Genomic DNA, 131949 nt, shown 5'->3' with positions numbered 1-131949 from the left:
TTTACCAGGAAGTAAGAGAGTGATCCAAGCAACCTCCACCTCATTGCTGTGTGAAGGCCAGTTTTACTTCCAGTTTCCATGTGTAAAAACTGGGCAGGAAGACTAGCCTTTAATGTCCAAAAAGCATGCAGGCAGGTTGGAAATGACAGCATTACCATTGCAAGACTCCCAGTTGAAGCCAGACTGGAGAACTCCACTGGAGGAGTGAATTTCTCTTTGCACAGAGCTGGGTTAAGGATGAAGGTGCCTTTTCAAAGCTATGTCCCCACATGCACTTAAACAGTGGATAAACTCACCCTGGCAACATTTTTTTTTCCCTACCTTCTTAATTCTACATTGTGTATAAAACAGATTTAAGATGTCTTTTGTTGTTCTGGTGATGAAAATATTTTTCCTTTACCCTAACATTTTCCAAGGTCAGCCTCAGGATGCATAAAATCTAATTTGTGTCTTTGGAGGACTGGGTCAATTGCAGGGACCAGGGCTGGCAACAGAGAGAGCAAATTGGATGCTAGTATTTTCTGTCAATTCAAAAGTGGGTGACGAGAACTATATCAGGAAAAAGCCAAAAATATTTTTAAAATGTAATTCTTTTTACTACTGTACAATATTGCTTTCTGCCACATGGTGCCTCAATATACTTTTTCTTTCTTTTTTGCCATATTTCAAGGACTTTTAAAATGGTTTAAAGTACTATTTGAGATATCTTTGGCACTTTCTTCTTTTGATGAAAGATAAAAGTAATACTTTTTTTTATGAAAGTACGGCCTGAGAAGCAGGTGGGTGGGTGTGGGGGGATCTGTGAAGTACAAGGCTCTCAGCCAATCAGTGCATTGCACAGACAGTTAAAGATGTTTCTCCTGAGATCAGATAATAAAAAAAGCATGGTGTGTATCCAGAGTTCAGTGAATTCTTTTGTAAAGTACATCCATCTGGATTTTGGTCTGCTTTGACGTCTTTTCTGTGGATAAGAATGGAACTTAGTTGCCTTGCGTAGACCGGATCATCATTACCACCTTACGGAGGGAATAGGCACCACCATGAAACTCTGCCCAGTAGACTCCATCCTGATAGCGGCTTCGGTAGTGACCGCCCTTGTACCAGATGCCATTGAGATTGGAATGGGCACACATATTGTACCACCAACCACCTTTCTGATAGTGGGCACAGTTCCCTAGGGAGAAAGAATAGGGGGAGAGGGGGAAGAGATCAGAACGTGAAACCATGCATTCAGATGCCATTAACTTTTGGTAACCTAGGGCAAAACTGGGCAGCCACTGGGTCACATGGAGCTTAGCTGATGTTCCTTGGCCTAATTGAAATGACTTTTGCAGATAACACATTTAGACATCAAGCAAATCCAGCAAATGGTATGAAGGGAGGGAGGGAGGGAGGGAGGGAGGGAGGGAGGAAGGAAGGAAGGAAATCACTGACTCTTGGGCCTGCCTTCCATTGGCTTCAGCCCAATGTAGTGTTAGCATTCAATGCAATCTCTAAAACAATATTGAAAAAATATGGTGCTTCCTTGGCAGGAAAAAGGATGCCCACAATTTCTTAAGACCTTTAAAGGCTGCTGTCCACCCTTATCTTTAATATGAGTGCATAAGAAATTCCCTTACATTCATTCCAGGCAACCTTGGAAAAAGGATATTTATGAATTTTTAACAAATATTGTAGGAAAGTTATGATCTGCTTTCTCTTTTAATTTGGAGCTTAATTAATGTGGTGCTGCATGTTTGTGAATATATTCATATACATTCACTTTATACAATACCATATGCCAAAACTTGAGATAAATATTATACTGCATTGAAAAAATATCAGTTGATTAGATAAATTTGGGTAGCATTGGCTTAGTAAGTTTCTTGGACAGCAATGGTCTGCACCTATGGCACTAATGCAAAAGTCATCCCCTCCCTCCCCCCCCCTCAAATGTTCACCAATGCAGTCAGTATAGGTTAGTGATGGCGAACCTTTTAGAGAGTGCCCAAACTGCAACCCAAAACCCACTTATGCATCATCGGGTGCTGGGTGGGTGTAGCCTATTGGGTGGGCGTGGCTGCAGTGGTAACGTCAGATTGGGTGGGGCTAAAAAGTTCAATCAATCAATTCCAACTTTGCAAGATCATTTTTTTCTCCGCAAGAAGTTGAAATTGACTGATTGATTGAACCTCTTTTTTTTGCACATGGCAATGGAGGGCTAAAGCGAAAATATTTTATAAAACCCAGCTGAAGGCCTAGGACTGGGGTGATGGTGAGCGTGCCCACAGAGAGGGCTCTGAGTGCCGCCTCTGGCACCCCTGCCATAGGTTCGCCACCACTGGTATAGGTTATCCTATACAAAACTGTACAACACAGTGATTATTTTTATCTTAGCAAATGCTTTGCTTAATGACCCACTTCCCAGTCCTAATTGGATTCACTAAATGAGGACTACCTGTAGATAAATCAGATGATGTTTTATTGGTGCAGTGTGTTTCTCTCCAGTTTTGCTTTGTGTATCAAGCAGCATTTGGAATGAACATAACTTCCAATTATTGGAAGAAAAAAAAAGAAATAGTTGGAACAAACTTTGCAATGGTGGAAGACAAATGAGAGAGAGAAAGATAATCAATTGAAATTGAAATCCTTTAAATGTCCAATCTCCCTTCTAGAAATCTGAGGCAGAATTAAGCAAGTTTACTGCTGCTGTAGAATTATTAATTTGCTTCCCATCTAAGCTCTCCTTTAATATCTTGTGAATTGCACATTCTAGATCAGTTGTGTCAAACCCGCCACGTCACATGACGTGTCGTGACATATCGTGATTTCCCCCCCATTGCTGCAGCTGGGCACGGTGAGCACAGTTTCAGCATGACGCATCCGGGCTACTGGCTGCCAGTTTGACACCCCTGTTCTAGATTCTCAGTGTTCTTTAACGTAGCACAATTCTTACTCTTCCCACTGCTCAACAAAATGGGAAATAAGAGCCAACACTGTGTTTTAAAGACAGAAGTAAAACCAATGGACATCACTGAAGCTAATATGATATACCTTGGGCCAGAGTACAAGTCAGCTGCTAAAATCATAAAACAGACAAGATTTTTCTTTTGCAGCCATTCTGCCCCAAATAGAAAATTCTGTTTAGGCAAGTGGAAAACCCAATTTGTGCTGACTTGCTATTTCTTTCGCTCTTATTTTTTCTCCTATTATGATTGATATAAATTACATCAAAAAAAATCTTCAAGAGGAAAAGACAGATTAGCTGCACAAAGCCTTTTGAGTCTTCTACCTGGAAATCTTTGATTTTCTGGAAATAAAAAAAAAATTAGTTTTGTCTCCTAAAATGAAAGTTTCTGCTGAGGCAGCATATCTAAGCAGATAATGCATTTTGCAGGAGAATAGAAACCTCCAAGTCTCCTTGATGTACATAAGACAACATATGGCCTTTATAGGTCAAAATCTTTTAAACTGGCTGAAATTTGATTATAAATGTAATCATGGTCTTGGGACCAGTTTAATCTCTTTGTACATTTAACAATCTGGGCTTTTTTGAATTAAAGATATGGAAAACACATACATATACACATAGTGTGTTGTTTTGGAAAAATAAGCTAGCCCTTTAACCATTCTTTTCAGAGACAGAATAATTACCTTTCCCAATACTCTATCCTTACGGTCTGCATATGTTGATTTAGCTTAGGGATTAATGTGAAGTGAGTCCCATATTTTGGCCACAAATTTATATTAATGATTCTAGATCAGGGGTCTTCAAACTTGGCCCTTTTATGACTTGTGGACTTCAACTCCCAGAATTCCTTAGCCAGTGTGCCTGGCTGAGGAATTCTGGGAGTTGGTCCACAAGTCATAAAAAGGCCAAGTTTGAAGACCCTTGTTCTAAATGATATAGTTCTGCCTCCAAGTCCCATCAAAACAGCTTTCTCCTATTTTACCGCCATGTGGAAGCAGATTCTGAATTGCTGCCTCAGCCCAACTGGCTGATGTTGAGCTGAAGCCTTCCTCACAGTTTTCATGAGGAAACAGAAGGTTCCCACTCATCAATCTGAGCTCTGAGGAGAAAGAAGGTGATCAAAATACAATGAGTATAAACCCTTCTCTGTACAATTCATAGAGGCATCCATAAGGCTCCCTTCTCCTATTTTCCCCACAACAATAACCTTGTGAGGTGAGTTGGACTAAGAAAGAGTAACTGGCCTAAAGTCACCGAGCTAGATTATATGGCTAATGGAAGATTGTAATTTACAGTCTTCCGGCTTCTAGTCCACGTCTTTAAACATTACACTAAACTATTTTTATCAATAGCCTTTCCTGCTCAGTTTTTGATGTGTCCTTCCAGCAGTTTCTGCCAGCAGTTATGCCCTCTTACCTGAGTAAGCATCATGGTCTTGGTCAAGAGTGCTGAACTGTCGACCATTGTGCCAGGAGAGAGAGTCTCCAGCATTGCCTTGATATTTGCCCAGCCGTAGCCGATAGAAGTCACTCTTGGGCTCCAGAGCGAAGGTATTGTATTCAGCATATGCCTGTCGCCCACTCCAGTCTTCCATTAATACATGCAACATGAATGAACCCTGGTGGGTCAGCAAGTAAATGAATTCCAGGCCCAGCCAGTGCTCCCCTTCCAGGTTCCCAAAACCATTCTAAGAAAAACACAGCAGGCAAATAATTACCAGGTGTCATTGAGGTGGATGACTCTCTCTAGAGTACTTCAGTGGTGGGAAATTACAAATTTCATTCACAGAACAGGTGAATACCCAAAATAATCTGCCATCCAGACTCAACCCTATCTCCTACCTTTGCAAAGAGATCATCTGGTATCTCTGGAACCATTAGGACGCTTAAGAGAACAGTCCTGTATCCCTGGTATACTACTAAAGCAAAATGTGTATTTTTTGGCTTAATGTATTTTGTGTACCCTGATTTATAACTTAACGTTGTGGAAGAATCCATCCATTATAGCTTTTTCAAGAACTAAAGTACAAACAACCTTAGGTTAGATAACCCAATTCCTTGTCAATGGGTATAAATAAAAATTTATAACCATTTTTCTATAATGGTAACCAGGTCCCAAAGTATGTATGCCTGAGTTTTTTTGCTTTGGGGTTTGTGAATGCTACTTATAACCACCCCCTGAAGTTCAGTTTATGAACCTGGCTCCTAGCTTCATCATGTATGGCTCTTCATCCTCAGCCCTGCTGGGTGACTTCAGCTCTCTAGGTAAGCATGCATCCTGCAATTCTGTCCACCTAACTGTACCCACAATTTGGGTATCCTTCCTCCTCAGAGCTCCTCTCTTTGTGGGGGCACCACAAGCCACATCCTCCAACCTTGTAATCCTGCCAAGTGGTAAAGAAATTGACTGATCCATCCTGCCGCCGCTGGATGACCGTCCAACCACCTCCATCGTATTCCTGGTCACACCAAACCTGGATGATACCCTGAGCATGAGCGGGTTGTAGCATGATGATGCCACTGGGTTGGCCATCCTGTTGAGCTGCTTGACAGTCAGACCAAGGCCCTGCACAGGAAACAAAATAAAGCTTATTCCAAAGTGACTGGTGCTGTTGTGGCCTTTAGAAAAACACCACATTTTGGTCTAAGGAACCACTGTTGATATTTTGCCTTGTGGTAAGCATGCCTTTAATCATAAACCATATTTTCCATAGAAAGACTCAGACAGAGGGAATGTCTCTCCTGCACCAAGGGCCTCCTATACACTAGGAAGCCATGTTCTGGCATTTAGGTCCTTGTCAGTTTTGAAAGCCTACGAACAAATCACTGGTTTCTCTTAGCAAACACTGTTTGATGCTCAGCCAAGCTAGATCATCAGATCAAGGGCTTGGCTCTCCAAGATGAAAGGGATGGGAGGTAGTTTCAGTACAGACTGCAATCTTTTTTATTTTTTATTTGGTTCTGGTCAACAGATGCTTTATGGAAGAAGCAGGAGGCCCCATGAATAAGTAAGGATGAATAGTAGTGGGTGGGGAGAAGCTATAAGACCAACACTCTGCATTAAGAATATGAATATTTGTAAACTATAATGAGCTATTCATAGCGGTTTAAAATTCTACTTCAACTTTCAAAGCCAAACTAATAAATCTGAGGAATGAAACACCCTTTAGTTAGCAGTCTAAAGGTATACTAGGAATAGCCTGAAGCACTTGGAGTTTATATTTTGGGCCAGGGGATAAAGCAGTGCAGAGAAAAGTGGCAAACTGTTTACAAGATAAATAATTCTTGGGATGTCTATGCTTTGTCTGCATGAACATCCCAAGAACTGTACATGTTAATCTGTATTTTACACAAAGAAGTAGCATTAAACTGTTCTAGGACTGATTTACTTCAAATTATAGGTGGAGTAATTGCATAGCTGAATAATTCCCTACAGAAAATGAAACATAAATCATCATACCAATATCATATAGAAAAGTAACTCAGGTTTCTCTCACCATGGGTAAAGGAGCACTACATCTTCCTCTTTGGAAATAACTTTACCTCCCCATTTGGGTGACCTAGGATCTGGTCACTTCTCATCATGGCAACAGACTGCTAAGCACAACTTTAGCTGTGTTTCTTGGCAGTTGTGTGCTCCCTCACCTGTAGATTTGGTGGGCCCAACAGCAGAGAGCAGAGGAGTGTCATCCAGTGAAGAGGGAGCCTTGTCAGACCAGTACTGGGCAGTTGCTGTCTGGTCTCGCTGGATATCATTGATGGTGTCAAAGTGGGCTCTGCTTTCATTAGAGGTGCTTGCAGAGTTATGAGGTACCACTGGTGCCAAAGGGGGCTGTGTGAAGAGGAGGAGCAATCTCATCCAATAATCATATCCTCAGGGAGCAACATCCAATTTAAACAATCTGATCTGAGCTCTACAATTCTTCCTATGCTGGTTTTGGGGGGAAAATGTTTCCCCAGAAAATGGATGAGTCATGGATAAGCCAGACTTGCTGTTGGCTGCCTATGATACAACCAGTTACAGAGAGCAAACTCAAATCTTTTCAATTTGTGGGGGAAAATGGGATACATCTGTAGAAGCCCATCCTTCCCTTGCCTGGTGCTCTCCAGAACACATTTGGAAAGCATGAAATTGGCGAAAGCTATTTTGTGAAGAAACCAAAAGGTCCCAGCCTTAGAGCAGTACACTTGAAGAAAATTATGCCCCCATAGAACAGATGTGTATATTTATTTCTAAACAATAGTTAAGGAAGTAGATGATTAAAGTGAAAGCAAGATGCTAAATCTGAAGTGTGGGGGAAGTATTTTTGCTCATCCCACCCTGGTGGTCTGAAAGCAGATTAACTTGGAATGCTGCAGATGTGGGTGGTGCAAATCACATCGGCTTTCACTCTATGATTACTGTCACATGGGCTTCCTGTGGGTTCATAGGAGTTGATGGATAACACAGTGCAACAACTTCTTTGGATTTTTGGATGTGGGTAATTTATTAAGAAAACACATCAAGGATAATTGCACCAGTTAGTTTAATCTTCCCCAGCTTAGCTCTGCAAGCAGAATTTACATTTAGCTATCTGCATTTCAGTGTTTGTTTCCAGTAATGCTGCCCAGTGTCCTCTCTCTGTCAATTCAGGAAAAGATTTCTGCCTTGGCTCTGACACATCTTTTCTTCCATCTTTTTCAATCCCTCAAATTTGTTGAGTAGAAAAAGCTCCCCTGGGCACCCTTCTTTTTGGATCTTCAATGAGTGTAATGGTATTCATGGGTGGTTGGAGTCAAAATCAACAAGAATGGTGGCTAGTGCATTATAATGCAAGCCCTGCCCCTTCTGAATTTGCACATGTGCAAAAGGTAGCAGCTTTAACTGTGATGCTCCATCTGCTATCTTGTTGATTTTGACACTACTAAAATTGCCAAGTAAAAACTTCCAGATGACATCCAACAGCTCTCTTTATCAGTCTTCTTTGGAACTGTTCTCAGACACACAAGTCTGCAGTAATATAACACTGTCCACTCCAATTTGTTGATTAGCCTTGATTACACTTTATTAAAACAACAAATCTAGATAGTCTAGACCAGTGTTTCCAACCTTGGGAAACCTTTCCCAGTTTTAAGATGTGTGGACTTCAGCTCCTGGAATTCCCCAACATGTTGGAAATTGAATTCTACAAGTCTTAAATTTGTCAAGATTAAGAAATTCTGATCTAAATGCATCTTATTTTAGATTCTTCCAGCCATTACACTTCCTCCATCAAAGTTCTCCTTCTAGTTCAGTGGTTCTCAACCTGTGGGTCGGGATCCCATTTGGGGTCAAACGACCATTTCACGGGGGTCGCCAAAGAAGACTGTCCGCCATTTTCCCCCCTTTGGCCACGCCCCTGGCACCCGGTGATGTATAAGTGGTTGGGGGTGACCACAACATGGGGAACTGTATTATGGGGTCGCAGCATTAGAAAGGTTGAGAACTACTGTTCTAGTTCTTTCCAGAATTCTTTTTGGTATTCTAAAAAAACTCTAATGGCAGCTCAACAGCCCCTTTTTCTCCTGTGAGAAAATGGGAAACTAAACTGTCCATTCACTTTTCACTTTCTCTTTATCTCTAATATCTTTGTTTGGGTAACTGCATGGATATATGAACAGCCAGCAGGCCACTGTGACTGAATGCAGGCTGTCACAATTACCATTTTATTTCCTCTGAGCTTGGACTTATGGCAGCAGTGCAGCCCACATAAAATTTCAGCAGGTAAAAGTTTTTCTTGCCAAAGGAGATTCAACTAGCAGTGGGAAAACCTTTCTGCACCTTTGCTTTTACGTTGGGCCCAAATGTCTAGCCAGAAGAATATTTTAATTCAAACCATTATAAATATGGCCCTGGAAAATCCTGGAGTCAGCTCAGCACAGGTTTGAATTTTGTTCCAACCTCACTGAGTTCCTAGGTTTGAGAAAGAGAGGGTGGTTGTTACACAAGATTTGCAGTTGAAGCTGGCATAAAGTTGTCCAAGAACTGAAAGTAAGACAGAGTTTAGGGTAGGTTAATTTAGGTTAGGTTTTCTTGTTATCAGGATTCCTGGGTTCCTGATGTACAAATATGTACCTTTTGAAGACATGAGATAAAAGGGTGAGAAAAACTTTATCTTTCCAAGGTTGCTGTTAAGGCAGGGAAACACACACATGCATTTGCACACATAAAGATAACCAAAAGGTCCCTCTGCAGAATTTTGTTTTAAATAACTGGGAGACTCCAAGATCCGGCCTTGAATATATTTCTCATTCCATGAGAAAAAATGGGATTCAGAAAAGAAATGGCAAACTGAAGATGGTTCTGTGAAAAGCAGAATGACAATTGTGACAGAATGAAGGCTTGACAAATCTTCGATAATTTCTCTAGAGACAAGGTGAAGACTTGGGATCACCCAAAAATGCTCCAGACAATTGCTTTCCACAAAGAGACTAAAGGACAGAGGCCTTTGGCAGGTTTAGAGCTCTAAGAGACAAGGGAATGGCACCTTTGTCCAAAGCAGGTTGGTATCTTTAAAAGGACACTGGGTTTGCATACTTCCTTTTCTAGCCACTTTTGGGAATTGCATGTTAATTGTTTTTCAGCTATTAAAAATCTTTGGATAGCCAAGTCTGAAAACACCAGGCACGTTTCCTTAAATTCTTAGCAAAAGAATTTTAAATACAAATTTAAAGACTTAAACTGCTGGGTTTTTTGTTTTTGTTTTGAAAAAGCAGCAAAAGGGTAATTAGAACTTTGATTCTGGAAAGTTACAAACAGACTTAAGGGTCCAGATGAATTTGAAATAAGATTTTGAAATTAATTATAAAAATCTTTCTCCTGGGGAAATACTTTTCATTTGAATTCTTTTAAAAACAACATAATAAGACTAAAAATTGTACATTAGAGGGAGCTAGAAAGAACTAAAGATCACAATTAAAGGAGTTAATTTTAAGAGTGTCTGCTTCTATACATAAACTATATTTAAAAGGTGCTATAGAAATTATCTGACTGATTGAGACTGATTTGAAAGTGCATTTTAAAATTACATGCTACATTAATGACATGGAAAAAGATGTTTATATTGGACATGCAAAAGAACCCAGCTGATGTCTTAATAATTAAAAGGGATAAACAAATAACAAACCAAGAGAGTGACCAAAATACTTTTCCTATATTGGTTTTACAAAAGAGGATTATTAAAGCTATGAAGTTCTCTGAAAAAAGACAAATACATACATACATACACACAAACACACATACACACACATACATACATACATACATACATACATACATACATACATAAAAAGGAATCAAGTCTTAGGACATTAAGTTCTTAGGACTAAAGTTCAAGACTGTTAAAAATAAAAGGAAGGAATATAAAGCTGATTTTTTTTTTATCAAGGTTAAAATAGATATGTTGTTAACCCTTAATGGATTTCGCTGACATCAGGACTGAAATGATGCGATTTTATGGATTTGCTTATTTCTCATGGAGAAAGTATGATTTTAGAAAATTCCAGTTTCAAATTAAAAAAAAATCAGCTTCCATTTATCCTCATAATCCTGAAACCAGGCTTCTTTCTACCCTGACCACCCTCTTGTCCTCTCTCTGGTTCCTGAGTCCCAGTTCCCTCTGGCCAGTACCTGTGGGGGCACCTCCTTGCCCGCTCTTCCTTGCTGGCACTCTCTCTCTAGGCGGCTGATCAGGGCACTCTGATTGTTGACAAGGGCAGCCAAAGCATTGTACTTCCTCTCCAGTTGGCGATAACTGGCCGCCACCTGTGCGGCCTCAGCAGAAGCATTGGCTACACGCCATTCCAGCTGAGAGGTCTGCACTGGTCGTTCTCGTCGCTGAAGGATCTCATGAAGCAGCTGAGTATAGAGCTGGGTCACCCGGGCATTGACATTGCGGCTTTCCTTGCGTAATGCCTTGACCTCGCTCACCATGGCCCCATCCACCTCCACCAGTCGCCGTAGTTCATCCATTTGGGCCTGCTGCCGGCTCAGCTGGACATGGAGCTCCTCCACCTCACTACGGTTGGGACCTGGAGGTTCAGGGGGAGGACGTACACTGCTCCAGCACACTGCTCCTGTGAACTTCTGCTGAGGCAAGATGAAGGTGTAGGTACATCTTGGTCCAGTGATTGGTTCAGGACCTGAGAGAATTGGCCTGACCAGGCTCAGTAACAGCAGCCCCAACATTGAGGACTGAGGCTCCATACTTGTGGGAAAAGAGCCAAAAGCTGCCAGCGGGGTAGATCAGAAACAAGACCTCCTCTCGGAAGACCTACAAAGCAGAGGACGAACAGCTTCAAACCCAATAAGGCCTTAGCAACAAGGAATGCACAATGAAATAAGTAAAGCCACCTGTTTACACAAATGATACAAAACTTGCATTGGGCCTTCCCTTGGACTTTTTCATTATCATAACTCATGACAGGAGAAAAGTCCACTTTGCATGTCAGCATTGGAGCCAACTGAAAACAAAACTGATATAAGTCTCACGTGTGAGATGGCTCAGTGCCTTGGACATGTCTCTTCTACAAGTGAGAAGCAACCAAGACAGAAACCCTGAAGGGTGTTTCCATCTTACAAACTTCACGGTTGGCAAATAATCAGTTTAGATTTGGATTAACATTGCAATGGGATTTGAGAAGGAAGGAGAGCAAGAGATAAACCCTGGACAGATGAGGTTCCTAGTTCCTGTGTAAACAGAGTGTCCACTCCCAGGCCTCTTGGGCAGTTCCATCTGGATTTTATCACTGCTTCTTTCACCCCCACCCCTTCTCCCTGTCCCTGTTCTCATGCTGGCTTTCAAGAGCAGAAGAAGAGATTAAAATAACTGCGAGTATTTATTGTTAGCAGTGGGAGAGCTGGAACCAGCCAATTTTGGCTATTTTCAGACAAGTTGGTAAAGAAAGGACAGAAATCATTACACCGTCTGCAATCTCTGTCAGCCAGCTACTTTGCCAAAAAAATTTCATTTCAAGCAATTCATTCCATTTTTTTCCAGATATGCCTTGCAAGAGATCAGATGCAAGCCAGCTACAGCTGTAATCCCATGCACTTGCCTTCTGAATTAAGCCACATTTAATTAGCCATACATAGAACTGTACCATAAGAGCCAAAAGTATGTATTTGCATTTAATGTATGTCACCTTCAGCTTTTTTTAAGCATCAGTTGAGATCAGGGGCTGATCACTATTTAGTTTATGTCTGACCTGAAACAGAATTTTAACATGCCTTGAGAAAAATACTTTCCCTGAAACCTACACGGGTAGTCTTTGACTCACAGCTATTCATTTAGTGACTGTTTGAAGTTACAATGGCACTGAAAAAAGTGACTTACGACCATTTTTCAGACTTACCACCATTGCAGCATCCCCATGGTCACGTGATCAAAATTTGGGCATTTGGCATGTTTTCATAACAGTTGCACTGTCCTGAGGTCATACGATCATCATCTGTAACCTTTCTAGCTGGCTCCCAATAAATGAAGTCAAAGTGGGAAGCCAATTCACTTAACAACTGCAGTGATTCACTTAACAACTAGGGCAAAAGGTCATATAATGGGGCAAAAACCCATTTAACAGTTGTCTTGTTTAGCAACTGAAATTTTGGGCTCTATTTTGGTGATATGTCGAGGACTACCAGTATTTGCTTAGAGGAAAATTGATCTATTTGGTGTCATTGACCAATATTCTTCCATCTAATATCAGAGAAGGATCCCCCCCCTTTCAAGATTGCAGCACAGGAGCAAAAGCATTGAATTCCCCCTAATACACCTCTTTTCTCTAGTCCCAATAAAATAATTGCATTTTCATGCAAATTCAATTATACTATTGCATTTGCATGAAAATATTATCTTATACATTAAAGAGGAAGATGCATTTAATATTACACCATTTAGTCTTAGGAGCAATCTAGAGTAGCATTTCTTGAAATATGGTCCTGGGATTTCTGGGGTCCTCATGACCTCTGAGAGGTCTGAGAAATCCAAATTATTTGCCAGCCTATCTTGAAAAATGATGAATATTAAAATCCCATCAAGCAAATGTGAGAAGCACTAGTGGTAGTGAATGTGTGAATTTTAACTTTTAGTATCATAAACATCAATAAATGTAAGCCATACAATCAAAAGCTCTTTTTGGGGTTTCCCATAGTTTTTAAAAGTGGGAAGGAGTCCTGAAAGAAGAAAGTTGAAGAAATGCTGCTCTAGCCCAGTGGTTCTCAACCTTTTGAATGCCGCGACCCCCAACCGGTCGTAAGTCAAGGACTACTCAACCGGTCGTTAAGTTGAGGACTATTCAACTGGTGCAGCACCGTTTGCAGAATGGGACTTTTGGCGGGCTCAGCAGGGTAGAGACAGCCTGGACAATTCCTATTGGCTTTTGAAAGCCAATAGAATTAGACTCTATTCAAGAGAGTCTATTCTATTGGCTTTCAAAAGCCAATAGAATAAAAGTGAGTAGCACAGCTAAGGAAAAGGGAAAAACAAAATGGCAGACTGCATTGTTTGGCGACCCCCGTGAAATGGTCGTTCGACCCCAAATGAGGTCCCGACCCACAGGTTGAGAACCACTGCTCTAGACAATCTTTTCTTCTGCATTTGACATGAGCTTCTGAACCAGCTGCCTCCAGATTTCCAAATTCCTAAACTCAACTTGAATGAAAAAAATCTTAGAATCGAAGTTTAATAGATATTCGTTTTGATATACTGTAAGGTACATCTGTGATTTCAAAAAAATCCGGAAAAAAAGCACAGCATTAAGATGTAATGTATTAAAGGCAGCTTTAATATGGAACTTAAAGAAAAGCTTAGCAAGGCTGGAAACTAGAACATTATAGTCTCAAGTCTCACCTTGATTCACCCATAGATCAACAAAGGCTGCGATCCTAAACATACTTATTTGAGAGAAAGAATTACTAAATATGGTTGTATTTATTTCTAAGTAATGTAAATAAAATGGGATTAATCTGGCTTTATGGCTATAATAAATTGATAGAAGAGAATATTTGTTGGGTTGAACTTTGGGGTATATGTATGTATGTATGTATGTATGTATGTATGTATGTATACATGTATGTATGTATGTATATAAAATGAGAGCAAACCCCACTCCCTACAAGAACGCATGATGTTACCTAATTTGGTAATGAAACATCTGCAAGAAAACAATCAAGCTCAGAGAGAAACAAGGACCCCAGAAATTTGAACTGAATTGAAATTGCATTAAACTAATCAGATTTTGCTTGTCAGCCCCCACATAGTGTGCATTGATAATGAGAAAACATTTCTAAAAGTTACACTACTCCTGCAAAGCACATACAGAGTGTTATTTTCTTGGAACTGAACTCTTCCTTCTCCTTCCCAGATTTCACATAGGTTGGCTTTAAGTAAAGGTAGATCTTAAACAAAAGACAATGTAGTAATGTGGTGAAAGGCAGCGGGTTTGAAACTAAGAGACTTTGAGTTCTAATCTGCCTTAGGCATGAAACCAGCTACATGATTTTTGGGCCAATCATTTTCTCTCAACCCAGTGAAAAAGACAATGGAAAACTAATTACAGTATATTATGATGCAACACCATCTTAAATAACATTCAGTACAAAATCTTTTTTAAAAAAAATGCATAATAATGATAATGATAAAGAAGTCTGAATAGTGGATAATACCTGGAGATAACAGAATATAAAAGAAAAAAATGAAGAAAAATCACAAAATTCAAAGACCTGCAAATAAAATGATTGTACCAATAGTAATAGGTGCCTTGGGTGCAATCCCAAATCAATTGGACCACCACTAGAACACCATTGGCATTGACAAAATTGCCCTCAGTCAATTGCAAGCAAGGGCTACACAGTTTACATCCTGTGACAATACCCTTAACACCATCAAACATCCACACCTGCCTATCCCAGGTGCTTGGAAAGGACTCGATGGGTGGATAAAAATGCCAAATCCATTCTGAACATCTAGCGACTTCTGTGATGAATCATAATACAAGTAGTCCTCTATTTACAACTAAGTTCCCTTAGTGACCATTCAAAGTTACAACACTAAAAAAGTGACTTATGACCATTTTTCATACTTATGACCGTTGTATCATCCCTATGGTTACGTGATCAAAATTTAGACGGTTGGCAACCGACTCATATTTATGACGGTTGCACTGTTCCAGCATCAAGCGATCACCTTTTGCCACTTTCTGAAAAGCAAAGTCAATGGGGAAACCAGATTCATTTAACAACCATGTTACTAATTTAGCAACTATAGTGATTCACTTAACAAATGTGGCAAGAAAAGTCATAAAATGGGGCAAAATTTGCTTAACAAATTTCTTGCTTGCAACATAACTTTTGGGCTCAATTGTCATCATAAGTTGAGGACTACCTTTAAATCTGCACATTGACAAAATTTCCATCTATCAATTGATTTTACATAGATAATATGCTGACACATTATGACATCTTAGATTCTTGGAAAGAATTTGATGAATATTGGCAGCTGTGACTTCACATTGTTATGAACAGATAATAATAATTTATTACATATATCTGCCTTCCATTATGCATGTGAGATATTCTCTTTCCCATATTTATAAAATGAACTGACCAAACTCTAAATTGCTGCCCATGGGAAATTTATTTTATTTCATTATTCTACTAGCAAATTGTTTCCAGCTCTAGCAATCATATAGATTTTTTTGCTGTTCAATAACTCAATGGTTCTCAACCTTTTCTTTACCACAGACCCCCTTTAAATATCTTTTGTATTTTGATCCCCAAGACTTAACTCAAGATTTAAATCACAACATTTCTTCAAGCCTTCATGGACCCCCTACGATGACATCATGGCCCTCCAGGAATCTGCAGACCCCAGTTGAGAACTACTGCAATAACTTATATCCTGCCTCTTCTTAGGCTTCTAAGTACCTCTAGGTAAAATAAAAACATATAAGCCACCATAAAATAAAGATTCAAATCATAAAAATAAAACCCATTATATTGGCATCTAAACCACACGACAGTCCTCCTTGGATTGGGTGCGTCCATTTAACTTGCATCCTCTGCCCTGAACCCCCGAAAGAAACATCTTAAGGTCTTCCAGAAAGAGCAACATAACTTCACCGATATGCAATTGGGATGGGTGGGCAGGAAGAATTCCCCAGTGATGGGTCTGCCATTGAGAAGGTCAGATTCCTGGCTCCCTCCCTTTTGATCTTTCCTGAAGGATGGTTTCTCAGCCTGTACCCCTTAATCTGTCTGATGCGGATAGGCAGACTCTGCCTGGCTCAGGTAGAAATGTTGGTATCGGTTCAATATTTTACTGCCATTTGAATTCCTACTTCTGAACAGAGAATTGAGCCTGTAGGATGTGTAGGACTGGGGAGAAGCAGTCAACATTCCCACCAATCTGCCACCAACCCCACGAGACAACACCGTACGAGCAATAGCATGGAAGGAAGGACAGCCAAGGACATTTTCAAGTCTTCGTCCACATTATTTGGATATGGAAGGCCTATTTCCTACTAACTTGTTGCATGTTACTCAATTCCATTTTGTCGTAAAGATTAAACAGCTATGCACCCCCTCATAATATTTATAAACAGAATAGATTATTTCCTGCATAGACACACTGCTCCTTGTACACAAAGCTTCTCCAAACCAAAAGGCAAAAGGAATACAAAATGACCAGCATTAATAACCTTGTTCTATATATAGATGAGAATTGGCAGTTTTTTTAAAAGGACTTCTGCATAGAAGGACTTCTGTGTAACTTGTCCTTTCAATCTATTCAATGTCCCACTATCTTACCTGCGTACTGGTCACCTCCGAGTCCAAAACAATCATCCAGCTCTTTCGTTGCGTGAACCCACGTCTTTTGGTGAAGCAGGGAGAAGAACCCCCTTATATCGTAGACTTCAATCTCTCGGCAGACCCTCGTCTGTCTCTCACATCATGCATTCTGCCAGCGCCAGGGAAAAGTGTTAAATTCCTTGTGCTTCACACTGTAGCCCATCAGGATATGATTTCCAGCTTCCTCTTAAGGCAGTCATAGAACTGTTTATAATAAGAATTAAAGGCACGGAGTGTGTTCCCTTCCCCTTGTTGCTCTCCAGATAGTTTGTGGAATTAACCCTTTTTCTGCATTCACATGCTATTCTGAATTGCGGGCCAGGGAAATGGGTTTTCACAACTTTTTCACTCTTTCACACATAACTAACCAAATGAGCACGTTGTGTAAATATAGCCACTGGGTCTTTAGCTATCAGGTGAAGTATATGGTATTTCTTAATTTACATTGGTGATTGTGACCAGACTTTCCATTGCACAATCACAATCACAATCATAGGGTTGGAAGGGACCTTGGAGGTCTTCTAGCCCAACCCACTGCCCAGTGATGCGGTCATAAAGCAAAGAGTGGAAGAAGTGCCAGTCTGGGAAGGGAATTCCAAAGGAGGGTCAAAGCCACCATATGATGTTTTCATAACTTCAGTTGGTCGCTGAATGAATGGTAAGTCGAAGACCCGAATGTAAATAAATATATGTTTGTGTACACCTAGGCATCTATTCTATTTGGGATATGAAAAGGACATTATCTAGAACACAGATGTCAAAGAGAAGGAAAGAAGGCAACAAGGGAAACTTAAAATCATGCTCAGGTAAATTTATCTAAGGTAGGAATATACGTATCAGCTAAAGTTTGCTCTGTTTCAATCTTTATCGGAAACAATTTCTGATGGAAACATTAAGCAGACGATTGGGAAGGCAAATTGGACTTACATTCTCCATTGTAGGTGATCCCCTGGGAGATGTCTTCCATTTGCCCTTCTTTTGCATTTAAACATCCTATGCCCACAAGAGTTCTTCCAGTCAGTTGATATATTTTTGCAGTCTTTTCTTTTTAAGCAAGGAAAGTAAGTCTATCAGATTTCATTTCTTCCTAACATGGAACTGTTAGGAATTAAGCATCCAAATTTGCCTCCACCAGTATTCTTGTAAATCCCTACCTTAAATATCCCATTCTCAAAGTGTCCAAATTTATTTCCATGGAAAAAATGAAGCAAGCCTCAAGCACTGCAGTTCTCAGTGGGAACGAATATGTGCCCACAGCAATTCCTTTTGGCATTCATTAGATTCCCTTCCTTCCTATTCATTTCTAATTTCATTGTGTTTTAACTGAGAAGGGGAAGGTTCCTGGAGTTGACAGACCCTGGTTTTGATCTTATTTGGGGCTTGGAAGGTAAGCCGTCTTCGGCTTGAATAAATTTGCATGGAAGACTACCAGAAATAGTAAAACTGTAGATTAGACTAGGAAGTAGAAAAACATCTGGACAAGACAAAGGCAAAGAAACAGATGGATGAGCTTCTTTGCAAGACCTTATGCTTTCCTTCAAGGACATAAAAAATATGGGGTGTTCCTCTAAACCTCTGCCAAAGTGGACACGCTTCAGTTTCGTAGGGGCAAATCTGTGAATTGATTTTGAACCTCAGACTTCGTTCCTCACTTGAGCATAATTCCTTGGCCAAATTATAACTGGGGTCTTGGGGTTCAGTGAGCTTGGTTTTCTTCTTGCAGCTCTGGAAAACCAATATCCCAACATTTTAATCTTGAGCTAGACAGATTCTCCACTATTGTAAATTATTTTTGGACTCCTCTAATAAGTTCTGGTCTAGGTAAGATTATGCTGTTGGGAATATACCTTTACAGTTTTAAAAAAGCAGTTTTGAGGAGGAGCAAAGCCACCTCCACCCTGATCTGCACTCTTTATCAATTTATTTGGCTTTTAGCCTCATTAGCTTGGTGCTGGGAAAGATGTGTTTTGCAAATAACTCCTTTGTGAATGGAAGCATTTTCTGGCAAACTCTAATAAATAAAATTTTCTTAAAATGTAAATATCTGACCACAAATGGTGTGGATGTCTCTTTGCAGAGCCGTACGTACAGTGGGGAAATCTCCAGTATAAATAGTTCTGAGAAGCTCTCTCCCCAGATCCACTCCTCCTTTGAACCCAATTGTTTTCACCAATGAGCATAAAGGCTCCATTGTGCTTGAATGCCAGTACTTCCACTTCTGTGTAAGGGGAGGTGGCCATTTTCCTTTTCGTCTTTATTAGAACTGCATTGGAAAGAATATGAAAAGAGAAAATGGAAAAATAAGATGCGTTGGTGCTGATGAAGAGGAGCTGAAAGAGTCTCATGCTGACAAGGAAGTAATGTGTGGTCCTTTGTATCTCACCTTTTGGATTTTAGTTTAAAGCATGTTTATTTCCTTGATAGAATTTATCCAGTACAAATTGGTATTCATTTTACACTAGAAGACTTACCTTAGGATTCTTTTGTTTGCTGAAGCTGACATTATTTTTTTTTCCTATACAAGTCCCAGGGAGAGAATCAATCACTTATATTTATTTTAAACCATGACATTCTTGGGATAAAAACCTTTTTGCAGAAAAGATGGGAGGCTTGCTACACTGGTATGATAGATAGCACTGAGTGATGGAGAATCCAGCTCTGAATAACTGAACGTATAGAATATTTTTCCAGATCCTCGCTAAATTTACTCTGTCTAGAACTGGCCCCTCTCACTGTGTTTTTTCTGGCAATGAGATAAACCAAATTACCACATTCAGTCCTGGCAAAGGATATCACATGAGTGGTAATTCCCAATAACTCAGTCTGTTGGCCTGGGTTAGTATGACTTTAACACAGAACACTGAACATTGGTTTAACTGTGGAAATCTACAGATTTCTTTTCTTTTATGTGAACTTGTTATTTATGCAATTGATAATTTTAATCCAAAAATTTGTTTTATGCAAAAATGCTAATCAATTTGGACTGTAAGTCTGAAACATATCAAAACTTCTTCTTCCCCAAAATCTGAATATTTTTCTACCAAAACTCTTTCTGCTCCCAGTCATATGTTTACTATTATGTTGTGCAATTGTTCCAGTTGTGTGTCCTGTTTCCTGCTTACTTCCATGGTTGAAATAATTATAACTTAACTATGGAGTCAAAACTGCATGAACATCTTGTCCCACAATCTTATCTAAAATAAAAAAGAAAATTATCTGTCTAACAGAAACAAAGCTGGACATATTACATTATATATACCAAAGCTGATAAATGGCTCTAGCTTAGGACAAACTTTTAACCTGGGCAAATAGACTATGGTGCTGTTCTTCAGGTGATTTCATAACTTCATTTTGATTTTGGGAGACCTTGGAGATTTTAAAATGACTGATTACACAAATAAATAGTTTCAATCGTAATGCTCTTACTTTAAATAAAAAAGAGCCATATGGATAATGTCACCATGTAATTCAGCCACTATGTAGAACAAGTTTTTATTTTTAGTATCTTGCAAATTCCAACTTTTCCTCTTTTTTTGCTGCTAAAAGGACATAATACATTTTTCTGTAACTTATTGATAACTATTTCCTTTCTGTTTATTGTTCTTTCTCTTGCTCTAATACAGGGGTAGGCAACCTTGGCTCTTTTATGACTCGTGGACTTCAACTCCCAGAATTCCTGAGCCAGCCATGCTGAGGGGAAAGGGAGAGGTTTCCAAGCTGAGCCTTGCTGGCTCAGGAATTCTGGGAGTTGAAGTCCACGAGTCATAAAAGAGCCAAGGTTGCCTACCCCTGCTCTAATATCTCAATGGAATTTCACAACTGAATTTGTAGATCCACCTTTCCCAGCTTAAGGCTCTTTAGACATCAGTTTTCAAATTCTCAGAGGTTACAAAAAACAGGGAAGGACTAACATCCAAATATTTGAAAAACACCAAGTTGGGGAAAATTGTCCTAGTGGCCCACGCTTCTTAGATTAAGTGTTATTTGTATTTTTCATTTCAGGGAACAAAATATTTATGGAATATTTTTCATTATTGCTACAAATCTTGCTTCACATAGTGATATAGAGATACATGGAATGGCTTTGAGGGAAATATTCCAAAGCCATCAGAAAGAGGAAAAGGGGAGAAACTTTCCTTGAATCTTTGGAAGGAAGTAATATTAGAAAACAACTCAAGTTGACTCCTCCCTGGCTCACTGTTGCATAACCCGCAGTGTTTCTCAACCTTGACAATTTTAAGGCATGTGGACCTCAACTCCCAGAATTCCACAGCCAGCAATGCTGGCTGTGGAATTCTGGGAGTTAAAGTCCACATGCCTTAAAATTGTCAAGGTTGAGAAACACTGCGAGAGGAAGAGGAGAAAGAACAGAATCTGATTTGCAAGATTCTGTTAATGTAGCGTATCTCATAAAGTGGAGTTCTAGTCCTCTTGCGGAGTCTGTTCTAGACAACTTTGAATGGCTGACAAGGATCTCCAGAAGCCTGATATTTTTCACAGGATCTATCTGAAGCAATGAAAATTGGCCTCCAATGGTATGAAAAAGTTCACTGACCATTGGGCTCATGGACCATGAACCATTATCTGTATGGAATGTAAAATTATACAGACACACTTAAATGCAGTTAATTACAGGGCATGTGATTATGTTTGGAATCTTACTGACTGAGGTTTTTGTCCATTCCTCACAAAGTTAGGAGCATTTCCTGCTAGCAGTGCATTGCCCCAAGTTTATTTTCTCAGGCAGTGGAAACGTTCCCATGATCCTGTGTTTAAAGAGGCCTTTTCTTGCATTTTAATAACTAGTTGTTATTTATACTGGCTAGATGTGGTTGCTCATATTTCTTCTTCAAAGCAATTTTGGCTACGCCCTAAACTATCACTGCTTATATTCTTCTAACTCTAGCTTCAAATGGGTGTGTGAGAATTAAAAGTCTAGCAGCGAGATGGATGCAAACAAATTAAATTAATTAAACAAAGACCTGGTAGTTATTAAGTGATAATTGCTTGCATTAGCTTTTTTCCCTCCAAGTGGTTTCCCACAAATTCAGGATCTACTTTTTTCAGATCAACCAAATGGGCTGAGAGCACGTGTGGATTGAGAAAATGACTGGTTCAAAGTCACCCAGCTGGCTTTCATGGCTAAGGTGGGTCTAGAATTTACGGTCTCCTGGTTTCTACCCTCCTGTCTTAACCACTAAACCAAACTGGTTCTCGTTTGTTTGTATCAACATGCCCATCTCTTATTAGTTTCCTCAAAAGAGAGGTGATTCTGGCAGCTCTTCGTGACAAGGTGCCCTTGCAGAAATATCTCTTTGTAACAATAGTATACAATCTTGCAGGAAGAAAAATGTACAAAAGGCATGGAATTTGGGTTGTCCTCTGGTTCAGGAACAAATGAAAAAGAGAATGAATAAGTGAAAGTGACCCTCAAGTCATCTTAGATTGCAATCCCCATAATCCTTTCCCTTATTTGCATTGACTGAAGCTAATGAAAAGGTGTGAAGCAGTAGGTGTGAACTTAAATGGACTCCAGAAGATGGTAGAGGACAGGAAGACCTGGAGGAACATTGTCCATGGGGTCGCAATGGGTCGGACACGACTTCACAATTAACAACAACAATGAAAACCTGATATGTGAGCGAGCGATCATATCACAGTATTTTTATCTGCTCCAATCTCCTTTGCATCAGGCTACTCTAGCAGGTACAACCAAATTTAGAATTTGGGTGGGAGGGTTTTTATAGAATCTTGGCTGCCTTCCAAAATCCCCTAGTAGACCACAGTGTTCACATGAAAGACTTCATAGCTTCTGTCAAAACACAGGAATACATAGAAGAGAAAATAATTTGTGGATGACAAGAATCAAATGATCTCTTTGGGACACTTAACCACCATTCATCCTATTTTGGACTATTTCAGGAAACTTTTTTTAATGAGAATTGTAACTTGATGAGCAATAAGCACAGAAGCAGAATGTCTAGCAAATAATATTCCAACAGGGAATGCAGAGGCACTCTTCCTAAAGACAATGAGGTCACTGGAACAGATGACATGATGCACAGCAGATGGGGAGAGGTTTGGCATTTTAGCGCCCCTCCTCCTCCTTCCAAAATGCTTTATGTAGAGCTGCCTTTGAAAGCAATGTGGAAACAGCAATGATGCAAAATGTAGTAGCCGACTACACTCACAATAACCTGCGTAGTGCACATTATATTGGATTATGGTAATCTTTAGATACAATTCAAGGTGTTGGTTTTATAATGCCCTCCATCAGTTTGGTTTCAGGGACCTTTAGGAGCATCTTCTCAATATGGAGCTCACCCATCCTCTACACTCATCCTGGGTCAGGCTGTTCATTGTCTCCTGTCCACATGGGATGGCACAAGAACAATAGGACCTTGGAGACAATGTTATTCTATGGCTGCTCTCTTTGATGGAGCAGTCTATCCTGCCCATCCACCCCCAAGTTTAGTTGGCACTTATCCTTTTGGAAAGCTGTAAAAATAAAATTCTTTTAACAGAGCTTTTGAGAATCAACAATTGCTATTACTAGGATATGGGTTGGAATTGATGCTATTGATGCCACAGCTCTTTTGCCAGAGGACAAGGTTTTCTACCTACTTGGGGGTGGGGAAACAGTTTGTGATGTTGCAACAGTTGTGACTTTCCTTGGAGTAGGAATTCTACAAGAGTCAGTTATGCCCTTATGGCAGCAGAGGTGTATAGTTCAAGGACATGAATGCTTGTGCCTTCTGTATACAGATGATGCCATGTGGTTGGCTTAGAAATTGAACAATAGACCACATGTTGCTGCTAGGAGTATGAACTTGCATTTTAACATATCAAGGACAAAGGTAGTGTCATTTGATGGATTAATGGGTTAGATTATTGCAAGTAAATGACTCCCAACATTAGAACAAGAAGCTAAATTGGTTAGTTAGTGAGAATCTATTAAAGGGGAAATGGATAGAAAAATATTAAGGCACATACATTTTTGTAGAACATTAGTGTGTTACAACTAGCAAATATTGGCAAAAAGGGAACAAAAGTACAGATATCCCATTGCAAAGCAGCAAATCATAAAAATCAGAAAATCAGTGATGGATATGAAAATACATGATATGCAGATACAGCAATACAGAATACAGGACACGCAGGTGAAGACATACATTTGCCCTAAGTCACAATTCCTCTTTCTACCTTCTTTCTCCCTGTTGAAAGAAAAGTCTTCATCAGAGTTCAGTCCAAGCCAAGAATAAACAAATGGAAACTGCTTTAGGAAAGAAGGTTCTTGTTTATTAAGTTGCCAGAAACTTCAGTGATAGCAGCATGTTCCTGGGGTGGCTGACCACATGGTACTGGGAGAGGTGGGTTTTTATACCTTCTTGGGCTTTTATCTTTGGAGTTGTTCCTATGGCATGAACTTTGACCTGAGGTTCAGTGTGCCCTTCTGATATTCTAATGGTGGTGGGTTAATCCTATTATGTCCTAAAGGTCATGTCCTGCTTTCCTGGGGCTGGGGCTGATAGCTATGTCCTATGTTGGATTTTTTGGAGGTGAGGGGTTGTTGGTTCTAGGGATTTTTGTCATTCTAATGCCATCAGCTCTAAGTTTCCTGGCTCCAGTATTTCTGAAAGGATTATCAAATCTGCATTTCCACAGAGCTGGTTTCTGTTTGGGGCACAGAGACTGGGAGGGGGGAGGGTTCTGCCTAAGATTTTCTATTATTCCTTTGGGGAAATATATTCTGCTTTTTTGATATCCCCCAAAATATTTCTTCCTCTGTGGGGGGGGGTGCTGCCTTCCTACATCCCTCTTCTCCTTCCATCTCTCTTGAGGCATTAACAGCTGAGGAAAGTCACCTACTGAGTTTCTACCAGTTATGTCAAAGGAATCCCTCCTTCAGCAATAAGAGTCATCTGTTCTTGCATCTTGGAAATGGGGTATCTCTTTTTGGGGCTGAGGCCTGAATCTAATAATTCTAATGTTTACATCAGATATATTGTGCTTTTTGACAATGAAAGCTTCTTGAAGATTCATGCTGGAAGTAAGACTAGGGCTTTCCTTTAAGGCAGTGGTTCTCAACCTGTGGGTCGGGACCCCATTTGGGGTCGAATGACCATTTCACGGGGGTTGCCAAACAATGCAGTCCGCCATTCCCCCCCCCCCTTTTCCTTAGCTGTGCTACTCCCTTTTATTCTATTGGCTTTTGAAAGCCAATAGAATAGACTCTCTTGAATAGAGTCTAATTCTATTGGCTTTCAAAAGCCAATAGGAATTGTCCAGGCTGTCTCTGCCCTGCTGAGCCTGCCAAAAGTCCCATTCTGCAAACGGTGCTGCACCAATTGAGTAGTCCTTGACTTACGACCGGTTGAGTAGTTCTCGACTTACAACCGGTTGGGGGTTGTGGCATTAAAAAGGTTGAGAACCACTGCTTTAAGGGCAGGGCTTTTGGTGTCTTAAGGCAGGGCCTTTTCCTACTCATCTCCTCATAGTGTTGGTTTCTTCTGAGGCTGATCTATTATCCAACTACGTACTGCAAAATGGAAGATCTTTGTTAGTAGAAACAGGGCTCAGGTAAACAGGAAGATGCCAGCAGAATCTTTATCCCTTCTCATCATCAATTCTTTCTGCACTAGAAGTCTGTCTTCCCTCTCCAGAGCCCAGAGAAGCCTCTTGGGACAGGAACCTGAATTTTGGCCTTGCAATCAAAGACTCTAAATGTTTACATGTTGGTCATTCTAGATGCTCTGGCTGAGGAGAATGGCACACATTTTCTCTTTCTGCGTTTATGCTTGACCCCCAGTTTCCCTGATCTGAGGGCTGGAGCTTGGCAGCCTAAACTTTGCGCTCTTTTTGATGAGTGGATCAGTAATTATACATCCACCTGCTATCAAAATTCAATAGAGATGGAGGGATCCACTTTAGAACATTCCCTTGTCAAGAAGAGGCTGGAGCAAGGGGCAAGGACATCAATGTTCTTCAGGACATCGATCCTAGGATGACAGTAGAGGAGACGTTTGCTAGAAATTTCCACACAGTATTGGACAAGAGGTACAGATTGCAATGTCTTCAATAGGCTCTTCTGTTTTCCTCCATCTCTCTCACACAAACATGCACAGAGAAATTAGGCTGGAAAAAGCATCTTTGGTTTGATAGCACTACAGTAGAGCAGTGGTGGTATTCAAAAAGATGTTGAGACTCTAGAAAGAGTACAGAGGAGAGCAACAAAGATGATTAGGGGACTGGAGGCTAAAGCATATAAGGAACGTTTGCTGGAATTGGGTATGTCTACTTTAATGAAGAGCAGGACAAGGGGGGACATGATAGCAGTGTTCCAATATCTCAGGGGCTGCCACAAAGAAGAAGGAGTCAAGCTATTTTCCAAGGCGCCTGAAGGCAGGACAAGAAGCAATGGATGGAAACTAATCACGGAGAGAAGCAACCTAGAATTAAGGAGAAACTTCCTGATAGTTAGAACAATTAACCCAGTGGAACAACCTGCCTCCAGAAGTGGTGAATGAGCCAACACTGGAAGTTTTCAAGAAGAGACTGGACAGCCATTTGTCTGAAATGGTATACAGTTTACTGCCTAGGCAGGGGGTTGAACTAGATGACCTCCAAGGTCCCTTCCAACTTTACTATTATTATTATTAAATATGTGAACAACCGGTTCTCTGTGTGGATGCTGCTTCCAGAAGTCCGTTCTGGGCCTGGGCAACAAAAAATTAGCTACCAGTTCTGCCGAAGTGGTGCAAACTGGCTGAATCCTACCACTGCAGTAGAGCCTTCAGTTTGAGAGCAGCCTTACAATCAGTTGAATATTAAAAATGTCTTGGCCTGAATATTTAGTGAATCCTACAGTTGATATTGTTACACAGAAAAAGCTAATAATATTTGTGTATCATTTAGATTTTTTTTAGATTTTTTTTTTTTAAAAAAATCCTCATGAATCAGCCTAAATTCTATTCTTGGGAGGGAAGAGGTTGCTTATGGTGTGATTTGGAGCATGTTATTATGGGGTGATTTGGAGCATGCATAAACAATCAGTAGTCATCAGAAATGTGTGATAAATGATTATCATAAATAATGATTGGAAAGCAAAAAGCATGGATGGAGATCACACACTCTAATCAAATATAATGTAAAGTTGTAATTGTAAAATTGTAATGTAAAATTTTACATTAACGTATGGGTCATTAGAACTTTCCCAAGGGCTCCATTGCATGTATTAGGCTTAAGCAGCTCCCTTTGTAGGGTAATTCATGCTCCTCGATTCCAGATCAAAAGATAAAATGTCATCAGGGTAATTTTCTCCTTACTAATGTGGGACTTGTAGACTAGTCTTGAAATCTTTCAAATTGGGCAGCCCTTTTCTTTTACAACATAAGATACTCTAAAGTTGTTCCTCCTTGCTATGAGTGCCTATTCTAAGCAATTAATAGAACCTTTTGGCTTTTGACTTCTGTGCTTTCTAGACTAGAGGGCTTCCTTTCTTGGTTTGATACACCTGGACGCTGTTCATTTTAATGAACTTTAAATTTTTTAAAAATAGGTCAGCTTTAGTTTCTTTACATCAGTGTTTCCCAAACTTGACAATTTTAAGGCATGTGGACTTCAACTCCCAGAATTCCACAGCCAGCGTTGCTGGCTGTGGAATTCTGGGAGTTGAAGTCCTCATGCCTTAAAATTGTCAAGTTTGGGAAACACTGCTTTACATGGTCTCTAACATGTTGGGCTTTGCATGGCCTTCAAGCCCAGAAAAGTTTGCATGTTTCTGCTATAAACCATGGTTTGTAAGCCATAAACTGTTAGGTTTTGTGGTATCCTAAACCATAAGAAAATAAATCACATTATGGTTTAGTGCAATGTATTCTCTCCCTCGCTGCATATTCACAAGGCAAATTTGGAAATTGCAAAGCTGGTGGTTTAGCTTTCCAACCTTGGTGCTCAAATATGGTATTCATTAAGTAAATAGATTTAATGTATCTAACATTTTCTTTTTTATTGCCTGCTTAGCTTAAAACTTTCAACTGACTCTCTCTGAAATTTTAGATGACTTACAAAAAAAATCACAGAACAATGAAAACCATCCTTTCAATATACATCTAAAGTACAAGCTTCAATTTTAATTACCATCTGCTTTTTTTAAGCTTTCTTTTTCATAATATGAGGGCAAAAACTCACAACTAGCTCATCTCTACCTGCAAAGTCATTAAACAGCAGCATTAAAGATGTGATTTTATACTGGCTCTCTTACATTTCCATCTCATTTCTATTGCCTGTATTGACTAGGCTTAAAAGCCACCCACAACCATACTAATGGTAAGATGAAGAAATGGAGACATGTTTGGATGCATTTGGATGTTCATCTGAAAAGAACTGAAGATAAAAGATGATGGACTGGCTATATCCGTGGCAACTTTCTGAAGGCACAATGCAAGCAGAAGCAGGCTGTTTAAAAACCCACTGATTCACCAGAAGCATTCAGAATCAGGCTCTTGTTTTTAAATCCTGTTCCCTAACTCTAAATTCAAAAGTGATCTGAAGCTGTTGTTTGCTTTAACTATGATTTGTGAAATAAGCCACAAGGATCGGATTCATCCAAGATGCTTGCCATCCATTGTGGTTTACAAAATATAATGACACATGAGTTCACATTCTTATTCCCCAGTGAAAATTGGCTGCTGAAACTCAATATGTTGCCAAAGCTTTCTATTTGTTGTGTTGCAGCGCAGCAGAGAAACTATGGAACAACTTTCATGCAACATGTCAGATCTTCAGGACAGAGTATGATATAGATTGGGAAACTGCTCTTTTGCTGGTACGGGTCAAGAAATAGTCCAAATGGGTTAAGCACTAATTGGCTGCTGGCAGGCAGATTAATGTGTCTTTTATCCAACAAAGAAGTGCAATGTTGGAGGCTCACCCTCTTCTTCCTCTTATCTACCAGAGCCTTTGAGGGCACCACCATGTGCTTTCAATTTCTACTTCTTTATAAGAAAGGCAATGAATGAATGGAGGAGGGTGCAAACTAAAGAGCTGTGGCTGGGTTCCAGGAAAGAATATTCCAACCTTACCCTGTCTTTCTTCAGAATTAGCTGCTGAAGCTGCAAGCATGGATCTTGATGTGACTCCTTTGCCAGTTTCAAATTATTGTAGTGTTTTGTTCAATTTATGCCCAATGCTCTACTCTGTTGTGATGTTTGCTTTGCTTCCAGAGCTTTTAAAATAATAGTTATACATATTGATGCATAATATCTAAATTAAGAAACCAGGTGTACTGTAACTTGTTTTTACTATTAGCAATGTTTATCGAACCATTTGGAGCTCCTGAGCATTCCCAACACTTGTAGCTTATATGTCTTGCACTTATATCAAAGTATTTTTAAACAGTGATAATGGAGAGTAGATTACTATGTTCAACCCTTTGGTCATTTTTAAAATACTATCCTTGTAGCCTGATCTACTTTATACAGATGTTGAGAGGACAGAATAACAGTACTTGTAAGAGGGAGCACATTTCCATAATTATGGCATTCTTGAGATAGTCAAACATCCCATCTTGACTAAAGAGCTCCAACAAAGAATGTTGGGATGCTGCAAGGATGTGAAATGAATCAGCCAGGCTCTTAGCCAGGGCTATAGCACATCTGTACTATAAGATCTGCCCGGGGCTTTCTAAATACAAATTAGAGTGCTAATTTTTAAACTTTCAATGTACTTAGCACTTAACTAAGGAAATAACTTTCCCATTATGAATCTGTCTACTGTATGTTAAAATAGAATACCAAATACTACTGCAAGGATATGGATGACCACTAGATGGCAGCCAAAAGATTGAGCCTAGACTGCTGCCCTCTTGTGGCCATTTTATCTTTAGATTTCAGAACTGATAGCGCCAATTAAGTTCCAGCAGAGAAGCTCTTCTGAAGTTGCTTGGCCAATCAGAGTGTTGAAAGAAAAATCTTCAAGGTCCAGTCCAAGCTGGGAATAAACAAAAGGGAGACTGCTTTAAAAAGAAGGTTATAGTTTACTGAAGAGCAGAGTCAGACAGAAAAGTGAATCTGGGAAAGCTGACCACATGTAGCTGGGAGTGGTGGGTTTTTATACCTTCTTGGGCTTTTGTATTTGGAGTTGTTTTCTGTTCCTGTGGTATGAACTTTGACCTGAGCTTTTGAGTGTGTCCTTTTTGGTATTCTGATGGTGGTGGATTAATCCTATTATGTCCTAAAGGTCATATCCTGCTTCCCTGGGGCTGTGGCTAATGGCTATGTCCTGTGTTGGATTTTTTGGATGAGGGGTTGTTGGTTCTAAGGATCTTTGTCTTTCTAATCCCATCAGCTCCAAGCTTCCTGGTTCCAATCTTTCTGAAAGGATTATTAAATCTGCATTTCTAAAAGCTGGCCTGCTTGGTATCTGCTTGGGGGAGGGAGACTTGGGGCTGTCTTTGCCTAAGATTTTTCATTACTCCTTTGGGGAAATATAATATTCTGTCCTTTTTAATAGCCCCCCCAAATATTTCCTTCTCTAGGAGGGTGGGTGGGTGCTGACTTCCAATAAGAGGCTATCCCATCTGTGCCCAAAGGATTGCATGTAGCTTCCATTTTGTGTTTAAAACAACAGTCAAGTCACTTATTTCATCATTTGTATGCTGTATTTTGATTTTCATCTATCTTTGAGCACACAGCTAAATGGAAAGGAGAGATATAAAGTACATAAAATGAAAAGGCTTAGTTGAAATGACAATTTCAGTTTCACCTATTGACCAGTTCTCTTTAGAAACATAACTGGATTCCTGCACAAGTGAGACCACAATGGGATTGGCTGCTTTGTGGGTCACTGGCAAATATTTGCCCAAGTAGTTAACTTGGTTATGGAACCCATTTTCTGGTTCACACAGAACCCTAAAGTATAATGTGGACAAGGGGGCTATGGCCATGCAAACTACTATTATTTTACTATTACTATGTTGTAGCAAATAACATTTAATTTTTAATTGGATTAAGCACTCTGGGTAAAAAAGGCAGTATACTGAGCAACCTCCCTTCCCCTGCCCCCTTTTTACAGTTTAATATAAACTTATTTTAATGACTTTGGGGCTACTTTGACACAAGAAGTTAAGTCACAACCACAAACTGTAACATAAATTCAAATTAGCCAAATTTAGACTGTTGTGAGAATGCAGCTACCAGAACTGACTTGGTCAAGCATGTTGTACTTAAACCAACCAATGGGCTGTAAAAACTCAGTTGGTTAGCAGCACATTGGGTGAAGACGCTTGTAAGCAATTGGTCTCTTTCATAATCTCTCTTTTATAACTCTTTTCTAGCAAAATGATTGATCAAGGAGGAAACAGCAACACTAAAATGCTCAACCTAATAAGGGAATTATAGTCAGATCTTGTTCATCTTTATTCTGAAGTCAGATTTAGCAGGTTTGAGGAGGGTGTCTACCTGAATTTTTACAGATTGAGAAATTTGCAAAGAGGAAACAACTGTTGTTTTTTTCAACTCATCCCAAACACATCACTTGTCTTCTTCTGGGAAGACAATACTTTACCCTGCTATGATTGTTCTTCTTTCTCATTTTATAGATTCTTTGCCATAAAAATATATATATTGACATGGACAATTGACCAACGGAACCACATCTTTGCCTGGGCCTTCTACACAAATCTGTGAAAGAGGCAGGATGACTGCCTGGAAGTACTTCTTGTGAGGCAGGTTATACGAAAAACCAGTAACATTTTCAAATCATTCAGTGGCTTTAAAATAGCTTTCCTCCATGCTTGGTTGCAAGCTCTTTACCTATTCTTGACCTGGCTAAAAACTATGCCAGCATGAAATTTACTGTCCCCGCTGTCTATACTGCTTCTATGGTCCCTATTCCCAGGCACTACCAATCACCTGCCTCCTCTCAGGGCAGAAACCTTGGAGGTCTTCTAGTCCAACCCCGTGCTCAACATTCCAAACAAATGGCTGTCCTTTCTCTTTTTAAAAGCCTCCAGTGATAAAGCTTCCGGTGGGAGGCGACGGCGATGGCGGCTAGCTTTTAGCCGTCCAGCTGGGGAAGTGTCAGAGCCGCGGAGCGCAGCGCGCATCAGCTGGCCCGCGGCTCGGAAATCCCTTCCCGGGCAAAGGGAAGGGACAGAGAACGCAAGAGTAGAGGTAGAACCCCTGAACCCCCTCTGGATTTATTTCTAGAGGGGGTGAAAGGAGTGTTCCCTCGGAGCTCTTGCTGATCTCCGCCTCCCAGCTGTTTTTGCTTCCTAGGAAGCAAAAGAAACCGCCGCTTCTATCTCCGTGGTTACAGCATTTTGGTGAGTAATTTTTAAACGGACGGAGCAGTTTAAAGGATTTTTTGTTATATTTTAGGTGTTTATTTTTTTATCTTTTGATTTTTACTATTTTTCCTCCTTTTTTTGTTATACTAGTGAAAGGATTTAAGATGGCGTTTTGAAACTGTCGGAGTTTTTTTTCCTTTCTCTTTTGTTTTACTTTCCCTTTCTAAGGACTGTTTTTTGCTTCTGCTTTTGCTTTTGGTTTAGAATTTTTTCTTTTGAACTGTTTGCTCTTTTACTACTTATTCTTTGGATTTACTCTGGACTTTTAATGACTATAGTTTGTCTCTTTTTAAAAATTTTTTTTTTTCTTTCCTCCTCCCTTTTTGGCTGGAGGGGAAAGGGAAGTGACAATTGTGCTTTTTAAAATGGCTTCAAAGAGGCAGCAGCCTTCCTCAGCACCTAAGGTTATTTCTTCTCCTATAACTTCCACTGCACAGCTACAACAACAATCTAAACATGTACCACCGGCTCAGCCACCACCCTCCCCTCCTCTACCTGGACTTTCAGTACAAGAGGTTAGAGGCATAATGGGAGAGATTGTAGTTCAAATGAGAGAGGAAATGAATCAATTTGTTTCACAGATTAAATCAGAAATTAAATCTGATCTCAAAGAAGAGATAACGGGGATAAAGTCTAAATTGCAAGAAAATAATAATGAACTACGACAAGATATATTGGCAGCTGTTTCAGGTTTGGATACTGTGGTGGTTAAGCTCGACGCAAGGCTTGAGGAAGTGGAAGACAAAGTTGACTCTTTGGATGACAAAATTCAAGACGTGGAAAGGAAGGTGGACTCCTCACAAGAAGATATTTTGATGTTTCAGTACAGACAGATGGAGTATGCACTGAGGATTAGAGGCCTCAAGGAAGATATCAATCAAGATTTGGTGGAGGTGGTCCTTACTGATCTGGCGCTGGCCTTGGATATGGATAAAGGAGAATTACAGAGAGACGTGGAAAAAATTTATAGACTCAACTCCTGGATTGCTAAGCAGAAGAATTTGCCTAGAGATGTGGTGATTTACTTTACAAAGAAGTCCCTGCGGAATGAGATTATACAAGCCTTTTACAACAAAAGATTTCAGATTGCCGCCCAAGATGTCATCATTCTAAAGGAAATCCCATCCAAAATTTTAAGAAGTAGAAAAGACTTTGCTTTTTTAACCCATGAGCTTAAAGCTAGATCGATGCCATTTAGATGGGAAATTCCGAGGGGTATTGTTTTGAGCCATGCTGGGACACGCTACAGATTGAACACAGTTGATAAAGCTAGAGATTTTTATACTTCGGTCCTGGGTGCAGGCTCAACTTCATCTGGTCGGAAATCTTTGAGTGGTAAGGAAGTTGAGCAGCAATCTGAGGCATTAGATTTGGTTTCCGCAAGGATGATAGAAGCGGCAAAGCAACACCAGACGGAGGCTAAAGAGCAGAGGATGACTCGTGCAGCCTATAAGCGTAAAGAGAAGGAGCAACGTAAAAAAGAGCCCAAAGAGAGTTCTCCTGGAAGTGCTTCACCGCAGGTGGGAGGAGCAAGACCCAAGAGTTATGCAACACACGCAGCTCTGTCAGATTTTGATGGTGTCTTCTCCAGGCTGCGTGCCAAGGGCGATGGCAAAGTTTTTGACCTGGAATGTTAATGGATTGAATTCTCCTCAGAAACGGAAAAAAATCTTTTATTATTTGAAGCAACATACCAATGATGTTATTTGCCTACAGGAAACTCATATTTTACTTAAAGACCAGAAATATTTAGTTAATGCTCGTTTGGGATCTCATTTTATATCTCCTGCTCCTGGGAAGAAAGGGGGAGTTGTTATATATGTTAAACAAAACCTACCAGCTTGTCTGGTAGAATCAGATCCCCAGGGGAGATATGTGATGATTGAATTTGGTATATATGGTAAGAAAGTACTTATAGTTGGACTTTACGCTCCAAATCAACAACAGGAACAATTTTATAAACAGTTACATCAAAAAATAACTTTGCTTTATTATAGATCAGTGGTATTAATGGGTGATTGGAATGGTGTCTTAGATACACTAAGGGATAAGAAAGGTTCCTCTCCTTTTCTTAAACAAGCAAGGCTACCTAAAGCCTTTTTTGACATGAAAGAAGACTGGGAATTAAGGGATTATTGGCGGGAACGTAATCAAGAGGAGAGAGACTTTACTTTTTTTTCTGATAGACACCAATCTTTTTCAAGAATTGATTTTTTCTTGATTACCACGGACTTGTATAATAAAGTAAAGAATGTAAAGATTTTTCCTAGATCACTGACGGATCATAGTCCAGTTTGGATGGAGCTGATTCAAGAGAAAGAGTAAAGAAGATCCTGGAGAGTTAATGAAAATTTGTTTAGACAAGAAAAGAATGTTCAAAAACTAAAGGAGTGTTTAAAGGATTATTTTGCTTTGAATATGTATAAGGGGACTTCAATGTCAATGGTATGGGATGCAGGTAAAGCATTTATGCGCAGTGTTTTGATAAAAATGAATAATTTTTATAAGCGAAATCAGATTCAGAAAAGTAGAGAACTTGAAGATGAAATTAAATTAAAAGAAAGGGCTTTGATTTTAAATCCTTCTGATTAGAGTATTAAAGAATCTGTAAAGTTATTAAGGTCACAATTTAATATGTTGATAGCAGACCAAGCTGCAACCAACTTATTATTTATGAAACAAAATACATTTTGTAATGCCAATAAGCCTGGGAGATGGTTGGCTTATCAATTAAGAAAGAAACAGAGACAAAGAATAATAGAGAAAATAAACTATAAGGGTAAATTAGTTTCTCAGAAGGAATTGATTAAAAAATCTTTTTTGGATTATTATCAAAACCTATATAAATCTACTAATATACAAATGCTAGATATAAATAAATATTTAGCTGAGGCAAGTTTTCCTAAACTGACTGATGATCAGAAATATGAAATTAATGGTTTAATTACTAAGGAGGAAATTACCTCAGCAATCCAACAATTGAAATTAGGGAAAGCACCGGGTACGGATGGGTTAACAGCTGTTTATTACAAAGTTCTAATAGAGGAGATGATCCAACCATTACATGATCTTTTTAATGGTATTTTACAGGTTTTAGAGATTCCTCCTTCATGGCGTAGTGCTTTTATATCATTGATTCCAAAGGAGGATCAAGATCTTACCCTACCAAAAAATTACAGGCCTATATCTCTTTTAAATGTGGATTATAAGATAGTTGTAAAAATTTTGGTAAATAGGCTTATGAGGGTGGTGCATCATCTTGTGCATAAAGATCAATCAGGATTTATTACAGGAAGGTATATGAAAAATAATGTCAGACAAATTATTAATTTACTAGAATATTTAGACAAGAACAACCAAGTTCCTGCAGGGCTCATATTTTTAGATGCTGAAAAAGCATTTGATCAATTGAATTGGCATTTTATGTTAATAGTAATGGAAGAAATGAATTTTGGTGAAAAGATATTACAAGCCCTTACGGTAATATATCAAAAACAAACGGCACAACTTATTGTTAATGGAGGTTTGTCGGAGGTTTTTACAATAGAGAAAGGTACTAGACAGGGGTGTCCTTTATCGCCAGTGTTGTTTGTTTTAACATTGGAAATATTATTGATCAAAATTCGAGAGTCTCAGGAAATTAAAGGAATATATGTTAATAAAAAAGAATATAAGTTGAGAGCTTTTGCGGATGACTTGGTTGTTACTTTGTCGCAACCTGATTATTCTGTATTAAACTTATTACAGTTGATTCATCATTATGGTTTGGTCTCGGGTTTTAAGATTAACGTAAATAAGACTAAAATTTTACCTAAAAATATGTCGAGTCAGGAGAAGCAGATTTTGGTCAACTTGACGGGTTTTGAGATTGTTAATAAGGTAAAATATTTGGGGGTGATGATGTCTGTTTCTAATGCAAAATTATTTAAAAATAATTATGAAAGGTTGTGGGTCAGGGTACAGAAGGACTTGAAGAATTGGGAAAAGTTGCAATTATCCCTCATGGGAAGAATTGCAGTGATAAAAATGAATATTATACCCAAGTTTCTTTTTTTGTTTCAAATGTTACCAATTTTGAAAAATGAGATTAATTTAAATGAGTGGCAGAAGGGTCTCAACAAAATTATTTGGGCAGGGAAAAAACCAAGGGTTAAGTTTAAAATTATGCAAGACTTCCGTGAGAGGGGTGGACTTAAGGTACCAAATTTGAAATTATATTATGATGCGGTGGTTTTAACATTAATTAGTGATTGGGTAAATTTGACAAATTCTGAGATACTTTACTTAGAGGGATGGGACTTACTTTATGGGTGGCATGCCTATTTAATATTTAATAAAAAAATAGATTGGGCTTTTAAATCTCATATTTTAAGAATTTTTTTACTTAGGATTTGGAGAAAATATTATAAAAGTGATTTTAAAGTACCATTATGGGCTATACCCTGGCACGCGATAGAAGGAATAAAAAGAGGGGTTAAAATGGATATGGTGTCTTATAGACAATTACTTAAATGGGATGGACAAAACTGGCAATTAAAATCACGGGAAGAGTTAGCACAAGAAAATTTTATTTATTCTTGGTTCCAATATAGGCAACTATTAGATAGAGGGAAGATGGATTGTAAGGTGGGTTTTCTTAGAGAAGATGAAAATCTTATTAAGCAATTGAAGGATCAAAGACAAACCCACATTAAGAGAATTTATGGGGTTTTAGTTGAATTTGACTCAGAAACGGAACTAATTAAAGATTGTATGATTAGATGGGCGCAGAATTTTGGTGAGCCAGTTTCATTGGACACCTGGGAAATTATTTGGGTGAGAAATGTCAAATTTACTCAAGCACAGAACTTAAGGGAGAATTTTTATAAAATGTTTTATAGATGGCACCTTGATCCACAAAAAATGTCTTATATGTATCCTGACGTGCAAACCAAATGTTGGAGATGTGGTTATAAGGAGGCTTCCTATTATCATATTTGGTGGTCATGCAGAGAGATAAAAGCATTTTGGATTAAAATATGGTGGAATATCCAGAGAATTTTTAGAAGGAGGGTAAAATTTACTCCGCAAGTATTTTTGTTAGGTATTGTTACAGATTGTGATACAAAGGAGGTTGTATTGATGTTAAACTTGATCACAGCCGCTAGGCTGTTAGTAGGACAATACTGGAAGAAGGAATCTTTGCCTACATTGCAGGAATGGTTTCTTAAAGTAGCTTATCTGGCGGAAATGGCAAAGATTTCGGCTTTCTTAAAGCAACAAACGCAAGAGAAGTTTTTCGCTGTTTGGGATAAATGGATAAAATTTATACAATTTAGATTGGGTATACAAAAATATTATATAGTTTTTTCATAAGTTTTATTTTCATATATATTATAGATAATTTTTTATATATATAAATATAAAGTTTTTAATTTAATTTTTATTTTTATTTTTTAAGCCTATATTCTGCTCTGGGAAGCTCAGGGGGGGGGGAAGGGAGGGTTTTTGTTTTTTTTTTTGTTTTTTTTTTTGGGAGGGCTGGGGGATGGGGTTTTTTTTTTATTTAATATATGTATTGTTTAGTTTTATTTTTCTGTATATGTTGCCTCTTGTTTTGTATTATTTTTCCTTTTTTGTAAAATTTATAAAACTTTCAATAAAAAAAAAAAAAGCCTCCAGTGATGAAGTACCCACAATTTCTGAAGGCAAGCCATTCCACTGGTTGATTGTTCTCACCATTAGGAAATTTCTACTTAGTTCTAGGTTGCTTCTCTCCTTGATTAATTTCAATCCATTGCTTCTTATATTGCCTTCTGGTGCTTTGGAAAACAGGTTGACCCCCTCTTCTCTGTGGCAGCCCCTCAAATATTGGAACATTATCATGTCACCCCCTACTCCTTTTCTTCACTAGACTAGACATACCCAATTCCTGCAACCCTTCTTCATATGTTTTAGCCTTTAGCCCCCTAATCCTCTTTGTTCTTTTCTGAACTTTTTCCAGAGTCTCATCTTTTTTATAATGTAGTGACCAAAATTAGATGCAGTATTCAAACTATGGTCTTACTAAGGCTTTATAAAGTGGTACTAATACTTCACGTGATCTTGATTCTATGTAACCTAGGATTGCATCATTTTTTTAAGGCAACAAAACCTAACAGATTTTACACACCTTGAGGCTGCCTTTGGATGGTGTTGGAATAAGGGGAGAAAAACTACTTTAGCCCAATGGATGACCCAAGCCTGTCTCACTCAACAGGCTCGGGATAAGGCGAAGGCAATGTCATGCAGACGCAATAGAAAAGAAGATACTTTGTCACAGCATCTTTGTGTCATTGTTAGGTGAAATGGAGAAGGCCTTCAAGCATTTTGTATCTTCCATCTTTCTTTTCATTCCATGAAAAAAATAGCTGTATGATGTTACTTCAATTAGTAAGTGTTAGAACCTCTGTACCAACTTTGCAACACCCAGATCTCAAATTTTGATGATACACCTGACTGAGTTTGAAACCCCTAAGGTAGCCCATATTATATCCCATTTATTGTTGGTATTCAGCAGTAACTTCCTCGTAGCAATTCAACGACTCTTTTGGTTGAGTGAGTTACTCCTCTACCAGTTCATTTTTCTGTTCCCAAAGACTAGTCAGGACAAATGGCTTGTGCTGCTAAGAAGATTCTGGGGAGGCAGTGCTCCCATTCTGGCTGGGCAAGGAGAGAAAGATGTCATTATGAGCACTAAATATTTGGAGCAAAATATGAGAAACCCTTAAAGTTGGCAAAGATTCTCTCTTCTTCTTTCACATCATCAAAAAGCAACCCCTTTGAGATGATAGCCAGCAAATAGGCCACCTTGAGCTGGGAAGCAATCAAGCTGAAGTTGTCTTAACAGACCATTTATTATGCTCAGGGGAAAAGTGGATGTGAATAAATCAATAACACAGAGCAGTGTCTAAAAGTAAAATGTGAATCCCACACAAATGGCAGCAGTACTGGTTCCCTGCCCCACCCCCACCCCTGATCTATTATTCTCAGCTGGGTGAACTGTTGTGCAAATCAGAAGCTTGTGTTATGCTGCTGGCTATGCAACTTGAAGCAGACTGGCTTTTCCAGTTTCCTCTGGTCGGCTGAGAAGAAAGCGGTGGCTGAGACGTGGCAGTAGTGCTGCTGTTACTAGAGGGTTTTTTCTTCTTCTTCTTGCTATAGCGAGGAAGAAGGCAGTAGCAGATTCCAGACTGAAGCGATCTCAGGTTACAGAAGAAACATGGAAAACAATATTTGGAGGGTTCAGGATGGCTACATTAAGGCTTTTATAAAAAAAAAGAATGCGCTCTGGTACCCAAGTGCCAAAGGCAAAAAAACCAAAACCAATGAGATGTGTAATGCTTTATGGAAAGTTCTGAGAAGGATGATTTGGGAAAGGATTATTAGGTAAAGTCCAAGTCCTCTCTCTCCCATTTATTTCTTCCCTCAGGTAAGAACTGTTCTATAGATGAATGAAGCAGAATCACTAATAGGTGCCAGAATGAACAAAAAGAACAAGAAGCTCTGTTGGAGGACAGCTTCTCCTGTCCTTCCACTTTCTCATGCAACTGGCTTGGGACAGTAATTCTTGGACACTCATCCTTAGATCTCCACTCTAGATCAACAGTGCGCTTATATTTTGCCTGGCAATTACAATTGCCCTGTTGGGAGTAATAATCACCGCTCACTCTTCACCCACAACTTGAATTAAACAGCTTTGGTTCCATCCATCTTTTATGCTGAGTTTACTCAAGAAGCCTTCTCTTCTTGAGAGGTCCCTCATTTCTCAGCCTTCCACTGAAGCTGAGCCAGCAACTTGTCTGTCCTCTCACTCTTCCCATGAATTCCAAAAGGATAGCAGAATCAGGATCAAAGTGAGCAGGTAAGCCAATGATGTATTCGACCATCTTGCGGCTTTCCGGGACTTCCAAGAAAAATGCAGGAGGTGGTGGGATGGGGGAGGAGAGAAGCTTATGGCCAGGAACTTTCACTCCATGTCTTCTGGGACTATTTCCCTTCATGTTGCTGGGTAGAGCAATGATTTGGAGAGGAAGCATGGGCACATGAGTACAAAAGAGCAAAGGAATGGGTTGCGATACGAGGTGCCAGCCCCAAATTGAACATGGAGGGCTGATCAGACGAATGGTCTTTGGGAAGCACCTTTTAATTGCTTTCACTCTCCCCAAATGGGAAAGAAAAGCCTTGGGTTCTTGGAACCTCAGCAGTGGCCACCAACAGGATGCCAGTGAAGGAGACCTAGTTATTGGCCAGAGAGAATAGCGGTCAGACAACTGCTCCATCAGTCAGAGGGGGTCACCATTCAGGTTGTTCCTGCTTTTCTTGCGTTTTGTCTTGGCTGAAGGGGAGGGGAAGTCCAGAGATTCCAGGCGGAAGGGGCGCGGCTGGGGCATCTCCAAGGTTTGGGCAGAGGGAATAGATATCAGGCTGGAAGTCAGCATGGAAGCGCTGCTGTTCAGTAAAGGAGGCGAGTTGTGGGAAACTGCAGAGGAAAAAACAAAACAAAATGAGTAGTTTAATTTCAGGAATACCAACAACAAAGCCTCACTATCCATCCTCCATCCTCCTCAGGAGAAATTTGTTCAAATGTCTTGCAATAATGCTTTATGCTCATCTTGTGGGCAAAGGCTCGTTAAAATTTCTGTACAATTATGTGATATTTATACAAGTAGTCAACAATAGTAAATGGGACTGGAATTTCAGTTGCTAAGCAACATGGTCATAAAGCGCAATGTCACATGACCACGTCACTTAGCAACAGCAATCCCAGGAGTCCCTGCTACTGTCACTAGCTGAATCCCACCGGTCGTTAAGTGGGGGGGGGGCTCAAAAATTTTCTGAACTTGGCAGACCTCGAGGAGTGCAGAGCAGCAGGGACAGCTGGATCTTTGTGTTGTGGTGCTGGGATGGCAGGCCATGGTGTAGGGCTTGAGGCAATATTCGGTGGTGGCAGTACTAGGGCTGAAGTAAGGTAGTGGCAGCTAGTTGAGACTGCTCTGCCTCTGATTCAGTCCAAGTGGCACCGTTGCCAAGGAGTATCACTGTGGGGGGCACCCAAACAGGCAGAGATGGAGAGCGAATAGGTGGCTGGGTGGAGTTGAAGTGCCCCTGTAGTCATAAGTGCAGGCAAGCTGCCAAGTACCTTAATTTTGATTATGTGGGGGGGGCACTGCAATGGCTATAATGTCAGGCACCCAGCCTAAGAACCATTCATTCAGTGCCACTACAACTTCGAACCCTTGCTGGACAAAAAGTGACTAAGTGAGGAATACTTGTAATGGATAATGGAAAAGTTTAAAGAATAATATGGAACTGATAATCATGATTTCTCAGCCCTCCCATAGAAGTACAACATCTGCCAGTCTTGGGGACAGAGAAAATGATTTCTTCCCACAGGAAAGAAATGTTAAGGGGAAAAAAAAAAGAATTTCTCTCTTTAGATGCCTCTGAGATTCTGACAAGTGAAATTGTAGTGCTGTTCTGTACAATTATTCAACACATGTGAGATGGTCTTAAGCAGGCAGTTTCCCAGAGAAAAAAATAAAGAGCACCTGAAGGGATTTACCTAGACTCTTCCTGGGGTCAGCACTGAGAATCTGGCTGGCTCGTTTTGAGCGGAAGTAATTACTGGCAATATTTTCACTGTCACTCTTACTCAGCATCATCTTGTAGCGGTCTTCTTCTGGCTGGGGACAAAGACAAGGGACTACAGTACCAGTTTATCCTCCTACAGTTCAAGGAGAATCACAGTTTTTCTAATTTTAATAACCAATGCTCAGATTCCAGTTGACCTGAAACCTCTGCCTTATCTTTTCAAGCTCCAATTTATTCTGCTATATTGTCTCCAAATGAGATAGTAATGGCAGTTAGTGGAGGGACTAGAAACTTTTGATTGATTACATGGTAATTTGCCCTGAAATATTACTATTGATCCTTATTATAGTTATACAGTACTTTGCCCCCTGCTTATATCCTACTTCATCCCTTTTGTGGCTTTCTGAGATTGCAAATTTTCAGCCTTGAAAAGAGTTGGCCATGGAACCAGCAAGCAGAGTGTAAGGGGACATCCTAGGCCAGTGATGGCGAACCTTTTAGAGGCCGAGTGCCCAAATTGCAACCCAAAACCCACTTATGCATCGTCAGGTGCCGGCTGGGTGTGGCCCATTGGAGGGAGTGTAGCCCATTGGGTGGGCGTTTCCCACAAGAAATTGAAATTGATTGATTGAACCTTTTTTTTTTTTTTTTGCACATGGCAGCAGAGGCCTAAAATGAAAAGGTTTTATAAAACCCAGCTAAAGGCTTAGGACTGGGGCAACGGCGCGTGTGCCCATAGAGAGGGCTCTGAGTGCCACCTCTGGCACCCGTGCCATAGGTTCGCCACCACTGTCCTAGACTATTGGGACATTTTCTTAGAGGCTGTAAGATAGTGGGTTTAATAAGGGAAGGCAACCCAACCAGATCAACCCAAAGCTACTATTGCCAGAAGATGATAGTAGCAATCTAGCAATCGATCAATCGATAGATAGATAGATAGATAGATAGATAGATAGATAGATAGATAAATACATTGACTGATTGATTGATTGATATATTACAGGTAGTTCTCGACTTACAACTACAATTGAGCCCCAAATTTCCATTGTTAATTTGGATGACGTGGCCGTAGGGATGCTGCAACGGCTATAAGTGTGAAAACCAGTCACAAGTCACTTTTTTTTTCAGTGCCATTGTAACTTCAAGCAGTCATTAAACAAAAGGTTGTAAATTGAGGACTATCTATATAGAGATAGTAGAGAAGGTGGTGGCGTCTCAACTCTTGCGATCCTTGGAGGAAACCAATTATCTGGACCCTTTTCAATCTGGTTTCAGGCCCGGCTACAGCACTGAGACTGCTTTGGTCGCACTGACCGATGACCTCTGGCGAGCCCGGGATAGGGGTTATTCCTCTATCCTGGTGCTTCTTGACCTCTCAGCGGCTTTCAATACCATCGAACATGGTATCCTTCTGTGTCGTCTCGGAGAGGTGGGGGTGGGCGGCACCGTATTGCAGTGGTTCTCCTCCTACCTCTCTGACAGGTCGCAGTCGGTGTTGGCGGGCGGACAGAGATCGACCCCTAGGCGCCTCGATTATGGGGTGCCTCAGGGCTCGGTCCTGTCCCCCCTCCTTTTTAACATCTACATGAAACCGCTGGGTGAGATCATTCGGTGACATGGGGTGAGGTATCATCAGTACGCGGATGATATCCAATTGTATATCTCCACCCCGTGTCCTTTCAGTGAAGCAGTCGACGTGATGTGCCGGTGCCTGGAAGATGTGAGGGTCTGGATGGGGGTGAACAGGCTTAGACTCAACCCTGACAAGACCGAGTGGCTCTGGGTCTTGCCTCCCAAAGGTCAACTGGATGGTCCATCATTAGTCCTGGGGGGGGGGCAAATTTACCTCCCTCAGTGCAGGCACGCAACTTGGGGGTCCTCCTGGACTCACAGCTAAATTTGGAACAACATCTATCGGCTGTGGCCAGGGGGACCTTTGCACAGGTTCGCCTAGTGCACCAGTTGCGGCCTTATTTGGACCGGAAGGCTTTACTCACAGTCACTCATGCCCTTGTCACCTCAAGACTGGATTACTGTAACGCGCTCTACATGGGGCTACCCTTGAAGAGCGTTCGGAGGCTGCAGTTGGTTCGGAACGCAGCCGCGAGAGCGATTGTGGGTGCGCCAAGGTACGCCCACGTGTCACCTATCCTCCGCAAGCTGCACTGGCTTCCTGTGGGTCTCCGGACGCAATTCAAGGTGTTGGTTATCACCTTCAAAGCCCTTCATGGCATAGGGCCAGGTTACTTACAGGACCGCATTCTGCCGCACAGCTCCCAGAGACCGGTGAGGTCCCATAGATTGGGCCTCCTTCAGGTCCCGTCGGCCAGACAATGTCAGCTGGCGGGCCCTCGGGAAAGGGCCTTTTCTGTGGTGGCTCCGACCTGGTGGAATCAACTTCCCCCCGAGGTGCGAACTGCTCCCACCCTGCCGGCCTTTAAGAAAGCCGTTAAAACTCTCCGGTTCCGGCAGGCCTGGGGCTGATGTCCCCGGGGGGCCGGGATATGATCGGACTCGCGGTATGATTGGATTATTTTATTGTTTTACGACTGTTTTTAATTTTGTACGCCGCCCTGAGTCCTTTGGGATTGGGCGGCATATAAATATTTGTAAATAAATAAATAAATAAATATATAGAGATTGATAAAACCTAGGACCTGCCTAACCCCATCCTATCAGGAGGGGAGTCAGAGAACATCTGTGCTATGAGTGTATGCATGCACATATGTGCACCTGGGAGATAAAATAGAAAGAAAGGACTTCAGATTAGCAATCTCTTTAAAGAAAGAGCAGGTCAGACACAGAATGTATCCTTAACTCCCCATCTACACGCTAGTGCCCCCTTGTGGTCAATAGGTCTCTGAGTACGGAAGAGACAATGCCACTGAACTTGGACTTCCAAGAAACACCTACAACTTATTCTCATTAGACGTTGAACACCCCTTTTCAACTTACCACTGTCACCGTCTCCCCATTCTCTGCTGATGAATTCTTCTTGCCCGCCTTAGTCAATGACAATGATGAAACTGCTGTGAGAAAAACAGCAACAGTGCCGTATCAGTACCCCAGGCCCATATTGTGCCATTGGGAGAGGTCAAGGACATGCAGTGGACACAACACACACACACACACACACACACTTGCTTCAGTTTACCTTTGGAATTATTTTAGAGTGTTTTATCATTAAACAAAACTTGAAAATTCTGCAAAGCAGAACACCATTTTCTGTTTCTAAGAACAGATCTGTGTTCCCTAAGGACAATCTGAGGTTTTGGAAACAGGCCTTCCTGCACAAAAGCAGAAACAGAAGGTGTGAGAAATCATGATATGGGTCCTAGAGGGCTAGAGAAGGGAGCATACTCTTTAGTTTGTCTTCTTGTAAATGGCAATGCAAGCAATAGCAGGGTTTTTCTGAATGTTTGGGAAGCTATGAGAGGCTATTGTAAGCTTTGGGGTAGAGCGATGGTTCAGTCCCTGTTGGATTGATGTGGGGGGGGGGAAGATGCTTTATCTGTTATCTTTGAGCTATCCATGATCTCTTTTTTTTATTTTTATTTTTCTTACTTTTAATTCCAAGTCATCCAGAGCATTTGGGAATCAGGCAGCCTTTAAATTGGATGGATGGATGGATGGATGGATGGATGGATGGATGGATGGATGGATGGATGGATGGATGGGTGGGTGGGTGGGTGGGTGGGTGGGTGGGTGGGTAGGTAGGTAGATGGATGGATGGATGGATGGATGGACGGATAGATGGATGGACGGATAGATGGATGGACAGACAGACAGACAGACAGATAAATGGATAAAAAATAGGGAATGCCACTTGATGGTTCATAAAAATAGGACTTTAACTATGCTTTAGACATAAGCATATGGCAAATAAAAATGCTCAACTACACTAAAGGCTCTCCTAATTCTAACCACTCTCGGTGACAGATTTCCAGATTTCATTTCAGTTCCTGGCCTGTTTTTTACTTACTATTATAAGAGCCGTGGTGGCGCAGTGGTTAGAATGCAGTATTGCAGGTTAATTCTGCTGATTGCCAGGGGTTCAATCCTCACCGGCTCAAGGTTGACTCAGCCTTCCATCTTTCCGAGGTCGGTAAAATGAGAACCCAGATTGTTGGGGAAACATGCTGACTGTAAAGCACTTAGAGAGGACTATGAAGCACTGTGAAGCGCTATATAAGTCTAAGTGCTATTGCTATTATTTGAATAAATCCTAACTGGCTAGATTGTCTTAAATCACAGTTTACAATCCTCAGTGGCCACATTCGCCCAGTAAACCAAGCCAAAGCCAAGTAGTTCATATTTGGGATTAGCATACAGGTAGTCCTCAATTTACAATTGAGCCCAAAATTTCTGTTGTTAAGTGAGGCATTTATTAAGTAAATTTTGCCCCATTTTATGGCCTTTCTTGCCACAGTTGGCAAGAAATCACTGCAATTGTTAAGTTAGGAACACAGTTGTTAAGTGAATCCGGCTTCCCCGTTGCTTGTCAGGTGGTTGCAAAAGGTGATCACGTGACCCCAGGGTACCACAACCGTCATAAATATGAGTCAGTTGTCAAGCGTCTGAATTTTGATCATTTGACCATGGGGGATGCTGAAATAATCCTAAGTGTGAAAAATGGTCGTAAGTCACTTTTTTCAGTGCCGTTGTAAATCAACTGTTGTAAGTCGAGGACTATCTGTACTGTATCAATTAGGCCAGGGAATTGGTGGGGTGCATTTGCATAGTCTAGGGAGTTCTTCCTTGCCTGCGTTGGGAGTCTGGAGCAATTCTATCCAGAGGATATCGCAGTACCTGGAGCTTCTCTTACCTGCAGGGAGGCTGGTCTTCTGAGTAATAGGCTCTGGGATTTTCCAGGAGCCCGATTCCTCATCCCAGGTGGACTCCCGCTTGATTTTATCAAAATTGCTATAACTGCAGTCCCGTCGTATTAGAGGCTGCACTTGGTCCAGGAGCTGCTGGAAAAGCAGGAGTTCCCGCTCCTGGCGGCGGATGGTGGCCAGATAATCAATCCTTTCCAATTCAAACTCTGAATGTAGATCTTTGATTTCAGTCTCAGCTACCCGCAGCTGGGAAGGACAGAATCGTTGGGTAAAAGTATAATAATTATTTTATAATAAATGTAATATATGTTCCATTCGGGGTAAGACAATGGCCACGCAGCATCACCATGTAAAAAGCCAAAAGATAAACATCTGAACGTAATACTAACAGATAGATATCAATTCTCTAAATCAAAGTGGCTGGCTTTTCTCTTGAGAAGAACTGCAAGGTTTAAGAAAATACAAATGTGCTGTCCTTATCAGAAGCTATCAGAAGATTGGCTTTACATAGAGAAACATCACTTTGCACTTGACAACTGGGCATCTGGAACATATGGCCATGAAAAACATGATGCTTCTTAAACAAACAAGCCTAGACAGAGAAGAATGACAGTCCAACTGGTGTAGCCCAACACATGGATCAGGACCAATGAAGTCTGCTTATGGGTCCCGACCTATATGTTGAAAACCAGTGCTTAAAAAAGGGAGATTTTAAAACTTGTGCACTTCCAGCCATTTCATACTGGAAATGGACTGGAAATAATAAAAGTACAGATGCATCTAACTGCTTCAGAAGGGGAAGAAATCACCTTTTCCTTGATCTTTTCCAGCAATCGACTTTTGGCTCGCACTTCCTCCTGGATAGAGTCATAGACGTTGAGTAGGACCCAGTCGCTGCTGTCCTCATCGGATTTCTGCAGAGCCTCCAGCAGCTGCTGCTTCCGTTCATCTGCAATTTTCTTCCGACGTGTATGCTTTTCCTTCAGATCTTTGTTCTTGGCCTGTTCTCCTCCAACCACCTGCTGCTCTAGCATCTGCAGTCTAAGAGGCCACAGAGATTCATCTAAGCTTTAGGCACGTCTTTTAAAACCATTTCTAAACTCAGGGATCCTTTCTACCACGAGAACCCCTGAAGTCTGCAGTCTGCAGTCTCTGTGCTGTGCCATGGAAAAACCCACTAGGACTGGACCACCCACGGCGGGGAAAAAGTCGAAGATGGCAGGCAAGTTGTTTTACCATTTCAGTGACTTTTGTTACTGATCTTGAGGCCGCAAAATATTTCAGCAACTCCAAATGGATAGGTTGGAAGTGAATGAACTAGCATATGAGTAAGAGCAGTTCACCAAGGCAGCATTAAGTGGTGCTACCCGTTCGCTTTCGAGTTGGCAGAAAATTATACTGACATGAAATTGACAGTATCTATTGCTGCCATCCCCTATCCTGCTTGCACTGCTGCTTGTTCAAGTCACTACAGTGACCTAAAGTATAATGGGTTTACGCATTGTGGGGCTGCCCTTGGATGGTGGCAAAATAAGGGGGAACTCTATTTTAGCCCTCGTGCAGCTGAGAATTATTTCAGTCTGCCTCACTCATAGGTTGAGAAAGAGACCAACACAGTAACATCAGGGGGATGCTGCAGAAAATAGATTCTGTCGGGGTAGGTTTATGCTGTAGTTAGGTGCAAAGGAGGAAAGATCCTAACGATGGGCATCTGTTTTCACTCCCAGAGCTGTAATCCTTCAGAAGTCAAATAGCACTCTAAGGCAAGAGCCAAAAGATAGCAGTAGAAAAGGCAGAGCCCAAAATGGGAGGTCCTGCTTCTTTTCTCCCTCTCTTTTTTCCACCCCCCCCCATTTTTTCTCTTCTCTTCTCACCCTCCTCTTATCTCTCTAACATTAGAGAAGGAAAAGTTTCTTTTTAACCAGAGATGTGATCTAATTGATCAATGAAATTAGGTGAAAGTTGCACATCTCATTCAAACAGCAGTATGTCTATCCCCTCTTGTTGATTTTTAAAGGTCCTCTTTTAATGAATCGGAGCAAAGCCATGACCTGTTATTCTGAACATGGCAAGGGAGAAGGAGGCCCCACCTCCCTCCTCTTTTCCTCTGCTGAAGCCTGAGCAAAAATGATCAGTTAAGAATCTCACACCCCCCATCATGTGAATAAAGATGCAGCATTCCCCTTAAAGGGTGCTGAAGGCCTATAGACACCTTTTATATGTGATGCACATCTATTTTTAGCTAGCACTTTGGTATAAATCTGGATTGCTGAGAATGCTCAGGTACTAGCAGCCATTATATTGATATGTATGTCAGGACCCCAAGATTGGCTGAGCTGTAAGTAGAATGAATCTTCTCATATGCTTGCCCATTTTCTTCAGTCAATGTTCAGAAACATCCTACAATAGGTTTACAGAGAAAATCTGCAAGAGAGCGTTCCCCAACATCAAAGGAAAAGAGGTCTGCCTCATGTACTTGGGAGCCTCATGCATTGCAAACCAAGACTAGTGTGAAGGTTCTTAATTTTTCTTGATAACGTAAGTACATAAGCAATGCTGTGCTGGATTGGATGCCTGGCCTATCTACTCCAGCACCCTGTTTTTACAATGGCCAGCCAGCTGCACAAGGAAGCCATTGGCCAGGGATGTCAAACTCAATTTCATTGAGGGCCGCATCAGCATTGCGGTTGCCCTGGGGGGGGGGCTGGGGTGTGTGGCCAGGGTGGGTGCAGCCTATTGGGTGGGCGTGGATGGAGTGGGTGTGGCCTACTGGGTGGGCATGGCCAGCTTTACATCATTCACGTCAAGGGTGCCTATGGGGCCCTGGGCAGGAGTGGGACAAATCTGAGGGTCTCTGGCAGAAGGAGGTGGGACCGGGGCAAGCGCCAAGGCATGGTCCATTTCTTCATTCCTCACAAAGGGTGACACCTCCCCAGGATGCACCCAGGGGGCGGGGCTGACACAGCAGGGGCTGGTTCCTCGCTGTTTCCAGATGGCCTTGTGGAGTTAAGGCTGAATGTGTTTCAGCATAGATGGCCACCACAAAATTGTACATTGGCTCCTGGCCGGCCTGGGCCAGGGCCAAGGCTGAGGGGGCCATTCCCTCACTGTTTCCAGGATGGCTTCATGGGTCACATGAAACCACTTCGTGGGCTGCATCCGGCCCCCAGACCTTGTGTTTGACATGTCTGCCATAGGTCAGCAGACGGCCTTCAGAGGTCTAATAAGTCTAATAAGCATTTAGCTCCATGACTTCCCTGAATTGATCCAACTTTTCTTGGAAACAGCGAAGCTGATAGCCAGCATCAACCCTTATTCCATATTGTCTAATCAGTTGCACCTCTTCTGCCCAGCATTGATTCCAATCTAGAATACCTAATTCCAAGTTAGAATACTAAATACCTAGGGAGACATTGGGAAGAAGATACCAAATTTAAATATTGCACAATTTCAGAATAATCAAGCCTAGGAATAGTTAAGAGTGAGACTCTAATTTGCCCCCATTTGTCTAATTTATTTCCACTGTGAAATATATATATATATATATATATATATATTCAATGATGCAATCTTCGATTTCCGGGAAGAGTATACTCCAGTTATTTATTGTTAAAACAACATTTAAAACAATAAAAACAGTTATATACAAAAATTAAAACAACTTAGCTTTCGCTGGTCCTCTGCCAGCGTCCTCAGAGTGGGGCTTAGGGGGTGGGAAGTTCTTTTTATCCCCTTGCTGATCCAATTGCCTACTCATTGCCCTAGTGACAGGGCCACTCTTCCTGATTGCCTGTGACAGCCTTGCCTGTTCCGCCCTCTCTTTTTTGCACTCTAACATTGTATTTTCTTGCTTTGTCATCCTTGTGCTGTCTCCCCCTCCCTGCGCTGTTATCATTAGCACACTCTCCAATCCTCCTCCTTATCCAATGCAAGGTGCTTCCTCCGACTCGGCACTACCCGAATCCTGTTGAGCTGATGATCTGCCTGCCGTTTTTGCATACCATTGCTGGTTTCTATTTCAACTCCCTCCTCCAACCCCCCTCCTCTCCCAGCTTGCCGATTCATGCACCCTTTGTTATCCATTCCTGTCATCCTTCCCCCCCTTCCTTCAACCCTCCCACCTGTTGATTAACATATTGCTCCTGCCTTTCATCGACCATTCTTATTGATGTTCTCTTCCTCAATATCTTTTCCTTCCTGATCCGCTGCTCTATCTGCTGTTCCTGTTTACCCTCCTCCTCCACTGTCCATCTTCCCCTCTCCAATGTCCTCCCCATCATCTGCTGACTTGCCTGTTGTTCATCCATTTCTATCCATCCTCTCTTTTCTAGCATTCCTCCTCCTCTGACCTGCCGTCCTACATGCCGTACCCACATGCCAACATCCATTCCTATTAAACCCTCCTTCTCCAGCTTTCCTCCTCCCCAATCTGCCGTCCTGCCTGCTATTCTTATCTGCCCTTCTCCTTTCCTGTCAGTCCCCCCCTCTCCTGTTTCCTCCCCCCCTCTCCAATTCACTGCTCCGTTTGCTGTTACTTCCAGCATTCTTCCTTCCCTTACCTGCTGTCCTACGTACTGTTCCCATCTACCAACCTGCGTTCCTGTTGGACTCTCCTTCCCAAACTTTCCCCCCCCAAAACTGCGGTCCTGCCTATTATTCCTGCCTGCCCTTCTCCATTCCTATCCACCCCACCCTCTCCTATTTCCTCCCCCCCTCTAATCTGCAGTTCTCCCTGCTGTTCCTGGCTATTCTCCTCCATTCTTACTCCCTTCTCAAATATCCCCTCTCCATCCATGAATGTGCTTCCAATCTTACGTGCCTCATCTTTTCTGTTCTTTTCTCTCTCCCCTTCTCTTTTGATCAGTCCCCTGGGGTCGGGCATACCCCTCCCCCGTATTCTGGGCCGTACGATCAATTCCGCTGTTCCCAAGAGTCTTCCCTGATCCCCCTCTCCTTGCAATCCACCATCATCTCCACCTCCTCTTCCTTTACTACCCTTACCTGTCTGTGACCCTAATGTTCCCTCATCTGTCCCCACCTGTGATGTGTCTATGGGATCCTCCCTATGTCTAGTTATGTAGTGAATACCCCCCCCCCACCAGTTCTGGTTTCGCCTCTGACAATCGGCATCCGTCTCTTGACATGCTCTTCCTGCACTCTTAGTGCCTGGTACGCCGAGGGCAGTTCTATACATCGGTTGATGGAGTCTGTGTTGGAGAACCAGGCCTCCTTTAGTAAACGTCCTCCTTTGGAGGCGTCCTGGGCAATGGCTTCTGCCTCCTTGAAATCAAAAGAATGTCCGGTATTAATCATGTGTGTCCATATTTGAGAGTATTGCTCCTGCCTTCTGACAGCCAATTTATGTTCATGTATCCTAGTTTTTATTCATTTGGCTATCTCCCCCGTATAATTACATTGGCAGTCTTTGCAATGCACTCTGTATACGACCGCTGATCTTTCTTCCTTCGGCAATGGCTCTTTAGGGCGCATGACTTTCATCCGGAGTGTTTGATCAGGCCGGTGAGCAACTTTAATATTATAAGGTGCCAATATGCGCACTGTTGCTTCCGATACTCCCTGGACATATGGTATTGTTGTTCGGGCCATTGTCCCTGGATCATTCGGTGCCTTGCGGGGTTCTTGACGTTTGCTGTATCTCCGAATGAAGCTAGTTGGATAGCCATTCCACTTACACACTTGATAAAGATGTGCACGCTCCCTCTGCTTAGCCCTCCTGGTGTTACAGTGCTATTCACATAGCGATTAACATTGCTATTCACGTCCATCCCGCAAGAATTGGCCATGACGACCATAAAAGATCTACTACAACTGAAAGGACTACGGAGTCAAAGTTCCCTTGGGACAGAAGATGTTGTCAGGTTACTACGGCTATGCTTGAAAACGTATTTCATATTCCAAGGAACAATATATGAACAAATTAAGGGCACGCCAATGGGATCCCCCATTTCGGGGGTCATTGCAGAGGCGGTCCTACAGTGTTTGGAAAGCAGGGCCATGGCCGACTATCAACCAGAGTTTTAGGCCAGGTATGTGGACGATACTTTCGGCATCGTCAAACGGGCAAGAAAAACTGCCCTTATGGAGAAACTCAACTCAATATTTCCGGATATACAATTCACAGCGGAGGAGGAGGCCAATGGCAGCTTGGCCTTCCTAGACGTTTTGGTTACACGTCAAATCAATGGTGCCCTCCATACGACGGTGTATAGAAAAGCCACTCACACCGACAGGATGTTGCACTATATGAGCAATCACCCAGCAGCCCATAAGATCTCATGCGTTAGAACATTATTTGCACTCATAGACACGCACTGTAACACCAGGAGGGCTAAGCAGAGGGAGCGTGCACATCTTTATCAAGTGTGTAAGTGGAATGGCTATCCAACTAGCTTCATTCGGAGATACAGCAAACGTCAAGAACCCCGCAGGGCACCGAATGATCCAGGGACAATGGCCCGAACAACAATACCATATGTCCAGGGAGTATCGGAAGCAACAGCGTGCATATTGGCACCTTATAATATTAAAGTTGCTCACCGGCCTGATCAAACACTCCGGATGAAAGTCATGCGCTCTAAAGAGCCATTGCCGAAGGAAGAAAGATCAGCGGTCGTATACAGAGTGCATTGCAAAGACTGCCAATGTAATTATACGGGGGAGACAGCCAAACGAATAAAAACTAGGATACATGAACATAAATTGGCTGTCAGAAGGCAGGAGCAATACTCTCAAATATGGACGCACATGATTAATACCGGACATTCTTTTGATTTCAAGGAGGCAGAAGCCATTGCCCAGGACGCCTCCAAAGGAGGACGTTTACTAAAGGAGGCCTGGTTCTCCAACACAGACTCCATCAACCGATGTATAGAACTGCCCTCGGCGTACCAGGCACTAAGAGTGCAGGAAGAGCATGTCAAGAGACGGATGCCGATTGTCAGAGGCGAAACCAGAACTGGTGGGGGGGGGGTATTCACTACATAACTAGACATAGGGAGGATCCCATAGACACATCACAGGTGGGGACAGATGAGGGAACATTAGGGTCACAGACAGGTAAGGGTAGTAAAGGAAGAGGAGGTGGATATGATGGGGGATTGCAAGGAGAGGGGGATCAGGGAAGACTCTTGGGAACAGCGGAATTGATCGTACGGCCCAGAATACGGGGGAGGGGTATGCCCGACCCCAGGGGACTGATCAAAAGAGAAGGGGAGAGAGAAAAGAACAGAAAAAATGAGGCACGTAAGATTGAAAGCACATTCATGGATGGAGAGGGGATATTTGAGAAGGGAGTAAGAATGGAGGAGAATAGCCAGGAACAGCAGGGAGAACTGCAGATTAGAGGGGGGGAGGAAATAGGAGAGGGTGGGGTGGATAGGAATGGAGAAGGGCAGGCAGGAATAATAGGCAGGACCGCAGTTTTGGGGGGGGGGAAGTTTGGGAAGGAGAGTCCAACAGGAACGCAGGTTGGTAGATGGGAACAGTACGTAGGACAGCAGGTAAGGGAAGGAAGAATGCTGGAAGTAACAGCAAACGGAGCAGTGAATTGGAGAGGGGGGGAGGAAACAGGAGAGGGGGGGACTGACAGGAAAGGAGAAGGGCAGATAAGAATAGCAGGCAGGACGGCAGATTGGGGGGGAGGAAAGCTTGAGAAGGAGGGTTTAATAGGAATGGATGTTGGCATGTGGGAACAGCATGTAGGATGGCAGGTTAGAGGAGGAGGAATGCTAGAAAAGAGAGGATGGACAGAAATGGATGAACAACAGGCAAGTCAGCAGATGATGGGGAGGACATTGGAGAGGAGAAGATGGACAGTGGGGGAGGAGGGTAAACAGGAACAGTAGGTAGAGCAGCGGATCAGGAAGGAAAAGATATTGAGGAAGAGAACATCAATAAGAATGGTCGATGAAAGGCAGGAGCAATATGTTAATCAACAGGTGGGAGGGTTGAAGGAAGGGGGGGGAAGGATGACAGGAATGGATAACAAAGGGTGCATGAATCGGCAAGCTGGGAGAGGAGGGGGGTTGGAGGAGGGAGTTGAAATAGAAACCAGCAATGGTATGCAAAAACGGCAGGCAGATCATCAGCTCAACAGGATTCGGGTAGTGCCGAGTCGGAGGAAGCACCTTGCATTGGATAAGGAGGAGGATTGGAGAGTGTGCTAATGATAACAGCGCAGGGAGGGGGAGACAGCACAAGGATGACAAAGCAAGAAAATACAATGTTAGAGTGCAAAAAAGAGAGGGCGGAACAGGCAAGGCTGTCACAGGCAATCAGGAAGAGTGGCCCTGTCACTAGGGCAATGAGTAGGCAATTGGATCAGCAAGGGGATAAAAAGAACTTCCCACCCCCTAAGCCCCACTCTGAGGACGCTGGCAGAGGACCAGCGAAAGCTAAGTTGTTTTAATTTTTGTATATAACTTTTTATTGTTTTAAATGTTGTTTTAACAATAAATAACTGGAGTATACTCTTCCCGGAGATCAAAGATTGCATCATTGAATAATATGCCCGGGATTCGTATTTTTATAACTATTAAGGAGATATATATATATATATATATATATATATATATATATATATATATATATATATATATATATATATATATATATAAAGCTGAATTGTTTTTCTTTCAAATAGCAACAAGAGGCATTCATAAACACCATTCTTTTAATCCCTGTCGGTCTTCTCAGTCACTGACCTGGCAAGTACTTGCTGCTGGTTCATAGGAATAAGAACATCTTCAACTACATCGGTCCCAGGTGTGTCTGGTCGGAAAACTTTCCTCACCTGCTGGTCCACTAGGGGAGCAGGTGACTCCTCTATATTGGACTCCTGAGTACAACAGAACATGGGAGACAGCAATTGAGAATTTATATTAGGTCTGATGGATAGAAACCTGGGTAACCCTTTATTTTCAAAGTGCCTCCAAAAAAGAAAATGGGACAAAATTCTAGACATGTAGAATTAAGTCTAAAGTCAAAGCTGATTGGAACATGAGCATACAGCAGCTGCTTCCTATTACCCTTGGTTTTGATGTTGTCAGACTTCAGCCCAACCCAAATGTTCTGCAAGAGGAAAGAAAGAGCAAAAAATTCCCTCTGTACGTGTTGAAGATGCTCCAAAACGAAAAGCCATTCAGCTGTTGACCTCACAATGTTCGTTTAATCAGAATCAGACTAGGATGGAGCATTTTCAAGGTGCCCCTCCCCTCTGGCATATGCACACATCTTCCCCCTCTGCCAACTAGGTCAGTTCAGAGCTACTAGATGACATCAGTCTACACTGACAACATAGATCTATGGTAATACATCGATGCATACATAGAGATAAAAAATCTAGATATCTTTAACTCCTGTGATCCTTTGTCATTGGCTTGGCCTGATAAAAATTGAAGTAAATAATATCTGGACGGCACCAACTGCTGGTCTTACAGCAATCAAAATGAATGTACATCAGCAGTATTTGAAGCATATGCTAATATATTTACTGAAAAATAAACTATTTTAAGTGGTATGTGTATTTAGGATTCCAGCATAATTACACAAAAATATTCATGTTGAAGAAATTATTTCTTTCAATTGGATTTATTCCCAATTAAGGATAAGTAAGTTTATCACAATGTGACACCAGTGCACACTTAGGAAGTAAGCCCAATTTATTGGAATGGAGATTTCTTTGTTAGGGCTACTAGATATAGTAAAAATTCAGATAACCAGCAGGTCTACAAAGAGATATGTACATCACAAATTATTTGCTGCCAACTAGGAGTAATTTGAATTTTTGCAATCCAGATCTGATGGCCCTAATTTGGAAGACACACTTAGGATTGGACAACCCTAAATACACATGGTCGGTTCTAATTTACATGAAAGCTGGGACATGACCACTGAAGTAAAGACAAGGATAGAGAAAGCTTGAACAACATTCTTCAAAATGAAAAAGGTCTTCTGCAGTCACGACATAAGTCTAAGATTGAAAATCAGGCTTGTCAGGTTCTATCCTACTCTATGGAGTAGAGAGTTAGTCTCTGACAGAAGGCCACCTGAAGAGACTAGAAGCATTTGAAATGTGGATTTACAGGCAGCTATTACATATAAACTAGGTTGACAAGATCATAAATGAGGAAGTGATAAGCCACCTGGGAAAGCCAAGGGAAATCATCAAACGAAAGTTAGAATATTTCGGACATGTGATGCGACACCCAGAAAAATACGGCATACTCCATTTAATCCTCCAGGGAAAGATTGAAGGCAAACGAGGTCCAGGCAGAAGAAGAACATCGTGGCTTCAAAATCTAAGGGACTGGTTTGGACAAAACTCAGCAGCACTTTTTCGTGCAGCTGCTGATAAAAACAGGATCGCCAACATGATTGCCAACGTCTGATTACAGATATGGCACAATAACAAGAAATAGACATGAAGGAAAAGTCCCACTGAGCTTCACAAGGCTAACATCTGAGTCCCCCTCAAGTCTTGCTATGCTGTCTCATCAGAGCTAGTGGGAAAGGTGTTTTTCTTGGAAGCGATGAGTGAAGAATGCTGGGAGTATTTATACCTAAGGCTTGAAGGTCATTTCAACTGTTCAGCTAAAGCAAGTAGATACCTACATTGGATAGCTGTCCTAAAGGGAGCTTCTGGGAGGTAGAGGATTATTTTAATGACAACAGCAAAGATATAATTACATATGTCGGAGAAGGCACTCGCAAACCTATACTTTATCATATACTCTTACAGGGAATGTAAGAAGCTTAACACAGTAAAAGATGAAATGAATCAGCTAGACATGAATATATTACACATCAATGGGGTGGACTTGGACCCTTTCAGTCAGAGAACCGTACAGTTTAGTGCTCAAGGCACAAAAAACACAAAAAGATTGGAATTTCTTTCATAGTCAGAAAGAATACAGCAAAGCTTGCACTTACGATGGTCCAAATTTATGCTTAACCGATGATGCAGAAGAAAAGAAGATTAACAGGTTTTATGGTCAAGTCCAATCTGAAATAGAACTTGCAAGCAAGATGTGCTGCTTGTGGTTGGAGACTACAATGCCAAAGTTAGAAACAGTAAAGAGAAAAATCTAGTTGAACTATATGATCTATGTAACAGAAGTGAAGCAGGAGAATAACGTATTACTTTCTGCCAATCAAAGGATGCTAATATTCAATAACTTTCAAATAACCAAAATGATGCCTTATGCGCTGATATCACCAGACTACATAAAAATTAAAGTGACAGTATTATTACTAATACAAGGATTGGGTTGGCTGTGTCAAGATGTGGAATAGGCTTAGCAAAATAAGGAGTGCCAGAACATTTCATTGTCCTCATGTGAAACTTATACCCAGGACAGGAAACCACAGCCAAGACAGAGCATGCAGAACAAAGATTCCAGATTGGCAAAAGAGTTAGTCAAGACTGTGTATTAGTTTGTTATATATTCAGCATGTAGGTGAATAAATATTAAGGGTACTGATGGAAGATGTGCACAGTTTAAAACCTGGAGAAAGAAACAACAATAACTTGTGTGCTGTGCTGATGGCTCTAACCCGAGAGCAGAAAATAAAAATCATCCACAAGCTCTAGCAATTAAAGTCAAGCAGTCCAGTAAGAAATGACTATAATCATATAAAAATATAAAAATAATGACAACAGGTACTGCTACCATCCTTAGAACTGACAATGAAGGATACTGAAGTGATGAACAGCTTCTTATCTTTAAGACCAGCTATCAGCATCAAGAAATCAGTAGTGAAGAAATAGATCAGAAACTAGTATGGAAAACATATTCTGATGTTGTGGTGCATCTACATCTACAAAGACCAGAGCTGTGCAGCTAATAGTTTCCCTTGTGACACTCACTGGGAACAAAAATCAGATTTTTGAAGAGGCAGAAAAAAATGCATGCTGACACTTTTAAACTCTGGTGTTAGAGAAAATTTTTGAGAATACTATAGATAGCACAAGAAAGCAAACCAAAAGCGTATAGAATAAAGAATTGCAGAGTTTTCAATTGAGGCACAAATGACTAGTGTCAAATGATCATACTTGGGACACAAGATGCAAAGACCTAACTCTCTTGAAAGGTGGAAGGATACAGGATGACCAACAGCAAGGCAGATGGATGTACAGTAGAGGGCAACAGCAATAACCTTGAGGAACAAGTATAAGAGCTGCAACCAAAACAAGAATTACAGAAAAGAAATCTGAGTCCAAGGGGAAAATGTAATTTGAGAAAAACCTGATCCTGCCTAAGTTCTCTTGAAGATAAAGGGGCGAGGTACATTCAGACTTGCAAGATTCTCTGATTGTAGCCTTATAATAAAAGTAGTAAAAGCTTTCATAACTTTGGCTTCCTAATCTGGTCTGCCTCAAAAAGCTGATATTGGGCTTGATTAAAATAGTGATGGATACACTGTTGGAAAGCCTGAAGAGCCAGGCTAGGGATAGATCTAATATTCCATCTCCCAATAAAATGCATTTTATTGTTAATTGATATTAGTTTAATGCAATAATTTAGCATTGTTGGATGTAGTTTTGAGATAACTCTCCAATTCTGCTGGCAGTAGGGGTTGCGGCATTGAATTTAAAGGAAGTTTTCCTTGTAAATAATATGAATTGTAAAAAAAAGCAACTCTTATATAGAGTAAATGCATTCTAGGATTACCCTCAAGATATTATAACATTTTGAAGCACTAAGAATTACAATAATTAGAAAACCCAATTTTTCTCTCCTCAAAGCATGCAGTATTGCTAAATCTACTTCATCTGACGTGAGAGCACTTTGTGAACATTCTGCTATTGATGACATAAAGACAATCCCACTTCTCCTTTGCTGTTTTATAACATAAGAGTTCTGTCTGGCAGAATACCTTAGCTGATAATTCAATATCTGCAGCAGGGATGAGGGGCGAAGGAGCTTGGTCAGAAAGAGCTTCAGCTGACTCTGCCATTTCTAGAACAAACAGGAAATGGAGATAAAATAAGAAGAAGCCATTAGGAGAAACCTCTGTTAATCTTTTGTGGTTGGAACTGATTTGAGAGATTAAATGCAGCTAAGCTCTCTGAGGGACCAGACAAATATTTTGGGCCTCCTCACTGCTTTGAGGTCTCTATGAAGAGACAGATGGTGATGCTGTTTAACAACTCACTGATTCATTACAACATCTTTCCAGAGTCTATCCTGGTTATATCCATGTGACTTATAGAGCATTGTAATATGCTTTATGTGAGTGCCCTTGATCAGAGTTTGGGAGCCACCCAAAGAGCAGCACTTCCATCTTGTTTACCGTAGTTTATTGTGCAGTTTAATTTGATCTACAACTCCTGCAAGACACCAGTTTCTGTTATGTCCCGAGCCTTTGCAAACGGCTCGGGCGTTTGCAGGCAGTCCCGGGCAGGTGCAAAGCTGCCCGGGACCAGACAGGCTGTCGCCAGCGCCGTGCGCATGCGCGGGTGCTGGCGCGGGAAAAGTAACCCATTTACCCGGGAGTTGCCTATATAAGGGGCTGCGAGGCGTTTGGGCTGAGCTGAAGCCATCTTCCTGTAAGCTGAACGCTGAATAAAAGAACCTGAGAACTCCAGCTGCTTCTCGTGTCTGTTTTCCCGCCAAGGACGCAACACTGGCGACGAAGGTGGGATGCCTTGCACTACCTGGAAAGGAAAAAGTGTAAGCTTACCCAAGGAGTCCTGAGCGGCGGAAGAGGAACGGTGTTGACTCAGCAGCTGCCCGCCAATCCAGTGCGCATTCGGGGGTAGGCTGGCTGATAGACCCGTCTCCTGAAGATCCGAAGATGGCGAAAATCGGAAGGCTTGCGGAATTCGACGTCTCACATCCAGAGCGGTGGGAGTCCTACGTATCCAGAATGGAGAACTACTTCAAGGCAAACCAAGTGAGGGAAGATAGCTTGAAGGCTGCCACCCTGCTTTGCGCTTGCGGCCAAGACGCCTTCGAAATCGCAGAAAACCTTGCAGCACCTGTTCCAGTAGAGTCTGTAAGCTACGCAGACCTGAAGAAGCTGCTGAAGGACCACTTTCACCCCAAGGTGTCCGTTATCTCATGGCGCCACACCTTCGAGCAGAGGGATCAACGGTCCGGTGAGTCAGCCAAGGAATACATCGCCGCGTTACGGAAGGCCGCCAAGCCCTGCGAGTTCAAGGACCTCGAGGAACGACTGAGGGACCGATTCGTGTGCGGGTTGAGGCATCGAGAGCTACAACAGAGACTTTTCGCTAAGGAAGAATTATCCTTCCAAGACGCTTTAAGGGAAGCCACCGCGGAAGAAGCAGCAGGCGGCGCCGTCAAGAACATGCGGCCGATCAGAAGCAGTGCAGAGGGTGCGTCCGTGCACCAAGAAGACGTCCGACGAAACTCCGAGGAGGATCCGGACGAAGAAGTCGACCGTCTACACCCCGCGAAGGGAGAAAATCAGAAGGAAAGCTCTTCAGCTCCGCTCAAGTGCATCGGCTGTGGAGGTCGCCACAGGAGAACCGACTGCAAGTTCCGCTCCGCTACCTGCCGGGCATGCGGCAAACAAGGGCACATTGCAGCTGTGTGTCTGGGCCGACGAAAGGCACAACCTCAAGAAGAACGCCTGAAGGGTACCAGAGTCCCCAGCCAGAATAGGGTAGGGTTTTGCGCTTCGCGTAGAAACATTTGTAGGACAGGCACACACAAGCCCATGAAGAAAAAGCTGTCACTCAACGTGAAGCTACAAGGGGTTCCATTATCTATGGAACTAGACACAGGGTCTGCCCTTTCCATCATTTCATTGCATACATTTAGGAAGATTTGTTCCAGTAGTGGGACTAAGGCCAAGTTAAGGCCTTCTGATATTGTATTAACTGATTTTCAGAACTCAAGAGTGTGTGTTAAGGGGGAGGCCACCCTTAACGTGCAATACAAGAGTTTTGAAGGTCCACTAGACTTGTTAGTAGTAGGGGGTGAAAGAACGAGTCTCATAGGACTCGATTGGTTTGAGGCCCTGGGGATACACGTCACAGGACTCAACAGCTTACAAACACTCGACCTACAGGAAGTCTGCAAGGAATTTGCAGATGTTTTCAGCCCCCAGCTGGGCACATTCAAAGGACCACCTGTGTCCTTAAAGCTAGACCCCACTGTCACTCCCATTAGGATTAAAGCAAGAAGGGTCCCTTTTGCTTTAAAAAGTAAGATTGACACTGAATTAGACAAACTAATCCAACAAGGAATCCTAGAACCTGTTGATTCCAGCCCATGGGAGACCCCCATTGTCACGCCTCTAAAGGCAAATGGGGACATTCGCATTTGTGCTGATTACAAATGCACACTCAATAAGGCATTGCAGCAACATGCCTATCCTGTTCCTGTGGTCAGTCACATCCTGGCCTCTCTCAAGGGGGGGCGTGTTTTTGCAAAGCTTGACCTAGCTCAAGCATATCAACAGCTGCCTGTTGATGATGATGCTGCCATAGCTCAGACCATTGTGACCCACAGGGGAGCCTTTAAGGTAAAAAGGCTGCAGTTTGGAGTGAATGTCGCTCCTGGGATTTTCCAAAGCGTAATGGAAAACACACTACGAGGTATACCAGGGGTCTGCCCCTACTTTGACGATGTCTTGATTGCAGGAGACTCCACACACATTCTAGCTGAAAGGCTTAGGGCTGTCCTGTTAAGATTCAGGAAATCAGGCCTTAAGCTCAGAAAAGACAAATGCAAGATTGGGGTGCCTTCTACTGAATTTCTGGGATTCAAAATTGATGCTGCTGGGATTCATCCTGCTGAATCCAAACTAACTGCTATTTTAGAAGCACCCAGGCCAAAGTCTAAGGCCGAACTTCAGGCCTTCCTAGGCCTCCTGAATTTCTACAATTCTTTTCTTCCACATAAAGCTAGTGTAGCTGAGCCTCTTCACAGGCTACTAGACAAACAAGCTGTGTGGCTGTGGTCACAAGCACATGAGGCTTGCTTTAAAGAAGTCAAGGCCTTGCTCACTTCTAACAGTGTTCTTGCACATTTCAACGAGTCTCTTCCTGTGTGCATCGCTTGTGATGCATCCCCCTACGGGGTTGGAGCTGTCCTGAGTCACCTCAGGTCTGATGGAACTCAGGTTCCTATTGCATACTACTCCAGAACATTGTCTTCTGCCGAGCGCAACTACGCTCAGATAGACAGGGAGGCTCTGGCTGTTGTTGCTGGAATTAAAAAATTCCACGATTTTCTATATGGCAGGCATTTCACGGTCTTCACTGACCATAAGCCTCTGCTGGGACTGTTTACCACACGTAAGCAGACTCCCCACATCATTTCCCCTAGAATGCTTAGGTGGTCTATTTTTTTGTCTGCATATGATTTTTCATTACTCCACAAGCCTGGGAAAGAAATGGGCCATGCTGATGGCCTCAGTAGGTTGCCTCTGCCAGTAGTAGAAGCTGACCCCGCGCCAGCTGTCAACATTCTATCAATCCAAGCCTTGCCCGAGCTTCCTCTTAGTGCCAGGGATGTTACCGCTGAAACAGGTACAGATCACACACTTTCACGTGTCCGCTCCTGGGTCCTGTCCGGGTGGCCTGAGCACTGCCCTAGTCCTGAGTTTCAGAGTTTCTGGTCCAAAAGGAACGAATTGTCCCTTTCTCAGGGTTGTTTGCTTTGGGGAAACAGAGTTGTCATTCCCACCTCAATGAGGACTAGGGTCTTAGAATCCCTCCACGAGGGTCATCCTGGCATTGTTCGTATGAAGGCTCTTGCACGCAGCCACTTGTGGTGGCCTGCTTTAGATAAAGATATTGAGGCTAAGGTACACGCATGCCACATGTGCCAACGATCTCGCCCAGAGATGCCCCAAGCTCCTGTGCATAAATGGGAGGAAACACAGTCCCCATGGTCTAGGGTGCACATTGACTACGCTGGGCCCTTTCAGGGCCAGTTCTTCTTGGTCCTTGTTGACAGCCATTCAAAATGGCTTGAGGTTGTGCCTGTCTCACCACCACCACTGCAAAGACTATTCAGGTATTGAGGGGGATTTTTGCTGCACACGGGCTGCCAGATGTCATTGTGTCTGACAACGGCCCTCAATTCACCTCCTCCGAATTCCAAGCTTTCTTACAGGCAAACCTGATTCGTCATGCCACATCTGCGCCTTTTCACCCGTCCACCAACGGTATGGCTGAACGCATGGTGCGCATCGCAAAGGACGCCTTGAAGAGACTCACCTACGGGGACTGGCATCACAGGTTGGCTGACTTTCTCCTTTCTTATCGCACCACACCGTCCACTTCTACAGGGAGAAGTCCAGCTGAACTTCGTTGGGGGCGCCAACTTACTACGAGACTTGACCGGTTGCATCCGGACAGACTGCCTTCATCTACCTCACATCCTAGGGCACCTAGACAACTACTTGTGGGTGCCCCGGTTTGGGCTCGCAATTACGGGCCTGGTCATACATGGGTCCCCGCTTCTGTGTCCAGGATCACAGGTCCTCTCTCCTACGAGGTTGCCCTGGACAACGGTCGTGTCCTGCGTCGGCACATCGACCAACTCCGCTCTAGGCGGGACTTTTCTGCTGAAACTCCTGGGTCTTTTCCAGGGGGGGAGGGGGACCCTTTGGAGCAAAGGGAAGGGCAAGAGTTACTGCCCATCTCCACTGAGGGAGCCACAGACGGCCCGTCCCAAGATTCTGCAATTGCTCCGAAAAGGAAGTCATGGAGCTTACCCACACAACAGGCATCCACGCCTACTCCAGCCAGGGAGTCACCCCGGGGGCATACTCACTTTCCACACACATCACACAGCACTCCAGTCACGGAGGATACCCGGGGGCATCCCAACAAATCATTCCCCGCAAGAGAGCTGGCACACAATCCCAAGGTTGGCCTGACCTTACCCCAAATCCTACAGGGGGTCAAACATACACAGAGCTAGTCGAGGAACCAAGTCCCGACTACAACACCCCTAGCACAAATCAGGGGACACCTGAGTTTTGGGAGAGTACAGAAACCCACATGAGCCCAAACACAGAATGGGGTTCAGGGAATGGACAGCCCCCTGACAGGTCTTGGACTGACCTAGGAGGTCCTACAGAGACGCCCAGCAGCGGCTATCACTTCAAGGGGCCTGAGGGTCTACAGCTAGGCAGGTCAACCAGGTCACAAAGCAACAGAAGCCCTGGCCTGACGAGCCCGGTGGGCAAGCAAGCAGGCCAGGCATCGGGGCACAGTCCTTGGAAGACACCAGGGCACAATAGAGAGAATAGGCTCACGCCTCCCTCCAGTCAGGGGACTTATGCCAGTAACCCACAGCTAAGAAGGTCACAGAGAGCAAAGAAATCTCCCAAGTACCTAGAAGACTACATAACATTGCTGGCAAGGCAAAGGCCAGTAAACAGTGGGAGCACTGGGGAGCAAAATGTTATATAAAATAAATGCTGTATGTTGGTAGTAGTTTTAGCCCGGGGGAAAGGGGTGTTATGTCCCGAGCCTTTGCAAACGGCTCGGGCGTTTGCAGGCAGTCCCGGGCAGGTGCAAAGCTGCCCGGGACCAGACAGGCTGTCGCCAGCGCCGTGCGCATGCGCGGGTGCTGGCGCGGGAAAAGTAACCCATTTACCCGGGAGTTGCCTATATAAGGGGCTGCGAGGCGTTTGGGCTGAGCTGAAGCCATCTTCCTGTAAGCTGAACGCTGAATAAAAGAACCTGAGAACTCCAGCTGCTTCTCGTGTCTGTTTTCCCGCCAAGGACGCAACAGTTTCCATAGATTTTCTAGGATTAAGGACGAAAACTAAAGGCATAGCTGGTGCCATATAAGCATCAGCCCTTCACTCTGGATCATCTTGATTCACAAGATCTCAGTAGTAAAAGAAGTAAAAGTTAACTGGAGCAAAACCTTGGGCCCTCTGGCTACTCCAAAAACTCCACTGTTCATCTCTTCCAAAAGCCAAAGCAAGAACTACCCACTGGATCTCCCCAGAATACCGTCTAAAATCTGAGGGAGGACACTGGGCTTACTGCTCCGAAGAGTCAGCCAGCCACCTTCCTGTTGGCAGGGAAAATATTCCCCAGCTGGCAAAGGCAATACTCAGGAGTTAGCAGATGGTAACTGCAATCAGTAAAAACAAGAGGATGGTAGCATAATCTGCTTCTGCAATATGACAGGGAATCTGCTTGGGGGCCGCAACATACACACGCAGAAGCTTACCGTTCATTGCCCAAAATAAAGAGTTTTGCCATGCCTCAAGACAACATTGGCCCTATCAACTTTCTCTGGAACTTTTGAACAGATATTAAAATATCAGACATGGAATTTTCTGCTGTTATGTTTATTAAATCTAAGACGTGACTATACCGTCTACTAGGGTCTCTTTCTGGAATCCATATTATTAATTAATCCTATCTTGTTCCAGATGGTCTGGAGGAAGTGTGCATATTGTTCTACTTTGCATAAAACATTCTTCAATTTTAATATTTTGCTTAATACAGTGTTTCTCAACCTTGACAATTTTAAGGCATGTGGACTTCAACTCCAAGAATTCCACAGCCAGCAATGCTGGCTGAGGAATTCTGGGAGTTGAAGTCCACATGCCTTAAAATTGTCAAGGTTGAATAACACTGCCTTAATATATTACTGCTTTTGCTAGTCATTAAGAAGGCAGTCTCTCTCTCTCTCTCTCTCTCTCTCTCTCTCTCTCTCTCTCCCTCCCTCCTTCTCTTTCTCTCTCTCTCACTCACACACACACCACAAAAAATCTCTAATTTTGTAATCCCTGATGACAATACATGATAGACTGTTTATTGAAGTTTCGTCTTGGATCTTATTGTCTCAGGTTGAATGGGACAAGATATAGATAGCTGAGTTTCTGCTTCATTATCCTTCTCATTCGCCATTATTTTCCTGTTTGTCTCAGGACAGTTCTCTACCTTCCTCTCCCCATTAACAGATGAGTAGCTGACTTTGCACCCATTTACTGATCTTACAGTAAAACAGTTGCAAATTGTCATTTCATAATATTCATAGGATGCAAGAGGAGTTAAACAGAAGAAGGCACTCTGACTTTATTTCTGTTTCAGGTGTTTCCATTTAAAATTACTATAGTAGTTTCCTGATAGGTGTTCTCAGTTCGTCTCTCCATCGCTGACTTTAATCCACAGCAGTGCTGTTCAGGCTGCCTGAGGTTTTCACGCTATTCTTGTGTTTTGTTCCATTACAACAGGGCTTTTCAACCAATGGTACGGGTACCACCTGTGGTACATTGGCACCTGGTAGGTGGTACGCGACCATCCTAGAAAAGTGGTAGCAGGGGAGAGGAATGAGCTGAACCGGTGGCAGCATCGCACAAGCCTGAGTGAGTGATGGCTGGAGCTGCAGAGCTGTCAGGGCTCAGCGGAAGCGCCGGGATCGGTGCCGCTTTCCAGCTGATTGGCATTTCTTCGGGACTGTCAGGGCTCATTGGAAGCACCAGGATCAGCGCCAGGCTCCAGCTGGAGCTCGGCGCTGATCCTGGCACTTCTGCTGAGCCCTGAAGAAGCACCAGTCAGCTGGAATGTTGCCTTATCTCCAGGGTCTTGTGATATACATTCAGATGCATGGGGTCATGTGAAGTGACCAAAACCTGCTGCAACCACCCAGCAGACGTGGGGAATAAAAACCACACACATCCCACCCCACCCCCGCTGCCAATCCTCAACAGAAATGCTCACAACAATGGAAACCTCGGACAGGAGGAAGAGTGCCATCAGGTGGGCAGGCAGGTGTCTCGCTCAGCTGTGGCTTGGGGGGCACTTTTTTTAGTGCCATTGTAACTTTGAACAGTCACTAAGCGAACTGTTGTAAGTTGAGGACTACCTGTACTTCATCACTTTTTTCCTTTTGGGGGGGGTCATCAAGTTTTTGACACCTTGCTAGGCGACTGGTGGTACTCAGATGTTGCCATATCCTAAAAGTGGTACAATGGGTCAAAAGGTTGAAAAGCCCTGCATTACAAGTTCTTCACTGGCTCCCTACATGGTTCAAACTATGGGTGTTTACAATCAGAGCCCCCCATTCATAATCCTATATTTGTCTGCCTTGTTTCCTCCTGCTAGTTCTTTGTGTTCCCCTGGGGCAAAATTGTCTTTTAGTTTGCCATTCCAGGATTGCAATCTCTGGGCTCTGGGATTTCAGGTCTCAAGCCTGAAAATCTAGAAATCAGCCTTCTCCTTATCTTCATCTCTCCAAATGTGATAGTTTTTAATGACCCATTTTATTTGACTAGTGGATTAGCATGAGGCTTGGTTATTCTACCCTACTCAGAGTAATAAGAGTACTTTCCAAGTTATGGTTAGTTTTATATTAATCATGGATGCACACATGTTCTGGAGTATTTTAGGACATCCTTTTAATATGTAAGTTGTTGCATTTGTTTAATTCTAAATATTGGTTTTACTGGTTGATTAAGTTATGAACACATTTTAACGGGTGGAATTTTGTAACTATTTTGTTTTTGGATTGGTACTGTGTCTTGATCAAGATGTATAATAAATAATTATGCACATTTTCTAACTAAGAAAATTTACATTTTAATTATGATATAATAATTGTTATAATAAGGCGACATTCTGCATCACGTTTGGTGCACATGCTGATCCCTACTTTACCTACAATCTTGTCTGTAAGACCCCAAAAACCTTTCACATGTACCTGTTCCACTTGTACCCACTTCTTTCCTGTCACTCTCTTCCAAAGTGTGGAACTTCAGATCATAAGCATTCCTCAAGGCACTGATGTCTTCCTCAAGCCGGAAACGAGATTCTTGTTCAGCTTCATATTCTGCCTTCAGCTGGGCCAGCTTCTCCTCATACTCCTGAAAATGGCAGGAAAATCAGCCAAGGCAATCTATTGTAATGCATCTTTGAACCACCCAGAGTTGCTTTGTAGAAAGAGATGGGTGGCATATAGGGTAAATTTAATTAAAATAAATAATACAAAATCCTCTAGCCCAGTGTTTCTCAACCTTGACAATTTTAAGGCATGTGGACTTCAACTCCCAGAATTCCATTGGCTGGCTGTGGAATTTTGGGAGTTGAAGTCCACATGCCTTAAAATTGTCAAGGTTGAGAAACACTGCTAGCCTATCTTACCTTCTAGACTAGAGGATGTGTTTGTGATTGACAGTGACTTTAAATCTTTTAAGCACAAAACAGGAATTATAGACTTGCATTCCAATTTACTTAGTGGATGCCTAGTTGTGGAGGCTTTTATAGAAGCTCAGTTTTGTGACCTTGGCAGACTTTGTTTTCGCTAACCTAAAGCTAAGTATAATTAGCCTTCATTATTCTTGTATGGAAACCACTTTGAATCTCCAGGGCTATAAATTATAAGTTATTTCTGGAAAGCTAGCTTAAGCCAATGACCACAGATAGTTAACCATGCCTTAATAATGTTAAAACGGTGAACAATATTTCAGAAATGCCTTCTTTTTTAGTTGTGTTTTCTCAAAATGCCACATCTTGAAGTTCACAAACAAAAACAGACAGCTGAGATCTTATGGACAATTGTTTTCAGAGATAATGCCACCTTCAAAAAATATTTCCAGGGAAGTTTATTGACACCATCACTTTTATCTTTAAGCTCCCAAAGTAGCAGCATCTTTTTTGCAGGCTGATGTAGAAGCCTCACCCGCACCAACACACTTCTTTAATGAATCAATTTGAAATGTATGTTTTCAAAGGGAAAAGAGCCTCATGATTCAGCTTCCTTGTTGGGTGATTTTGTTATTCCCTAAAAGTCAGTTAACAGGGTGTCTATACTAGAAAACCCCTATGGCTCTCAATCCGCCATGCTGGCTAGGGCTTACGTGAATTAACCTATCTGGAAGATCAGATTGAGGAAAACTTCAGCATAGAACGTCCTTCCTGTACCAGCGTTCAGAGGACAGGGCCAACTTACTTCTCGGATTAGTTGCTTCTCTTTCTCAACATCTGCCTGGAACTCAGGAGCAACTTCTAGCTTGTCCTCAGGTTGAACCGCCTCAGGAGGTAACAAGTGAGGACATTCCACTAAGGAAGGAAGGAAATACAGTAACTGAAAAAGCTACATGCCTTAAAGGCTTATCCATATTGAACCCTTCTGTTGCTCTTCTCCTGTGCTCATGCCGGCTTGACACCAAGACACTTGGGCAGCAGTTTTCAAGGAATTCAGTCTGGATGGCCGGTTGCTACATCCTCCTCCTACACAATTCTTCCGCTGCTGTCCCAACCCACTTTTCTGTTTCAAGAAAGCAAGTCTTCTAGGACATATATATATTTATATATGTCTATCATTGAATTGAATAGCGAGAATTAAAAGCATTGAAGTGTATATATGTGTAAGCACAACAATCAACAAAAATTAAAATTCCCTTTTATTGCCCTATTGTTCTCTTTATGTCTTCTAGAGTTCTACAGCTATCTTGATTACCGTAATGACACAATGGTTGTAACAACCTTTATTTGGTTGGTTGTTGCTTGAAACTCGGCAGAAACTTGCTTTAAGCAAACATTACATTTGTTCCTCATGAGCTTCCGTAAATTAAAAAAAAGGAGAAAATGATATAATCATGAATTTATTAAAAAAATAAATGCATGAGAGAAAGATAATCCAAAGAAAAATAGTAAGTTTATTTTTAGGTTTCTGCTGGGTTTTGACCTAGTGACTTTCTATTCAGAAGGTAGGCTTTCTAACCTTTGTTCCTGGTAAAAGTAACTCTAGAATATATTAGAGACCAGAGTAATCACTGATTCAGTTCAGAAGGCATTTTTAATTTTGTTAATTAATTGGTGAGCTGCTGGGGTTATCTTGTAAGAAAGTAGAATGGCAAGGAGCATTCAAAATACTACTTAGGGAAATGTATTGCTTTAAAAATGCAGGAAACAAAATCCCACCTCAAATTTGCAATGGGAGGAGATAAGTATGGGGTGAAATTTGCCTGGTCTTGATTTAAGAAATGGTTGCTGGTCCATTCTAGCAACCAGGTAATCACACAGTGCAGATAAGCCCAAGATGATTTGAAAATGGTCCTGGCAGCAAGATTCTTCTGCTATATTATAGTGACTGAAATTACCACAACTTCTACAACTGGGATACTGTCTATGTTAATTCTGGATAGATGAACTTTCAACATTTTGTTCCTTTCATTATTTTAGCACGGGAAATATGTGCTTGTATTTAGCTGCTACAAGCAGTCTAGATTTTTGTATCCACAATTTGAGGAAAAAGCATGATTTCCCAGAATGTACAGTATGAGTACTGGATTTCTGGGAAAATGCCATTTCCTCCCCACCATTTAAAGAGACTTTTAAAATATCAATGCATCATGGAAAAATGGTTTGCCAACATCAAGAGCATTTTAGATCTTAGATATATGATCTAAAAACTCATTAAAGTCAGTAAAAATACTTTTGGAAGCTTATTAGATTTCCCCAAAGCATGTTAAAAAAAGAAATTAGCTGTTATCCTTTCCATGGTTGAGATGCAATATACACAAAGGAACTCTAGTACACATTTTAAGATTACCCTCACTGGGAATTCTTTATTGGTTATATGTTATTACTAGGGTGAACTAATTTCTTGGGAAAAAATTAAAGTTGAAATAAGCTAAAGGATTACTGAACTATATTCCAAAAATTGGGATTTATCAATGTATGAAGGTCTTTGGATAAATTGTGCTTGGATATCTGTATAAAAAGTATTACATTTGTGTAGCAGATTCTAAATGTTGGTTCAATGTAATTTGTTGAATTAGCTTTCTTTTGATAGAATGGCAAGATCAGGATAATATCATTTGATTTGATCTTTTTCTTGGAGATATCAAGGATGGAAATCTGAGGCTTCTTTACAAGCAGCACACTTTCTATCATTTGAAAACAAAACAATTAAAAAGAATTGTCCCTGGAAATAAATAAAAAATATACCCAGTGTTCTTATTCCTTCACAAACATTTTCCATTTTGTTCCTCCAGGGCCTCGCATCTCTAGTCATTGAATGCAACTTGCGTAAACATGTTCTTAATTCTTCCTTTCACTTGTCAGACAACTAACGGGAAAGTGGACAGTGTCCCTGCTTTGTAATAATGCAATGGATGTCATTGTTGAAGAAGATAAACTTTTTTCAAGCAAACAACCCAAGGAACCTACACAATAGATAGGACCTTGGTGCTCTCTGAGCTTAGTTCTTTTTTTGCAGACGTTTCATTACCCAAACTAGGTAACATCATCAGTATTAAGACAAATGTACCATCACCAACTAAATGGGCCTTACCTTGTAAGTTATTCAGGTTCATCTGCTGAGCCAAGATAGCTCTCAGATGCTTGATTTCCTCCTGGTACTCCCTCAGGAGAGCATCTTTAGGGTCCTCATTGATGCGAGGCTTGTTGCGGATGTTCTTGGCTCGGTGGGCATAGCGCAAACTGCTAAGAGTCTCATCATAATTGTTGTCAGCAGGAGACAAGCATGCCACCATAAGTGTCTTGGTATTACCTCCAAGAGAATCCTGCAGCACCCGAGTCAGTTTGGAGTCTCGGTAAGGGATATGCCTGCATCTTCCATCTGCCAGGGCTGAGATCACATTGCCAAGTGCTGAGAGAGACAGGTTGATTTTGGTGGCCTCTTTGAGGCGCTCACCAACAGCTCCAGTTTTGGACTGCCTCTCACTCCCAGCAAGGTCTACCAGATTGAGCTTTGAAGCCCTCAGATGATCTTGACCTCTCTCGTCTGGATAAAAAGAATGAATCTGGGGTGATCAAAGTTCTTGAAAGAGAAAGTAGCTCCTATATTGTACGTTATAGTCTTCACCAACCTGACATCATTCAGATTACCTGGGATTGCATCTCCCAGACTTCCCAGCCAATAAGGTTGTTAGCTCATCTGTTACAGTCCAACCTCATCCAACATGGGTCAGATTCAGAAAAGCTGTTCTAAAATGTAAGGAATGCATACTTCCTCTGCCAGTGATAAGAAAATTATTTCTGTTCATTTCAGGTGTCAGAAAGTGTATCTGCAGGCATTTCAAAAACTGAACCATGTGGATCATGTTTACTCAAGGATAAAATAAGATAATAAAGTGAAGCATCTGAATGAACTAACACACTCCATTCCTCCATTACAATGTTCCTCTACATTAAAATGTATAAGAAAAATGTTTTTATTTAATTTATTTTAAATATTTATATGGCTGTCCAACTCAACCAATGTGACTTTGGGAGCTGTAGAACAAAAATGAACATTAAACAAGATTAAAATAATGCTACATGTCATTAAAAAATAAATCAGATGTGTAAAATAGCAAACTGAACAGCTTGCACTAAAAAAATTAAGCTAAAATGATGTAGTTTGCTTGGTAACACACAACACCAGCCAAAGTGATTTTGGTTTAGTGTTATATGTGAATTAGGTTTCCATTAGTTGTTCAACAAACTACCGGTATGATTAAAATAATTTTTGCCTTAACTATGTGAAACCAATGATAACCTGGCTAGAAATAAATGATATGAAGCAGCTATGCACAATCTTCTATGACAGTATAAGAGAATCGGGAGCATGATTTTAAGATTTGTAGTCAAATGAAAGATTTCATAGATTCCACTATGCAATATCTTTACAGGTAGCTGTTATTGCTTGAAAGAAAACAGCCTTGGACAGCCCAACTTTTATACAACATCCACAGATCAATTGTGGAACACAATTTCATTTTCACAGGAATTAAATTTTTTTTTTATTCTTTTCTCCCTGCTTCACCAGCAGAGATCCAGAAATCTGCTTTATGCTATCCCAACCCACCACCTTACCCATCTACATTTCATTTTTACCTACAACGTAGATTTCCATATTGATGGTGAAGATAGAATGGGAACGCGAGGAGTCCTTGTTCATCAAGGTATAGCCCACTGCACGATTTTTCCAGCCTGTCTCCATGATGCGCTCGCACTGCGTGATACTATGTACTGTGTGCTGTGAAAGACCCTTCACATACACCCCTTTCTCTGGATGTTCTTTCAGCTGAAAGGAGGGTCATTAGAGCAACAATTACAATGAAGGCTGCAGAGAACTGTATAGACTAAGCAATGGCCAGCAGCTCTGTTTCATCAAGTGTCAGGGCAGTAATCAGGTGTCCAGGCAACTGGTTATTTTGGATCCAGAATACAATAAGCACAAAGTGAATAAAGGGATTTAAGCTTTATTGTGAGCTCAAGCATAACATAAAAAAGCACACTTACCAAACAAGATGATACCCAAATCCCTTATAAGCTGCCAGGAGCTCCAGCAAATATACCTCAAGGGGGTCCAGTTTTCACAGTACCACAGTATTGGGTTTCACGTGGAAGCCCCCAACAAACAATAACAACTCTACATTTTTTATCAAAACTTGGCAGTCATGGTCCTGCTATGGTAAGGAGACTGCAGGACCTGATCCTGACTGGCTGACACATAATTCTGGGATGGGAATTGAAAGTCTGAGACTTTCACTGTGGGAAAAGCTTTGAAACTACATGAAGATCCCCTGCCTCTTCATCTTTGTTCAGTGAGCAAGAGTGAAAAGCAAGCAGGCTACCTCAGGTTGAGGTTCTGGCGGCCTGATCCAGGCACCGGAGGCCTTCTCCAGGCCGCTGCCGCCTGGATCTGAGGGTAGGGGATGCTTCTGCGCCCCTCCGGTGGCACGATCTGGGCGCCGGAGGCCTTCTCCAGGCCATTGCCACCCGGAAATGAGCTGCTGGAGGGCCATGGAAGTGTCCCCCGGCCTCAGATCCGGGTGGCAGCAGCCTGGAGAAGGCGTCGGTGTCAGGATCGGGCCACCAGAGGACCGCGGAAGCATCCGCCAGCCTTGGATCCGGGTGGCAGCCAACAGAATAAGGCATCCGGCGCCCAGATCGCTGCCCTCCGGCTTCAGTTCCATTCTCTGTTGCAGAGAACAGAGATCTAAAGTACCATGAGATCACTCAAGATCAGTAGTGTAAGATCTCGCCCCACTGATCTCGCGTGATCTTGTGTTACTTAAGGCCTCCATTCTCTGTGAATGCACCAAAGGCCTGGAGCAGCCAAGAAAGCAAAGGATCTTGATCTTTGCAAGGTGAGTATTGAAGGCCTGGTGCCTAGGGAGACCCGGGGTGGGAGTGGGGAGGGAGGGAATAACCAGGGTGAGTGTTGCAGTGCCACTGCAGCTGCTCGTAAAGGTGAACGACTGCCGTGGTGCTGCCATATTCGTAATTTTGGACTTGCTTGTAAGCACTAGGTGACGCTTATCGCGTAACTTCAAATGAGCATTAAGTGAATGCTTGTAACTCGGGGATTACCTGTACAGTATAGTATAATGGTGTTTTACTACTAAACGAATCCCCTGCTACTGAGTATCCAAAGGGATAATTTCTCCTTTTTTATATAATTTTATAAAAAAGTTTAAAAACAAAGGCAAAAACTAATACAAACTAAGATAATGTAAGGAAAAGAAAAAGAAATCAAAGAGAACGCTAACAGTGCAAGAAAGAAAGAAAAAGTAAAAGAAAAGTGGAAAAGAAAGAAAAAAGATACAAAGAAATGGTTTCTGATCTTCTTTACAGCAGTTACAAGTACAATTGTAGATTTACCTCTTCCTCTAAGTTACATCATGACTCTTCTTTCTATATCTCCTCTCATCTAAAGCATAAGTTCATTTTTTCTGTTTTATGCAAAAAGTCTATAAAATGTTTCTAATCAGCAATAAACATAGATATCTTTTCTCTAACCAACATGTCAATTTTTCCGTATCAGCAAGTTGTTTTATCTTCACTCACCATTTCTCCATTCTGAGAAAACAGACATGAACATAGACATGCAGAAATTTGGCCCTTCTTGATTTTAACTGATGGAGAGAGACGGCAGAACCCACAATGTTCAAGAATTTGTCCCTTCAGAATGGAGAAATGGATTACCCTAATTTATTGCTTAATTCAATGTGTTACTTATTGGGCTAGCCTGTCCCATTTTTGATTTCATGTCGCTAATAAATTTTTCACTGTATAACATATATTCTTGACAGTTTCTTTTGCTCACACTGAATTGTCAGAGCTTAAATTTCTGGCAATTGTTGGGATGTTTGACTTACTTCATACTAAGTTCTTGCCCTGTTAGTCTGTTGTCCTCACCTCCAGTTTCTGCTTGGTGTTTGGACCCAGGAGGTCTCTGATTTCTTCATTATAGATCTCTAGGTAAGAGGCTCTCACCAAAAACTTGGTGTTTTCTGCACACTATAAAAATAAAATAAAAGGAAAAAATATTTCTTAGATTTCCAGTCTGAGAATTTATTTGGTGGGGGCAGGGAGATTTATTTCCCATGGGTACATAGGTTGATCCTATTTTCATAGGATCTGTGACTGAGTTGTTGTACTCCAACACTCTGCAACTACCAACGCAGCATGTTAAGAAAATGGCTTATAAATGCACCATTATTAATACTACTTACTTAGACCAGTAATGCCAGGGCAACATACATTATCGTTACCTTCTAGAATATGTTAGCTCACATTGTGTGTGCACGCATGTTTGGAGAAAATGTTTTAAAGAAATCTTCAAAACAGTTGATATAGTTTGAACCTCCCAATGACTAATACAAAATCAGAATGTACCATCAAAATACATTGTAGGGAGGAGGTTCACTTATAAGCAGTGCTTTTTTTTCTTAAAAAAAAAAAAGGTGCCAGAACTCACAGACGTCATACAATCTGCCTTGCCTACCCTACAAGGTTCCATCCAAAAAAGGTGCCCGAAGTCTGTTCTGGGCGTTCTATGAGAAAAAAAGCCCTGATTATAAGAACTCTTATCTTTTGCTATCACTGGAAAGATATCATCATATCTTTAGTCACCATTTACTTCTAGAATTCTAATTACTTATTTTGTGTAATGAATCCTTCTGCAACCCTAGTCCAAGGTACCTGAAGCAGAAAATCTAATTTCAAGGAAAAGGTATGCATAAAATAGTAAAAAAATGATTTGGAAATGCACAACAATATATGGGAAATATGTTTTTAATAAGTTGAAGGTCATTCACAATCTCTCAAGATGTAGTCCTTAAAATTTTGAAAATAAAGAATAGCATCCACTGAGAATAAAATATGGAATACATGTCAAATAATAAAATATAAAGAGGATATTTCATGTGAACTAACACAGATCAAAACCTTTTAGGAAAATTTCTTATAGATGAATAGATGTTATACAAGAGCATGATATAACATTTTTGTTAGTACTCTTTTAATAAGACCTGTGCAAATTTTCTTGATAGAAGTTATAGCTAAAACTGCTTGTTGAAGTGTATCACCATACCATGATTATTAGAGTTGAGATTTATTTCTAATATCACTCCTCAACATATTATAATTATTATACACATACAAATATACACTTATATATTAACAAATAAAAGAAACTTATATATGTGTATGTGTACAAGCACAAACACATAATGCCACTGTTGACTTTAGGAGAATTATATTCTAAGCCTTCTCTGTTGTATGAATAAGTTCAATCATATTTGAATATAGTCATATGAGTATCAGTAAGGAACATTATTAATAAATAATAGTCTTTTTAATAAAATGGAATTATATTAAATTTTACTAAATCTAACTCATGCTTGTGTTGTTCAGGATCTCTCTTTAATGTTTCTGCAGTGAAAGACTGGTAACACCTATCTGTAAGAGAGTAGGTAGACTGGCTGGTTATTAGATAGAAATGCATTTTAATATTATGCAGTGATGGAAATCAGCACATCCACGAGGAAATAAGAGCACATGAACCCACAGTAGCTAAACTATAATGGCTGAGATAAGACAGTTTCTTAATGAGGCACACAAAGTTGTTGAACTGGAGTTTCTGGAAGAAGAAACACAGAAGAGTCAGTGGTTTAAACAACAACTAGATACTGTTTTGTACATTTTTTATCAATGATATACCTGCACACTCTCAAACAAATGTTCAAAGGCTCTGGGAATGATACCCTTCTGGGTAGGTGGGTCCAGAATCCCTTGCATGGTAAAAGATTTCCCACTGCCTGTCTGCCCATAGGCAAAAATGGTCCCATTATAGCCTTCTGTAACACCCTGAAAAAGAAGAAATCAATTAATCAATCAGAATAATAATAATAAACAATTTGGACTTGTATGTTTCTACCTCAGTATCTGTCCCGTCTTACTGGATCCTCTTTCTAGCAACCTAATCAGGAGCATGCTTGCGTGACTAAACCTGTCCAAGAGTTTCAGCAATCTCTTCTTATAGACACAGAAATAGAATCTGGAAATGGAAATTGAGAGGCCAACATTCAGGCCCATTAACTAAGCATCTTTGGACAGGTGCTTCAACAAAAATAAAGATGCAAATTAATAGGGAAAGTATTCAGTGGCTTCTAGGAAAACACCAACCAACTTTGTGTAAATTCTGCAACTGACAAATTTTGAACAAGCAAAATAGTATAGCTTGCTCCAACCTGGAATTGGAATTCTCATTATCCTCCACAAGATTGCCCAAAATTCTATATAGGAGTAAGAGGTGAACGAACGAGAGAGAATGAGGAAAACAAACCTAATAATCTATTGGAGGTAAAGATGTAACATTTGCAGTCATGTTTCTATCGGAACAGAAATTAAGGGGGACTATTTCTAAGTATTCATGTAAAAATCTTTTAAATGTGCATCCTGTTACGAACTAATGTGAAACATGGGGATTTTCATAAATATAATTTCTATATACTTAAAGCTCAAGAGCCTTTTTAAACATCTGAGTCAATAACTTATCACTTACTGGGATCACCCGACAGATGCACTCTCAGACTGCTCCATCCAGGTAAATCATGAAACTAATGTTCATTTGCACAACAAACTTAATCCAATCTACAAATAACCTAATCAATATCTCCTTCCCAGTGATTCTAGTAGAATATAATCACTCGGATAGCTGATTTACATGATCAAGTTGCCTTCGTATGACTAATCATTTCTTAAGTGCAAGAATATCCTCTGCCAGCCTCCAGCCACTGGGAAGGCAATCTCTGCTCATCTTTTTCAGTTACACATCAAAATTAGTGTTTTTGGGAACTTCCAGTTTGCCATCGCGGCCGCCGCAGCCACTGGAAGGCAAGCTCCATCTTCCGCGTTTGATTTTGTTCTGCTGGGAGACCCTGGAAAGAGTTGAAAGTTGCCCTGTAGGGGCAAAGAGCAAGGAGGGGACCCCCACTTGATTGCAGGAGGGCAGCAGCCCTTCTGCTTGATCCAGGGCAGTCCTCCAAACCAGCAGAGGAAAGACTGGACATAGCAATATGGCTTGTCACTAAGCTGCAGACAGCCAAAGTCAAACTTACCATCAAGCACTTCTAAAGCAACACGGATGAAACTGGGTGAGATCTGATCTGCTCTTTAAGATCTTAAGTATTTTCTTTTCCTGTAAAAGCTGCCCAAAGTATCTTTTCCCCCTGTGAGGAGAGAGGGAAGGGAATTTCTACCCCATCCTCTAAGAACAGTGGCGACTGACTACCTACGGGAGTTAAAGCACTAAAAGAACAAATTTAATCTAATTGGATTTATATGTTTCTGAAACTTGGGGACCAAAAGTTTTCTTATTTTTACTGGAGATTTTTATTTACAAAAAAGAAATAAAACTGGAAAAAGGATTATAGAAATTTTGGACTTAAAAAACTTTAAACGGCATCGGTGACATCTTATGGCGAAGTCTGGTATTACAACTTGTTATTGCCTAAAAGAGACTTGGCTTGAAGCCCAGACTTCAGATAAAACGCTTTGGACCTTGACAGATACCACTTGTGAGAAACTCAGCTGTAAAGAGAATTTCTGGGCAGCATAACTAGCCTGCTTGAACTATGAATGTAAACCTTTACTGACTTTCAGAGCTATATGTGGGGAATTGCTTTCCTATTTCTTTATCTGAGGAACATTGGTTATTACATGAGATGATGAAATATCTTGGACTAAAAAATCTTACTTGACAAATGACTTCTACTATAAAAACCACCTATAATACATGAAATAGAGGTCCCATATCTAGTTATAAAACTATTTTTAACATCAGATTTTAAAGTCCTCAACTTAACACACTATTAAGAGAATATAGATGAAGACCAGGAAAAGATCCTTTCCATGTTGAAAGCAATACATGAAACCATTCTTTCAGCTTGTGACAAAATAGATGCAACATAAAGGAGCAAGATGCCAGCTTAGATATACAAACCCAAATTTTGACTACAACCAAAGAACTAACAACACAGAAGATAACAGAAGAAGTGGAACAATCAAATACTAAGATAGAGGACTAAACTGACCAATAAATACAGTTAATGGAAAATCCAGAAAAGGGAGTGACAACACTGAAAATGGAAAAGACTTTCTATATAAATCAGAAGAAATTTGAGGAGAAAGAAGAACAGATTGAATGGAAGATAAACATATCAGGACAATCATGGGGAATTGGATAATAGGGAGACGATCTAATGAACACAAATGGTCTAGCCCGTCCAAAAAAAATGGCAACTAAAGAGTCTCTGTTATTTCAAATAATATATATATAATAATAGAGGGAGATCTATTTGATGATTTAAAAGCACTGACATGGAAGGCTAGTTGGCAAAAGAAGAAAGCCAGAATAAGGCTGAAGAAAATTGGGGTTTTGATTTATTAGAGGGGATTTCATATTACTAATTAGAGGGTTAAAGGGAGTAGTTGAGATAAGGGGAATTTTGGTAATTAAATTTAAAATATTTGGAAATTAATTGAAAACAAGGATTCTATTTTTTTAATATTTAAATATTAGACCCAAAAGAAAAAAAATATGAGTATATTTGATTTATTGATCAACCCAGACAATATATATAATGGATTTGATTTATTGAAGGGGATACTGTATTATTAGATGATTTAATATGGTGGGAAATAGATAACTTTTAGAAAATAGAACAAGACTATACTCAAATAGATAAGATGTGTATTTTGAATATTAGATTCTGTTATGAATTGAGATAAGGGAAACTTTGGTTACCTAAAGCCTGGAAATTATAAATATCAAATGTTAAATTTGAATATTGATGGGAAACTAAAAATTGGGAAAAAACCAATAACAGAACATTGATCTGTCTTTAATTTTTTGATCTGTCTTTAATTTTTTTTAAACAATTTACCATAATGACAGCAGTTGTTGAGCTGTTCTTGGGGCTCAACTCACATCCTTATTGCAACATTAATTTGGTGATTTTAGACTGTTATAACAAGTCTCTAGAGTGAAACAACCCAGCAGTTTTTGTTACAAGAACTGAAAGTTTTATTGACTTTGTTTATTATGTTTTGTACTATCCTCTTCACCTGCAGTTTACAATTGGACAAAGGAAGCTACAGACAAAACATACTAAAACCTGCTGGGAGATGTTCTTTCTCTCTGTCAATTGACTTCTGGCCACTAACTGTTCAATAAAAGCAGATCTTAAAAATAAAAAAAAATTGTCTATAAAGATTGAATGTAAAAGTAATTAAGATATGTATAAGTTAAAAATTTATTGATAAATGTAATAATGATGTTTTTACTTAGTTGATATAATAAGAATTGTATTAGCTTAAATATGAGATAGTAGATATTAATGGAAAAAGAGAGGAAATATTTGATGTTGTAACTTGAGATTTGTACTAAAGTTTTTTATGTTATTGAACTATTGATTAATCAAGCCACCACATTGCTTTTTAAATACCTAGATGTAAAATTAGAAAACTAATAAAATATTATTAAAAAAACAAAACAGTGTTTTGTCATGTGTCCCAGCACAAGCAGCTACCACATTGTACAATATTGTGTTTTGTACAATGAGTGTTTTTTGATGCACTCTGTCGGCCCAAATATGGGAGAAAGAAATCTCCCCTTGTCTCTTCCTTCCCTGATAGAGCTGACAAAGTGAGAAAGAGCCTGTGGATCAGAGGTTAACACAGCTGCTTAACATGTAAGCAGCCCAGGTTCGAATCTCAGAAGGGTATGTTTGGCTGAAGAGAGCTAAGAAGCTCGAAATAGCTATTCCATCCTCCCTCATTCTTTGTTAGCAATCCAAAAAATGTATGATATATATACATACATATATATAATGAAATTTGTAAGGCTGCCCAATTTATATTTTATGATTCTGGGCAATGTACTATAATAAAAAACAAGAATGGTCAAAATCCAACCCTACATAATTTGGAACCTACATAACAAACCATAATCACGTGTATAATTAAATCTGAGTTTGACAAGTACTCACTCTCAAAGCAGAATAAGCTCTTCTTGGCCTAATGCAATTATAAGCAGATGCCTTTATTCCAATTAGTTATCGTATTTGAGATCATTATTTTGGGAATAGAGAACCCTTCTTCTCTCCTGTTTTTTTAAATAAGCTTTTGGGCTGGAATACAGTTACAGTATCACACCACCAGTAATCTGTTCCAGGCAGACACAATGGACATTGCTTGTTTCTGCAGTCCATCAGTCTTTGGGAGGGATGCTCTGAGCTATCCAGCACTGTTATAAGGGAGAGGCCAGCTTCTTCAGACATTGTATCTTTGGGTTTTTTTCTTGGAGATGATTGGGCATGGGTTGACTGAGTTTAGGAGTTTATGTGACACAATTGATCAGGGAAAGTTAATTTAATCTAAAACATTTTAATTTAAAACTTTAATCCACAATTGATTGGTTACCCCATTCTTGGCATAGTCAAGTATATTGTGCAGACCAGACATAATGTGGTTTTTGAACCACAAGTATAGCTTAAGATGTTGAGTGATTCCAGCCAATTTTAACCATATTAGTCCAATTTAAATCATATTAAGCCAGCCACAATTTATCATGATCTGCTTATAACTGTAATATTTATATACTGTAACTAATTTGTATGATACCAATAACACTGATCACTTTCACTCACCTCTATCACCGGGTAGGCAATTTCATTATAGATCTGTTCCGTATTGTGGTTCATGTAATATGCCCCATCAAAAGTGAATTGTTTGGGAGGATCTTCTTCAGCTATAGGGTTCTGGATGAAGCACTGGCCACGGGCACTGTCCATATTAATTACTACCTTGCAGCCAAGCTGTTTTTCACGTTCATTCAAAGGGCGGCAACGCACAATCACTTTCACTGCTTCTGAGGCCATGGCCAAGATCCATGAACTCTGACTTGTTGGTGTGTGTGTGTGTGTGTGTGTGTGTGTGTGTGTGTGTGTGCACTAGGTCAAATTAATTCTAGAGGATGAAATTCCTACTCACTTCTATGGATGTCAGGAGCAAAGTGACCAAAAAAAGGGCAAGTTATAGGCAGCTGTTGTATTCAGATACAACTGGCCTTGGAAACTGGCTCATTTTGCCTGGCAGTATAAGCATTAGAAAACAAATACTTCCTTATGGGTACAGTCAATGCAAAGAGATGTGCCTGAAGCAATGAGCTTTCTAGAAAGAAGGCAGAACCACTAACATCAATTAAAAAGTGCCAGGGATGGAGAAAAAAACCAAAGGCAATGTTGGGCCTGGATGGTAGAGGGAATCTGAAAGACGCAGTTGATTTTCCTTGGTCTTGCTGTGAGAGAGGTAGTGATATGCTACAGCAGAAGGTTCCAGGTTTCCATCTCCCACATAACTAAGCTGTGAATTTGTACAGATTCTGGGGACAGTTTTCTATGGGACACACCTAGAACCTACTTATGACCTCACAATACCTCCTAGAGACATAGAAGGCCAAGCGGTGAAACGGAGACATCCAGCAAATTATCTCCGTTTGTTTCATCCAAGGTTGATGCTGTAGCAGTGAAAGGAATACAGGGCCCCTCCACCACTCTGAATGCTGCTGATCCAGAAACAGGCTTTTAGGCTCAGAAACCATGTACCTCTGCTGCCCCCCTCCCCCAAAAGGCCTCAATGTTATTAGGCACTTTGAATTATGCCTGTATGGAAAGAGCACAGGGTTTCCATTGGGAAGCTGGTGAGAAATTAGGCACTTTTCCTGATCAGTTTGACCCTAAGGATAACTAAGCGCTGTGTCTTGGAAACAGGAACATGGTGCATTCAGTCAAGCAATGGTCCCATCTCAAGCCTGGTGCAATAGACTTAGCTCTTTCACCAACCCCTGCTCTTTGGCAGGATATCAAAACAGGTGAAATCACAGTGGAAAGAATAAAATGCCCTTCGGAGTGCCACCTTCACTTTGGCAATCTGTGGTCAGAGAGTGAATGAAGAGTGTGAGGCTCACACTAAGCTTTGGAGTAGTGTCAGAAAAATGGCAGGAGACAAACACACAAAAGGCAGCTGTGCTAAGTCATGTTCCAGTAACAAAGAAGTGCCCGGCAAGGTATTTGTGTCTTGCATGTGGGGCAGAAGGCTGGGGGCTGAAAACCACTTCACCTGTACTGACCTGGGATGAGCTGGAGGGGGGAAAGGGGGAAAACACTGTCTATAACCTATTTATTATTTGAATGAAAAGGGGCAGAATGATGCATGAATGGAGGGATGGGGAAGCTGAGAAAAGTTTAGCGAGTGCAAGAAATATGGCATAAAGCAGAGATGCCCAGCGAAGTAGGAAGCTCAGGGAAGCAATGCTTCCCTTTAGAAGTGGGCAGAGCTTGCCATGCAAAAAAAAACTGGCGAGGGGAAGAAAAAATGGGGCAGTGGTGGAGGGTAACACCCAAAGCGCGGCCTCTGTCCCCGGACCTTCCTTCCGTGTGCCCGCCTCTCACCGTCCCTCTGAGGCAGGTCCTAGCTTGCCCGCCTGCACCCTCGCCCGGCGCCACCGACTTCCAGCTTCTATTTGCAACCTGCGGGGCTGCTGACGGCAGCGTCCCCGTTGCCCAGGATACGAGGGAACATCGCTTAAGTCCCCGAGGCTGCTCAGCGGAGCAACGGGTAGGGAATGTCGCGCAATTATTCTACTCGTTCTTGGGAGGAAAAACAGATTCCGTGAAGACAAGTGCAAAGGCGCATGTTAGGCTGTGGCAAAGCGAGGAAAAGATTTGTGGCACTTTTAAAGATTCTTAGCATTATAATGACATAAACTTTCAAGGATCACACCTCAATGAGTTAGATGCTTGGAGTATAATCCTGAGATAGTATGCTTTTCCTATGGTCTTATTATTTCTACCCTCACAATCACAGATTCACTCTTTTTCATTTTTTGGCGCTCCGTTGCATTCACAAGTCTTGTGCCTTGGCTGTTGGTAGTTGCTTTTTGGAATGTAAAGGAGTATTCAAATTTTTGATGTACCTCAAATTAGAGCAAAAATAAGACACATTCCGATTTTGTAACAAATTTATAGTACTAGTGCCAACTTGGTCTCCGAAGATTCAGAAGGCGCGCGCGCGCGCACACACACACACACACACACACACACACACACTAAACCAAGCTGTTTCCATTCAGTAGCGGTCTGGATTTTTGCAATCAAGGCCTGACTGATCTAATATACGCTGGGGAGAAGCACGCCTGTGGGTCTAATCATAGTTTCAATCATCATCATCATCCCTCAATTTTTTACACATCTCTGTCTAACTTGGCATGGGTGCTATAAAAAAACTTCTGCGCCAGGAAAGAACATCACGGAATATCTACACTAAACTGAGATCCACCCGTCATTTATTAAACTACGCAAAAGACCCGCCGCATGATTATTTTGGGTAGCACACATTGGTTGACTGGAAATCGGAACTCCTCATCTGGGGAGGCGAAGAGAGGGGGGAAGAGCATTTCGGTGCACTGGAGACCGGAAGTAAGTGTATCCCGCGTGGTCGCGGCGAGAGGAACCCGAGGAGAGCGCAACTATTATGGGGAGGCCCAGCAAAGTGAGGACTGAAATTGGGGGGTGGCGAGTTACTTGAAAGACTTTGGGAGTTGTTGAATTTGTGGCCAAGCGCAGGTTTGGTGATGAAGGGGGTGAAAATGGAGAATGAGGGTGCTTTGAGAGGCAACGGAACCTGGGATAAGTGCTGTGGCCGAATTGGTGAATGATAGAAGGACGAAACGATATTAGAAGTCTTAGAAATTGCAAGCCCAATTAGCGAGTGATAAAGATTTAGAAAACTCATTGTTGGCCTGATGCGAGATTGTTGTAATACACCCAGGCTCAGGAAAATTACATAGATGTGTCCCATTTTGTGAGAAAATAGTTGTTCGTCCTTGATTGAAATCCATCCTGATTATAAAGTTGCTGTGCTTCTTAACGTGAGGTTCTAAGATATTTTTTCTATACATATTAATGGGACCATTTCACCTATCTTCCCAGTTGGCTTATTCTTCCTGATACCTGAGTAATTCCAAACAAATGAACTGCAAATAATACTGCAAAACTGCTTTTATGACCAGCTTGGTTTTGAAATAGTTAAAAATTCCTTGCTGCTCTGAAGTTTTTAGGGTAATATTCCATTATTGGATATTTTCTTACCTCTAATCTTTGGTATACAGACATTTGTTAAGAAGAGAGGGGGAAACCAGAGCAAACCTAATCCTAGCAGGCTATGGGAAAGTAATTTGAAATAAGAGAGTAGATTTGGTATGGAGGGAGATATTTGTTATCCTACTAGTGTTATTCTTCATTCAATTCATTTTTCCATTTCAGACCAAGAATCAAAAGAAGGCGCGAGCAACTGCCCAGCATCGATCTCAAGAAGAATATGGCAATGTGCCTCATTCCTTTGTCTTTCATCGTGGTCGTATTGGCAAGAATATACAGCAACTCATCCAGGATGTTCGGCGAGTAATGGAGCCCTATACTGCTACCAGCCTCAAGGTGAAATTATTAAATGCCATGGAAGGCTTCTGTGGTTCATGGAAATGATTGCTTTACAGGTAGTGCTCGCTTAACAACCACAATTGGGATTGGGATCTCGATCGTTGATATTGGGGTCATTTTCTAAATTCCATATGAACAGTTGAAAATAATCTTTCCAAAAGCAAATATTAATTACATAGAGTTACATGTTTATGGAAACAATCTTGTGCAAAACATTTTCACGCTTTATTCAAGTTATAATTACTGGTGCTTGCATTTTATTTTGAAAGCAGACTATAAAATGAGGTGAGGACAGCAGTTAAAAGTATGAGAGACTAAGAAGAAGAAGGAAAACAACTTTGCTAAATATTGTAACATGACAAAAGGAACTAGGCAGATCACTCTAATCTTCAGTCCATTTTTGCAATGCTGTTTACTTCTATTAATGAAGTAAAATTTAAATATATTTTATCCTAGATTTTGTCCCCAAAGCACATCAGACAATGGAAAAACCCTAGTCATTGTTATGTCTTTTTAGGCGCAGAAGAAGAATTCGTTGAAAGATTTTGTGACAATAGCTGGACCTCTGGGTGTGACTCATTTCTTGGTCTTCACAAAAAACACCACCAGTATCAACTTTGTAAGTGATATATTAAGGAAATGTTCCATTTTAAGAACCTATGACCCTGGTTGTCCGTGCTAATTGGTCTAATCTGGGCCTCTGTTCAATTATATATTTTGGAGAGGATTTGGAGCATGTTCTGACCTGGCGCATAGGTTCAATTTTCATGCAATACTACTACATCTTGTTTCCACACAATGTGAAGAGGAGATATACCTAGAAGATGGCCATCTCCCTGGTTGCATGTGGCAAATCAGCCCTGTTATATGTAGGTAGAAGTAAAATCGGAAAGCTTCACTGGAACTAATCTTGAATCAGTCAGGATAAAATTTTGTAGCTTCTGGTAAATGAGCAGGAAAAAGACCTCGGAGCTGTGGTGAAGTAGTAGTTTCATGACAAGTATGTACGTGTAACAAATTTATTCCTTGTTGAAGACTGTAAAAAAAATATTGAAAATAAAGCTGTCAATATTGTAAAGCCTCCTGAATATTGCAGGCTTGAAATAAGGTAGGGGAGTTGAAATGATCAAGAGATAGAGGCATTTGTCTTTGAGGATATATACAATATTTAAGACTTCGCTTTTTAAAAAGGCAAATAAGAGGTGACTTGCGGTAAAAAGAAATTGGCCCTTATTTAATTAAATATACCAAATACAGACTATTTTATTACACTTTACACCTAGTGTAAAATAATTTGAAGTAACAAATTACACCAGATCTTCAGTCCATTGAACTGGGATGCTGCACTAGCCACAACTTGGAAGGACTGGTTGTAAGTCTCCTTTTTCAGCACTATCATAACTTTCAACAGTTGCTGAGTGAGCAGTTGGTGAGAACTATTTGTAATAATATTAATATTGGAGGAAATGCTGATTATGGGGAAATAAGAGCAGGAAGAATCTTGTGCTCATTTTTCTGCTTTGGGACTTAAGGCATCCAGATGGCAACAGTTGTAAAGAAATAAAATCGTTGAACCAAACAGATACTTAACAATCACTATTTTACATGTTTGAAGGCTTCTGCTTTCACAGTGATTGAATGTTAAGCTTATTTCTTCCCTGAACAGTTTTTAACTTTCTTTGCCCAGTGAATTATCTTAATTCTATCTGCTTACCAGATGCAAATGATGACAATTGTCTTGCTGATTTAATTCTGTGATTTTTACTTCAAAGTAAACGCACTGATGCATCTGTATAAAGAGTGTCCATACCATTGGAAATGAAACAGAAGTAAAAGCTATAAACTTATTAATGTTAGGGCCTGTTTTAAGCTGCTGAATCCTGCAATATTAGTACTTAGGAGTTAATGCTCCTTCCTGGTGATTTCTCTCTTAGAGACTCCTGCGCCTCCCTGGTGGACCAACACTGACCTTCAGAGTCATTCAGGTACCAAAGGGATTATATTATCTAGAATGGGATAGGCTGGGTAGAATTAGAACTGTCTGGAATTTTTCACGGAAGGAGGCGCTAATGCTTACGATTTTAACTGCTTGCGGTTCCTATGGATAGTATGCAGAATTGCAGATGTGTTCCCTAGTGTGTTTGTTCTGTGCTTGGGTGCAAAGTAGGTCTTATTCTCCTCCTTCTCCTCCTGTAACAAAATAATTGAAATTTGAAAACTTTGTGTATTTTTTATATACAATGACCTTGCATAATTAATTTTCTATAAGTTGTTCTGGCCACTGCTGGACATTGCCATTATCTGGTTTCTGAGATTTCACAGAATAGCACATATATTTTCAAACTCCCACTTACAGACTTTATGTAGGTTGTTTTAAGCTGAGATTCTGAGGCAGTCCTCGAAATAGAGACATCCCCTTTGAAAAGAATGTAGGCCTCACTTGTCTGTTTGTTGTTTGCAACAGTATTCACTCATCAAAGATGTTGTGTCATCTCTGAAGCGGCATCGGATGCATGAACAACAGTTTACCCATCCTCCTCTCCTAGTGCTGAACAACTTTGGCACTGAGGGCATGCACATCAAGGTCATGGCCACTATGTTCCAGAACATGTTTCCCTCCATCAATGTTCACAAAGTGAGTATATTCAAGCTTGGAGATTGGGAAGCTAATTAGGCGATTAGTTTGCTACTCAGACTCCTCTGGTCTGATTCCTGTCCTTGTGATAACGTTGCTGCCTAAAAATTGAAGTGAGGGATAGAGCTAAATCTGGTCCAGGAGGACCTCATGTCTCTAATAGGCATAGAGCAGTGGTAGACGAAACCTAAATGGTGGCAAAGTTATTTAAGATACTGTTCAGGTTCTTGGGGATAATTTTGATCCAGATGCAAGTGATGATAGCGTATCTTGGATGATAGTTCTTTGTGATTTCCTTCCAAAGTAAACGCACTGATGCATCAATCCTTTATCACTCAGTTTGCTGGGTGTTTGGTGTTTCTAACACTGAGTTCTTGTTAACTTTGGAGTGCAAGTTTTATAAATGCAGAAATGGAAGAGAGTTACTTAGTTTCAGATCCTCCTCCTCCTCCGCTTCCCAAGTTGAATGTAGTTCTCCCTTTGAGTTGCACAGATATTGTTCAAATATACCTAGTGGCCATCTCTAACTGTGGAAGGGAGAGGGAAGACGTAGGTTAAAGCTCATTCCCACTGCCCGGGTTAAATATGGTTTTAGTCAACACAGAAATAAATTTGCTTTTTGAGAACCTGGAGTTGGAAACTGTGGAGATAAGATGCTCCAAGAAGATTTTCAAAAATGTTCAGGGAAGAAAACAGAGATTTTCCCAGTTTTCCTCTATTCCCCTCCCTCCTAGAAATATTTAAGTCAGTGATAGTTTAGAATTGGATATAAGAACTCTTGGACTTGGTAGTTCGATCTTTGGGAAGTAGTTTGAGTACTGATTTCTTGGCAGCTGGAAAATCTTAACCTCAGGTTGCTTTTCAAGAAAGGGCTGGAGCCTTAGTTTGAATCCTCGGTCTCACCATGTGTGCCCTTCTTTTTCCCTACCTGTCAGGTCAGTTTAAATACCATCAAACGCTGTGTCCTGGTCAACTACAATCCTGACACCCAGACAATGGAATTCCGTCACTAGTAAGTAGGTTTTAATTTCTGCTCTGTGCCACTCTTGCTTCTGATGGTTTGAAATAGACTGCACAGGGATTCTTGATGTGAAATACATTGTATTCAGGGCGCACAATTCTATGGTGCAATATGAGTATGCACTGGGGGGGGGAACTTTTGCAGAGTATTCAGTACTTTTTTGGTATGCTGGAAGCTAAGGGGAATTTATGTGTCCTTTGTTATTTTCATGCTAGCTCTGGGTCCCTGTCCCACACCGGCTCTCCCTAACTTGGTTTGTCCAGATGAATTGGATTCCAATCCTCATCATCCTCAGCCAGCTGAGGGTAGAGGAAGATGGGAGTTAAAGATCAGTGTGTTGGGAAAATGGAGGCAAGGCTTTCCTACTGTCCACAATGGCTCTAATATGACTACAGATTCCATTGCAGACACAAACAAGGTCCTGTCCAAGCTGGATGCAGATGATGAGAGCATAGCCAACTGATGTGTCTCTGATCTCATTTTTCAGTAAACGCTCTGATGTGTCCAAGCCAGTTAGAAATGGACTTTTTTAATGATGGGTGATGGCAGTTTTTTTTTCTGATGAGCTCAGAAATCTTTCCTCTTTTTATCATGCAAACCCAGTCAAGCAAAGAAGAAAACTCATCAAAATATTCATGTTACTAACCAGTGGCTATTCCTTAACTTTTAAGATAGTTTACTGAACAATATAAATAGTAGGTAAAGGAGAAATTAAATACAAAACTCTGCAGATTTTCAAGCAGTCCTCTAATTAAGCCTCCTGACAGTAAAACATTTAAGCATTTATAGAAAAAAAGGGAACTCTTCAGACTATTTTACATCTAACAAAATAAGTATCTTTCCAAGTTTGTATGATCATTTTGTTTTGCAACAGTAAAGCACGCAATATCAATCTCAATCATCTTGTTAATTTTTAAATTGTTGGCATATAATTCAAGAGGAATTGGGACCTGCAGAAACCAGGATAAAACTAATATGTGAAAGAAAGATCTTTGACTACAAAGCTGATTGCAAAAGGAGTAAATTTTAGATGGGTGATACCAGAAGGGATTCTAATCGATTCTAATAATACAAGATAGCGATTAGATTCAGTGTGGAAGGCACAGGATTTTGATAAAAGATATAGAGCATTTCTGGGAGAAAGAACACAATATCAACAAGAGGATGGAAGAAGACAGAGACAGAACAGACAATAGAGGAAACAACTACACAAGTGGAAGAAGAAAAAGAGAAGATGAATCAAGATGAGGGAACAGTAAGAGAGCAGAGGATTACGAGATCAACAAGATCTAAATATAAGTAAATCAAAATGGAGAAGGAAAATGGATTTTTTTCAGTGAATATAAACGGATTGAATTCCCCATCAAGAAGAAAAAGAATTTGCAAACAACTACAGAAATTAAACATTGATATAATTTGTTTGCAAGAGACACATTAAAAATTCATAAATTTTTGGAAAACTTAAAATTTGGAAAACTTTATTACACACCACTCTTCTGTTTCTGAGCAGGGCCTTTATTTTACACTAACATTGAGAACCATAGCAGTTAGTAAACTTAAACAACAGTTGGAGGGTTCATTAGGGTTCATCAGGGTTCAAAGAGCTATATAGGTTCTTGGATCTCCACTTATGGCTGAAGGGTCTTGTTTATTTCAGAGTTTGTGTATAAATTGTTTCTTGTTAATATGAGGACAAGAATAGACCTTCCTGTTTGTACCATCTCTTGTCTTGCATAATGCTGGTAATTAAACCATTAATTTAATCTTGACTGTCTTTTGCAGTCTTATACACTAGACTAGATTGTTGGATTATAACTCCCAGAATTTCCAGACAGCTATTAGCAATTGTAGAGCAACACATCTAACATCCACATCAGTTTGGTGAAGACTGATTTACTCTAATCATGATTCTCAAGCTCCTTGGCCAGAAGAATGGTCTTTTTCGGGCCTGATACCGTGGTACCTTCCCTTGGAGAGATGCCAGGGCTTGAACCAGAGCTAGCTCTCCTCCTGTCCATCCCCCCCGCCGCCGCTGCCTCAACACAGTTGTAGTGAAATGTGCTTTTTTTCCTGATGAAATCTACTCACACCTATCCTGTATTTTGTAGCAGCCTGAAAGTAGTGCCGGTGGGCATGAGCAAAGGGCTGAAGAAGCTCCTGCAAGAGAGATTTCCTAACATGAACCGCCTGGATGACATCAGTGAATTGTTGGTCAGGTGAGAGAGAGGGGGGAGGCTGTCTGCCTGCTCCTTCCATCCAGAATTTAGCTTTCTTTTGAATCCTGGGAGGAATTCTGCAGAGGTGTGAGAAGGGGAGATGATTTGAAGGCAGGGCTGGGGTTGTGTCTTCATTTTACAGTATGTGCACTCCAAACTCCAGTCAGAACCATGCTAACCGAGATTGGTGGGGTTTGTAGTCCAATACATCAGAGTGGGAATTATTTTCCGTGCTGATGGTAGTCATGCTAGAAAGAACAAAAATGTGTTGTTTCATTGCCCTGACCTGCAGAGACATCAATCTCTCTGAGAGCGAAGCTGAGCAAGATGGCAGTCACAATATCACGGAGCTGCCTCAGGCCTGCGCCGGTCGTGGGAACATGAAGGCCCAGCAGAGTGCAGTCCGACTCACTGAGGTCAGTCGGGAATGTTGTCCTTGAGAATTGGGCAGGAGTATTAAAAGATTGGAAATGCTTTACGGACTTTTCACTGAAAATAGAAAAGAGTGAAGGGACAATAAATGGATGTGACTGAAAAAAGAGTAAGTAAAAAGCCAAAGGGATTTTTTTGTAAAATCAAAGAGGGAGGAGGGACGATGAGTACGTTTATAACTGTTGGGAAAAAAGGTCATACTGCTTAGTTTTTCTGATTCTTGCTTATTTTCTAAGTTTTGCTCTTTGTTTTTTTCTCTTTACATTAGTTTTTTACTTATGTAAACAGTCTTAATGATTCTACTAAAAAGTTGGGTGAACGTGGATGTAGCATAGGGGCCTGGTATAGCAGAAAACTGAGCTCTTCTGATCCTCTAGAACAGGGGTAGTCAACCTTGGCTCTTTATGACTCGTGGACAAGTCAACCTTGGCTCTTTTATGAAGTCCACGAGTCATAAAAGATCATCTGGCTTTGGATCATCTGATCATCTGGCTTTGGAATGCGCCCTCCCCCCCCCCAGACAGCCTTTCTTCCTTTCTGCTCAAGATGCCTGAATTTGAATTCCTTTGTCTCTCCTGTGTTGTCTCTGTGTCCAGATTGGCCCTCGGATGACCTTGCAGCTCATCAAGGTGGAAGAAGGACTAGGTCAAGGCAATGTACTCTACCATAGCTTCAGTAAGTATTGTGGCTCTTCTGTTTTAATTCTTCTGTGTTGGGGAGCAGAACCAGAGTATTGATGGGGGCATATTCAAGAACACCTCTCCTATGGTGGCGTACTCTATGACTTAGAGGATAATTAGTGCAGTTGCTCTTCCAGTACTGTTGCAAACATTTCTCCCTTTTTGCAAGATTCTTTCAACTGGAACAAAAAGTTTTTGGGAGATCAGTGTTGTGCTTTGGAGGAGCTGATGAACGTATATCATGGACCTGTTTTAAGAAACCTGAGGTGACTAGCCTTAGAGGTTTGCACTTTTCAAACGTGTGTGCACGAGAGAGAACTGAACCCACTGGCTAAGAACACCTCAACTACCTATTGCATCCCTTGATCTAACAATTTAGGCCTCCAAAACATCCAAGGCCAAATTCAGTGTTGTAGCCCCCCCTTGCACTTTGCAGTTTAAAACAGGTCCATTGCTTGATCACTTCCAACTTGAAAGGAAGTGAAAATTAAAGGGTTGTAAAGTTCCAGGCAGATCCCGTTGGGGTGTGGATGTTGTGGATGTATACTACATCTTTAAGGAAATACCATCGGTCTGAGGCACAGCTAGTTTCATGCAGGTACATTCATCGAATCCTAGGTGTTGGACAGAGTGATTTAGGCCATGAAGACCAACTCGCAGTGCTTCAGTGCAGGCATCCTGATTAGACAATCCCAGACAGATCATTTCTAATCTCTGCTTGTATATAGGTACTGAAGGGGGGGTGTTCCACTACCACATTTCTGGCTAGTTGGTTCCTCTGTTGAACTACTCTATAAAGAACATTTGCTGTGTCATTTCCAGATTGGGCAAATAAAACTCTTCCTAAAACACTAGATTGCTGCTATTAGTCAGTATAATGAATTAGATAAATGAATGATCTATCATTGCAAGCTAGCTCCCTGTCTTCCTACAAATTGATCTGTCTTTCAGCAGTCAAAACATTTCTGCACTCAGTTATTGCTCATCATGGCAGATAGGTTTTACCTGTCTCTTGGTTGCCTCAAGGTCTGCATAAGTGAATGAAGGGGGAAGCTGACCTTAGTGACTCTTCCTTGGGCAATTTCCCATTGGGTAATTTCCTGTGCCTTCTCCCAGTTCACAAGACTGAAGAAGAGATCCAAGAAGCCCTGGTCAGAAAAGAAGAAAAACTGCAGCTCAAGGCTCAACGGCGCCAGAAGCAAGAGGCAGATGTGGCCCACAAAAAAACACTAAAGCAAGCTCATCGGTAAGGGGAGGGAAGACAACAGGCACGCACAGGAGAGCTTCTCTTCCAGGCATATGTCTCTCCAAGGGGGTAAGTGGGAGTGGTGAATGTCCCTTTGGTTGAGAAGATTGGCCCGGGTCACTCATGGAAATTGTCCCTGGCTACAGGAAGAAGAGTCTGGCAGGGATGAAGAGGAAGACGGAGCAAGCGGTCGGGGGAGACAGTGATGCTGAGGACCCTGGAATGCAGGAGCAGCAAAATGTAGACGAGCCCTCTGACGACGATGTGGAATATTACCGCCAGGAAGTTGGGGAGGAGCCAGATGAAGGTCAGTGCCTACTTAGTAGGCTTTTAAATTAGAACAATTGGGAGGTGCAGGAGGGAGAATTTGGGGAGGGCCAGATTTTCCAAAAAAAAACCACGCCAAGATTTCCTCTTGGTTCTCATAATGCTACAAGTTGCGTCTTTTCTGAAGCTGTTTTTCCTCTTTCTGGGTGGGCTGTGGCTTCCTACTTGAAGACCCTATGATCTAAATTGTTGTTGCTGCTTTAAGATCATTCTTTTTTTAAAAAAAAAAAAAGATAAAGTGTTGAGAGTGTAAAAATGACTCTTCTTAACTGTTGTGTTTACTGCGTTCCGTTCTTTCTAGATCTGTTCCCACAAAGCACAAAGAGGAAACGAAGGCTCAGCCAATCTACCACACCCAAGAAAAAATGCAAATACATGCATTCAGTGCAAGGTCAGAGTCAAGAGCGTATGGGGGCTAAAACAACAATGAAACACAAGAAGGCTTCACGGCCTGGTCAGCAGAGGCAGCCACAGAGAGACACTCCTCAACACCGACAGGGGAAGAAGTTGAGCCAGCAGCAGAGGAATACAAGGCAGCACAGGAGGCCACAGAATGTAAAGGAGAAGCAACCCCAGGCTGCAAGACAGCCAAGAGGCAAAAGACAGACTGGCAGTAGGCCTCTGGGATCACAAAGGCAGGGAAAATCTAGACTGGGGCAGAAGCAGGCCTTCAAAGGCAAAAGCACTTTCCGAAAAGCAGGGCATTCAAGGAAGCAAAAGTCAGCATAACGTTCTGAGCCTCTTGCATAGTCTTTGTGATGTGCTGATGGTTTTATAAAATATATATTGACTTCCAAAATCTGCCTCCTCTTCTTTCTTGAGTTGGATTTATATATGCTTTGATATGGGATTGGTTGGAAGTGTCCATCAGCTGGAAAGGGCAGTTGATCAAAGTTCTTTTTAATAGGACTTGAGGCACTTTGGAAGGAGATGAAATAAGGAACAGATGGCAATTTCTTTTGAGGATTAAAATTTTTCTACTGCAATGTAGAAGGTTTCTGAGAAAATAAGTTTTTATTTGATAATCTAGAACAAAAATGGCAAAGAAGGATATACCTATGCCTGCGGATTTTAATTGGCAGGATTTTTTTTTTCTTTAGCAATAAACTCTGGTTCTCCCACAAAGGTTTTCAAAAGATAGCAAATATATTTGGCTTCTTTGTGGGCAGCTGCAGCTCTTCAGAGGCTATAAAAAGAATAATTTGTAAAATTATTATCCCTGGCTAAACTTACTCGTCCAAAATGTAGGGGCAGGTTTACAGAAATACATCCTAGTTGCATTCAGGGGCTCTACATGATTACATCTGTGGAAGTAAATACAAGTAGTCCTTCACTTAACAGCCATTCGTTTCGTGGTTGAAGTTATAGCAGCATTGAAAAACATGACTTAATGACCATTTTTCACACTTTTGACTAGTAGCATCACCATGGTCACCTGATCAAGATTTGAATGCTTGGCAGCTGACTCATGAGCTTTGCAGTGTCTTGGGGTAATGTGACCATATTTTGCAACCTGACAAAGTGGGGAAACACAACTGTGCTATTAACCACTGCATGATTTATTTAACAACTCTGGCAAGGAAGGAGGTAAAAGGGGGCAAAACTTACTTAACAATGGTCTTTCAACAGAAAATTTTGGCTCAATTGTCATAAATTGAACGCTACCTATACAAGGATATACCGTATATGCCGGCGTATAAGACGACTTCCGGAAGTGCTAAACTCGGCGCCAAAGATGGGGGTCGTCTTATACATCGAGTCGTCTTATATGCCGGAAATACTGGTAGTTTCCGGCATATAAGACGACGTTCTAGGAATGCGGCTTGGCGACAAAGACGGGGGTCGTCTTATACGCCGGGTCGCCTAATACGCTGGCATATACGGTATTTATTTTTTGGGTCAGTGATGACTGCTTGGACAACGTTCCTACAGTTTTCTTAGCAAGATTTGGAAGTGGTTTACCATTTCCTCTTTCCTAGGCTGAGAGAGAGTGACTGACCAAAAGCCATCCAGTTGGCTTTATGCCTAATGTGGGACTAGAACTCAGAACTGCCTAGTTTATAGCCTGATGCTTGAACCACTACACCAAATTTGCTCTCTAGCAAATATAAAACTTTATACAGTAGTTTAGATACAGCAATTTGACATCTTTTACAAACTCGCCTTGTCACATGACGTGTCGTGATGTAGCGTGATTTTTCGCATTGCAGGAGCTGGGGTGGGCGTGGCTTCCGTATGATGCAGCCAGCCCATGGGCCCGCAGTTTGACACCCCTGCTTTAAATGGTCAAATTGCCGTAGATTGAATTTTAGACAGTTTAACTTAGTAAATCATGGTTAATAAAGATTGATAATATCTATAGAATACCGTTTTCTAGAACTAAATTCAAAAATCAAAGCTAATGATGTAAGTTGATGAAAAATACGTGATGAATATTTTACTATTAGAAAAATGATTACAATTGTTCCATTGCTTTCAACATGTTTTAAAACAATGACAATATCTTATTTTAGTCATTGACCAATAAAAAAATAGAATCAATAAAATGAACAACAGAACTATCCCCTGCACAAAAAAACATTTATCAACCACTTGTGAGCAAAGCAATGTGATATAATTGTAAAAAAAATAATAATCCAGAGATTGTCACGACTCTGAATTTTTAATCCTGGCATCCTTATCATAAACACAGATGTTTAAATCCCACTAGTTACAAATCTAGGCAGCACACATACACAACATCGGGTTCTTTGAATTGATTATTTTATTTTATTCTGTGGACTGTAACAAGACTAATCAACTGTAAAGAATCCAGATTAGATTCTAAAGATTAGAATCCAGGATATGGTTAGGGCCAAAACCAACTTTTTCCATTACTGTAACCATTTTCACACTAAGCACATTCCTGATTTGACTGGAGATTGCTGTGTTCTATTCAAAAATGGCATAGGATTGGTGGTGGAACTGGGTCCAAATAATGCCTGCCTCTGCTTATCTCTGGTTCTTTGAGATGGCTGCATTTGGGAGTTAGATCAGCTAAAGCAGGGGTCTTCAAACTCGGCCCTTTTATGACTCATGAACTTCAACTCCCAGAATTCCTCAGCCAGGCACGCTGGCTGAGGAATTCTGGGAGTTGAAGTCCATGAGTCATAAAAGGGCCGAGTTTGAAGATCCCTGAGCTAAAGCATCCTTTCAGAATTCTATCATTTCAAATAGCGTTTTAGTGGGCTTTTTTTCCCTAAGCCAAAACTCCTCTCAGTCTCGCTTAACTAAATGCAATAATCCTTTCTTCTCTACAATTATATATATATAAAAACCACCCTGCTTTTTGTAGTTGTATTCAAAAGTGTGATATGGAATGACACTGAAGATCTTGGAGCTAAGATCTCAGCTGCTTCTTAATCACATTTATTTTTCTCAGTAGCTTCATTCTATCTTATCTCACATTCTCCCAAGTTATCCATGGAGTTTAAAATTATGTACAGGTAGGATTTCCGAAAAAGTCAATCCTTTTTCAGCTCTGGGATTTATTCTTTGTTGGACAGCCAGTCTTAGGATCCCTCCACCTCATGCTGTCTTGTATTCTTGCTCTATTATCAGCATATTGTGATCACATGCAAAAGAGCTGTAAAAGGCCTTTTCATTGCGCAAGGCAGGTTCTTTTCAATTTTATTTAGTCAAGATTCATCTACTTCCTCATACAGTTTCAAAATCTACATAATACACTACCTCATTTTGAATGCGGACTTCACAACTTCTTTGGAGTAAGGGAAAATACGGCTGACTCACTTCTATATGGAATCGACTGGAAGCTGGATTAGGTATATGTGCATTGGGATACTATTTAAATAGCTACTGCACTCTCTATCTTAGTGTTCTCCAGATTTATTTGTCTACATCCCCCACTATTTCCAACAATAGTGGTTGGGGATTATGAGAACTGCAGTTTTACAAAACAGGAGGCATGTCGGAGAACATTGATGTAAGACTGCTTATTTCCTTTTCTTAGCTTTCATTTTGTCCCTTTCATTTTGTTTCATCTTGTTCCATGTTTATGTCTGTCTTTTAACTTTGCACCAAGTACCTGAGGTATGGAAGATGTATTTTATTAAACTCTATGAATGGATGAATTGGGAGACGTGACAGCCAGAGTAGTGCAGGAAGTCTGTCTCTACAGTCTAAGCTTTGTCATCAGATAATATACCCTAGATACTATGACCAAATCAGAGTTTTCAGAATATCCAAGTTGGAAGGGACGCTGGAGGTCCAAACCCCTGCTCAAGAAGGAGACCCTATACTATACTATTTCAGAGAGATGTCTGTCCAGTCTCTTTTTGAAAGCTTTCAGTGATGGAGTGCCCACAACATCTAAAGGCAAGTTATCCCACTGGTTGATTGTCAGGAAATTTCTCCTTAGTTCTAGCTTACTTCTCTCCTTGATTAGTTTCCATTCATTGCTTCTTGTCCTGCCTTCAGGTGCTTTGGAAAATTGTTGACACCCACCCCCTCTTCTTTGTGGCAGCCCTTCAAATATTGGAACACTGCTATCATATCTCCCCTAGTCCTTCTTTTTACTAGACTAGCCATACCTAATTCCTGCACCTGTTCATCATGTTTTAGTCTCCTAAAACAGATCCCTAATCATCTTTGTTGCTCTTCTCTGCACTTTTTCCAAAGTCTCAAAAAGCTTCTGAATTCTGTTTGTCAATGTGACCTTTATCTCCTAAGTTTCCTTTCCTCTTTGACTTTATGCTCCTTGCCAATGCTGCATATGACTTTTTGAAAGTGGAATGGCTTAGATTTGGGGGGGGGGGAGGTGTCTCTGATCTTTGGGATATTTGTAAGTATGATGTGATGGAATGTGCAATTGGAGAATAAGGGGGAGGGGAATCTTGGCAATTGCAAGGTAGCTTCCCAGGGAGAAGACAACACATTTCCAAAAGAGGGCCCCACAATAAGAGATTGTGCAGTCCTGAACTGGATGAGGGAGGGAAGGGAGGAAAAGATTCAGGATAGCACACCCTAGAATCTTCCAGGATATATTTAAAGTTAGAAGGTTGTAGCTTTAAACTGATAAGATTATGTCAATTAGGTATCAGAAAAAAAAACTGGACTCAATTGGATTTCATTCACCTTCAAGCTTAGGCCCCACATATCCCATGTCATTAAGCTTATGGAACCAAACAACAATGGACATTTTCCAACTACAGTTCGAGTAGAATACATTGTTTGCAAAAAGTTGCATCAGACAGAACTATTTGCATAAGTTCAAGGAAAAATAGAAAATAATTGAACACTTTGGTTCAACGGCAAAGATAAACTAAACATAACATAATAAATCAAAATTGAAGCAGTTTTAGTGAGCACAGGTCAAATTTAAACTAACTGCAACAGCACAAAAATTATAATGAATATATTAGATGCATTAATGTATTAAAACTATTAAACAAAAGGGCCTAATACACTTTTGGCTAAGCTGCAATCCTGTACTTGCTTTTAACCAGGACAGAAATAACAAGTTCTGTGCAATTAACAAAAAAAACTGCATAGTCTCTCATTATGCTACAGTTCAAAAGGAATACAGTAGATGACTAAAACATTGGAATAGAAGATCCAATGTGAAAAAAATAAGCGAAGTGGTTTGATGAAACTAGTAGGCAGAATAATTGCTTGTGAATACAGTATTTGCAAGGGGGAGAAGTTAAGACTTTATAGGCTATTATTGATAATTTTTTTGCAATCAGGGATGAATGACAGCAATTTTAAAACACACACCAGAGAATGTCTATATTGAACTATATTTAAATCATTGGAATAAGCCTTTAAAGTTGAACAAAGCAAGCATTAAAGAAAACAGTATTTTTCCTCTCAACAAGACAAATTTAAAAATGGAGTAATAACCTGTAAGATAAGGAGGAGAGTATCTTTTCAAAATTTCTAAATAGATCTTTGTCAGGGCATCTGGTTAGCCCTTGTCAACCCCAAGTAGTGCATGAGCGCATATTTGAGATCTATGAATACTGAAATATTGATTTTTTTTGTTATTTGTTATAAATTGGTATAGTTAGTAGTATAAGGCACCAAGCTAGAAATGGGGAGATCGTGACTTCTAATCCTGCCTTTGGCTCAAAGCCAGCTGGGCAACCTTGGGCCAGTCACTCACTCACAGCCCTGGGAAGGAGGCAAGGGCAAACCACTTCATTTGTTCAGCATTTTTAGGCTAAAGACCAAGAATCCTGTATGTGTTAGGTTGCTACTACAACTAAAATATTTAGCATGTTCAGTGTGAAATAAAAAGCTATCATAATTATTTATAAATGATTGTTAAAATATACTAAATTATATGTTTGAAAGTTTAGGAAGGCACCGAATAAGAACTGGAAGACTACTTTGGCATGTATATATTTCCATAGATGCATACCGATTGCTTATGATTTACAATAAAAATATTATTTTGTATCTCTTGGATTATGCATTTTTTTTCTGGAAGACACTGATCAGTTAATTGTTGGAAAATGGTGTCAAAGTGCAGAATTAGGCTTGGCTCTTGTGTTATAACAGCTTACAGGTGGTCCTCGTTTAACGACCACTCATTCAACAACTGTTCAGACTTGCAACAATACTGAACAGAATGGTACTTCGGACTGGTCTTCAAAGTTCCAGCTGGCGAAGCACCTCCATGGTCCTATGATCATGGTATCCGTGCTTAGCAAGCCACTCAGATTTCCAATCTTTTAGCATCCATGGTCATGCAGTTTTGATTTGCGATTTTCCCTGCATGGCTTTCCACAAATAAAGTCAACAAAGAAGCCGGCAGGGAGCTGCAAGCACGTGAAGTCCTGCATGGTCCTCCCTTAAGGCCAGTAACCAGGGACTTCCAGAACTGCCATTACTAGGTGGCATGGTCATGTGACATCGTAATTGACAATTGTATTGCTTAGTTACAGAAATTCTGGTCCAAATTATTGCTGTTAATTGAGATCTGTAACTGTACCTTGAGGCAAATGTTATTCCACTATTAATTTGTTCTGGAGGACTCATTTGTTTTGTAAATGCATTTTTTAAATTTACTCTGCAAACTAACTGGAAGATACTAATAATGAATATTGCCTATCTCCCAAATGGATCCTATAAGGCAGTGATGGTGAACCTTTTAGAGACCGAGTGCCCAAAAACTAGCCCCACCCCTGCTCCACCCCCTACCCTGCCCCCCATCCCCCGCCCCGCCTGCCCGCAGGGCCACTCACCGCCTCCAGGGCCCGCCTTGCCCAGCAGCGCTATGGCGGTCACGCCCTCTGCCTGCGCCCTGCAGCATCAACTGTGCATGATGGGGTGTGAGGGCAGAATCTTGTCTACGCTGCCTGGCTGCCATGTTCTTGGCTCCGGGTGGGCCATGCTCAGGGGCAACTCTCCTTCAGGGGGCTGCTGGAGAGGACGGGGTCACAGGGGGAGGCGAGGCTGGGGCAACAGCACGTGTGCCCACAGAGAGGGCTCCGAGTGCTACCTCTGGCACCCGTGCTATAGGTTCGCCACCACTGCTATAAGGGATATCTACCATCCATTAATTCATTGTACAATGACTTACAAACTTGGTTTGTTGGGCCTAAAGAAGGATTCTACCTGTAGAAGTCCCAGGTGGAGAACTATATCTATTTTTTATATGCTGAACTTCTCTCTTTTTTTCTAATGTTTAAAAAACTGATTTACTGTATATATTAATTTGCATAGCAGATCATGAATATGTTGGTAAAACTAGTCCTAATTGTATATGACAGTTGTTTTGTGAGTTTTCTCTCTTTCCATTCTCCATATTTTTATATAACCATCGTAATCATATTAGACTTCCTGGAAATTCTGTTTATCAAATAAGCATCTATTCCAAGGGAGCCAAAAAAAAAAAAAAAAGCTGAACGAAGCAACTTTTTTTTTTAAGAGCGTTGCAGTTGAAGTGATAAGCGTCAGCATTTCTGATAATATGCTCCTTCGTGTTCTCTGTTTGTAGTCAACAGGTAGTCTTGGAAGCCACTCACCTTATTCGTCCTGCTTTATCCAGTATGAAGACAGGGAACCTAACCCATGAAGAAGAACGTGACCGTTTCCAAGGAAAACTGTGGGTCATCATAGTTCTGCAGTTCTTTTTCGCTGTTTTGGGGAATGGCTTTACAATCTACCACTTTGTGGCTTGGGAACGCACCTGGCATTCCGGCATCATCTACTCCTTCAACCTGGCGCTCTGTGACCTGTTCTATGCCATCTCCTTGTTGCCCTTGGCTGTTTACTACTTTCCGCCCAAGGACTGGAAGTACGGCTTCATTTTGTGCAAATTGGATCGTTTTGTCTTTTTTGTCAACATGTACGGCAGCACCTTTTTCATTGCTTGCATCAGCCTGAACCGCTACATCGCCATTGTCCATCCCTTCTTTGCCCATAAGCGCATCGAACCCTTCCATGCCAAAGTTGTCAGCGGGGTGGTGTGGTTTCTCGCGATAGCCATCTCAGCCCCTGTCCTTTATTTCTCCACCGTGGAAAGTAAAAACAGCACAAAAACTTGCTTAGGAAGTGCTTCTACATCAGAACTGCCTGCTTATCGGCCATATAGCTGGTTCCTCCTGACTGTGGGCTGTGCACTGCCTTTTCTCCTGACCCTCTTTTCTTGTGTGGCCATTGTTTGTGCTGTTAGACACAGTCATGGTACCACCAGGGAAGAAAAGAGTAAAGTGAAGATACTGATTTCTACAGTTGTGCTCCTTTATGCCCTCTTTTACTTGCCTTTTCATATCTTTCGCAATATGAATCTTTATTTTCGTATGAACAAATACAAGAAGTCCATTTACTTCACCTATCAAATAACTAAAATCCTGGTTCATTTTCATGTTTGCATCCACCCGTTCATCTATGCAGCTCTAGCTAAGAACATGCCCAAATGTTGCTGCAAAGGTTTTCAGCATCAGAAAGAATTGCAAGGGAAAGAAAGGAATCTGGAATTGCAACCAGCACCCTCCTATGGCCACTGAAACCAGTGATGAAAATACATTTGGCTACTAGTTAGTTTTGCTATTCACTGACAAGCTGTCCACTGTAGTATATTTTCTACTGAAGGTAAAGATTTCCGTGTCAGTCATGTCCAACTCTAGGACACCGTGTTCATCGCTATTTCTTGGCCAAGGGAGCCAGCGTTGTCTGAAGACCATTTCCATGGTCATGTGGCCAGCATGACTATACGCCCAGGCGTACGGAACACTGTTACTGTTCCACTGAAATGGTACCTATCTAGTATTTGCATGCTTTTGAAGTGTTAAGTGGGCAGGAGCTGGGGCAAGTAATGGGAGCTTACCCCATTGAGCTGAGTTCAGGTTTTGAACTTGGGCTGTCAGCTCTCAGCATCTTTAACTGCTGAGCCATCATGCCCCCTGCTATTTTCTACTACTTTCCCATTATTTAATGGGACGTGCATCCTTGCTTTTTCATTTTTATGTGGAACCCCTAGCTTGTGCTATTAGACTACATGGAGTAGTACATAGCTGAACATAAACCGGTTCTTTTTAAGATAACATAGTGCCAATTTCAATCCTTTCAATTACATATTTTCCCACTCTACCATTTCTATATTATAATAACCATATTTTTATTCTACTTTATCATACATTCACTTGTTATTTTTCAAATAATAAATGTTTATATATTTTAACAATCACATGTTTATTATTTGCACACAATTCCATTTCAGTCTTACAATATTCGACCATATAATTCTTTTGCCTATTTTGAATTTTTCTGATAACTGTAAATAGCAAAACTGTTTACAACCATGTCCCTCTCTCATCAGTTATTTTCTTAATTTTATTTTGTCTTCCCCATGACAAAATTGCTAGCCATTTGTAAGAGACTTGCTTCATGATATTACTTCTGTCTCATCCCCAGCTTAAGCCAGTGCCTTTCTCAGTCTCTCACTCATGGCTCCGAAGTTGACCAAAATGCACCAAACTTTGGCAAACATGCCAAGGAGTGATACTGTCCTTACAGGTGGAAGATGGGCACATTTCATCACTAGCACAATTATGTCAACATATTTTTCTGCCAACTCATTAAAATTACTGTGAGGACGTGGCCACAGACTACAGAATATTTGCCTTTTTTGTACTATAATTATAGTTATGAGCTCTCAAAGCCTTCCGATGTTGCTAGTCAACATTTTGCAACTGAGTCAAAGGATCTATCTAGTCCAGTGATGGTGAACCTTTTAGAGACCGAGTGCCCAAACTGCAACCCAAAACCCACTTATTTATTGCTGGGTGCCAGGTGGGCATGGCCCACTGCGTGGGCATGGCTGTGGTAGTCATGGCAGATTGGGTGGGTGTGGCCAAGGTGGACGTGATCACCTCGATGGTGCTCGTGGGGAGGGATGCCTGTAGGGGCCAGGCAGGGTTGGGGGAGATCCAGGGGGGTCTCTGGCAGGTGGGGCGTGGGCAGGAGGCTAGTCCTGTGGGGATGCCATTGTCACAGGGCAAGGTGAGGCAGGGGCCAGGGCGGCTGCTGCCTGACACCATCGGCCCCCGCACACAGAGGCCAGCGAGCGCATGGTGCTGGGATGCATCCGGCCATGTGGGACCTCGGCGAGTTAGCGGGCAGCTGGTTGAAGAGGGACAGTTGCCATCTCCGGGGCATGGCTCGGGCTCTGAGTGCTGCCTCTGGCACGCATGCCATAGATTCGCCACCACTGATCTAATCATACAAAAGGAAAACAGTACACAGCACTGCTTTGTACTGCTTCCACTGGTTGTCTGTTAGAAAGAAAAGCTAGCTTGCCAAGCATGGTTTTCTCAGGAAAGAAATGGTTTTCCATGCCAGAACTTTCCCTTGTGAACTTTTAGAGGTTTTTTTTTGGGGGGGGGGAATCTTCATAACTATTTAAAATTAACAGCAACTGTAGGACAAGATGAGACAAAAGAAATGGGAAATAACAACATGCATGTGTCCTGTTTAAACCACAGAAAAATGGCCATAGATTATAGTTTACTACTGTTACCCACCATACTGCCTTGTATGTGGAACTAGACACACACAAACACACACTTTTGTTGGAACTGTAATCCAGCACATTTGAAAAGTATCTGGATGAGAAAGGGTTTATTTCACAAATTTGGAGTAATAACTTTGCAACTCACCTAGTATTAACCAGTTTGGTGTAGTGGTTAAGGCACCAGGCTAGAAACCCGGAGAACCTTGAATTCGAATCCCACCTTAGGCTCAGAGCCAGCTGGGTGATTTTGGACCAGTCACACTCTCTCAGCCCTAGGAAGGAAGCAGGGATTTGACCAGCAGTCACCAGGAATCAACATTGAAAAGTATTCGGAGACTACAGTTGGTCCAGAATGCAGCCGCGTGAGTGATAGCGGGTGTTCCTCGGTACACCCACGTTACACCTATCCTCCGCGAGCTGCATTGGTTGCCTATTGGTCTCCGGGTCCAATTCAAGGTGTTGGTTATTACCTTTAAAGCTCTATATGGCTCAGGGCCAGGCTATTTGCGAGACCGCCTACTACCTCATAGTTCCCTTCGTCCGGTTAGATCCCACAAGCTGGGCCTCCTTCAGGTCCCGTCGGCCAAGCAGTGCCATTTGGCGGGGCCGCGGGGGAGGGATTTCTCTGTGATGGCGCCCACGTCTTGGAACCAGCTCCCCCTGGAGATTAGGACCGCTCCCACCCTGTTGGTTTTCTGCAAGCTGCTTAAGACCTGGCTTTTCCGGCAGGCCTGGGGTTTATAAAATCTGACCCCTGGATGAATGTTACTGTATTGTTTGTCTTGTTAAGTTATATTGTGTTTTTATTGTTAGCCGCCCGGAGTCCTGTGGGAGTGGGGCGGTCTATAAATTTTAATAAATAAAGAAAGAAAGAAAGAAAGAAAGAAACATTGACTCGAAGGCATAAAAAAAAAGGTATCCCTATTGTATGTCTATAACCTCAGTCCCATTTCCAGTCCTTCAACTGCTGAAGAGTTTTCCCCTGAAGGGAAAAAGGAAGTGTTATTAAGTCAGGTTATCCCTATATGACTAAAAGGGCATCAAAAGATGTTTAGGTGGTGATACCAATTCTGAGTTTTGAAGATCTGTTCCAAGCCTACATTCCCCTCTCCATCTTGTCCTTCCTCTGCTATGCTCAACATCATTTTGATTCTCATGTCTGTAGTCCTGTGAGAATGAGTAGACCTATTACCCAAGACATGTTTAATTGGGGCAGATGTAGGTTAATAATTTACTTTTTATAATTGCCCTATGTTATGAGCGGGTAAAGACTGCTCCTAAAGATTAGGGATAACACTTGTGGGTGAACCTTCCACCTGGTCATCTGTCTCTTTTTATTATAAACTTACGTTGTTCTTCTCTGGTAGATGTAGTGGGCATGTTGAGTATCTTGTCCACCCTACATCTCAACAATATACTGTAGTAGTGTGCTACAAATGAGGGATTGCCTCTCCTCTCATCCCTACAATCTGAGTCAGCATCAAACTTCTTGTGGCCAAAACCTGGCTCACCTGAGACAACCAAAACACTTCAAAGATACAGATATATTAGATGTAAACAGTAAAACAGTATATATCAAACTCCCAGCAAAGCATTGGCAGCTTGTTGAGAGCCTTGTTGAAAAGGAGAACCACAACCTATATACCTTTGGCCAACTACATTTCAAAGACAAGTCAACAGAAAAAGGCAGAGACACAGTGAAAATTACAGCGTGACATTGGGATGTTTTGATAAACCCATCTGGATGAACTTATTTATCCCTTCTTACTAAATAATCATGCTAGTCATACTATGACCCCATAGGTCTGGTAGTGAATGCAGTTCACATATGCATCGGGGAGGGGATTTTTACCACCACATAGGACAAACAATACTTGACTCATGCCTATTTGTCAGATACCATGTTATATCTGTTGGTGGGCATATCAAACATCTGTTCATCCTTTCCTGGCATAATATTAAATGTTACCAAGTCTGCTCAGGGGGCCTGCCTTCACATTCCACTAATTGCAGCAGAAATATGCCTCATTAGCTGTGTTTCATGTTCTCAAAATGCCACCCTTGCTCATCTGCAACCCTCACAGCAAGAGCCCAATTAATCTTTGGTTATGCCATTTTGGAAATAGTGCCTCACTCTTCTCTCAGTACAAGCCTTGCTGTACCATCTATGATGCCTCATTGATGTTGGTGATGATGTACAGAGGTTGGCATCTTCCTAGCTCCCACTATTTGAGACTACTGTAGGCATGTCCCTTCCTCCATGGGCATTGCCCTCCAGGAACATTCTTGCTTCAGCTTTAGATTAGAGTAATAATCTGCCTCAGCATCCACCACAATTATAGTAGTGGCCAAAATTGTGGAAACCTTTTGGGAAAAGTGTATTTTTGAGGTTTGATGGCTAATAACACTACTTTTTTGGAGTAGTACCATAAAATTATATATCAATGGAAAGATAATTTAGAATGTAATGCAACATAGTTTGTTCAATTATCTGTACTGTATTCTATGAAAAGTTATAGCCAGATAATCAGAAAAAGGAAGCACAACTTGCTTACAGTAGTTGTTTAAAGGACTGTGAGAGGTTCTGCAAAGGTGAGCTATGGGCAGATGCGAAGTAGGTCAGGATACAATTGATTTTTTTCAGGTGCTCGGGTTCTTCATTGTTATATGCTCTCAGCTACTTTCCTTCACAACCAGTGGCAAATTTGCCTGACCAATAACAAGCCAAGACACAGTGAAGACCTTTTTGTTTTGTTTATTGTAATAAGCAGGAAGAAGCTATCATGGCTTGGTTCTCTCCAAAGTTCATTATCTCAAAACAACATCTTTATACATTTCCTACACCAGCCGCCCATCCTTCCTCGTTTCCCATTGGCTGAAGTATTATGAAGTTACATTCTCTCTGACTGCCTCCTACATGTTTCCTGAGACCCTCCCTAAATCACATATTGCACGTGCATTATAATTACCAGATTATATACATAATGCATGTCAATTAATATGTAGTATTCTATTATATGTGCTTTGCTTATCACTGTGACACACTTCTCAGAAAAACCACCTATTTTTCAGAATATCGGATGCTTGCCACAATTTATATGTCCCTCTCCTGTGGCTAAGCTAGCAATTTCCTGTTGCAGCTACAGTATTTTGCAGCTCAAGTCTTTCCATTCCCCACTCTGAAGCCCCTTCTGGTGGTTATGCTACGTGTCCTTGAAGTTGTAGGTACTTCTGAGGCCGAGCTAGCTATTTCCTCTTGCAGCTTGGTACTTTCTGAAGACCTTTCACCCCTATTCTCTATCATTCATTGTCCTAGGTCAGCATTGTCCTGGATCAGCACTTGCCAAATACTGGAAGCTGTGGAAATAAAACTCCAACCTATTTAAAGTTGGGAAAAGTTAAGCAGATCTCACTGGCTTCCAAAGAAGATGATTGGAAAACACTTTCTTGTAGGCCTTCTACATTTCCAGGAACCTGGAAAATGTGCACCAGCTTGCTCCAGGTAAATCAATAGTGAAAACTTTTCTGAGTGGTGGTGGTGACAGTTAAAATGATAATAACATGATTTCCCAGGGCTGGCTTTACAGGCAGGATGATCTCAATATCCCAGTTATTTTAGAAGAGTTGGCAAGAGCACTTTATCATAACAGTCCACTGGCGGAATGAGAGGCAGGGGTTTAACTGTTCCTTTAAGGGTTATGATTAATTATCTGAAACCCATACAAAATGGTTCAACAATGGAACTCAGAGAGTAGGGGAGGGGGGGGGGCTGAAAGGCCAGGCAATTGTCCAGGGCCGTTCATCCAACTCTGGGATCATATTCTGTTCCGTATGGTTTTCAATCCTTCTTCCCTGGACTTAATGCTTTGGATAAGAAAATGATCCTAAACTCTAATGCAGTGCTTTGCAGGCTGAGGTAAGTTATTTGCCTATATTTTGGAGCCAAAGGAAACAGCCATGTTAATAAATCATAGGGAAATGTTGCACTCACACAAGTTCTGGATTACCTTTACCATTTTCTGAAGCCCTCTATGAAATATTTCCCATGCCACTGACAATGTCAAAAGAAAGAAGGAAAGAAAGAGAAAGAAAAAAAGAAAGAAAGAAAGAAAGAAAGAAAGAAAAAGGTTGAGAAGGAAGGAGGGAAGGAAGGAAGGAAGGAAGGAAGGAAGGAAGGAAGGAAGGAAGGAAGGAAGGAAGGAAGGATGAATCTGACAGATGGCTGGAAAGGCAGTGTAGAGAACATATGATAACACTGAAAGAATGAGATTATGACAGAACATTATACAGAATAACAGAGTTGGAAGGGACTTTGGAGTTCTTCTAGTCCAATCCTCTGCTCAAATGGTTGTCCAATCTCTTCTTAAAAATCTCCACAACTTCTGAAGGCAAGCCATTCTATTGGTTTATTGTTCTCACTGTTAGGAAATTTCTCCTTAGTTCTAAATTGCTTCTCTCCTTGTTTAGTTTCCATCCAGTGTCCCTTGTTTTGCCTTTTGGTACTTTGAAAAATAGGTTGACTCCCTCTTCTTTGTGGCAGCCCCTCAAATATTGAAACATTGCTATTATGTCTCCTTTAGTCCCTCTTTTCACTAGACAAATTCAATTCCTGCAACAATTCTTCATATGTTTTAGCTTACAGCCTCCCCCAATCATCTTTGTTGCTCTTTTCTGCACTATTCCAGAATATTTTCTGCACTATTCCAGAACATCAACATCTTTTTACAAACCCAGTAAAAATGATAAGCAGACAAAGGATTATTCTTCAAAATTTACTGAACTTATTATTAAAGTTCCCAGCTGGTTCTCAATCTTCCACTGTATACATGTTATGTAATGACGAGCGTGATTGACTGACAAGTGAACTATCCCAAGTCAGTCCCAAGTGAGCTTCTTTTTAGGCCAGTTTACGCAAAAATATTGGAAGTACGTAGCTCCTTGGCTGCAACATATGGAGAAAGTTGTTCCAAGGAGGAGGCTTAGCTCTATATGGGTATACATGTAACACCAAATCACTGCATTGGTCTCAGAAGGCAATTGGATGTCAATGCAGCTTGGGGGTAAGATGTGAGACATTCTCCTGTGACTGCACCCTTGAGAGCGCTTTCCTTGCCCACAAAACAGATTTTCTTGGTCACGATGTCTATCTGCTGGAACAACTTCTTTCCAGATGGCTCCTATTCGGAGCTCACTTAAAAAGTTGTTTTAAATATGGCACTTCTCCTTGGCTTTGGATTAGGGTGGGTGGGAAGCTTCTTATAAGATTATACAATGTGCATCATTTGCTTTCCTTTATGATTTAGATTCTGTATTGTTTTCATTGTTCTAAGCCACCCAAAGTTGTTATGCAGTTGAGCAATCTTATACATTTTATAAAAACAAACAATATTTTTAATACCACAGGAATCAGAACTTCAGCGTTAGCTTTGCAAATCCTCATGTCAGTTAAAAGTATTTCCCCTCTTATATAAAAATCCATTATGAAGTCAGCACTAAAATTATCTGAATCCTGTACTGTGAGCAAGGCCTCTAGTCCAGTCCGGTGTTCCTGAGCTGGTGCCCCCTGAGCTGCTCACAAGCAACCTGAGACCAAAGCTTTACTGAAAAAGATATCCCATTATCTGAGTAATAACTTTGGGGGACCAAGCCTTTGCCCATTTGATCCACTACAGTCCACGGTTTTCTATACTTTCTAATAGGTACTGCATTTTTTGCAGTCTCCTCATAAGCCATGGTTTACATGGGAATGCAGCAAGGTTGAGAATTGTACATACAATATTCTAACTGCCAGAGGGGAATTAAAAGTGGGTTGCTATTCATTATTATCAGTTAGATGTTGTTGCTGTACTTTGTCTGCCTAGCAAAGATTTTAACCATATATATACTAAACCATTCATTTGGCAACCCTTCACAGTTAACAATGCTAACAAAACAGAAACTTTGCGTCCAGTGCCTGCATTTATGACCTTCAACAGGTCTGTAAAGCAAAAGAAAGCTGAGGATCATAAGCACTTTTACTTAGCGACCATTTTGCTTGATGACCATTTACCAGTCCCAATTGTGTTGCTAAACAAAGTCTATCTGTGTAGTATTTGCTTAAAAACCCACGGGATTATCTGGAGATGTTAACACAATCAGACTAGTGAAGTAGGGAAACAGAACTGATTTGTCAGAATGTTTTCCACTCCTTCCAGGAACAAATCTCAGTCATCCTGTTATTACAATTCCTTTCTGGCTACTGCTGGGAATGGCATCACAATCTACTGCACTGGGGCTTTTCAACACAAGTGGAATATAGGCACTATCTATTCCTTCAACCTTGCTATCAGTGACTTCCTCTATGTCTTCACCTGGCTCTCCTTGACCATCTATTACTTCTCATCAAAAGACTGGACATACGCCTCCATTCTCTATGCTTTTATCCATTTCTTCTTCTACAAGTTGTACATGTCATTTTTTTTCACTGCATGTTATCAGCCTGAATGTTTATGTTGTTGCTTTCTTCATTCACCACATGCCCAACTTCTAAGTGGAATACTGTAGAGTGTGGCTGATAGTGGAACGACTTGCCTCCAGAAGTTGTGAGTACTCCAACACTGGAGGTTTTAAAGAAGAGACTGCAAAACCATTTGTTCAATGGTATAGGATTTCCTGCTTGAGCAGAGGGCTGGACTAACAGACCTCCAAAGTCCCTTTCAACTCTGTTATTCTGATATATGGCCATCTCATCTCTGGTCCTCAGTTTCTCCACACTGAACTTTGTCTTAAAAAAACGAGAGCCAGTTTTATATCGTGGTTAAGGTACCAATTAGAAACCAGGAGACCCTTCTTAAGCTCAAAGCCTTAGGTCAGTCACCCTATCAGTGCTAGGAAGCAGAGCAATGAGAACACTTCTGAAATCTTGCCAAAAAACCTGCAAGGATGTGTCCAGGAAATCATCAGAAATCAACTCTTAAAGGCACAAATAAAACAAAACAAAAATCCTTCCAACACATAGCAAGCATCTCTGATGAGCAACAGCCCCATCTAATGGCAACATTCTGATGCTGAAAACGTGCAAAGTGGAGACGCTCATTTCAATGGTGGTGGTACTCACATTCTGCAAAATCTGTACTTCTCCATCATAGGCTGGTGTTACATTAATTAAATTGCAATTACTAATAATTTATTATTTGCCCAATCCTTACTCAAATGAAATAATTAGTTTTGTCCCCTGAAGAGTGTGGGGTCATGTTCAGCTATCATTTTAGGGGAACATTGCACTGCCATGTTTGAGAAGTTTTTTTGCTAAATTCCCATGTAACTCTATCTTGGGTTTTTGGTTTTTTTTTTGCTCCACAAACTAATACAGTTGCAATTATACGTTGTTAAGAAGTGTAGGAGCTTGTCATCCAAGGCAATATTTAATAACATATGCAGCAAATAAAATAAACCAGGCCCTATTTTACAAATAGGGAGTAAAAAGGGTTTTTTAGTGATTGGTAAGGTTGGGGATTCAAGAATGATATTCTAACTTAACAGGACTGACACAACACAGACAAGGCTGCAATGAATTTTTATTAGAGACTTGTATCTCCAGTTAACAATAGAACTTGGTCATTTCCAAAGCCAAAAACAAAGGCAGGGCAGAAGATTTCAGTTGGTGGAAGGTCTGGAAGGAAAGGAAAGTGTTTCAATAATCTAACAAGCAAAGTTAAGCCATTTGTTGACCTTTGATGAAAAAGATTCTGAAAATATAAAACTCACTGAAATGAATAATTTTCAATATATTAAAATAAAATTAATTTCTATCTTTGGCAAGGACAGAAAAATGTCCAGAGAACAGAGGAGGCTGATCACAGAAGCATCAAATTAATTTTGCAGAAAAAATTCCATGCAATTAGAGGTCCCTCAAGAAAACTCTGAACTTGTAATCTCCATTTTAAGATCAATTTATGATCCACAAGTGAGAGATGATAAGGATGTAATTCTCCTTTTAAAAGAAATTCACAATGTGGACATTCTTGCTTAAAATCTAATGAGATTTTGCTCGTTCCATGAAGTTAGAAATTTACAAGCTTTGCAATATTTTCAAACATTTATTTTTAATTCTAGAGTCCTGCAGATGCTATCTCAGGGGAAGAGGAGGGGCACAGAGGCTTCTATGACTAACTGCAAAAGCTGGACAAGAGAAATTTCCCAATAAAAGAGTTGGGGGCTGCTGTCCTAAATTTTGAGATGTACTGGACCACTGGGCCAAGCATAACATAATAAAAACTAACTAACTTTGAAAAACTAATAACTCATTTCCATAGAGAGATTTTAAAAGTGAAAATTAAGGGCAAATGTACTCATGGCACCAGACATTTACTTACTTGGCCCATTCCACATTTAGGATCAGGTGATCATAACCAAAGCCAGACACGCCTGCAATAGCCCTGGCAGCATCCTCACGGCGGTGGAAGCTGATGAAGGCAAAGCCCTGTAGGAAAGCAATTGGAAGAGCGGTAAGAAGCAGCAAGCAAGTAGGAGAACATTGCCAATCTGCAGGGAATTTCTCCTTTTTGCCTATGGAAAGTGTGTGATTTCTCCCATCCCACTTATCCCTCCCTTACCTTGGATTGCCCAGTGGTTTTGTCCTTGGCCAGGTAAATGCGGGAGATAGATCCGAAAGGACGGAAGAGCTCCTGAAGGTCAGTCTCCCGGGTGTCCTCAGACAGATTGGTCACACGAATGGTGGCATTGTCATCAGCTATGGGTGGGAGTGAAAAGACGAAGAGATGGCTACTGGCAGAAGCTGAAGGACTGGAAGCTGGTGCCCATGCCAATACATGCTGCTTAGAGCAGACTTAGAGCCAGCTTCCCTTTGCAGAAACTCACCTCTGCGATTTGGCTGCATGGACTCCCCTCTGCGACTGGCTCCGTCTCTCAGGCTGGGTGGGACGTACTTCCCTGTCTTGTTCTGCTGAGCCTGAACAGGCTCTGGTTCTGGAAACAAAACGTGGCTTAAGCAAAAGTTTGTGCACTGCTGCCTTCCACTGTCCCTGACCTTTGCAGCTCTCACCTCCAGGGAGTTTCTCCTTTTCGCCTGTGGAAAGACCCAGCTGCTCAGCTAGTTCCTTCTGCATGGGCCCCAGCGTGTCTTTATAAGGGCAGCGAGTGGTCCAGTGATCGCCCTTGCAGATACGGCATGATACAATCTTCTGCCCTTTTAGCTTGTTCATAGGGTCTTCCTCCTCTTGGCAATTCAAGTCCTGGAAAAGCGAAATGATAGATAAATGAGTAAAAGCTTATCTGACTCCCTTTCCCTCTCCTGAATCCATGCAAATGTCTCCCTATCTTCTTCACATATGCCAAAATGTGAATAAGCATAGCTAGTACAACCTCTGCAGAACAATGCAAAAGGAATGCACCCATTTCTCTGACCATTCATCCACTAACTTTGAATGCAATCTGGCACTCTCGAGAGATACTGTGATGGCAACTGCCAGAATTCCAGGGAAAAATAATTACAGAATGATTAATATCCTGCATGTCACCACTCACCTCCTTGCTGGTTATGAAAGTCATAAAGACATCATCGCTCACAGTAGTAGTAGCCACATTTGGGCCAGGAGCATCAAACTCAGAGTTGCCAAATTTCTTCCAGTTCTAAGGAGAACAACAAAAAGGTTGAATAAACTAAAATTCATATTATAGTTTGAAAGAAAACTTCTATAAAATGATGTTACTTAACCCCAGATAGACTAACAAAAATATGTAAATGTGTAAAGGGATTTCTAGTAAGTGCTGGAAATGTAATCAAAATGAATCCAGGTTCATTTTATAATATGTGGTGGTCTTGCAAATATGTGAAAATATACTGGATAGACATAACAATGACAATGCAAAAAATGTTTTAAGATACCACTATTAATGAAAGCTAAAGCTTTTCTTTTAGATATGATGGACAAGACAATTGAAAAACAATTTGGAATGCTATTCCTTCACATGGTGACGGCTGCAAGGACTGTACTTGCCAAACACTGGAAAGAAAAAGAGATGCCAACTGTCGAAGAATGGATTTTGAAATTGACTGAACTAGCAGAGATGGCTAAATTAACTTGATTAGAGATAATGGACTAGATTTTATAAGAGAATGGAAACAGTCTGTAAATATAATATTTATTATATATAAATATTATATAATAACAGAGTGATTTGAAGATTAGTGTAATGTGGAGCCTACATGTTAAATTTAATTGATCACTTTTTCTTCTTTTTTTGTACATTATTTTTTTGTTGTTGTTGTTAGGGTTGAATGTATGCTTTTGTTTTGTTTCATTTTGTTTGTTTTACTGTTTTGTACTTTATTTTCTATGATAAAACAATAAATAATATAAAAAAATGACATAACCGTTTCTCAAACTTAACAACCATTGCAGCACCCCCATGTGATCAACCTTTGGGAAATTGGCAACCATCTTGTATTTATGACGGCTATAGCATCCTGGGATCATGTGATCGCCATTTGCAACCTTCCCAATAAACAAAGTCAATGGGAGACGCCAGATTCTTTTAACAACCACTTGATTCACTTAATCGCAGTGACTCACTTCACAACCATGGCAAAAAAAACTGGTCACAAAATTGCATGTGACTCACTTAACAACCAAAATTCTGGTCTCAACTGTGGTTCTAATTCGAGGACTACCTGTAAAGAACACATTGAACTAAAGCTCTTCCCCAGGGTCATGCTTTGCAAACCACAGAACAAGACTTGCAGAGCCCTGTGGGTCACAACAGAGAAATCTTATTTATTTCAGCACTCAAGGAAGCAAGAGCCACGTTCACCTGTCAGAGGGCTCACCTTTCGCCTTGCCACAGCCTTGGAGGCCTTACGAGTCTCGATTCTAAAGGTGCGGATGATCTGTGAAAGAACAGCAACTGATCACAATGCGCTCAGGTGGGAATTAGCAGGGGAAAAAATGGAGAGAGTCTGCAGGTTCATCAATATTTTTGTGTATGGCTTTCTTAGGTTTCACTATACAACTAGGCTTCAGGTAGTAGTAGCCTGTACCCCAAAGCCTACTTCTCTGAGTCTGCAGAAAAGGACCACGAGGAAAGGAAAGAGGAAAAAGATGAAGCAGCATCAGCATCTTCAAACCAGGAGAGAATAAGCAGCAAGCAAGTATAGCTAATTCTGCCACAGGACAATAAAAATATATAACAAATGGGGAAGAATTACTCCTCTTCACTAAAGAAAGGCAATTAGCAATGAAAATGGGGATCGCTGTCACAGGCCCTACTAAATAGCAAACAATGAATCAAGAAATTACTGGGAGACCCGGATTGAGGAATCTTGCTCTCCACTCACCTTCACCTTACGGCCATCTTCCTCTTCTCTGTATTCAGTCACAGTCTTAATGTTTCCATTCACAACTTCTTTGGGAGGTGGGAGGGGCTCTGTAAAAGGTGTATAGGAAGTTACAAAGATTCGCATTTGGGGAACTGGAGACACTTCATATTTTGCTTCCCCCTCCCCCCAGACATTAAGACAGATGCAAATGTAGTTCCTACCTCCTTTTACAAGTTCTGGCTCGATGGTCACACTTACACCTCCATTTTCGTTCAACACACCCGTCAGGGGAATATCTTTGAGCAAGTCACTGGTAATGCATTTATCTGTGACGGAAAAGTATAAGGAGTTCATAAAATTCTCTGTTACAGCAAATTAAGCGGTCAAGGATTTATCAATTTGGAAGCAAAGTAGATTCATTCAAAATAAATGAATAATAATACACTACATACATAGAAGTATAGAGTTCTACAATATTTTAAAAGCTCCAAATATAGCCATTTAGGCATGTGTACTTCAGGACTAAATTTGTATTTGAGCCGATCTTTCCTACTGTTCAGCTTCACTGTTATCCAATGGAACATACTGCTTGTCAATTTAACTTATCCAGAAAGAAAGTATCAATATCAGCCTTACAATGTTGTTAGGGAATAAAATCAGAAGAACTGTCCATATACATTTTCTGAAGAATGCAAATGCAAATAACAAAACAAAACCCCACCCACCATAGTAATGGAAACATGCAAGGAGACTGAAGTTATAAAGGCCTGAAAAACGCTGGGATTTATGTAACTTGATAAACAAAATCAGATAGCTTTTAAAGTAAATTAATACTACGGAGGTTTTCTTGACATTGCTTCTTACTGAAATCTCAGTGTAAGATTCCAAAAGGGACAGATGGAGAGATTTTGTGAGATAAAACCCATCAGGGAAACAAGAAGTTACTCTTGGCTAAGCAAGGGGCCAATTAAATGCACATTAAATTTCTCACCATCATCTCCTTCTTCTTCCACTTGATCTGCCCAACTGGGCTTGGAGCTAAAAGAGATAAAAATATCAAGTTAGGCACCTACCCTCAGATCCCATAAATATATGTATCCTTCTTCAATTTCATAATCCTAGGATTGGTCTCTCATATGTAGTACTTATTCTATTACTCAATATGCTCTGGATTCCATTCTAACTCATTTCCACCAGGTGCACGCTTGCTTCTTTGGATAGCAAGAAATAAAAGTTATTTCTGAACATACTTTAGTTTGTAATAAAATAATATTTCCAGGTTTAAACATTTTTAGAGCTTTAATCAAAATATCTATTTTGGTGAACTGCTGTTATTTTCTCTTTTTTCTGTATTCCAAAGTCATGTGTTGTGTCTCCTAACCCTATTTCCTTTGTCCTCAAACTATAATTCCATCACAAAAAGCCAGTTTGGTTGGTGGTTTAAACATTAGCCTAGAAGTCAGGATACTGTGAATTCTAGTCCTCCCTTAAAACCAGTTTGGTGACTTTGGGCTAGTCACCCTTTTTCACCCAACCTAATTCACAGGTTTTTTGTTCTGGGGAAAAAATAGGATACCGACATGTTAGGTATATTTATACTGAACTATATACAAAAAGGTGGGATAAAAATCTAGTAACAATAATATAAACCATTGTCAGTGGATCTTCTGAAATGGCAGCTTCCACATCCTCCAACCCATTCACACAATTACCACTTACATTTTCTATCCACATTGTACTTGTTTTCTTACTTCTGAAAACTCATCTTATTCACATCAGATGCAATATAATGCACAAAAACACTTTTCAATGCATAATTTGGGATGGACTCCTTATAACTTACACATGCAGATTATACTACTGTGTAAAACAATATATAGGAAAAAAACGTTGGGTTGGAAAGAGGCTTCCACTTTAGTTCCTTCATTAAAACATGGAGGTTGCTGCTTTTTTTTTTTTTTTGATGATACCAGTTCGTCATGGGAATCGCCATTCCACAAAAGAAGTGCAACCACCCAGTCAAAGGTTTAGCTCCCTTCAATGAAAATGGGGTCACGCTCAGCACTTCACCCCCTTTCCCAGGGGACTGCACTTCCTATCCAGGGTGCATCGGTGGGAATTCATGGCGGGCTTTTTTACATCGCTACCTTCGCCCTCCATTTAATTTTTGTTTATATTACTGAACTAGCAACCACAAAGGTGTTTAGAAAAGGTTCAATGGCGCGCGAGGAGTGGAGGCCCGACTCAGTCGAGAGTTCGTATCCCAGCCTTTCATGCACGTAAAGCAAGAATATGCTGGATGCACGGACGTGTGCATGTGTGAATTCACACAGAGACAGTGTTTCTGAGTTTGTCTACTTTTCGGATAACAGGCGACGACACGTGTGCGCCTTCCCCAGGGCCTTCCCTCCCTTATCATGCCCAGGTAACACCTGCCCCCCTACCAATCCCCCAAACCCCCCCCCGCTGGCTGTTCTCACTCGTAATCGCCAGTTGGCATCGTGGCCGATGGAAGAGCAGCAAACGGAGCCAAACAACTCAGGCCTGGTTCGAGGGCAGGAAGTGGGTGCCGCAACGCATAAGCGTGACGCACAATAGAGCGCCGCAAGAGGCATCCTGGGAGGTGTAGTTCTGCTGCTCGACACAAGCGGAATCGTGCTCAGTTTCGCCTGTGTGACAGTTCAGACACGTGACAGGAGAGAAGATTGTCCATGAGAATCACTTAAAATATTAGTTCCCTGCATTGATACTTTTGCATAATATATATTTTAAACCAACACATATTATTTTGCCCCACGTGATTGAAAGAACATACTAAATTCAAACGGACTGGTTTGAATATACGAATAAACTACAAAATCCTCTATATGAGTGAATGTTTGCCCATCGCTCGTTTTTTGGTCCCTGAGTAAGGATATGTGTGGTCATACAGTAACTGGATTCAGACCTAACCATAATGCAATTTAATTCGTTTTGGTTTAATCAGGTGGGTGAATTGGGTATATTAACCATGGGTTAGGATTTACTATGTTGTGCAGACCTAGCCAGTTGTAGTTTATTGAGTATGCCAAGATTAAGCTGACTGAACACGATGCATAAACTATATTTTCTTAATCCCAATTCCACTCTCCAGCCCCCCTATGCTTAACTCCAATGCCATGACAGGGGTGATCTAGTGTGCATTACCAAGACTTGGTTGAACATAGATAATTCTTCTTTCAGAAATGTGCTCTAGATTTTGAGGATGCAACCAAAAGGATTGTAGCTTTCAGAAATGCTGCTCCCTGGATAGCTGGTTATGAGAATCTGCTGGTGAGATTAGGCCCTGGGAATGCATGGGCTATTGCCACTATATCGGCAGCATTCCTACCTGAGCTCCTCCAGGACACTGGCGTTTTCCAAACTAGTAATAGTGGAGGACTTTAATCTGCCTTCTCTAGGCATAGATTTGGACATGGCTCAGGAGTTCACGGCTGTCATAGAAACTTGAACCTGACCCAGAGAGTTTACAGGGCCAATTTATAGTAGTGGCCACACTTTTGGGGAGGGGGGTACCTTTGACTCAGGGTTGACTCCTGGTGCCTGCTTAGAAAAGTCTCTTCAGTTTTCTCGGCAACATTTCAGAAGTGGTTTGACATTACCTTATTCCTAGGGTTGAGAGACAGCGACTGACCCAAATTCACCCAGCTGGCTTTGTGCCTAAGTTTAGATGAGATGGAATTGGGAGTTATCACTATCTAGCTCTTGCTGTGATTGAGCACTGTTAATTCTGCAATCACTTCTTGCTGCAGGGTAGAAGCACCAATTAAACTGGTCTATCCCATATGTCTGATGGACGCTGTTAGGTTTTAAAAGGAGCTTAAGGTAACTAAAACTCTGATGCATACTTTTTATGAAATTGTCATTGCTGCTTGGAAAGAGGGGGCAACCATGGTCTTGATCATACTGTGCCTGTGCAGGCTCACTCTGTCCATAGATTCCAAAGAATGCCTTAGAGCTCTAGAAGAATTGGAAGAAGATACACTTAATTGTCATTGAAGGAAAACAATGATAAAAAAAAATGGATAGAATCCTTTCTTAAAAATCACCAAAATAGCAGTAAGTGACAAAATATAATTATTTTTCTGCTCTTATTACATCCAGATAGCTGTGCAACAGCCTTTAGAACAGTGGTTCTCGACCTATGGGTCGGGACCCCATTTGGGGTCGAACGACCATTTCATGGGGGTCACCAAACAACGCAGTCCGCCATTTTTCCCCCTTTTCCTTAGCTGTGCTATTCCCTTTTATTCTATTGGCTTTTGAAAGCCAATAGAATAGACTCTCTTGAATAGAGTCTAATTCTATTGGCTTTCAAAAGCCAATAGGAATTATCCAGGCTGTCTCTGCCCTGCTGAGCCCGCCAAAAGTCCCATTCTGCAAATGGTGCTGCACCAGTTGAGTAGTCCTCGACTTACGACTGGTTGGGGGTCGCGGCATTAAAAAGGTTGAGAACCACTGCTTTAGAATGTCCTAATTTCTTCTAAGGAGAGGGGCCCCAAGGCTGAAACTCTAAGCCTCTGTGGGATAAAGTAGTGTGGATTTCTTCAAATTTCAATTGTGCAATTTCCTTTGAAACTAAGATACAATCCAGGATGGTTGCCTGGCACAAATTTGAATCCATTAAAGGTCATCCTTGTCTTACAACCATTCATTTGAAATTTCACATCTTCCTTCCCCTGTCCTTGCCACCTTCTACAGAGCCTCCTGTCATACAGCATTACAGTCTGGTTTGGAAGCATCACTTCTTCAGACAGGAAGGCTGGTGAGGATGGCTGAAAAGATCATTGGCAGTTCCCTCCCTTCCATCCAGGACATAGCATGTAAGAGTTGCTTGAGCAGGGTCCACAGTATTGTCTGGGACTCTATACATCCTCTTCATGACCTGTTTTTCTTGTTACCTTCTTGGAGGAGGCTTCATGGTGTCTGAAGCAGACGATCCAGATCCAGTCAGTTTTGTTCCATATAGTATTAGTGTTTGTGAACTCTAAAGCTTCCTCTTTCCACTATGTATTCAAGATGGACAGTGATTAATATTTTTGTTATTTATTTATAAAGGTGTAGGTTTATACATGTTTAAATGTGTGCCCATGTTCTATCTGCTATCTGAAGATGTACTGTCTCAGAATGATTATTTGGCATCATTAGATATGTCAGTGAACAAAATTCTTTTTAGTTGCTTGAAAAATGGAGACCATTAGGGTCCTTTTTACTGAAAACATAGCAAACTTAGGTTTACAAATGACAATAGTATAGTCCCTGAGAAGCACTCGAAATAATAGCTCCCTGCAATGATACTTTTGCATAATATATATTTTAAACCAACACATATTACCCAAGCTGAGATTATTTTCCAAGAGGCATTATTGCCTTTGGAAGAACATACTAGGTTCAGTGAGGCTGCTTTTGAATATGGACTTGTGATATTACTGCTACAAAGCCTTCCTGCTTTGTAGCAGCATCCCTACATGAGCTCCTTCAGGCCATGTTTCGGTTGACGCTGGAGCTTCCCAAATTAGTAATAGTGGAGGACTTTACTCTGCCTTCTCTGGGCATAGATTTGATCATGGCTCAGAAGTTCATTGTGCAAACCATGCCAGTTTCTTCTTGGATTTCTTGTTTTTATTCTGAGTTTGTTAAAAATCTGCTCTTTTAAAATTTAAGACACTGGATTATATTCTATTGCTTGTGTTTGCACTGTGTTTTCCTTTGACGAATGAAGGCAAACATTCCATATTCTGGTGAGAGAGAAGTTCCCTGAGGAGGGGCTCCAGCACAGGTCCAAAAGCTTACAAGACCAAACCTCTGGTCCCGATGACCGACCCAGATTGGATCCTGCCATTTCCTTTGAGATAAGGCATGGTCCAGCATGTCTGTCTGGCATGGGTCTGAACTCATTACAGGTAATCATTGACTTACATCCATCCAGGAATGTCTAAACCTTTGCACGCAACTGTATTGGGTAGCTTGGATGTCTGTATTGCACTAAGGATACATGCCCCTTTTTGTATCTGTATTATGCCCACATATACATGTGATTTAAAAAAATAGCAGTAACAGAAGGACAGATTGCCTTCTTTTTTTTAGCACGCCATTATCAATTTCCTGCAGGACTAATAGCGACTTCACTGTAACCTAGACAAGTGTTCAAGTTAAGCTGTCAGGACAAACTATGACTCTGATCAACTAACCAAAACTGCTATGATTATAGCCTTGTGCTTAAGAAGCTGTGCTAGCCAGAGTCTAACCCATGGTTAAATATGGTTTGCCACATTGTACAGATCAGTAAGTATTGTCTTTCTCGCAGCAACAGAAAACTGCTCTGAAGAGAAACATGGCCTGTCTCAGTTAAGATGATAGGCATGTAAGGATAAAGCTTGTCACAGTGAACAGACTAAATGAGTAAGTACTGACCAATCAAAAGATTGGTGTAACAATGGTAGATCCCAGAGGTAATATTAGCCAAATTAAATGCAACAGGGGACAATCATTTGAAAAAAATCAACAATGGCCCTCTAATAATTTATAGGAGATTTATTTGAAGAAATATTACAACATATAAAAACTACATAAAGTATTATTTCCACTTGTATAAAGTGGCTGATTAGTTTTCAATACAATGCATAATAAAAACATTCTCCACTCCCCCAACTCATACACACACACGCACGCACGCACACACTTACACACACATGGATAGGCACTGCACAGTTGATCATTTGAGAATGGCAGCGGGAACATTGAAACAGTTTCAGAATGTCAACCAAGTAGACAACACTGTTCACAAATACAGGCTTAAAAGGAGAGAGACAAACACATACACGCACAAAAAAACTAAAACCCTGAACAAACCAAAACCTCCAACAATTTTCAGCATGTCCAGAGGTAAGAAAATAAATCAGGAAAATAACAGAAGAACATTAAAAATTATCAGTGCATGTTTGGGTGTTCAGGTGCTGGAGCTGTGGTGCAGCAGATGGGCAATTTACAAATTACTTTGACGTGTCCATCTTTTCCTGTTTGATGCCATCTGTAAAGAAGCAAAACAGCTAGCTGGTCAGAAAACAAGACCACATTAAAGCTCTCATCTACAGAGAATATGGTCCTCTGGAAGTAACGGATCAGCTTATCACTTTCTTCTGGATTGGAAAGAAAATGGCTTCCTGCTTACTGACTTCCCAAGTGCATCTTGGCACAGCAGCCATGCATCTTTGTATCTACACCACTTTCAAACTGTTAAGGCGTTTCAGGTGGGGCCCACCATGTTTTTGGTCTCCATGCCAACCCCCCTAAGATAATAAACAAGCTTTGGACAAAGTTCAATTAGTTGTTCTATTTGGAGGACTCCATAGGATGCACAACCCTAACTACAATCCTAATTTAGAGAAGACCAGATTGAGTTGTGCTACCTGGTTCACAGCAAGTGCAAAACTGCTTGCGCTCCTGAAATACAGAAATCAAATGTCCCTTTGCAGATAAGTTCAGTGACATTCCAATAACATACCTGTGGCATCCTCTTTCATTTTTGCCAACACACACAGTTTGATTTCTAGCCCAATGGCTTTTGCCAGAGGCGGAGGGACTGTGTTTCCCACCTGAACAAACAAAGCACAAGCAAGGGTGAAGAGTTGGCACACATACCTCATATGGCAAAGTCCTACTCTGGGTGCAGGGCCACTAACTAGAAGGAGTCTGCACTGTGAACAAAACTTGTCCTGAAGAAAGTAAGAAACATATCTCTTCCCTTCATTGCATCAAAGCCCTGATATATGTGCAAAGGCCTATTGTTAACTGAAAACCAACCGACAGAGAGATGCTTCTACAGCATTATATAATAATGTACTACGTTTTATCAGATGTGTCTTAGCCTTGAGTATCAAGAATACAAAAAACATTGGAGAGCCTTCATCTAATCTCAAATGTAATGTAATTTTTACATCTCCCCTGGCAAATACATTCATCCTTGAGGGATGCACTGTTGGTTGCTTCTGTCATATAAAACCATTGTCAATTTATCCCAATACATTCCAGAAAGCCACTTTTGTCCTTTTTATTTTTCCTGTACTATTTTTAGGTGTTTCTTAATGAAGAATTCTGAACTGTTGGTTGATCTTAACAAATCTATCATCCATCTAAGGATCTTTTCCCATTTTTGAGGTATCTATTTCCCATTTTTGAGGTATCTTTTCCCATTTTTGAGGTATCTATTCAGCCAACTGAAACAGAGTTTATCCCTAGAAGAAAATCCTTTATTTTATTATTTTTTCCCCCAAAGTTACTTTTTAGTGCTAACTTGCAAACAACTAAGTAAACAAACAATAACAGAAAAGCATTCTCAAAATTGCTGCAGGAGCAAAGTGATCCACTTCAAATGTTATTAAGAGATAGAGCAACAAAACAAGAGCACGTTCAAATTCTAAAAAACTCTAGTGAACATTTACATATACAAATCTCCTCTAGGAAGGCTCTGCAGCCACTTACCTGCCTGTGCTTGTCCAGTACATTCCCAAAGAGCCTGTAAGTATCAGGGAATCCCTGGGACCGCGCACATTCTCGCACACTCACTACTCGGTGCTGTTCAGGGTGAAGCACACGACCCTGGAAAAAGGGGAGCAGAGTCACTGGCATAGCCTCTTCCAGCTTTGTGTTGGGATATAGTTAACTACTATATTTGGAGCTACGGCTGAGTCACCCAACCAGGTTGCTCCACAATGAATATGGGCCACTTATTTCTCAAGCACAGAAATACCGTATCATCTTCTAGCCACCCTCAGCCCACTAGGAAAGCAAGCTTTATAGAAAGCAATTGGAATATTAAAAGCATTAAAATACTGAACGTTAAAAGTTAAAAACAGTAACAGGTTTTCAGGCCCTCTCAGCAGGTCAAGAGGGTGGGCACTCCTCTCAAGGGGCATAATGTTGCACAGGGTGGGTGCCACAGCAGAAAAGGTTCTTCTGCCAGCCAAAATTCCTTAGCCGACGAGATCTGAAGCATGTCTCTTTTTCTAGACCAAATGGGGGTAGGTGGATTAGGGTGAGACAGTGCTTAAGGTAGTTTGGACCCATGCCAAAAATAACTTGTTAACCGACACCTTGAATTGGACCTGGAACCAAACCGGCAACAGATGCAGTTCAGGCAACAGTGGTGTTACATGGATGAATCTAAGGTCCCCTAAAACAGTCCACACTGCTGCATTCTGTTCCAGTTGTAGCTTCTGAATACTCTTCAAGGGTAGCCCCATTTAGAGTGTATTGCAGTAATCCAAACGCAAGATCTCCATGGACTGAGTGATTCAGCGAAGGGCCTCATGATCCATGAAAGGACTCAGCAGCACTAATTTCTTAAACATTCTGCCAGTTTCCCCTTGTAGTCCCAATGACAGTAACAACCATTAAATGCTGGTGTTTTCTATCTTTCTTAATAGCATTCAACACAGCCTCCCTATAAAGCAAGAGAAGCTACAAGCAACAAAGTACAAGCAAAAAAAATAGGAGGATAGGGAAATGCACTGGAATCTCTCTTTTTTTCTAATGTTTAAAACACTGATTTACTGTATATATTAATTTGCATAGCAGATCATGAATACATTGGTAAAACTAGCCCTAATTGTATATGACAGTTGTTTTGTGAGTTTTCTCTCTTTCCATTCTCCATATTTTTATATAACCATCGTAATCATATTAGACTTCCTGAAAATTCTGTTTATCAAATAAGCATCTATTCCAAGGGAGCCAAAAAAAAAAAAAAGCTGAACGAAGCAACTTTTTTTTTAAGAGTGTTGCAGTTGAAGTGATAGGTGTCAGCATTTCTGATAATATGCTCCTTCGTGTTCTCTGTTTGTAGTCAACAGGTAGTCTTGGAAGCCTCTCACCTCATTTGTCCTGCTTTATCCAGTATGAAGACAGGGAACCTAACCCATGAAGAAGAACGTGACCGCTTCCAAGGAAAACTGTGGGTCATCATAGTTCTGCAATTCTTTTTCGCTGTTTTGGGGAATGGCTTTACAATCTACCACTTTGTGGCTTGGGAACGCACCTGGCATTCCGGCATCATCTACTCCTTCAACCTGGCGCTCTGTGACCTGTTCTATGCCATCTCCTTGTTGCCCTTGGCTGTTTACTACTTTCCGCCCAAGGACTGGAAGTACGGCTTCATTTTGTGCAAATTGGATCGTTTTGTCTTTTTTGTCAACATGTACGGCAGCACCTTTTTCATTGCTTGCATCAGCCTGAACCGCTACATCGCCATTGTCCATCCCTTCTTTGCCCATGAGCGCATCGAACCCTTCCATGCCAAAGTTGTCAGCGGGGTGGTGTGGTTTCTCGCGATAGCCATCTCAGCCCCTGTCCTTTATTTCTCCACCGTGGAAAGTAAAAACAGCACAAAAACTTGCTTAGGAAGTGCTTCTACATCAGAACTGCCTGCTTATCGGCCATATAGCTGGTTCCTCCTGACTGTGGGCTGTGCACTGCCTTTTCTCCTGACTCTCTTTTCTTGTGTGGCCATTGTTTGTGCTGTTAGACACAGTCATGGTACCACCAGGGAAGAAAAGAGTAAAGTGAAGATACTGATTTCTACAGTTGTGCTCCTTTATGCCCTCTTTTACTTGCCTTTTCATATCTTTCGCAATATGAATCTTTGTTTTCGTATGAACAAATACAAGAAGTCCATTTACTTCACCTATCAAATAACTAAAATCCTAGTTCACTTTCATGTTTGCATCCACCCGTTCATCTATGCAGCTCTAGCTAAGAACATGCCCAAATGTTGCTGCAAAGGTTTTCAGCATCAGAAAGAACTGCAAGGGAAAGAAAGGAATCTGGAATTGCAACCAGCACCCTCCTATGGCCACTGAAACCAGTGATGAAAATACATTTGGCTACTAGTTAGTTTTGCTATTCACTGACAAGCTGTCCACTGTAGTATATTTTCTACTGAAGGTAAAGATTTCCGTGTCAGTCATGTCCAACTCTAGGACACCGTGTTCATCGCTATTTCTTGGCCAAGGGAGCCAGCGTTGTCTGAAGACCATTTCCATGGTCATGTGGCCAGCATGACTATACGCCCAGGTGCACGGAACACTGTTACTGTTCCACTGAAATGGTACCTATCTAGTATTTGCATGCTTTTGAAGTGTTAAGTGGGCAGGAGCTGGGGCAAGTAATGGGAGCTTACCCCATTGAGCTGAGTTCAGGTTTTGAACTTGGGCTGTCAGCTCTCAGCATCTTTAACTGCTGAGCCATCATGCCCCCTGCTATTTTCTACTACTTTCCCATTATTTAATGGGACGTGCATCCTTGCTTTTTCATTTTTATGTGGAACCCCTAGCTTGTGCTATTAGACTACATGGAGTAGTACATAGCTGAACATAAACCGGTTCTTTTTAAGATAACATAGTGCCAATTTCAATCCTTTCAATTACATATTTTCCCACTCTACCATTTCTATATTATAATAACCATATTTTTATTCTACTTTATCATACATTCACTTGTTATTTTTCAAATAATAAATGTTTATATATTTTAACAATCACATGTTTATTATTTGCACACAATTCCATTTCAGTCTTACAATATTCGACCATATAATTCTTTTGCCTATTTTGAATTTTTCTGATAACTGTAAATAGCAAAACTGTTTACAACCATGTCCCTCTCTCATCAGTTATTTTCTTAATTTTATTTTGTCTTCCCCATGACAAAATTGCTAGCCATTTGTAAGAGACTTGCTTCATGATATTACTTCTGTCTCATCCCCAGCTTAAGCCAGTGCCTTTCTCAGTCTCTCACTCATGGCTCCGAAGTTGACCAAAATGCACCAAACTTTGGCAAACATGCCAAGGAGTGATACTGTCCTTACAGGTGGAAGATGGGCACATTTCATCACTAGCACAATTATGTCAACATATTTTTCTGCCAACTCATTAAAATTACTGTGAGGACGTGGCCACAGACTACAGAATATTTGCCTTTTTTGTACTATAATTATAGTTATGAGCTCTCAAAGCCTTCCGATGTTGCTAGTCAACATTTTGCAACTGAGTCAAAGGATCTATCTAGTCCAGTGATGGTGAACCTTTTAGAGACCGAGTGCCCAAACTGCAACCCAAAACCCACTTATTTATTGCTGGGTGCCAGGTGGGCATGGCCCACTGCGTGGGCATGGCTGTGGTAGTCATGGCAGATTGGGTGGGTGTGGCCAAGGTGGACGTGATCACCTCGATGGTGCTCGTGGGGAGGGATGCCTGTAGGGGCCAGGCAGGGTTGGGGGAGATCCAGGGGGGTCTCTGGCAGGTGGGGCGTGGGCAGGAGGCTAGTCCTGTGGGGATGCCATTGTCACAGGGCAAGGTGAGGCAGGGGCCAGGGCGGCTGCTGCCTGACACCATCGGCCCCCGCACACAGAGGCCAGCGAGCGCATGGTGCTGGGATGCATCCGGCCATGTGGGACCTCGGCGAGTTAGCGGGCAGCTGGTTGAAGAGGGACAGTTGCCATCTCCGGGGCATGGCTCGGGCTCTGAGTGCTGCCTCTGGCACGCATGCCATAGATTCGCCACCACTGATCTAGTCATACAAAAGGAAAACAGTACACAGCACTGCTTTGTACTGCTTCCACTGGTTGTCTGTTAGAAAGAAAAGCTAGCTTGCCAAGCATGGTTTTCTCAGGAAAGAAATGGTTTTCCATGCCAGAACTTTCCCTTGTGAACTTTTAGAGGTTTTTTTTTGGGGGGGGGGAATCTTCATAACTATTTAAAATTAACAGCAACTGTAGGACAAGATGAGACAAAAGAAATGGGAAATAACAACATGCATGTGTCCTGTTTAAACCACAGAAAAATGGCCATAGATTATAGTTTACTACTGTTACCCACCATACTGCCTTGTATGTGGAACTAGACACACACAAACACACACTTTTGTTGGAACTGTAATCCAGCACATTTGAAAAGTATCTGGATGAGAAAGGGTTTATTTCACAAATTTGGAGTAATAACTTTGCAACTCACCTAGTATTAACCAGTTTGGTGTAGTGGTTAAGGCACCAGGCTAGAAACCCGGAGAACCTTGAATTCGAATCCCACCTTAGGCTCAGAGCCAGCTGGGTGATTTTGGACCAGTCACACTCTCTCAGCCCTAGGAAGGAAGCAGGGATTTGACCAGCAGTCACCAGGAATCAACATTGAAAAGTATTCGGAGACTACAGTTGGTCCAGAATGCAGCCGCGTGAGTGATAGCGGGTGTTCCTCGGTACACCCACGTTACACCTATCTTCCGCGAGCTGCATTGGTTGCCTATTGGTCTCCGGGTCCAATTCAAGGTGTTGGTTATTACCTTTAAAGCTCTATATGGCTCAGGGCCAGGCTATTTGCAAGACCGCCTACTACCTCATAGTTCCCTTCGTCCGGTTAGATCCCACAAGCTGGGCCTCCTTCAGGTCCCGTCGGCCAAGCAGTGCCATTTGGTGGGGCCGCGGGGGAGGGATTTCTCTGTGATGGCGCCCACGTCTTGGAACCAGCTCCCCCTGGAGATTAGGACCGCTTCCACCCTGTTGGTTTTCCGCAAGCTGCTTAAGACCTGGCTTTTCCGGCAGGCCTGGGGTTTATAAAATCTGACCCCTGGATGAAAGTTACCGTATTGTTTGTCTAGTTAAGTTATATTGTGTTTTTATTGTTAGCCGCCCGGAGTCCTGTGGGAGTGGGGCGGTCTATAAATTTTAATAAATAAATAAATAAATAAACAAACATTGACTCGAAGGCATAAAAAAAAGGTATCCCTATTGTATGTCTATAACCTCAGTCCCATTTCCAGTCCTTCAACCTGAAGGGAAAAAGGAAGTGTTATTAAGTCAGGTTATCCCTATATGACTAAAAGGGCATCAAAAGATGTTTAGGTGGTGATACCAATTCTGAGTTTTGAAGATCTGTTCCAAGCCTACATTCCCCTCTCCATCTTGTCCTTCCTCTGCTATGCTCAACAGCAGAAATATGCCTCATTAGCTGTGTTTCATGTTCTCAAAATGCCACCCTTGCTCATCTGCAACCCTCACAGCAACAGCCCAATTAATCTTTGGTTATGCCATTTTGGAAATAGTGCCTCACTCTTCTCTCAGTACAAGCCTTGCTGTACCATCTATGATGCCTCATTGATGTTGGTGATGATGTACAGAGGTTGGCATCTTCCTAGCTCCCACTATTTGAGACTACTGTAGGCATGTCCCTTCCTCCATGGGCATTGCCCTCCAGGAACATTCTTGCTTCAGCTTTAGATTAGAGTAATAATCTGCCTCAGCATCCACCACAATTATAGTAGTGGCCAAAATTGTGGAAACCTTTTGGGAAAAGTGTATTTTTGAGGTTTGATGGCTAATAACACTACTTTTTTGGAGTAGTACCATAAAATTATATATCAATGGAAAGATAATTTAGAATGTAATGCAACATAGTTTGTTCAATTATCTGTACTGTATTCTATGAAAAGTTATAGCCAGATAATCAGAAAAAGGAAGCACAACTTGCTTACAGTAGTTGTTTAAAGGACTGTGAGAGGTTCTGCAAAGGTGAGCTATGGGCAGATGCGAAGTAGGTCAGGATACAATTGATTTTTTTCAGGTGCTCGGGTTCTTCATTGTT

At 41.3% G+C, this 131949-nt stretch overlaps 7 protein-coding genes across 12 annotated transcripts; 3 read left to right on the top strand and 4 right to left on the bottom strand.

Moving 5' to 3' along the window:
* Window positions 1-306: 306 nt before the first annotated feature.
* Window positions 307-17050, bottom strand: LOC120301306 (angiopoietin-related protein 2-like). Its single transcript, XM_039328357.1, has 6 exons — window positions 16772-17050; window positions 10598-11240; window positions 6595-6781; window positions 5325-5515; window positions 4367-4637; window positions 307-1174 (listed from the first exon to the last, which is right to left on the bottom strand). Exons 2-6 carry the CDS (start codon window positions 11171-11173, stop codon window positions 981-983), a joined length of 1419 nt encoding a protein of 472 aa, XP_039184291.1. The 5' UTR covers window positions 11174-11240; window positions 16772-17050; the 3' UTR covers window positions 307-980.
* Window positions 17051-40043: 22993 nt separating this feature from the next.
* KIF17 (kinesin family member 17) lies at window positions 40044-84418 on the bottom strand. Of its 2 annotated transcripts, none has more exons than XM_039328297.1 (14): window positions 84341-84418; window positions 77547-77693; window positions 75741-75842; window positions 73431-73620; window positions 71884-72336; window positions 69535-69644; window positions 68287-68449; window positions 59510-59592; window positions 55336-55469; window positions 47422-47653; window positions 46600-46858; window positions 44730-44803; window positions 41746-41866; window positions 40044-40662 (listed from the first exon to the last, which is right to left on the bottom strand). In XM_039328297.1, the coding sequence occupies exons 2-14, from the start codon at window positions 77622-77624 to the stop codon at window positions 40466-40468; spliced, it is 2196 nt and encodes a 731-aa protein (XP_039184231.1). In that variant the 5' UTR covers window positions 77625-77693; window positions 84341-84418; the 3' UTR covers window positions 40044-40465. The 2 variants fall into 2 exon arrangements, with proteins under 2 accessions (XP_039184231.1, XP_039184230.1); XM_039328296.1 differs by lacking the exon at window positions 84341-84418 and adding an exon at window positions 82538-82791.
* On the top strand, window positions 84021-95742 carry PPAN (peter pan homolog). 3 transcript variants are annotated; one of them, XM_039328298.1, is made up of 12 exons: window positions 84021-84506; window positions 86213-86383; window positions 86904-87005; window positions 88321-88371; window positions 88851-89021; window positions 89957-90033; window positions 92151-92258; window positions 92551-92674; window positions 93287-93365; window positions 94487-94616; window positions 94763-94923; window positions 95245-95742. In XM_039328298.1, exons 1-12 carry the CDS (start codon window positions 84168-84170, stop codon window positions 95670-95672), a joined length of 1941 nt encoding a protein of 646 aa, XP_039184232.1. In that variant the 5' UTR covers window positions 84021-84167; the 3' UTR covers window positions 95673-95742. The 3 variants fall into 3 exon arrangements, 2 of the variants coding, with proteins under 2 accessions (XP_039184232.1, XP_039184233.1); XM_039328299.1 differs by lacking the exon at window positions 84021-84506 and adding an exon at window positions 85357-85439 and having other exon boundaries at window positions 95245-95672; XR_005554855.1 differs by lacking the exon at window positions 95245-95742 and having other exon boundaries at window positions 94487-94685; window positions 94763-94903.
* A 2915-nt stretch (window positions 95743-98657) lies between these two features.
* On the top strand, window positions 98658-104577 carry P2RY11 (purinergic receptor P2Y11). 2 transcript variants are annotated; one of them, XM_039328301.1, is made up of 2 exons: window positions 98658-98764; window positions 102946-104577. In XM_039328301.1, the coding sequence occupies exons 1-2, from the start codon at window positions 98739-98741 to the stop codon at window positions 103955-103957; spliced, it is 1038 nt and encodes a 345-aa protein (XP_039184235.1). In that variant the 5' UTR covers window positions 98658-98738; the 3' UTR covers window positions 103958-104577. The 2 variants fall into 2 exon arrangements, with proteins under 2 accessions (XP_039184235.1, XP_039184236.1); XM_039328302.1 differs by lacking the exon at window positions 98658-98764 and adding an exon at window positions 98772-98925.
* Window positions 104578-113501: 8924 nt separating this feature from the next.
* On the bottom strand, window positions 113502-119884 carry LOC120301294 (eukaryotic translation initiation factor 3 subunit G). 2 transcript variants are annotated; one of them, XM_039328342.1, is made up of 11 exons: window positions 119761-119884; window positions 118272-118318; window positions 117502-117606; window positions 117299-117387; window positions 116792-116851; window positions 115489-115593; window positions 115007-115196; window positions 114823-114930; window positions 114558-114694; window positions 114318-114424; window positions 113502-113614 (listed from the first exon to the last, which is right to left on the bottom strand). In XM_039328342.1, the coding sequence occupies exons 1-11, from the start codon at window positions 119778-119780 to the stop codon at window positions 113599-113601; spliced, it is 984 nt and encodes a 327-aa protein (XP_039184276.1). In that variant the 5' UTR covers window positions 119781-119884; the 3' UTR covers window positions 113502-113598. The 2 variants fall into 2 exon arrangements, with proteins under 2 accessions (XP_039184276.1, XP_039184277.1); XM_039328343.1 differs by lacking the exon at window positions 115489-115593.
* A 3954-nt stretch (window positions 119885-123838) lies between these two features.
* On the bottom strand, window positions 123839-126317 carry LOC120301299 (DNA (cytosine-5)-methyltransferase 1-like). The gene is made up of 3 exons (XM_039328349.1): window positions 125801-126317; window positions 124824-124914; window positions 123839-124349 (listed from the first exon to the last, which is right to left on the bottom strand). Exons 1-3 carry the CDS (start codon window positions 125945-125947, stop codon window positions 124312-124314), a joined length of 276 nt encoding a protein of 91 aa, XP_039184283.1. The 5' UTR covers window positions 125948-126317; the 3' UTR covers window positions 123839-124311.
* An 898-nt stretch (window positions 126318-127215) lies between these two features.
* Window positions 127216-128795, top strand: LOC120301298 (P2Y purinoceptor 11-like). Its single transcript, XM_039328348.1, has one exon. The coding sequence runs from the start codon at window positions 127216-127218 to the stop codon at window positions 128173-128175; it is 960 nt and encodes a 319-aa protein (XP_039184282.1). The 3' UTR covers window positions 128176-128795.
* Window positions 128796-131949: the final 3154 nt, after the last annotated feature.

Source organism: Crotalus tigris, unplaced genomic scaffold, assembly GCF_016545835.1.
Source record: "Crotalus tigris isolate CLP2741 ecotype Arizona unplaced genomic scaffold, ASM1654583v1 scf7180000024375.2447938, whole genome shotgun sequence".
NCBI lineage: Eukaryota > Metazoa > Chordata > Lepidosauria > Squamata > Viperidae > Crotalus > Crotalus tigris.
The sequence above is the reverse complement of the archived record's forward strand: the minus strand, read 5'-3'. Positions and strand labels throughout refer to the sequence as shown.

Coding starts and splice junctions, on each gene's coding strand:
- LOC120301306 (XM_039328357.1), bottom strand. CDS start 11,173: ATGGAGCCTCAGTCCTCAATGTTGGGGCTGCTGTTACTGAGCCTGGTC. Junction 6,782..10,597: donor GCAAGGAGGTGCCCCCACAG/GTACTGGCCAGA, acceptor CTCTTCACACAG/CCCCCTTTGGCACCAGTGGT. Junction 4,638..5,324: donor CCACTTGGCAGGATTACAAG/GTTGGAGGATGT, acceptor TGTTTTTCTTAG/AATGGTTTTGGGAACCTGGA.
- KIF17 (XM_039328296.1), bottom strand. CDS start 82,768: ATGGCCTCAGAAGCAGTGAAAGTGATTGTGCGTTGCCGCCCTTTGAAT. Junction 75,843..77,546: donor ATTTGTTTGAGAGTGTGCAG/GTATATCATTGA, acceptor TTATTTTTATAG/TGTGCAGAAAACACCAAGTT. Junction 68,450..69,534: donor AGAAGCAACTAATCCGAGAA/GTAAGTTGGCCC, acceptor TGCCATTTTCAG/GAGTATGAGGAGAAGCTGGC.
- PPAN (XM_039328298.1), top strand. CDS start 84,168: ATGCCCAGCGAAGTAGGAAGCTCAGGGAAGCAATGCTTCCCTTTAGAA. Junction 84,507..86,212: donor GCTGCTCAGCGGAGCAACGG/GTAGGGAATGTC, acceptor TTTCCATTTCAG/ACCAAGAATCAAAAGAAGGC. Junction 86,384..86,903: donor ATACTGCTACCAGCCTCAAG/GTGAAATTATTA, acceptor ATGTCTTTTTAG/GCGCAGAAGAAGAATTCGTT.
- P2RY11 (XM_039328301.1), top strand. CDS start 98,739: ATGGAATCGACTGGAAGCTGGATTAG. Junction 98,765..102,945: donor TCGACTGGAAGCTGGATTAG/GTATATGTGCAT, acceptor CTCTGTTTGTAG/TCAACAGGTAGTCTTGGAAG.
- LOC120301294 (XM_039328342.1), bottom strand. CDS start 119,780: ATGCCAACTGGCGATTACGA. Junction 117,607..118,271: donor GGAAGAAGAAGGAGATGATG/GTGAGAAATTTA, acceptor TTTCCGTCACAG/ATAAATGCATTACCAGTGAC. Junction 114,425..114,557: donor AAACCACTGGGCAATCCAAG/GTAAGGGAGGGA, acceptor GCTTTCCTACAG/GGCTTTGCCTTCATCAGCTT.
- LOC120301299 (XM_039328349.1), bottom strand. CDS start 125,947: ATGCCAGTGACTCTGCTCCCCTTTTTCCAGGGTCGTGTGCTTCACCCT. Junction 124,915..125,800: donor TACTGGACAAGCACAGGCAG/GTAAGTGGCTGC, acceptor TTGTTTGTTCAG/GTGGGAAACACAGTCCCTCC. Junction 124,350..124,823: donor AATGAAAGAGGATGCCACAG/GTATGTTATTGG, acceptor GCTTCTTTACAG/ATGGCATCAAACAGGAAAAG.
- LOC120301298 (XM_039328348.1), top strand. CDS start 127,216: ATGAAGACAGGGAACCTAACCCATGAAGAAGAACGTGACCGCTTCCAA.